The sequence below is a fragment of the Corvus cornix genome, chromosome 3 (genome assembly GCF_000738735.6).
Source record: "Corvus cornix cornix isolate S_Up_H32 chromosome 3, ASM73873v5, whole genome shotgun sequence".
Lineage (NCBI taxonomy): Eukaryota > Metazoa > Chordata > Aves > Passeriformes > Corvidae > Corvus > Corvus cornix.
In genome coordinates this window covers 100,492,547-100,636,059 of record NC_047056.1, presented here as the reverse complement: position 1 = coordinate 100,636,059, position 143,513 = coordinate 100,492,547, and the positions used below count along the sequence as shown (strand labels likewise).

Below are 143,513 nucleotides of genomic sequence, written 5' to 3'. Positions count from 1 at the left end.
AATACAAAACTTGGACTTTGCAGGTAAGATATAATTATGAGGCTTTGTGCTTTTTTTTTTTTTTTTTTTTTTTTTTTTTGCATTAGGAAGCTGAAATTTGAGAGAAGACACTTGTATTTCTCCATTTGTCTTGGTTTATATCTTATCCCCACAAATAAAGGTTTCTTTCTATGGCAGCAACATTAACTGCCAGGGAAAAAAAAAAGCTGCAGAAAGAAAAGGCATTTATTTTCCTTTAAACCTTTTATACTCAACTGTCTCCCCCTTGGCACTCTACCAGGAAGTGGGACAGCTTGCGTTATTTAATAACCCCTGCGTAGTCTGTGCATTCCTTTGAAGTTGTGTATTTCTAATACTTTCTAAATAAAACACCAAACAAACTCATCACATAAAGTGCATCAAGTCACCACCTGAATTTTAATGCTCCATTTCTGAAGTCTCTTTTCTGCCCCACAGATTTTTAAATATATGTTCATTTTGTGTGTCTGGAAAAAGACATGACTCAATGACAGCTAAAACCACTTAAGTAGCCATTTGCCTCCAGATACAGCAAGCTTGTGCAAAGCTTACAAAGAATTGCTCTGTGCCTACAAACTATATAAAGACAGTGAATTAAGTGGAATTCCCTAACCTAAGAAAAGAAAATTATTTAGAAAGAAGGAAAGCTAATCACATTTAAATACTCAAAAATGAGAGAACTGCATGGGTCAGATGTCCCTGTCATCCAGCAACATGTCTTGAGAAAGGAGAAGGTGGACAGGATTTAGGTCTGTATACATTTGCTGTTCTCACAGAATCTGTCAGGCAGGTGTTTATGGACTTCCTGAGCCAGAGGCTACATGCAGACAACTACATTTAATAGTTTTTGATGGACCTGGCCTCTCCTAACAGGTACAATCCCTTTCTGAATCCATTTTCACCTGCTGTGACCATGATGTCCTGTAGCAATGAGTTCCACAACTCTGACTGTGCTGTAGGAAGACACCTCTGTGGAATGCATCTGACAAAGTCACAGGACCTCTATTTTTGTAGCATACCTCTCATCTGCCTTCCCTCACAGCTTTCTGTTCCCTCCTTCTGCTTTACCTTCTGAGATTAAGGGAATATTTGACTTCACTGGGTAGCACTGGGTGCAGCCAGTATTGGAGCTGTGGAGACTGATTTCTACAGCACCTAAATGATTATGTATTTTGTTCTCATGGTTTTTATCTTAGTAATTCCTAATGTTCCCTTTACCTTTAAACTTGAACATCAGCTCTTCCCTGAGTGCTGGTAGCTAAGTCATGTGTTTGTGTTTAGCTAGGGCCATTTCCTGCCTTTTGCATTACTTGCAGTCACCGATAGAATTTCACCTGTCATCTTCTTACCAGGTCAGCCAGTATCATGAAATTCTCACTGCAAGATGAACTCTAGACACTGATTCAAAAATTTAAATTGAAAACAAACCAACTTATTGGCTGAAGGGTGGAAATGAGAGAAAATAGTAGGACGAAAGCTCTCTGGTTGGTAGCACAATTAGCAAATCCCTTTATCTTACCAGAGATGAAATTTCCAAACCTGCAAAGGATTAATGCTCAAATACTTCCCAGGGTCAGTGACCTTAAGAGGGACTTAAGTAGTGCTTAAATTTTATATTAATCTCCAGACAGAGAGCATTCAGTAAGTTCATATTTGCTCAGGAAGCTAGAGACTTCTGAAGGAAATTTCTCCTATATCCAATACAGAGGGCACCGGCTCCACAGCGGCTCTGGCTGACATCACAAACAGTTGTTTGTGGTTGCTGTAAGTGACTTCCATACCTGCGACCTGGAAATGGCTCATGGAGGGACATCCTGCCAAGGATAGACTGCAGGAGCCCTAGGAACTGAGCAAAACCTTGTGCTTTCAAAGAAGTGAAATAAATACAAAAGAGGTTGCATTTTTGAGCCACCCCAGGAAGAATAACAGCCAGATGAATCTTGGTTTGCGTGTTAGTTAATTATTAAAAATTGACACCAGAAGATATAATGCTGTACATAGCAGAAGCAGAAAGGAAAAATAGAAAGTGTTTCTGTGAGAAACCATAAATCTTAGAAACTATAAGCTCTGGCAGTTGTAATGGCACTAAATTTTTAAGATGGCTTTAGAAAGCAGGGGCTCTACATGTGGAAGTCAGGTTCTATTTAATTATTAAAGCCTCTGTGGAGTAATAAGTAAACAGATCAATCAACCAGATATTTAACAGTACGAAGGCACTGGGACAAAAAACATACTCAGTAAAATATATTTAACCCTCTGTATGCATGTGCACACTTTATATGTATGCCCACATGCTGCAGCAAGCCCCTAAGAGTGCAGCTTCACAGCCTATAAAAAAAGCATTTAATTTTCCAGCTTGTGCTGGCAGTTGACTTTCCTGCCATTAGTGTTCAGTGCTTGGGCGCTTCTGGGCAAGGAAGTTAATAGTGAACAGGCTCATACCCAGGCATGTAAATAAACTTTATACTTTTCATGTGTGTTTCTTACAGAAAAAATGTACTTAGTTTGACCCACAGGAATTTAAATTTAACTACATTTTTATCTTGATGATCACAGGTAATTTTTTTTCTTTGACCCACAGGAATTTAAATTTAACTACATTTTTATCTTGATGATCACAGGTAATTTTTTTTCTATCTAGTATGCAAAAGTATTAGGAATATTAATAAGACCTCAGAATAATGTTTAATTGATCTATGTTACAGCTTTAGAAGGCAATTTTGTGCACTATATACACAAAATTAAATATAAAGAGACTAAAACTATGATTTAATATAGAGGATTCCATTTGAAGAAGTGTTCATCTGAACTACATGAGTTGGTGTTTTATTTTCTGAGGTTGACAATGAAGAAGCAGGTTTCATTTTGGTCAGAGGTGAAGTGCTGTAATATATATCTTTCTCCTTTTTCACAATACTACTTGATTACTACTTGAGCATTCTAAACTTTTTTCTCATTATGTTTAATTATATAACTGCAATTCCAAATAACATTATACAAATATTTATATGGAAAAGCAAAATGTCTGCTTTTGTTCAGAATTCAATTTGGCTTCTTTCCAGCAAATTGAAAATTTTCAGTTTTCAGTAACTCTTCCCTTTTTTTAGCTATTACTCATTTCAGCCTTTTTAATAAAAAAACTTCAGTTTCAGTACATTTTAGCTAATTTAATTAAATCTTTTAATGTACATCTCATTTGACTAGATCTAAATAAATTGCTGAACTAACAAAAAGACCAGATATCTAAGGAAATAGTTTCCATGAATTTAATTAGACATACAGGCTTCCTCTGGACATCCTCCTCTCCACAAAGTACATTCTGGAGTGACTTCACTTCCATGTTTTAAATGACCAGATTATACAGGATATTCAAAGCACACAATAATAGATTCACAGTCTTAATGACTGGAAAGTAATTGGATAGTCATTATTCCAGATGCTTGTACAGAAATATATATTAAAAGAAATACAGATAAGTAATATTTAGCAGTATTTCCGCTTATTTGTACCCAGAACTTGTGGAATCAGCTCAACAGCAATAAACCCTTGCTAATTGCCTATGTCTTCCCCATGCTGCTGTAACAGAGGATCACTGCAGTCTCCAAATGAATGGGTTAGAAAATGGACTGTACACCCAGGATATTATTTAATTATCCTGCAGTATGAAAGTTAGTTTTAATACTTTTAAGAGTGTGGACTGTGTAAATGTGAAGGTATTTAGATGTTCATTGGGACTTCCAAAAGCATCTAAGCATATGAAATTGTCAGTTCAGTCCTGCTACTAAACAGCTTCTACACAAATTGCACAGCACCCATCTGCCTTTTTTGGCACTGAAATGCTTGTTGAAGTCTTGCCCCTTGCTAAGGAAAATTTTGGCCCAGAACTGATTTTTCAGCCATTCAATTTAAGGTAATCATTGTGCCAGTACTGTAGCTGATCCACCTTCCAAGTACTGCTTGAGGTGAGAACCCATTCTTGTGATGAGCTTCCAGCCTGAACACTGAAGTGATGGTGGAGCATTAACATAACTTCAAATGCCAGGCAGAAATAACCCAAGCCCACTGGTGTTAGGCTGACCCTAGACTTTCTAACTACTGATAAAACAGACTCTTCCCCTCTAAAAGACACTGGGAGATATTTACTAAAGATGTTTTGGGTTTTCTTCCACTGCATAGGAGTTTTGCCACAGTGAGGGCACTGACAGCTCTCTCAGCAGTAAGGTCTGAGCAAAGCTTGAGACTCTGACTCATATCTGCAGGTGGATTTAGCCAGGATGGCTGAAAGAGCCCCTGCCCTGCTGCTCCTGGGGGCTGCTGCCCACAGAGCAGAGCAGCAAGGTAGCATATGTGCTCCCCCTCATGCAGACCAGCACGGAGCATCACCCTGTGTATCAGCACAGCATGAAGTGCACACAGTTGGCACTGGTATATCAGGCTGTGACTCATGGCCTTTGGAGGTGGACAAGCACCAGCTTCTCCTGCTCCAGGGACACCAAGCGCTGCAAGAGGAGTGGTGCAAACAGGAGGAATGGCTGCAGCTACACCCACAGCTCTGCCTGTGAACACAGGCAGCAAATGCAGCTGGAGTACAGGCAGGCAGGGATACAACAGTGACCAGACTTCAGACATATGGCTAAGAGGAGGTTTTTTAAAGCAGAATTCCTCAGAAAAAGCAAAAAGCCCAGAATGGGAATGAGTCTTCTAAGAGGTATGGACCAGTTCTTTCTCCTGCTGTCCACTGTGATGAAGAGCTGGTGAGGAACAGCTACCTTCTGCAACCCTGAACTGCAGATGAGGGACTCTGTGGCTGCATTAATAAATTAAATAATGCTGGAGAGCAACCCCTGGCAGCTTAAACAACTGGAATGGCGTTGCAATGTTCCCAGTGTCAAACTGGATCAGGAGACTTGTTAACAATTTAACTGCACAGATGACTGGGAGTGCTTGTATCTGTGCCATGGCATTTATTTATTTCTTTACTAGAAGTAACACAGCCCTCACATAATCCTCTACTGATATTCCTCAATGGACACTAGTTCATGGGAGTTTTGCAGCTCCAAAATCCATGTAGTTCTTGGTTTGGGAACTGTCTCTGGTGTTTGCTCAAGTCATACTGTCCTGGTTTCCCACGAATTTCTGCAGACGTTCAAACCCAAGGTGCTGGCACACTTGCTCAGTCTCTTGAAAAAGAACCCCACAACAAATTACAATCCCCTCTGCATAGCAGGGCCTGTCACTACCTTGCTAATCAAAGCAAGTACTGTCAAAGGATCTGCAGAAAGGAAACTCGCATGTATACGTCAAGCTTGCTCCAATTTAGAAAATTGCTCATTGCCTAATTCATTGAACAGTAGGAAGTAGAAATGAAACGTTAAATTTAGCAGAGATGCTACTGCTAATTATTAACCACAGTCTCTCATTAAGCACTTGCCTATCATTCTAATATACAGTATGAACAAAAGAGGATAAAATATAATCTACTAATCAAATTGAAACCTAATGATATCCAATTGAACAAGCATGTGGTCATTTTCTCAAAAGATCAACTGGTGGCTTTATCTTGCTTTTCATAATTAACTGGGGCCTCATTCCTTGGAAATAGCATGGATTATTTCCATATCACATTCATTACTGTCACAAATAAGGACAGAAGTGTACTTCGCACCTGAACAAGAAGCACAGCCACAGGATGTAGCTTCGATTACAGTCTGTACTGCTTTGTTTGATAAGGGACAATTATCTTTACAGGACAAAATCTCTCCATGTGACTCAGGTTTGACTCTTCTCATGGTCAAAGGAGTTGCTTTGTGGAGACATTACATGATTTACTGATCTGTTTGCTGGGTTCCAAAGCAAAGCTGTGCAACTCTCATCTGCCATACTCATCAACTCTGAAAGGCAGATCAATATCCAATTGCTCTGTCCTGGTAACAAGTCAGCCATTTAGAAATCACCTATTCATGGTTGTGTTGAGGCCAGTGTTTCTACCCATGAATGATGAAATTGCTAAGGTAAATGCTGCCTGTGTGGAACACAGGATAATAGCTGAAGGCAATGGTTGCATTTGTCACTCTTCCCAAGAAAATGCAGATTATAATGGCCCATTTTTTTCTGTGTGACTTGAATCAAGCTGAATCCAATGGATAAGATTTTTTCTGTGGCTTTCTCAGTTTTTCTATCTAGCTTTGAAAATCTGAAGTGGGTAGTGGGGAAAAGATAAACATTGTGATCTCTCTGTGATGCCGCTGTTGCCTTGGCCTAACTCAAAGGATTCCTAGGAAAGCATATTCAAATTTGAGCTTGAATCTAAAAATACACAAACAGCAACTGCTTTCCTCTCAAATCCATCTCTGTCTCCTACCATTTAGGAAATCAATTACAGATGATCCCAATTGTGACAAACCATGCAAGAGTGAAAGCAGTAGGATTTAAATGATGTAATTGTAGGTGTTGGAAAGTTAGTTGCCTATGCATCAACTGCTCAGCCATGGTCACTTCACAATCAAAAGGCAACTGCAAAGGGCAATTAATTTGACCCATCTCAGCCTGGGAGAAACTGCCTTCTGGAAAAGCCTGGTTTTATCCACTGACTACAAGAGTGTCTCTGGTAATTACCTTTGACTTAGCCACCTTTTAGATAGATAGTTAAGTAGAGATGTATGCCACCATACATGCTACCTTACATCTATCATTCATGACGTAAAGATAATACTACATATTGATACAGTTTTCAACATGTAAGAATTCTGGGTTTTCAGTCCGCACAACTATTTTCTAGGCTACCTCCTTGATTAGTACTTCTGCCCTTTGACAGGAACAAATGCCCCTTGATTCTCCTTTACTTTTCAGCTCCACTGAAATGCACCGACATTTAATCTGGGTTTCACAATATTTGGGGGGTTTAACAGGTAGCTTTAAAAAGCTCCTATCCTGCATTGCTTTGTTTTGCAGTAGTACGCACACAGCAATTCAACACTCCCTACAGTTAAGGGTTATCATTTTTCTTTGCTCCAGAAGCTCATTTGGAGATCCAAAATGGCTAAAAGAGCACTTGAAGATGGTCTTTTCTGAAAGAGATTGTTAATTAACCTTCTGCTTTCCTGTGTTTGCCAAAATCTGCATTGCTCATTTTGCTAATTCCTCGTCTCTTAGCCTGCCATTTAAGTTTGTGCCCTCAGCCTTCAGAACCAAACCTTCCTATTTCTTGATCTTGCAAATAGGTCAGGGAGCTGGTTCTTTAGTTCCTTCTATCACCCTCTCAGACTTGGCTGCAAGGAAGATTTTGAAAGCTTCTGTGAACTGTCAGCATTTTCCCTGGTTATTGTCCCTCTATATTATTAGAAAATTTTGAAGTTTATTACTATTACAACACCTTAATTTCTGTTAGGTTTTGTGACTGTCTAATCAGCATTAGCAATTTAGTGTAAACCTGTTGAAAAGGTAACATTCATCTTGTCAAGACAGTTAAAGAACTAAAAAGAAAAGAATTTGTCTTCAGTTACCAATTACGGAAGGATTTGCTGTGAATGCTGCATTCCCAAATTAAGCTATTCTTACTCATTTCCTCTAAGGAAGGCTGTCCTAGTCTGTTTCAATGTTTTAATATTTTCCTGCAACACACTGCAAAATAATTCAACACAGTGCCCACCAGAATCTTTCCTGCAGGTTTTGTTTCCCATCTCCCTTTGCCAAGCACTCAAATTGCACCCCTTGTTGCCTGCTGCCTTCATGTGGCATAGTTCAAGCTGTAACCACTCTCATCGCTGCTGATCTCATCACAGACTGATTATGTTAGTTTGCAATTGATTTTACCATGCTGCCCAATGCCTTGAAAAGTAACTTATTGTCTCCAAAGTCCAAGACAGTGGGATATTTGATTGTGTTTTTCACAAAATACTATCACAGTTTTTCAGCTATAATTAGTTTGGAATAACACTGTCCAGTTCCAGTCTGACCACTTTTGTGAGTAGCGGTGTTCATGTATTAGGTCTGGAAAAAACATTAAAAAAAGATGTCAGTGATAAGAAAACTGGATAGTAGGATTATACAAGCAAACCTAGGTATTAAAAAATAGGACAGTTACCTTTTGAAGTGAGCAAGAATGTCTTCATGGCTGTCAGTGCCTCTCTGCAGTAGGGACAAGATTTCAGCTCCACTCACACCATGGTCCTGTCTTTCTCCTTGGCCTCAGAGGCCCTGCTTACAGCTGAACACTACAGCCACAGGGTAAGTGCATATACAGGGAGGAATTCGGACTAATGCAGGTGGTCCTCCATCTGAATCAGTCGCCTGTGTTGCCATCATCAATGGCATGTTTTAGGCTGTGATTCATCTGATTTATTTAGATGTCTGCATTAAGATGACATGAATCACATCTTAAAACTACCTGTCTCTCACCACAGAGCTAAGAGTGACAGTGATTTAAATGTATATAGATACGAACATCTAGAAGTAACATCCATACTAATGTTGTAAACAGTATCAGGCCAGGTGTTAGAAGCAGGCCAGATAAAGGCTCTCTCCACCTTCAAGAAAGGATGGTGATATGTGACCTGCCCATGGGAAAAAGCCCTAGCCTGGGATCCCCCCTCAATTATTCTTATGAGTTCTTTGGGGGAGTGCTAGTTGAATAAGACCAAAACTATGTCAATGGACTTTTCTAGTGGACAATCAAGTTCCCAGTTCTCGGTCCATGGCTTGGCACTCTTGATTTAAATGTTGCCAGAGTGTCCTAGCTACTTTTTAACAGAATTGTGATACCAAGTTTCTCTCTCAACTTCAGGTGCTAAAACAGACTTAGGATCAGGAAATTCTGGTAAATGTATTATTTCTCTCTTTTCTCAGGACATCTAGGAATTTTCAGGATCAACACCTTCTCACAGACAGTATTGCGTTGTTGAACTGCTTTACTGTTACACAAATCACAGTCTAGCATCACATGCCATCACCTGGTAACTTCAAGGACTGCACACATCTCCATCTGTTATTAAATGTTTACTTATGCCTGGAGGGAATGAGGTGCCCAAAGACAAACACACACACAGAGGCAAAAGGCATTACTCTGTGATGCTGTTTCCATACAAGACCAAATAATTTACTGAGCCCCCATCCACAGCAGTTCTACTACCTGTTCTCCAGGATGGGAACCAGAGCTTCCCTGCCCAGACTAAGCTGCTGTCTGCTTACCCTGCCCACTTATGAATGAACTTCCCAGCCCACTGTACAAGGAGGAACAGCTTCAATAGAAGGGATTCAACATCCTCTCTTTTTCATCTAAAACAATGTAGCTCAATGCTTAGTTTCTGTACACGTGACATTGGTCTGAAACTGCTCAGTCAAAGAAGGTAACAGAAAAAATAAGATCCCCATATCCTGGTTTATTGCTTTAGTTAAACTGAGCTCTATAGGGCGTCTATGAAATCTGCAGAATTACTGGGTCTTATCAGAACATGGGTATGAGATAAACAACTCTGCACAGCCCTATAGAAAACAAGGTTATTCAGGCATGCACAGAAGGAGTCCCAGCTCTTGCTGGAGCTGTTATAGAAAACTGAACTGCCTGTGAAGCTCAAGCATCTCTGGTAGCAACCACATGGGAGTTTTGAAGATTTAAGTCTTTGATACCTAAGATATAGATTAACTTGGTTTTATGCTCAAAGGTTTCAGTCATTTGTCCAACAGATGTCATTTCCTCATGGTGGTGTCAACGGCTGACAGGTATACCCTGAACCTTGATGATGTATTTGTAACTATGAGTTCTCTGCCTTCCAGCAAGTTACTTGGCTATGCTTTGAGGGTGGAGATGATCTTGGGCCACTGGTTAGAAAAACTCTAAAATAGTCTTTATAATGATTTTTCAATTTGTATAATTTGATGTTTTCAAGAAAGACAATTTGAACATACCAAATATATTGATGCAACCTGGTAGCAATGTCATAGCAGATGTTTCACTGAAATTTGTAATTAATACAGAGCTAAAACACCTTTAGTTCGTACTTTGTAAGAGCTTGGGGTGTGGGTTCGGACGGTCGGGACGGACGGTGATGAGAGATCTCTATAGTCAGATCTTGGAACATTCGGTTTATTGCAAAGGGCGTGGGTATAGGGGCACTGCTCAGAGCTGCAGCTGGCAGCTCTGAGCAGGCCCAAGAGAGCAAGAGAGTAAGCAGGTAAGAGAAAGAGAGAGCGAGAGCAAAGAGAGTGAAGAAGAAGTGATGAGAATAGAATGGAATAGAATCGTCCTGGTTACAATACAATAAATCATCTTCTGTACTGAATATTCTAATTGTCACTAACCAATCTAATACAAGATACAAATCCTATAGCATTTACATACAGCCTATAAGAGTTCTTATATTACCATAGAGTGTTACACCTTAACTTCTAAAAACTACTCTTTGGACCCCTTCTGCTGAGCTAGTAGGGTCTGCTCTGACCCTTGGACCTGCCTGCAAGCAGAGGGTATTGTTCCATCAAGAGGGGATTACCTTCAGTTGGCCATACCATTGTTTTCCAGTTGTTCAGTAACTAAGACTTGGTATTTCAAAAGTGGCTTTCATTTCGATGTTGCCTGTAGTTTTCATATTCCCAAAATCTTTTGTCAGGCAATCATATTTATAAGGCTTTCCTGTTTCATCTTCCCCAACAGTACTTTATGATTAAATTTTCTCTCCATAACCCCTGCAGTAACTCTTCAGGGGACAGTAAAATCATCTGTATCATATTTTTAGAAAAATATTTCCCCAACTATTGCTAGGGAACAATTTAAATTTTTCTATCCTGGATTTTAGTCTCAACTTTAAGGATTTCTTATCATCATCTGCAGCACAAGCTGCATGCATTTTTATACCACTTCTTCAAATATAAATCATCTTAAAACTCATCCACAAGAATGTGACCTCTGTATGTTTACCTGGCACAAACTCTAGACAAATTTTTCACTCTTGGGAAGAGCTCAGGTTGGGGAATCATTCCCTTTCTGACAGAACAGAGCATCAAGTTCATAGCCTTTGATATTTTGAGACCTCTCTATTCACAAGAAGTTCTCCTGTGCTGCCCTCCTGCTGGGCGTCAGGGAATTTAGCAGTGAAGAGTCAGGATTTAGCCTCTGCCCCACTAGAAACCATTCATTCTCCCATTTTTGTGGCTGATTTCAGGTGCAGCCTCAGCCTGTAGCAGCTTACAAGACTTGCACTGACCTGTCTTATGAGGAACAGAAAGTAAGACCAGGGCAGGAGTATGGAGAGAGTGGTTGCAGCCAAGCTGCCATGCAGACTTCCACACCCATCTCCCTTTGCCCTCCTGCCTCAGCTGGAGAGCTCTCTTCCTTGGTTCCTCACAGCATGAACAGAAGGAAGAGGTTTTCAATAACATCTCTTTATTACCTTGTCTTCAGAGTCTGCATTAATGAGATATGCAGATCAGCAAACCAAAGTTAATTATTTTCTGACACAAATTAGGGGAGATGAATCACTGATTACTAAAGCAACTTTGAGCTCTCTCTTTGCATGGCTTATGTAAAACAAAGGGGAAAGCGACAGCCACACAAAGCTCTGGTGGTGCCTGTGACACCCTTGAGAAAGTAAGTAGGGATAGATGTTTCCACAAGTATGTTTCACAGCCATCAAAATCATAGAATCATTTGGGTTGGAAAGAACCTTAAAGATCTACTTTCAATGCCCCTGCCATGGGGCATTTCACTAGACCAGGTTGCTCAAAGCCCCATCCAGGGGGCTTTGAGCACTTCCAGGGATGGGGCATTCACAGAGCCTCTGGGCAATCTGGTCTATTGTGGTGGTCAGCAGCTGGCCTGAAGGCCTCACATTAATAATTAATCCCATTTTATAACTCCCTGTTTTATAACTGAAATAATGAAGACATAACTGAAATTACATAAGCACCCTGACCGGTGGGTTATGTAATCCGACCAGTATGGACGGTTGGCGAGCAGGCCCAGGCTGTTGGGGACGCAAGCAGCTCTTGGCTGGTTGGCCGGGTGGCAACTGGCTCAGCCCATAGGGATCAACCGCGCAGACCTTCAGATCTATATAAGGGGAAGAAGACTCAATAAAAGGGGGCTGTTGTCCATGAACCCAGTGTGTCTTGTCGCTTGTCTTTCTCCGAAACTGTGACACTGTTCCAGTGTCGTAAAAAAAAGGTGAATTTCCCATATGTGCACAAAGTACCTGGAGGAGCTGCTATCAGCCATAATGGGCAGGAATCCACATGCTCACATTTTATCTGCCTGAAGGCTCAATATGGCATCCAACCAACCAGGTTCTTGGTATAGTTCCTGACAAATGACATAAGTGAGATTAGCACTTACCTCTTTTCCTTAACTACAAAGGCAGCCTAAGATCCCATCATGGTTTAAATAACTGTTTGACATAGAAGTCAAGCTGACAGCTCCCATTCTAGATGCTTCTTTTGCACATTTGTCCCCTGGGGTTTTGTAATCACTCTAAAAAATGGCTTTAAAAATACAGATTAAGTGTTCCTAAAAAAAGGTATTGTGTTTTGTGGAAGGAAAAAGTCACATGGAAATTTTGCTTTTCATCTTGTCTCCTGGCTCTAGAAGTCATGGATGAACTATATCCCCTGTGAAAAAATGCTGTGCTTAAACCTGTAAGACTCTATTTGTATTAATAAATTAAGCTAGAGGCATAGACCTGGCCACTGAATTTGCTAGAGTGGCTACATCATTAGAATAATGTATGGCACAATTCTGTCCAAGCCCAACTAGCACTTTCCTACACAAGCTCCAGGTACAGTTTTGGAGTTAATGTATGTTGCGGTGGGTTAGTTCTTGCATTGGTTTAGCAAGCCACAACCTTCCCAGAAAGCGCTGCAGGGCTGCTTAGGATAGAACGGCTGTTCCACTCTCCCGTACTCCTTCTGGACGGCCCCGTGCTCCTGCTCTGGCTAGCTGTCAGTTCCGCAACACGGTGACAGGAAAGGAGGCAAGAAGGGTCCCTCCATATGGACCTCAGAGGAACCTCTATTACATGGTGACAAGCCAGTTCCCAGAGGCAGAGAGACAACATGGTCAGGTAGCTTGGGGTCTTATCTGGGGACAAGGGGGGTGGAGAGAGCACGTGGACGAATGATCTCAGGGCGCAGGGGCAATACATGGGCGGAGTTGGGGTACTGGAACCAGTGGGGAGAACCTGAAGGTGTGGCCAGGACTAGGGGCAGGGGAAGGGGGGACCATGTGGAAGGGGCAGACATTTAATAAGAAAAGCAGTGGGGAAATACAGCACCACAAATGTAAACCAGGGATTTTTGGAGTTAATGCAAGCCAGGGATCAATCAATATACACACAATGTTTTTCAGAAGCTAAAGAGCTCCATAGTGTGATGATGACCAGATGAGGCCAATTGGCTTCAAGGCCGAAAAGGTTTTGCTGAGTTTACCACTAGCAGTGTAACTGCAATATATCAACAGCCCAAAGCAATGCGACCAAAAGATTCATATTTTCCCCTTAACCATTCTGCTGTAATTGCACTGAACTTAATCCATTTGGTGGTAAAAGGAGGAAAACTGACATTACACATTTAAGGCTAAAAATATTACATAAAACTAACCATAAATGAATCCTCTTTGTGAAATCTAGACTCTGGATTTTGTGTTCGCTGTTGGTGTCACTGTTATCACATGCAGCACTGTAAGGAGAATCCTTGGGGGTTTTGAGGGATTTAACTGAAATAATCTGTGCAGGTTACTGTGATAGCAAAGAGTTGGGGTGTAATGCCAGAGCTGCACAGGCTCAGAGGTTTGATCACAGGTTCTAACAAATAGTGATACTTGCCCAAATTATACCTTGCCTCCTGATAATGTGTATTTGCACACTGACCTTTCAGTACTCACAGTGCCATGTGTGGCCAGCTGGTATGATCATACTGTTTACTTCTCATGGGACACCTCCAAAGGCTAAGGACATAAATTTGAAATGAAGATGGTATAAGACAGGCCTTTAAATCCATCCAGTCTACTGTATTGCTGCCCTCAGTGTGATTTCAGAAGCTTTAGCAATGCAAGAGCTGTGAAAAACAGGCTTTTGCTCAGTGTACTGGAGCCTTGACATCTGAGCCACCCCAATCCATGCACAGTAGATTTTGTGACACCTAAAATCAGTCAGTCTTTTCTCCTCTGCCCTGCTGAAGGACAGTATGTTGGTGTCTGCTCACCTGAGAGCCCACCATAGTAACTGCAAAGTTCTACGAAACCCAAAGGTGAATATGTGCCAATAAACACAAAATCAGCACTTTGTGAGCAACTGTGGCACACAGGTCTCAAGTTGTGAAATGTTCTGTAAATTTCCTTCAAGACTGTGCTTCCATCAGTATTGGAAAAAGTCAGCAAAGTCTTTACATCTCCCCCAAGTAACTCTCATAAGTGACAAAGAATGTTGTGGTCCTAAAACTTCACATTTCACAATAGGAATATAGACAAATTTTGACCATTCCAAATACATGAACCTTTGACTACTCAGAGTCCTCTTCCTGAATTTCTTAGCATACATACAGGACTCTGCTCATTAAACAAATGTCCTTTAACATTCAAGAAGCCACTTGTTCTAACTTTAGCAATGTAGCAAGGACATGTTCTTGCATTCCCCTTCATTACCACATTGTCAGCCTCCTATATTAACACTCAAGATCCTATTTCCATGTCATAGACAGAGCTGACAGGAGAATTTATGGGGTTTCATTTGAAATATTGCCCTGTTCCCTGCAATTAAGTTTATTTCTCCAAGTTGGATGAGAAGAAAAATGTCTTACTCCACTATATCCGTTTCTGTTGTACCTGGTGACTCTGTACTAGCATTTGCCTCATTAAATTGAATGTCCCTATATGACACTGATGGTGTTAAGATTTGGAACAGAAACTTTAGGATCAGTCCCGGCAGAGGAAGAAGATAAATGTCTGGATGTGGATGCACCATAACGCATGGAAGAAGTGGGGTGTAAGAATGGCATGTGTTGGCACCTAGATTAGCTCATCATCAAGTTCATAGCATATCTACCAACAGTTTCTGTATGTCTCACACCCAGGCTGGGTTAAAAAAGGAGTGCCTAAAATAAAGAACATCCTACATCAAGACTAAAACAAAGATCCAAGACATTACAAGATGATGGTAAGAAGATGAGGAACAGGAAATTCCATTTAAACATAAAAAACTTTTTAGCTGAAGGGGTTGTCAAGAATGTAGTTGTGGAGTCTTCACTCTTGGAAATACTCAAAACCACATCTGGCATGATCTTATAGCACACTGTTTTGATTAACCCTGCTTTGAGCAGGGGTATTGGACCCCTCCAGCCTCCACCATTCTGTGATTTTAACAGGGCTGGATCCTTAAAACCCCTTCATAAGCAGACAACCATGAGCAAGTTCTCTGAGTGAGATGCAATGGGATACTGAGACAAGAGATCAAGGTCACCATCAGCTTCTGTGGATGCAAAAATGCTTGTCCAAAACTATCAAATGGTCATCAAAGTATGGAGAAACCAGGAAATTCAATGAGTACTCGGTAATCAGAGTTCTTTGTACATTTTTCCTTCACAATGCATATGGACCAGGCTACCTTTCCCACCTGATCAATCATCTCAGATACCTGAATGGTGGGCATGTGACTTGGACACGTGTCTTAGTGCTTGAGATCATGCAGGTATGAGGATGGGAGAAAAAGAAATAACCTTTCCCTTCATATTACATCTGCCTTTGAGCTTTATAATATTGTTTCTACAATGGTGCAGCATTATTTCCTACAATGATATGATGCAATATGTGGCAGTGTGAGCTTTTTCTTCTACAGAAGCACTGTAAAATTCAGTGCACAAAATTTAACGTAACATTTCCTCCAATGGGATAAATTAATACTGACCCAACTCTTGACCTTTGTTCATTTTTAAACTGCAGTTTTCTGCTTGTCTAAGAGATGTGGGCTAGTTGAGATAGGGGAAGCCCAAGCACCTTTGTTTTAACCCAGGACAGCCCTGACTATCAGAAAGAGCCCTTCTTGCCCTAGAGTTGAGAGCTACATTAACTTAGGAGTACTCAGTAAAAAAATATGACACATTATATCTAATTTTGCACATATGATTTTCAATTTTAATGTTAGCAAACAATGCAAATTGTCATGTTAATGCAGTAGCTCCAACTAATTTTATTTCTGTTAGCTTCCATGAAAATCATAAGGACTGTAAGACTCACTCCTGTTCAACTCTTTTTATTCTTCTCCTCTCTTGATCTCCAATCTCCAGCACACAACACTTTTATGAACAGACTGTTTTGACAGTACCAACAGTACAATGATGAAATATGCTGCATGTCAAAGGCAAGCAGCACCATCTGCCAGCTCTTTCAGAGCACTGCAAGGAGCAGCAGGCTTACACTAAACTTGGGCAATCCTGCAGCAGAAGTGGGTGAGAAAAGGAAAGATGATATTCCTCACACACTCCCCAATTATCTATAAAGTTCTAGAGTAAAGATGTCTGTTATGTGCCAGTGAGTCAGTTCATGATTCAAACTCATCAAGATTTTTTGAAATACACCAAACTAAAACATGTTGATTTGTTGCAATAAAAAAGCATTCAAAGTAATATGTTAGTTTAATTTAAAGGCCTTGGGAAAAAAGTTTTCTAAGGTCCAAGATGGATACCTGGCAAGAGAGACCGGACCACAGGCGTTCATATATAACCAATATTCTCTTGTCTCAGATGATCCTCTAACTTCTCCCTCAGAGAACCTCTAAAATAGAGCTTAGGGGGTATCTCAGTCCATCCATTTCTATTCTTTCACTCCCTCCATTTGTTCAGACATATCTCCTTTCAGATGTGTGAGTATCTGAATGACTAAGTCTCCCTGCACAGGGACAATTGGCTAGAGACTTTCAAAATGTTCTTTTTTAAGAAACTTTGGGAAACAATGCTTTTTCTGGTAGTTTACAAGAAGGTTAGTTTTGAAAACAGCCTCTTCCTCTAAGGAGGAGTTGATCCAAGCCATTGTCCCTAATAAAAGAAAAAAGATAAAAAAAGTAAAACCAAGATAGTTCTCCAGACCTCTAGCTTCCAAAGAACAAACACATGCCACAGCCCTGATCTCCTAGAAATACTGTTTCCTCAGACTGCTCCTCTGTACAGTAGTGGGAATTAGCTTTCTGATGGATGACATGTTTTAACTAGTGACAATAGCAGAGTGAGTGAGGGGAAAGGAAGATAAGTTAGTCTGCAGATTTGCAAATTCTGGCACAGAAAACATGTGGCACAGCAAGAACTAAAATCCAACAGGATTCAATCACTAACACAAGGCAAACACATGCCTTTTCAGATGCTTAATACAGACTTCACATACTTCTAAAAGCCATCAGTTGAGTCCAGACAGAGTACCAGCTGGTGTCTGGAGATAAGGTGTTTTGACTTCTAGCTTGTCACTCATTTGTCACTCAAATGAAAAACTGCAGAACTCACAAGATGACTAAACCAATATTTGAAAAATAAAGGGCATCACTCCAGAGAAAGCTGGTATTCCACATGTTAAACCAACAAGTGTAGGCAGAGGATCAGCACTGAGTTAGTACCCCAGCTGGTTCTACTCATATAGTACAAGCTTTTGAAATACTAAATAAAACAGAGTAACAAAAAATCTGGGATGACCAGCTTCTGTCCCATCACACAACCTGCCTGGCCGGGCTGGCAAGTGGCAAGACAAAAGGGACCCCTGTGGCTTTCATGGTGGTTCTGTGTTCTGTTGCAACCTTGTTCATGCTCAACCTCTCTTTCCATGGGAATTCTGCAACTTCCAATGTTATTAACATGCCATTTACTATATTTAAATGTTTTTGTACTGGAAAGACTCAAGTGAAACTGGATGTTGTTACATTTTAGCATCTTTTCTGATAAATTCTGTATCCATCACATCCTGTCTTTGTCTCATGCACAGAGCTGCCATACAGACATGTGCCTCCATCTGTACACTTACAAAGATGAGCATGTGGCAAACAAGGCTAAACGCAAAATGGAATGCATAGGGGAAAGTCTCATTACATGAGAAAAGCAATTTTTTTCTGTTCTCCAATGTACAACGTGTACCTATTCTCATCCTCTTGATGCTCATTAGCTTGATAATGAGTAACCCACACTATTTGCTTCTGGGGTTGTTTTATTTATTTTGCAAGTTCACCAAGTTTTGCAAATTCTCTGGAACTCAACACGTGCACACTCACACAAATCTATTACAATTCTTCTTGTCAGAGATCCACCAGCTAAACTGAAATAGAGATGCTGATTTCATCCCCATATCTAAGTGATCTCTGGCTAGTGGCTCAGCCTAGTTTTGGGTGCTGAGATACCAAGACATCCCAGAGATGCAGCTGGGGTGGAGCTGGAAAGGGGCTGCCAAAGAAAGCTTGGAGCTGTAGAAAGGTCTATCCTGTGGAGACTGTATAGCTGGAGGAAAGGCTTGGGCACCTTGTCTAAGGTCCAGCCAAGGATTACAGTTCAGTACAGAGACAAAAGATGAAACTACAGCTGTTAAAAGGCTGGAAGGTGTCTTTCCAAGTAAATTAAAGGTTGATGCCAGAAGCCACTTTGGAAGAGTGCCATCAGCCCTGTTCCTGGAGCTCTGGGCTTTCTCTCAACCCAACACTGAAGTAAAGCAGTGCCATTACCAGAGCTCATATCCAAAGAATTCTGATTGGGAAGGATCTCTGGCCTACAGCTTAGCTTATTTCTTGGGTCAGGACTAGATCTGAGAGCCACAGACAACAGCAGGAGCAGGGCTGGAAGATGACAGAAAGGACTGCAAAAAGTACCCTCTTTGGACATGGTGTAACTGGGAGAAGGTTTTGGCAATCCTGTCCAAGGGACACTCTAGGATTAGGCCTATGGACAGGTTAAGAGAAAAAGCCAGCACAAAACTTCAGCTGTAGGGAGACAGGAAAGTATATTCCAAAGCAAACTAAGGGCTAATGCCCTAAATTTTCTCTAAGGAATATTTAGCCCAGAGGAAGCTCTTAGCTTAGAGGTGGTGTGGTTTATTCTCACCAGAACTTTCTAAACCTCACTAAATTTTTTTTATTTAATAGTGATTAAAGAGGCTGCATAAAACAGCACTTGTAACATCACTAGAAGATAATGTCATAAAGGAAGCAACATGAAGCAATATTGATTAGGTGACAATTTGTTACAACACAGTAGAAGGTGTCATCTATAGGGGTTTTTGTTTGTTTTAATCATGTTTAGGTGCATTACAAAGCTCTTGTGTGTTTGTGTCCCTATTTGCTAGTCCTGAATTCAGGTTTTACTGACTGCCCCCAAGCTCACAGTGACAGGCAAGTGGCAACTCAGGCAGAGCAAGAGGAGCTTATAGAAAAATATTGCAAACTTCTTATAGAGTAATGGCCGCTGCTGCTTTCTGTTGTATAAGAACTAGTCCTGCTAGCATTACCTCAGTGACGAATAACCTTTCCTGCTGTCCTCTCAGTCACTGCTGTCATAAGTCTCTGTTGGACTACATGCACGCAAAGCCACTCACACACATTTCCAAATGTTCTGCTGAGATCCCCATGAGCTAAAGGCATCAGAGCTGCCACTGAAAGGAACATACTGTGCTCAGGTCTGCAAAGGGCACGTAGTCTTGCACAGAGAAATGGCACAGTGGCATCTAGTGGTTATCACCAGCTGATACCTGGCAGCAATAATTCTTGATTCATTAGGGCAATGCCTCCACCAGTGCTGAGACAGGGGAGTATAAAAACTGTAGGGCTATAAAAGCTAAACTGTAAACTATAAAATACAAAACCTAAAGGGCAGGGGAAATCGGAGGTCTGTCTTTCTGTGTCCCTCTCCCCTGCAGAGAAACCCCCTGGCATGAGGGGTAACCCCTAGACTTGGCCATTCTCAACAGCTCTTCCAACAAACAGCTTTCATGAACTCATCCTTAATTTCTTCCCACTTCTCTTTCACCTGCTTCCACATACTCCACAAAGAAACTTCTTTGATCACATGGATATTTGTACTATACAGGTATTTGTCATCTATTGTCATTGTTTATTCATTACCTAGGAAATAGGTCATTCCATTTCTTTCTAAAACTCTGCCACCTTGATGCCCTTCTCTAAAATAATTTGTTTACTGCTGGGATTTTTTTAGCAAAGCAGTTCCAATTTTTTGTTGGGGTGCAAATAAAGGCAAGCTTATATATTATTCAGCTAATGAGGGAACTTATGTTGTCCATTAGCAACTGTTGGGGTTCTAGGAGCTCTCCTGGGTTTTTTTTCTTTTAAAGGAATTTTCCCCATACATGTTGCTAGGGGGACAAATTGCTGGGTATATAAGAAAAACAAAGACCTAGCCACTGAAGGCGGGGTGCATCTGGCTACTCTTTTGTTTCACCTGGGTGTGAGGTCAGTCGGTCCCCGGCGTTTTGGATGGAGAGGGAGGCTGTTTCTTCAGCTGCTTTTCCTTCTGCCAGAGAAACCCCGGGATCCCAAGCCCGCCTTCCCTACCCCGCTGGGAGCTGGGCCGTGGCCGCCCTGCCCCCGCCATTGCTTTGAGCCTTTGCTACGTTTTAGCCCTACTCGCCCTGCCTGCCCAGACCTCCAGGGGATTCCCCGTTTGGATACATCTCCTCTGCCATCTGGGATTTGTGCTTGTCCCTGCCGTTCCAGCCTGCTGTTCCTGAGGGTCTGGCCGGACCCAGGGGTTTGTGAAGCTCCTTTGTCCCATCCCTTCCCGGGATCCCAGGGCACCGGTGCCGCGTGCTCCCCAAGCTCGCTCCGGAGCGCCCCCTGCAGCCGCGGGGGAACCATCGCACCTGCCCTGCTCACCGGGAGCCGCCAGCGCCCCTGCCGGCTGCGAGCGGAACTGCACCCGAGGGGAAAGGGCCCGACAGCCCGAGAAGGCTGGGACTGGGTTTGTGATTGTTTGCTGTTATTGCCATAGTTATTGCTGTTTGTTTGACTGGTTATATATATAATAGTAAAGAACTGTTATTCCTATTTTCCCACATCTTTGTCTAAAAGCCCCTTGATTTCAAAATTATAATAACTCGGAGGGAAGGGGGGGTTGCATCTGCCATTCCAAGGGAGGCTCCTGCCTTCCTTAGCAGACACCTGTCTTTCAAACCAAGACAGCAACTCAGGCTAAGAAACTACAGAAAAGCAAACAAGGCTGGTGGTAACTGCCTAACTGCCCTACACAAGCTTTTTTCCAACCTCATCCCCAAAATAATCAATTCCTTAATGAAAGCTAAATAAGCATTTGAAGAAATAAAACAGCAATATGAAATCAGGCCAAAGAATCACCTATAGTGTACCTTGGAAGAAAAATCTGCTTGCCATTGTGTGCAAATACTCCAGTGCAGCGCACTGCCATCCTAGATTGACCAAGGTGAAAGGAGAGGAGCAGGACAGAGCAGAACCCTGTCCCATCAGCCAGCATCCCCCGGGATGCAGGTACCACTAGAGCTGACTGGATGTGCAGGCTCCTCGTTCCAACCAGACTTGCTTCCACCAACCTGACACAAACAAACTAGCAGAGATCTACATCTATAACACCTAATAAATATACCCCTTCACTGCCACTCTTGGTATTTTTCCCATCTTTTTCCAGTTTCCTTTGGTGTACACACACTGCTGTATTTTTCAACTCCCTCAATATCTGCTCTCTTAGTCTTGTTCCACCACTTCTCAAATATCCTTTAAAATCAACACTTCTGAAAGCTTCACTAAAACATAGGAAAACCCAGGCTGGCCTTATAAGATGTGCTAATCAGAGCTGAAGGCAAACTCTCCTGCTCAGGAGTAGAAGAGAACCAGTACAGTCCAGAGCAGCTAAAGGAGGAAGGTTTCTATATTCAATGACTTAGTAAAGCAAGACACCAAGAGGGGAAGCTGAGCTGGACTCATGAGATGTCTGAAAACACTGATTTTTGCAGAAATACATATTTGTAACAAGATCATACAGCTTCAGCCTTTCAGGAACAACTAGAAATCATTTGACTGGTTTTAAACTTATTTACAGTCCCTCTAATGCAATCTGACAGGAATATTAGGTCTGTGGTGCTGGCTCTTAGATTTTCAAGGGGCTGATGCTTTGACTTTCTCGAGCAGAGATGTTAAGTGGCCATACAGATGCTGCAAATACATGCAGGGCTTGTCTAGCAGAGTTACAGTGATTTGATGTGTAGCACTACACAGAGCTATCAAGCTTGTGCGGTAAAAGCTGACCTCAGCACAAGGCCTTGCACAGAAATAGTTTGTCATGAAAAAAAAAGCATTGACTATGCTAGCAATGCTGTGTTCACTGTACAGGGCAGATGGCAGAGAAGGGCCTTCAGAGAGTTAGTAAGGACCACTGAAGGTGATCTTAGAGCCAAAGCTAAGACTGGGTGCTCAGGGTTTTAATATCTCTAGGGATGAAGATTCCAAAATCTTTGCGTGCCAATGCTCAGTCACTCTCAAAATGAAAAATGTTTTTTGCATCATGTAACCAGAATTCTCCTGGCTGGAATTTTCCATGGTTTGGAACATTTCCCCTGGTCCTTTCTCAAGACATAGTGGGAACTTAAGCTGAGGAGGCTCTGAGGAGGCTCTCCTCACCAAGGAGAACAATCTGTGCTCACGGGCATTCATTCAAGCCATGACTTCCAAGGATTTCTATACAACAGGTCAGCCTATATGTCATACATTCAAGTCAAACCTATTTTTCTTAATGAAAGACAGCTACGCATACTTTATTACAACAGATTTTTCTCCTGGGCACAATACACAATACAACAAGGCAGCCATTAAACTGAAAAATGTCAAGACACTTACTGGACTTCCATAACATTAGGTATCCACTATACTTGTATTTTCTTGACAATCCCAAGGTGACTTCCAAAGTGACAGACAGTGTGGCCTGCCATACAACTACACATGACCTAGTCAGCCCTGACTCATGAAGAGACTGTACTTCTGTTTAGCACAGAAGTGAGGCTCAACTAGAGATACTCCTAAAGGATCCTCTGGACTGCAAAACAGTCCTCTGCACCAAGCATGATGTTACTTCCTGAAAATCTTATTGGTTTAGTTGAAATGGTTTTGTGTAATTTTTTCTTTTAATGCAGAATATTCTGGTAGATCTGTCAGAAGAAGCTAAGGATTTTATTTAGCTGCTGAAAATGCTATTTCTGCGTTGCCAAGCCTTGTTAGATACTTCAAGCTAGAAGGTTTGAGACTTGCTGTCCTTGCAAATTGCTTGATCAAGTTGAAGAAAAGAGGGAAATGGACCCAGAAGCAACTCTTTTTTTCAGCAAAACAAGAATCTCTTTTTCCATTCTGTTCCTATTCCCTCTTTGGAACTGCAAGCACAGGAAGCACTGTCATTATGTACTCTTTGGGACAAATTTTGGGAACTCTCTCTCTCGCGTAATTAACTGAATTTGAAAGGTTTTCATGCTTCTAAACTGGATGCTCATGCTTGCAACCCTCTCTGATATACTGCTATCTGAGACATCTCCTCCTGCATCATCCATTCCCTTGCTGCTCACAGGTTCCAATCAGCACAGAGGCATCCTCAATAAACCAGATCCTTATTGACTGTTTTCCTTTTGCCACTGAAATCTCAGGGTTCAGTCTATGGTAACTTAAGTTACTAGAAGTCAGAACTATTGGGGTCCTGCCAGACTCTTGCCTCTGAACCTGCCCCTTCCCTTGTGCAGATGTTTCAGGGAATTGAGATAGATGAAAATTAACTGCTGAATACAAAGCCATGAGCTGTCAGCTGGGTGTCCCAACATTCCTGCTGTCACTGCTTCCAGCAGCACCAGAACGAAATGGGGTCAGACTAGTAACACCTCCATCAGCAATGACCACTCCTCCCAAACTTCTTCATGGGCAACAGTAAAACTGGTTTGGCAGCTATTAACATTAGAAGTACTAAAAAAGCTAGTACCTGCTGCTATTTTGAAGGAGTGGGTGCATCCTCAGATCCCAGGACAACAGAGGCTTCACAGATCAAGGGAGGGACCTCTAACAGGTATCCTGCATCAAACAATATTCTAGAAAATGCCACTAGAAATCCTTCTGATGCATCTTGCAATCTTGCTGTCTCACGTGGCCCAGATGAATGGCAGGTGACTTTCTGCATCAGGGTGTGTCATTGTTACCCATCTTGTTTGCTATCAGGATATAACCTAACAAAGCAGGCATCTGGAAAATGTGATACCTTCTGTTGTCATGCATAAAGAATAAACCTCATACTGCTACAATCCGAACTGTGACTGCGTGATCAGGTCAGACTGGGTGCCTCTAAAACTACTGGGTTTTCAATGCCATTTTGAGAGTCCAGAAGTGATGACAAAATGGCTGTGAAAGAGGCTAATCCCAAATAAATTATGATACAAAGAAGTCGAATGATAGGTCCCCCTGGGAACTTGAATGACCATGATAATAAAGAATTGGGAGAGAAAGGCCTGGATTTGAATAGTTGATTGCTCCATTTAAACAACAGAAGAGGACAGATAGCTGATTCCAGCCTTTTGGTAACTACTAGTGACTAAAATTAAATGCATGTTAATAACACAAATGAAAAATGTTCCTTCAGGCAAAGCTTGTTTTACTGTGAACTGCACTACAGAAACACTCAGCCCCATCTCAGTTTGGAAGTCAGAAAGCAACCAGAACTTGCCAAGTCAGAATGCCTCTGTGTTACACTTCTTATACTCATCTGCAAAAGCAGGAACCAGGCAAGATCCCTGGAATACAAGATTATTTCTCACATTTATAACATTGTTTATCTCAGTGTCCTGTGCAAGTGTTCTTTAAACTCAGCATTTCCTTTCTCGGGTAATCGATTCCAGGTTTGGTGTCAGCTGGCTCCCCTGCACAGGGGGTGCATGAGGTGGCACAGGCTCATACATGGAATGATGTCTGCTCATCAGCCTGCTGACCTTGGAAATCTGCAAAGTCCCTTTTAATCCTGTCCCTGCAAATATCTATGGGTCTTTAAATGTAGACTCAATAACTTGTCTCATTAATGTTTGCAGACAAAATATCTTTCTGCTATTCCCCTTTGTATGTAGCCATGAGTCACATGAGACTTTTTGCCACTAATACATCAATGTAGATGTGGCAATGGAGAAACAGCATCTAAATCTCTTGCGTGACTGTCTTCACTGAGATAGTAAAGCCCCATGCGAGCTCATTACCACCCTTAATGCATTCTGTCGGAAGGCAGCTCATTTATCACATAACCTGTATTGTTTCCCTGTTTTCATCGTTATTTATCACTCGACTAATATTTGTCATGGTGCAGGTTTTATCGGCACTATCTTATGTGTATTTCCAGAACACACATAAAAATGTTGAACTGTTCCTGTAGAACCGTTTCCTGCAGAAACTCACAAGGAATCTGACGAGTCCGTAAAACTCTTGTCTTAAAAGGCTCTTATTCGGCAGTAAGTACTTTAACACATGCTTCTCGGTGCTATAGAAATGTTAAACACAACCATTCAACTTACTGCAGCAGACAACCGTGAAAAAGAAATCACACTTATCCCTACGAAGATCCTTCTATTAGCCATTCTCTGCCCTCGCCCCCAATTCTCAATTTTCTCTGCTAATATACACGCCATTAAATGATTCTTTAATGATTTCTGGGTTTGAGAATTTTACCTGGAGCTAACGTCATGCTAAGTGCTCAATAGTGCCCCTGACATCTCATGTTCAGTTTTTTCGCCATACCAGTGGAATGTAAGAGACACTTTGGAGAAATACTCACTGGTCTGCAAAGCAGCTCCTGTTTGCTTTAGGAATCAGTAAAATAATAGACATGTTTTATCTTAAGATCTAGGAAGTGCCGCAGACCTGAACCTGTCTGCTCAGCAGCCTGCCCTTTTACGGATGGAAATGCCAAGACATCAGTATTTTGTAGCCATTATGATTAAAATGTTTATTCCGTGCATCTCTGTGTCCTCATTTCTGAAACAACTTGAGGGTGAAAACGGCTGTCTTTTCTTACTGTGCCAACAATTTCATTCTCTCGAAAAGCAGGACTGAACCGTTCTGAAAAGTGCTCTTTTGTGAGCATGGAGCAGTGGGGCTGTGGATGGGGGTAAAATTTAGCCAACTTCAGATACGTCAAGTTCAGCTACTAGTACTACACTACAAAATTGACAGCTTACTTAATAGAGTAATAATAGCTCTGCAAAAGCCTTTGTCTGGATCTGTGCCCTACATATAGCCCCAAGCCCTAGGGCCCACCTGCAATGTGCAATCTTTGGGGGAGGGGGGCGGAATACCAGCTTTTCAAATCAGTTGTTTCCAGTATTTTTGAACTGGGATGCTGAATTTTCGCATAAAAGAGCCACCTACGTGCTGTGCTGCTGGACCTAAACTTTCTAAGCGTCTGTCGAATGCAAGCAGGTTATTCGAGGCTTAACAGCCCTTTTATCAGCATGCACCAGTCCCCTCCCCCTGCCTGTATTTGCCCGGACTGCAGCAGACTCAGCCGGCCTAATTTCTACGGAAGAGCTTGCGACTAGAAAATATATTTTTTTTTCAAATCTAGATGCCTGCCTTGGTTGTCATAGAGGCAGTAGCAAAGCAGCTCGGCCACCAAACAGGATAAATCCCTGGCCTGCCTTCCTTCCCCCTGAAGGCCTGCGCGGGTTCTGGCTCAGGCCCGGGCACCCGCCAGCGCTGAGGCAGGAGCGGCTGGGGGCGCTCTGGACAGGGCAGGATCCTCGGAAACTGCTAGAAGCAGACTGAGGGTGCTTTCCCCGGGGCACCAGCGCTCGCCAGGGCCACCTACCCCACGCTCCTGGCCCCGACAGCTCCGAGACTGCAGCCCCTCCCATCGGTCACCGCCTCCCGCCTCCGCCCCTCAGCGCCTCCCCAGCCCCCCGCGCGCCGCAGCGGCTGGCGCGGCCGCCCTCCATTGGCTGCAGCCCTGCCCAGGCGCCGGCGCGGCCAATGGGAGGCGGCCACGGCGGGGCGCGTGGCGCGGGCGGGGCGGGGCGCGGCGCGCAGGCCGTGGCGGCGGCGGCGGCGGCAGCGGCAGCGGCCGAGGGAGCGGGGCAGCCATGGGGGTGTACGGCGCGGGCCGGCTGTGGTGGGGTAGGAGCCGTAAGGGCCCGGGGGAAGGTCTGAGGAGGCGGTGGGACACGGCGGGACGCGGCTTCGCTTTCCCCGGTTTTGCGGGCCCCGTCGTGGCGGGAGGGATCGGGGCCCGGGGCCGTGCGGCCGCTCTGCTGGGCGGCGGGCGGAGCGGAGAGCCTTCTGAAAGGTGGGAATCGCCCTCTTCTCCCAGGCAGCTTGTCTGGACTAGAGGATATAGACTTAAGCTGCAGCAGGGGAGGTTTAGATTGGACATTAGGAGGAATTTCTTCACAAAAAGGGTGATCAGATATTACAACAGGCTGCCCGGGGCGGTGGTGGAGTCACCGTCCCTGAAAGTGTTTAAGGGAGGACTGGAGGTAGCACTCAGTGCCGTGGTCTGGTTGACAAGGGGGTGATCGGTCATGGGCTGGACTTGATCTCAGAGGTCTTTCCCAACCCCATGGATTCTGTGGGGACAGTGCTCGGAGTCGCGGCTCGGCTGTGGCCGGTCTGTGCCGCGGGGGCGGGCATTGCTCGGTGGGTTAGAGAAGCACAAGTAGAGAGATTCTAAAGTCCTAAAGATCCCAGCAGCAAAAAAAAGAAAAGAAAACCGTGGTTATCTCTCACCCTACTAAAAGACCCTCTTTGATTTGAGTAAGCGGCGGTGTTGTGCGTGCCTGGCTGCCCTGCCTTGCGATCTGGTGCTTTGAGGGCAGCAAGAGAGCAGTGACCGAGGTCAAACGGAGGAGTCCGAGGGGAGCTGGTGTTCCTCTGCCCCTGCTGCTGCCTCTTGTGTGCCGGAGGAATTGGTAAACGATTCCCACTCGGGCCCCTCGATGGAAACGCTGAAGGTGTCGGGAGTTCTGCCCCAGGCCGTGGCTCGCCGGGCGCACGTGTGCGGGGATGCGTGAGCTCCGGCACATCGAGCGCTGCTGCAGGACGGGGTATTTGTAGGAGGAAGTTCGCAGAATCATTATCATCATCCCGTGACAAAAGCTTTTTTAAATAGATCTCCAGACTTGCAACTTTACGGTTCAATTAGGACTAGTAATACCAGCGTGGAGCTGCCTTAGCTGGTTTATCCATGCTTCTGTCTATGTGATTTGCTTACATTAGAAAACAGCTTTTGAAATCAGATTATCTATTTGTTTTTTCCTTAATAATAAGGTCAGATTTGCATTTATCTGTCGTAGATGCTTGCAGGAAAATGATCTTTTCCTTTGCTGAAGTTGAATTAAACCTTGAATGTTTCACTGTAGAAAGTTATGCCACCAGTTCATGACTCATAGTTTTAAAAAAATGCAGTGACAGGTGACTAGGTGAATTTCACCATGTACTTTCTTTTGTGAGTTCTCTTTAGCAGGTGTATTTGTATATGTTAGAACTTCTCTCTTTGAAGGGACAGAAATGGCTGAGTGAATTTCATCTTCTGAATGTATTCTGCCAGAGATCACCTAAAAGGTGAAGCCAGAATATGCTGATTTCAATTTAATGGTCTTATTCTGTCTAGAGGAGATTTTTTCTCTTGAGAGTGACTGTAACATTCAAGGAACTTTTTCCATCCTTACTTTCTTACTCTACCCCAGCAGCAGCTGCTTCTGTAGGTCACCGTAACATGCTGTGACAGCCATGGATCTCCTCGAAGTCAGTTGATCAATGCTGATGAAGTGCAGCTTGTGTATGGGCGTCCTGAAGAGACAGAGCCAATCTAACTCGTGCATCTGATGGTGGAAACCGATTTTGATCACCCCAAAAGAAAAGGGTTGAGTCCTCGTTCTAGAAGAAACCATTAGGATGGGGTAGTGGTGCAGTGGATAGGGCACTGGGTTGTAGTGTGGCATTTCAGTCCTGATCTCTGCTTGAGTAACGTGGAAGATTTTACTTCTGTCATCTTCACTCACCTACAGAATAGGGGTAATGAAACCAGCTTTAATTGTGTGGGACTGATAAAGTGTAGGTGATGCTGTGCAATCTGTATACCATGTGCTGTAGCATTTCTGCATCGTTGACCTGTTTTTCTCTCATGTTGAGTCTTGAGAGAGACTGTGCAGCTTCCCATTCAAGTTAACCACTTGCAGTAAAGCTATTTTTTGTCTGGTTCTAACCTGGGTGTCTGAGCTCTTGCTCCCTCCAGTCTTTAGTGGATTAAGAAAAGTCTTTTGTTGGGTGCTTTTTGTTACACAGATGCTTGTCATCTCTCATCAAGTCATCTCTCAAATCTCCCTGACTAGGTAGAAGGAAGGATTATGAGATTTTATGTACAAAGTCTGAAGCAATAATAACTTCCAGAAATTATCAGAAGTACAAAGCTATAAGAGAAAGCAATTTCCTTCTATCTTTTAATGTTATTTTTTTAGCATTCTCAGAGTGCTTGAGTTATTAACCAGAGAGATTTAGCTGTTATTCTCCATTGATTTATCTCTTTATGCTAAAGAGATAAATCAATGGTAGACTAAGATCCTCATGAGCAAGAACGATGCACTACCAGTGCATCAAGTGCTTGTCCTAAAATCAGTGTAACTGTGCCAAACCTAGTTGGGACAGTCCTGCATGATGTGATCCTATAAAAGATGTGTTTGAGTGCCTGCTGTGCAAGAGGTTTGAACAATTGGCTTAGGAGTTTCTATGAGAACTGGAAGAAAACATAGCTGATTGTGGGGATCCCTGGAGAAGTTCTGGTGGTCTGGTACCAGCAAAAGTTAGGGTAGGAGCTTTGACACAAGTCTCTCTATAGAGCCGTAACAGGAGTGGCATAACTCAAGCTAGCTTTAGGCACAGACCCTATTTTATGTGATCCTATGGAATCATGTTTTAAGTGAGGAGGGAGAGCATCTATCTTGCCTTAACTTCCTTTTTTATCTGGTCTAACTGGAATCCCTTCCCACCACTGCTGATTTGCAAAGAGTGGGGAGATGATTTAGCCGTGGCAACAGGAGAGGCATGGATGTTCAACAGGAGTGCTGATGTCTTTGCTTTTCATTGTAGGCACAGTGAGCTGCACTTTGTTCCTGGCAGTTAATGGTTTATATTCAGCCAGTGATGATGTGATAGAGCTCACACCAACTAATTTCAACAAGGAGGTCATCCAAAGCGAGAGCCTGTGGCTCGTGGAGTTCTATGCCCCATGGTAAGAACTGCAGCTGTGTACTTGCTTGCTCTAATCACAGAGGAGCAGCACAGGAATCTGCTGCTGATCAGCTCAAGGTTTCATTCAGCTGTTGACAGCACAGTTGTCATTTTGATGGTCACATGACTGGCAAAATAGCTGTACCTGTGATTCCTGTTTTAAATATTTTCATGGGGGAAAAAGGCAGGAATTGGCATTTCAATTTGGCAAATAGGGTCTGCTAGCAAAATCTTATATGCCATTTTTCTACTTCAATTTTTCTGGTTAAATTAGTATTAAAATGACTGATTAAAGTGCAGTAGGTAAATGAGAAGGTCTCTCACTTCTGTGTTCCTGAACGTAATTCTGATGTGAGAGCACAGATCTGATATCACACTTACAATTTCCAATTTCCATTGAAAAATACTGGCTTTGTGCATCTTAATTTAGCATCTCTCTTTGTCTCCTGTTCTGCTCAGGTCCAGAGTACGGAGTCTATTCCATTTAAATTCTGGTGATATATATATATTCCGTCATTGTACAAATCCTCTGTGATACTGCCATCCAAAGCTCCACATTCTGAAGAAAGTGGCCTTTTGTTGCAACAGCTGGACTGTGTCTGGGCTGAGGGGTTTAGGGGAAGCCTTGCTGTGCCTCTTCTAGTGTTGCTGCGGTCTATATAATGTGGAGGTTTTTCTTCAGAAGCCTGAGCGATGATGTGATCTTGTGGTGTAGTCTCTTCTCTTCATGAGTAAATCCTCAGTCTCCTACAGTTTGCTGTGAATGACTGTGAAATAGTTGTCAGATCTGAATGACATTTACCATTTTTTGGGTTTTTTTTTCTAAAAGGTGTGGTCATTGTCAAAGGCTAACCCCTGAGTGGAAGAAAGCAGCAACAGCTTTAAAAGTAAGTTTAGGCTTTCAAATGTGCTTGTGGAAGTGGATTGAAGAGAGTTTGGCTGTTTGACATCTGGATTGGGAACATGGAGGGGTTTGGTCCTTAAAACCATTATCACTTTAATCATACTTGTCTAGCCAGAGAAGTGTTATTCAGGCACTTGAAAACTTGAAATCCAGGATTTTTGTTTGGTTTGGTTTGTTGTATTCTTTTTAAAAGAAGCCATTGAATTGTAGAGGAAGAAAGTCAGTTCTGTCCCTGTGAATTCCCATTTACTGTTCTCTAGGACTGAAAACAGCTTTGTAAACCATTGGTGTTGACTGTTTTTTTAATTATAGAAAAATTAGTCATGTCATGATTAGCTGAACTCTTGCCTATGTAAAATATATATATATATTCTCCTTCTAAGAAAACCAAACAAAAAAACCCAACTAAATAATGGCCCAAACAATTTAAAATTTATTTTGTCACACTGAAGGAAGAAGTGGACATTTATAGTGTTCTGTATGCTCGTGGGGGGAAATACCTCTCTTCTGTTGACTGTTCTGTTGCTGTCCTAGTAACTGTCGCTCTCTCTTCCCCTGTTTCCCTTGTGCCCCCAGCAGAGAGTATAAAAGGTATTAAATCACTGTAGAAGTCTTAGGTGTCACTTTTTGTTTTGTTTCTGCAGGGTGTAGTGAAAGTGGGTGCAGTAGATGCAGATAAACATCAGTCCTTGGGTGGACAGTATGGAGTCAGAGGGTTTCCTACTATCAAGATATTTGGAGCCAACAAAAACAAAGCAGAGGATTATCAGGGTAAATGTGATGATCTTTTAAATGTTGCATGCCTAAAAACTTCCCTGAATGCAGTAATTATGGTAGCTGTGTTGTGTGGTGTTTCCTTCCTGTCTAGTTCTTGTAGTAACTGAGAGACAGATGTGTGGGAGTGGTTTGACCAAATTGTGTATGTCTTAGCATTGTCTAACAGTCCCACCTGCAGTTCATAGTTGGTGCTTGATAGGCAATTTGAAGGAATTATTCCTTTCTTCCTGTTTATTTGGAGCTTGCTGTAGAGTCACCCCTCCTCAGAAAAGCCAGGTAATGAAAAGGTGTAGTGAAGTCAGTCCTGCTGCTTGTGTTTAAGTCAGATGTCCCACCACTAGTATTGTATCGCTCATAGCCCAGTCCTGCTTTTCCTGATAGGTCATTAGGGTGAGGGAGGATTAAGTTTGTAATTAAGTTAGGAGCACACCTTAAACTGGCCTTTTGATGGTTTGATCACCTATTTTTCTGCACTGCAGGTGGCAGGACAAGTGATGCTATTGTCGATGCTGCTCTGAATGCTCTTCGGTCCCTGGTGAAAGAACGTCTTAGTGGCAGAAGTGGAGGATACAGTTCTGGAAAACAGGTATTTGAGGGAAAATGTGTTTGTTTTTCAACTGGAGACTGTCTTGTACAGGAGATCAAAGCTTCCAACTCAGTCACAGAATTGGAAGGGATGTCTGGAGTTTTATCTAGTCCAGGCACCCTGCCCAGTGCAGGGCCAGCTGGAGCAGATTGCTCAGGCCTGTGTTCCTTAAAGTTGTGTGTCTCCAAGAACTGAGACTCCAAATGGACTGCATTTTCCAGGGAAATTGTTCCAATGTTTGACCATGCTCACAGTAGAAATCCTTTCTTATGTTTTAGGTTATGGAATCATAGAATGGTATTTCTTTAATTTCAACTTCATCCCTTTTGTCTCTTGTTGCAGAGAAGAGCCTGCCTTTGTTTTCTTTGCTCTCCTTCACCCTCTCGTCAGATGTCAGATGCTTAAAGCCCTTAATCAGCTCTGGCTGGACTTCCTCCAGTGTGTCCATGCCTGTTCTGTGGCGGACCCCAGAAGTAGACCCAGCACTCCAGGTGTTCCACATTGTGCTGAGCAGAGGAAAAGATTCCCTCCTCAGACCTGCTGGCAACTCTCCCTAGTGCAGCTCAGGAGGCTGTTGGACACCTTTGCCACAGGGTTACAGTGCTGGCTCATGTTCAGCTTGTCCACCAGGACACTCATGTTCCTCTTTGAAAAGTTGCTTTCCAGTTAATCAGTTCTGAGTGTGTGCTGGTGTATGGGGCTGTTACTCCCCAGGTGCATCTCCTTTTGAACTTTGGGGTTCCTGTTAGCGCTATTCTCCAGGTGGTTGAGGTACCATTTGCCTAGTCCTAGTCTAAGTTAGACTGATTAAGGTTTTTTAATTTGGTAGTGTTTTTCTGAAGTTGGCTTGCTGGATTTCTCCCTGAAGGTAAATTGAAAAGCTTCTGGGTCCTACTACTGTTTCTAAATCATGGTGCAGGGTACAGTCTGACATCCTCAGGGTGGCCAGATAGAAGACCTGGGTGGACTTTACCCTGTAGTGTGTATCATGCTCCCCCATGTTTGTTTTGCCTGGAAACCAGAACTTGGTTAGAACCAAGTCTATCTAGAGATAGAGGTAGGGGTTGGAGAGCACTTTGTTCATGGACAGATCAGAGCATGAAGAACTGAGAAAGTGTTCCCACATCTTCTTGGTGGTCATTTTGACCTGATTTCTCCTTTTTCAAGAGAAGGTTCATTTGCTGTGTTTTGAAAGTGCTGTGGGGAGTAGGCTGTGTGTACTGTCAGTTTTAAAAAGGGAAAGTTGTATGACCTAACACTGCCTGTTTTGTATCTTGCTCAAATAAAGATAATTTGGTGCAATGTGACACACAGGAGTTGGCCTGTGTGGGAGACCAGTTTTGGTTACTTCTTACACGAGGGTCTGTTTGTTTCTTACAGAGCCGGCAGAGCGGAGGTGGAGATAAGAAGGATGTGATTGAGCTGACTGATGACAGCTTTGATAAGAATGTCATAAATAGTGATGATGTATGGATGGTGGAGTTTTATGCCCCATGGTGTGGGCACTGCAAAAAGTAAATGAGGTTTTTCTTCAACAATTCAGTTCCTGTTAGTGCCTGTTTTGTGTAATACCCTTAATCCCCTAAAAGAGACCTTGCATATCTGGTATACCAGAAATGAGGTTTTTTGTGAGGTGATCTAACAAAAATGTGTGGGCTTCTGCTCAGGGCCCCTTGGTGCTGCTCTGGCTGCAATCCTTAGCAGTAAAATTCCCAGTTATCAGTAGAAATAAGATCCAGAAGCTATATTAAACTTTTCATTCCTTCAGATGCAGGACATCAGTCTTGTTTGGATAACCCTCTTAGCTGTCATTCTCAGCAAGAGAATTTTTTCTTGAGTAAAACATGCTACATAATGTTGAAGTGTGGTGTACTTTTCCTAGCTCTGAGAGAGCTTAGGACACTTGTACTCTCTGTTTTTCAGCCTGGAGCCAGAATGGGCAGCTGCTGCCACTGAGGTGAAGGATCAAACAAAAGGAAAAGTAAAGCTGGCTGCAGTAGATGCAACAGTCAATCAGATGCTGGCAAGCCGATATGGGGTGAGTGTGCTTTGCAGTGGTTACAATTGCCTTTCCATCTCTACCAAGTCAGATTTCTCTTCAATCCTTACTGAACTGTTCCTTAATCTGGTACTACTTAAATGTTTTGTGCTAAAAATAAGTGACACATTCAGTTTTTTTCCCACAAATAATTCATGAATGTCAGTAACAATATAAATCAATGAAGAGAGAGGAAAAGAATTAACTTGGATATTGCTGAGGAGAAAGGCTGTTTATTTCCATAAGACCTTGTGTACCTGTATCATCTGGAGTAAGAGGTCTCTCTCTTCAGACTGTAGGCTGGTTGGGCATCTCTGGAACCCTTGCAGCCAGTTATCAGGGATCACTCAGACAATATCAGCTGGCCAGATGAGGTGTGTTGCTTGCCAAAAGAGAGCAGATACTCTCGGATTTGTAGTACAGTCCACGGAGCTTACAGTGTGTTGTGTAGTTTCCCTCTAAGTGCACATGACTGACAGTGAAGGGAAACATTGAGCAAGATTTACTGGAAGTGTAGCAGAAGGAGCATACAGTCCACTTGTTGCCATATAGGCACAGTATTGTTCCCCCACAGACAAATCAGGAAATTAATGTCTAATAGATACGAAGTGTAAAGATAGTCCTCATGGTACTTACACCTGCATTGCTTGGTGCATCTAAATTGAGATGAAACCTTTGCTGGTTCATCAGGCCAAAACCCCAAAGCAGGGTTATAGCGTACATTACCCTTGTTTTGAATGGTTGCAAAGGTAGGAAGCTACAAAATTCAAGTTCAGTCAGAACATATGAGACTTGATACACAAAGATGTTGAATCTCTTCCCTTGCTCTTAATCTAGAACACATCAGACAAGCAGATAATTTCCACCATAAATATTCAGGTTTATTTGAGCTGATGGGTTAAACTTGTCTTGCAGATTCGTGGATTTCCCACCATTAAAATCTTCCAGAAAGGAGAAGACCCTGTTGATTATGATGGTGGGAGAACTAGATCTGACATCATTGCTCGTGCTCTGGATCTGTTTTCTGATAATGCACCACCACCTGAGCTCCTGGAGGTACCTCTACATCATTTTCTCAAACTGCTTTTCTATCATACTCTTGGCAGCAGTTTTTACAGGTCTATATGAACTCTAAATAAAACTGTCTAAGTGTGGTGTTTGTGCACCGTTTTGCCCCAGAAAGTGAAGGATGATAAGTCTTAAATAACAAAAAGCTGAATGTTCATTTCTACTGTAAATTTGTTGTTGTCTAGAGGACTATCAGAATTGATACAGTGAAGGCATTGACAGGATGGTGCCAGGGGGTCTGAATCTGCTCTTGAGGAGTGAAAAAGTTGGGTTCTGTGCCCCACCTCTTTTCTTCCAATAAGAGGGCATGGCCTTGTAATTTGTAAAGTGTTTGTTAGGAGACGCATGATGAGTAGTTTTGCTGGTTGTTCAAAAAACTCCACCCTCTGTAAGGCGACTTCTTTTTTCAGCTTGCTGTTGGTAGATTTGAAATGGTGATCACTTGTCTCTAAAGTGAGGTGCACACAAGACAGTCCATTGGGATGTAGGAAGGAAAAAAACAAAAGGCATTTGCACTATTAATAAACCTAAAGATATTTTTAAATGGTGCTTATTTCATCTTCTTATCCTTCTAAATTTTTTATTTTGTATGCTTTCTAATATTAATACAGCAATGCATGTTGATGTATGTGCATATGCATATAGTTGATTTATATATATCAGGGGCTCCATGCTTAGAAATTTATTTACCGGTGGGATGCACAATCAAAGGTTGGAGACCACTGGTGTAGGTCACTCGATCAATTCCCTTTTGAGACAGATCCCACAAAACCAGTGTTGCTGTTACTGTTGCTTGAACATTCTTATCCACAGCAAAGGCTGCCTCTGCTGGCTCTCCTTGTGCTCACAGGCATTTACATAGGCCTGGGGTTGCTCTTTCTAGCCCCGGGCAAGGATAGTGATTTTGAGCAAGAAGTGACATCTGACTGTGCTTTCTGTAAGCCTTATTTGGTACTGCTTAGTTTCCTGTTGCTGCAAAGCTCAACAGAAGACTTTGTGAACTCTTTGTAAATTACTCTTGTGCTGGGGACCACTGAAGTAGGAGAGACTTGTAAGCTCTTGTGTCAAGTTGTTTCAGTACTTACTACCTTGTAGGATAGAGTTATTAGGCTGTTGGAGGGAAGTGCAGTCACAACCGAAGGACCAAGTCTTACTGTAATTGACTTTCTGATGCTTTTGTCTAGATAATTAGTGAGGATGTTCTGAAGAGTACCTGTGATGCTCATCAGCTCTGCATCATTTCTGTCCTGCCTCATATTCTTGACACAGGTACACATACAAGCAAGCAGACTTTTGTATGAATTTGTCACCTAAAGCGTGTAGTTGTGTTTTTTAACTTGTCCAATTCTGTCTAACAAACAGGAGCTTCAGGGAGAAATTCTTACCTGGATGTCATGTTAAAAATGGCTGAAAAATACAAAAAGAAAATGTGGGGGTAAGTGTCATTGTTCACTGGGTGTCTTGGAAAAGAAGTGAGCATTTCTGGGGGTAACGGGATAAAATTTGTATGATACCCGATTAGCTACAGAAAGGAGTTGTTCCTTGTTCAGGGTAGCATATCTTGATATTTCACTAATTACTGGAGAAGGGGATGTTGTGACCTTAACCAATTTTTTTAAATTTTCATCCACCTCTCAAATTCTGCATTTACAAGTGATATCTAAGCATTAATGAGATTAAGCATCTTTTACTCTTGTCCTGAATACTAAAGTATTTTAGGGAGGTTTCTTTTACTGTCCGCTGCTGGTCAGTTAGTCTGCCAGTGTGACTGTTGAATTCTCAAAAAAACAAGTAAATTGCAGTTTATTAACCAGTTTCATGCTGTCAAAGAAAAGGCCAGCAGGCTATGCCTTTCCTCCTTCTCTCAGGTGCAGGTTAGGATCTCCAGGACTTACCAGGAAGTGAGAGCTGTTCTGTCACACTGAATGCTGTGAAAGGGAGAAAAATGGGATGAAAGCCTGGGGGAAAATGCTGAGATTGTCTCATTTCAGAGGTTCCTCAGAGGACTTGCTAAGCATTAGAGGAACTGAGACCTGAGTGAGGAACAAATACTGAGTGTCCTTAGCTAGAAATCCTCTATAGTGATATTTGGGCAGGACTTTGTAATCTTTCCATCTGTGACTTGAGTACTTAAAAACTTTCCTTAGGACCAGCTAAAGTGTAGCAGTTTGTGCAGGATGGTAACACAGTTCTTCCCCTGCACTGTGTTTGGTGGCTGGTCTTACTCAACTTACAGTGGCTGTGTGGGTGGGACTGGCCTAGAGGTGCTTCTGAGAGGGGGCTTTCTTCTGTTGCAAGGTTCACGATCAGGACCCTCCTTTTCCCTGCTGACTTTGAAAGTGTCAAGGGCAATACAGAGCCCTGCTTGAACTCTGCAGGATTGCAGGATATGTGTGATTTGAAAATAATTGTAGTGCCTATCCTGATTATTAATTTTCTATTTCATCTTTTCCTCAAGGTGGCTGTGGACAGAAGCAGGTGCTCAGTCAGATCTTGAGAGCTCTCTGGGGATTGGAGGCTTTGGGTATCCAGCAATGGCAGCTGTTAATGCTCGGAAGATGAAATTTGCCCTTCTGAAAGGATCATTCAGTGAGCAAGGGATTAATGAGTTTCTCAGGTATGAAATCTTCAAGTGACTTAAATCTGCCTGTAACTGGGGCTATGACTCTTTAAACCACAAGCAGACTCTCCTGGATCAGACAAGACTTGCACAGTTAAGAGAACTAAGATAATGAGAATTCACAGTGGAGGAAAGGGATGGCTTCAGTGGGGATTGCAATAAAGCAGTCATTACCTTTTTGTGGTGTGCAGAATTAAGTTGGCCATTTAGACTTAAGATAGGTAGTTTTAGTAAAACTGTTGAAAATAGAAGTGGGCTTTGATGTTGAAAAATTCTGTTTCTCTGGTAACTTAAGAAATAACTTAGTAATGAATTTCGTTTAATTCAAGTGGTGCATTCTGACTAGTCCTTAGTAATGGGAATGTTCCCATTGTGGGAATCTAAATGGGTGCTGTTGAAGTTCCTGAGCTTCTGTATATTGCTGTTCATCTTTCTAATTCAGTCTAGTCCTGTCTTCCCCCTGCCACCTTTCCATTCTCCTAGCACTTGATAAATTGATTGGGGGAGCTGAAACAATCCATCCAAAAAGTCAGTAGCTCACTGCTCAGCACAAGTTCCCTGAAACTGCCTCTTGTGTAGCTGGGCAAGAGCCAGTGCGGGGGAAGAATGGAATAGGGAGAGGAAGTGGAGAGGATGACAGAAGGTCAGCACTGAAACAGAGCAGCTAAACTTAAACTGTTACTTTAGTGCGGTCAAAGTGAATTGGGAACTCTGCTTCCAGGTAAAGCACCAGCTGCCATAAGTTATGCAAGAGCCCTTGAGACCTTACATTTAGCAGTGTTACTTCCATGTCTGTCCTTGGAGAATGGCAGAGAACAGCCAGAACTGCAAAAGCAACTGCAACAGCCTCTCCCCACCTTGCCATAAGAAGCACATTAACTGAATGCAGTTCCTGCTGGATTAATAGAATCAGTGCTAATACTCTTACTTGTGAAAGTGATCAGACTTTCTTCTAAATGCTGAAAAAAGAAACGTTCTTAGAGCATCAAGTAAAATTCAGGATTCAGATGGAAGAAGAGAAATACCAGACAGTTTGTACTAATGCACACGAGAGAAGTGTCTGCTTTTGTCAGACATGACAAATTTTCTTAGTCTGTAAAATCCACCTTAGTGAAGCCTCTCCTGGGTGAGGTTGGATGGTGCTTCCAGGACACAACAGCCAGTTTAACAGCATATATTGCATTAGGTAATTGGTTTGGTATTGTCTTATCACGCAGCCTACTTGCTAGAATAATCTCTTACTTGACACTTCAGCTCAGCTGTGCTGCCTAGAGAAAGCAGTATAATCACAGCTGGTGTGGCTGGCCATTCCATTCACTCAGCTGCTGTAGGCAGCTTGTGCAGCCTAATAGGCTGTCTCAGCAGTGTAAACCACAAGTAAGGAAACTGGCACTTTGAAGAGCAAAAAAATTGTGAACTCCACTTAGGGAGGAATGCTAATACAGTCTTATTTGCTTCTGAAAGATGCAAAGGGAGTAGCTCCTCAGGATTTTAATGCTGGGCTTTTTGAGCAAGCCTAACTAGCAAGCGCAGGATGGAGTGTCTCAAACAGAAGCTGGTTACCTCACACCCTTTGTGTTGCAGGAACTTTGGAACCCATGGAGGCTAATTCTCCACTAATGGAGATCACTGGTGATTCCCACTAACATTTGCAGGTGACTTCCAGAACTAGAATTACAGGCTCCCGTTGGAGATACCTTAAGTGATAAACTGTTAAAGAGGCTGCACTTATCTGTGATTTTTACACTGCTGAAATATGAAATAGTGTAAATCACAGATGTCTTTGCATCCAATTGTAAATTTTCAATGCTGCTTTAAGGGCTCTGTCATTTTCTGCTTCTTGAAGTTTTTGCATTCAGACAGTTTAGATTTACTTAGAGATGAAATCTTAAAGTTGTCTTCCTTTTATCTGAAGCAGGTTTTGTTCCAGGTGGATAGAGGTTGGAGGAATTTCTTAAATTTAACTTTTACTTGTTTTGTCTCAGGGAACTCTCCGTTGGTCGTGGCTCTACAGCACCAGTGGGTGGTGGAGCTTTCCCCAAAATTCATTCAGTTGAACCTTGGGATGGCAAAGATGGTGAGGTAAGAGGTGCTCCATTTCTGAAAGTGCTGAGGAATTGCTGGGTTCAGAAGTGACAAGATAGAGTAACTAACACCTGTTAGTGTGAAAGTTCTTGTTTGTACAAGATTGTGGCAAGTTGTGTTGATGGTTTCCCATTATCTAAATCCTGCCAGCAGACCAAATGGCACATTGACCATCTGACATTGTGGATCAGATGTTCCTGCCTGACTGTTAGGATGTGATCTGAAAGCTGGATCCCTTGAGGCAGAAATGTATTACCAGTGCTGACTAAGGGAGGTAGTAGTGCATGTATTCAAGACCCGAGTGTTGTGGAGACTTGGGTTCTGCAATATGCTGACCTTGCCATCAAGGTCTTAATGCCAGAAAGCTTGTCAGGTAAAGCCTGTGTAATAAATAACATGGTGACTTAAGTCTACCTTCTTAAGGTTCAACATTGCTGTAAAAACCAAAGTTACTGCAGTCCTTTGATCTACTTCAGACTGATAAAAACATGCAACATGGTAGTAATTTGGTACATAGTTTATTTGTATAGCCTTCACCTGGAGTATTTTGATGAGTAAAAAACAATCTCCTAGTCTAAACTCTGATCACTTGTCCTGTGCTTAGTGCACTTGGAGCTTTATGAATGAAAGAGACAACAGGAGAGAGCTTTACTCTCAGGATGAAGTAAGAATCTTTCCAATTCAGGGATCTCCTGGCACTAAGTGCTTCTAAACATGTACTCAAAACCTTCTCTTTTTCACAGCTTCCAGTTGAAGATGACATTGATCTCAGTGATGTGGATCTGGATGACTGGGATAAAGATGAGCTGTGAGATCTTCAGGAAACTTCTTTTCTTGGGAAAGTCTGCGCAGCAGTTTGCAGCCTGGATCACAATCAGACAGATTTTTCAGTGGCCTTTTCATGGAGAAGTAGCACATGACACACTGTGCTATTGGATGCACTGCAGCAGTGGACTGTACGCATCTCAAGAAAACATTGCAGAAATTCTATGAATTTTCATAACCAGTAAACTTGATTGTATTCTGTGTAACAAATATTTTGGGGACAACATGGATATTTCTTCAGAACATCTTGGTTTTTATTTTGTTGATAATGTGCTGTTTGAGTGTTACTGGAGGCTGTTAGTGTAACCAATTTTAACTGTAATTTTTTTCATGGAGGTGGAACCTGCTCAGCTTCTGTTTCAATTAAAGAATAAAATATTTTTTGACACACAGTGTTAGTCTTGTATAGAGTAAGAAAGGTACACATAATACAAGCAGTCCCATTTTGGATGGCTCTTGAAAGTGAACTGTAGAATAGAGAGGCTTGTGCAGAGGGGAGTCCTAAACCACCTCCTTGCTGTGAGATCTTGACAGTTTGGCCTAAAGCCTGGTAAGATGGACAATCTTAGTTTAAATGCTCTTCAGTCTTCCTTTTCCTATTCCTTCTCAGGGGCTTTCTCTTTCTTTGTGCCAGACTTCATAACATCATTTATACATTGGAAGTGGGGTTGCTGCTGCAATGAGAGATGCTGGGAGCTGTTGGTCTTTCCCCTGGATTAGTGATGAAGCTAATCCATGTTTTAGGGCGTAAGGATTTCCAGGTGCTAACAGAAAACCACCCTGGTGCTGTCTCCAGCAAATTGTGTAATATTTCTTCACTTCCCATCTGGCATTGTTTTGATCTGAATTGCTATTTCCTTGGAAGGGGAATCAGGACTGGGAATAGGGATGTTTACTGCTGCTTTTTTAATAAAAGTACAATTATTTTATTGCTCTCCATGTCTTGTATATTGGTGTCTAGTGAAGTGACCCTGATGTGATCAGCTTGTTTATAAATAAGGAATGAAAGAGCTGAAAGATTCCCCTTCTTTCAAGGAAATAACATAATGAGGATATTTGTCATCTTGTGTCTGTAAGAGATTGCCCATAGCTCACCCCCATGAAAGGCAGTGTCGAAACCACAGGCAGCCAGCAGTAACTGCTGATTCCATGCAGGAGATGTGCTCCAGCTCTTAAGTCATCCCAGCAGATGAGCTCTAGTGGAACTGTTCTAACTGAAATACCTTTGCAAAAACTAAACTCGTGAGTACTTGGGACTGTAAGTCATATTATGATAAGTTCCACAGCACTTTTGAGGATCTTTCCTCTTAAGCTTTTGGTTTTTTTGTTAAAGGAACTTTGGGCTTTGCTCTGATGCTTTCTACTTTTTCTGTTTCGATTTTTTTAAGTTTGCTTTGTTAGAAAAAGAGGACTGTATACACCTAGTAGATCCATTAGCTGCCACACTTTAAATTGTTTTATTTCAAGTCCAATAGATATTCCATCTTTGTACTTTACCAAAAAAAAATAAATACTACCATAGTACTTCTGCCTCTGAAATATATTTTTGTAAAGCTATGAATAAGAGATGCTTATATTGTAGTCACTGTAAAAATTACTAGAAGTGATAGGAAGATTATCCTGCTACAGCATCTGCATTATAATTTGACTTTCAGCAGCTAAAGATTGTTTTACAGTAACATGAGAGGCTTGAAAAGTAATAGATGAAGCTTGAGCAATTCTTCTTTAACTGCAGTCAAGAAGACTGAGGTCAATCTTGAAATAGACGTAAGGATAGTATTCTTGATTACTCAGTTGTAGCCCAGGGATGTCCATGCCAGGCTGCAAGAGGAAGTAATGGCTTTAGTACCAGTAACCCAAGCTGCAGGGGATTGCTTTTGTGCTCCTCTCCCACAGGTGCAATGGAACTTTTTATTTGCCATGCTTAAGGTGGGGAATTCACCACTGAGAATCTGCTCTGCTTCTTGTTTCAGGTTGCCTAATGTAGTTAGCATTGAGAATGCATGCTTGTGCTATGTCATGAACTTGTAGCATTTTTGTGTGCTTCAGCTTTAGAGCAGCTCATCTCTGTCCCCCCTTCATGCAGTGGGACTCGTGCTTGCCGGTTTTAGGCTGTTTTGAAGGCCTGCTAGCTCATTGCTTTAGCCTAAATTGTTCTGAATTGTAATTCAAGATACGGGGAGGAGAACGCAAGTACTGCTGCTTGCTGAAGGCCATTATTTATGAATGACAGCCTTTTACAGGGGACAGAGGTGTCACAGTCCTAGGATTTAGTTCCAAATTAATTTTTCTTGCTTGTGTTGATCTGAATGTTTATAGTAGATTTTAAGCTTTTTATGTAGAGGAACAGCCATAATTGAGCTGACCTGTTTTGTTCTGGTAGCTGTAAACGTCAGATGCTTCAACAGAAAATGTAAGCAATCTCTATGCATCTGCCTCATAATCTGAGCCTACTCTAATCCAGTTTGTAACGAGGTGGGATTAGAGCTGCATCCAGGGCTCTTAGCATTGCAAGATGTGAGGAGATGCATGCTCTAACCCCACGACAGTGGAAGTGTTCATTTAGCTAAGTTGAGAGAAGCTACAGCCTGTGTACTTGCAGTCCAAATACATACATCCATTATACTTGCTGCTGCAACTTCATCCAGGTGTTTGAAGACCACGTTCAGGACGTCTCTCAGGCGCTTTACAGACTTCCTATTTGGCTGCAGCAGCATTGCTTGGAAATTCACAGGGAGGCCATACCTCGGAATACAACATATACGATCATCTGCTGGGAAGGGGCACAGCTGTCTGCTCCTGCCCTTCTCCCTCCTCAGCCTCCAGGCATGCCAGCTGGTGGTCTGTTGCAGAAACAATGCTGCATCCTTATTGGAAAGCATTTTCTTTTTGAAGCCAAAAGTCAACTAAACAGTCTCTTTCTGTTTTCCCCTTCCCTGTATGTGCCCCCAAAGAATAGTTTTTCATCAGATTCATATGTCACCTTTTTGGTGGACATCTGTATTGTCTCCTGTGAGCTCCTGGAGTGAAGTGTGTAAGACAAAACAAGGTGTGTAAGGGTTCCTCCCACAAAGGAACTGGACCAGGAAGAGAGCTGTACGTCTGACTTCCCCAGGAATCTCTGCCTGCACTCTGTGTTTACCCACTTACCTCAGGACAGATTCAACAAAAACTCTCAAGGCTTTCACGTGAATCCAAGCCACAAATGCTTCACTGAAGTTCACCTTCAGCCAGCGCAGTAAGGGGCCCTGTGAGAGCAGAACAGTGCTGTGATCCCCTCACTGAGTGAAGCAGCTCCACAGCCAACGCTGCCACTGAGGCCATTGTGGGCTGCTGGGATAGTTCCCAGGCAGCCTGATAGTGGCTCCCAGTCTATCAGAAACTCAAGTAACCTTGGGCAAAACATGTTATTTATCCCGTGCCTCAGTTTTATGGGCTAAATGGAGCTCGCTGGAGATTGTTGGAACCACAAAGCTTTTTCTGAGTGAGATGCTTAGGCAAATGCTGGTAGCAAAGGCCACCACTATGCGGGCCATCAGCTCATGAGGTGCTCACTTACGTATTGTTGTTTTTTGTCAGAAGCTAATTTCATCAGCTCTTCCTTTTCACATTTCAGTTCCTTCTCATCATAATAAAATTCTCGAACCATGAACCTGCAATGGAATGGCATTTGGTCTCACAAGCTGTAGTCCAGGCAATATGCACATTCATTTCTTTTTCTCCTGGAGAAGCAAGTGTGGGAAGCTGCTATCCATTTAACAAGTTAAAAGCATGTGGAGGGTGGGAGTTGAAGTCACCCTCAGAAAGCCAGCTTCCTGCTGTCAGCAGTATGAGAGCAGAAAGTACAATTCCAGGATCTGTAACTTGGAGCTTGTAGAACAGGACTACTGATTCTGCTACCAAAGCTCCTTCCCACCCTGCCTTCTCAGTGGCTTTAGGACCAACAGCAGCCCAAGCAGTCAAGAAGTCCTAAAAGCAGTGATGGATTCAGCATGCTGCACACACAGCAAGCCACACCTTACCCTCATCTCGCTAGCCTGCCATGCCCAGCAGTCAAGTGCTTCTTACCTGTTCTCCCTGGCTTTAGCCTTGAAGTCATCCATCACTTTTCTAAATAGGGTCACAGTGAAGAGTCCTCCCTCTGCATCCTCAGCAATCATTCTGTGGGAGGGAAATCCACTGCTATGATTTGACATGGCAAATCCCTCATGCCTTTTTTACCTACCTCGCCTTCCCCTTCTGCAATTCTTTTTATTTTCATTTATGATACTGAACAATACCCTGCTTTTTGGAAACTGCTGTGACTGAAACAGGGAACAATGACTTTACTTGCACTGCCTACTCTATCTCCAATGCAAAACTCAGTTAGTTTAGTTCCTGAACCCACTGTAGTATACACACATTCTGCCTGCCTGATTTTTCTGTGTTTCCTGGTAATATTCCCCCACCTTTACATGCACTTGTGGTTTTGAGACAGGCAGTAGCAAATAGTTTGTTTCTTTCTCTGTGCTTTCCACTTTCTCCATTTCAGGTAATACTCAGTTCTTGTGCCCCGGACCCAATCTCATGGTCTGTGTGAGCTGAGCAGTGGAATACTTAAGTCCTAGGAAAGATTTTTCACCCCAGGTGAAAGGAGGAGTTAATATGGCATTTACTAGTGCAAATGACAGTATGCTGAATTATTCTATCCTACAACAGGAAGCAATTAATGCAAATTTAGTGGTTGATCTTTTTATAAAATACTTTCCACAAAACTCTATGTGATTGCACATGTCTGAACTATACCTCAATTAATGTAATAAATTGCCTGTTTTACACAAAATGAAGCAACGGCCTGGTTGAAAGCAGAAAGAAACAGATTACTGGAAAAGGGAACAAGCTAATTGTAAAGAAACTGACTTTTGTTCTTTCATCCCTACTTCCCTTCAACAAACTAATTTCTATTTGAATTGCAAATATGTTAATGCAGAGCCTATGCATTAGACTAGGGATTTCCTCCAGGATCCACCAATTTAAGGGGCTGAAACATGACAGGAATCTCTGAAACAAACAGGGAGCTGAATTTTGAATTTCACTTACTTGGTGGAGCGAGGCACTACCATATCCGAGAGTGATTCATAGGTCTTCTGCCACTGTATGTAGCTTGACCTTTGAGCAACACAAAACAAAGCACAGTAAATAAATACTATATATTGGACAGCAAATGTTGACATATGTAGCTAATTAAGCTAATAACTTAGGGTAGAAGGGTTGAGCTCTTTGTGCTGGGTTATGTCATTAAGATACATTAAGCCTCTCCTATCCTTTCCTCTCCTAGTCACCAGCTGAGATGTTTCCCTCAGTGCTACACTCTCAGTCTTCAGTTTGGATCTTGGCTTGAGGAAGGGTCAACATCAGGAAGCTGATGGGGGGAAGAACGTGGCACACACTTCCAGCCTGCCACACAGTGTCCCATGCTCCAGGACTCCTGCACAAGCTGCCCTGATCCACAGGTAAGTGTGCTACATCTGCTGCGTGCAATCCCAGAGCTGATCTGGTGCTAGACTGCACTCATGGCAAGTGCCAGCACTGAGAGAAAGGGAACAGGGGGATGGTCAGAGTTTGCAAAGAGAGACATCTGTTTTTAGGGTGAATAAACTCAGACAATAAACCCAACAAACTTACCTCAGATAGCTTTTTGCAACCTGGTTTTCACAGACAGAAGAGTGAGGGTGCTGTATGTGTATATTGGGACAGGGCGATATGGAGAGGAAAAGTTTTGTGTAGGGCTCTGAGGAGAACATAGTGTAACTTCATCATTGGTGGCAGGCATCCTATGTGCAGGCACTTACAAGGGCACAGCCAGCAGAGACCGTGAGTGGGACAGCTCTAATTCCTTCTAGAAACTGGCTATGCTGCAGTAAGAATCTGTTTTTCTTTTAGCTCATACTATTCCTATCAGGAGACTGATTGAGAACCCACTTGTAACAATGAAAAACCTACATCCCAATTGTCCTGCTCCAGTTTTGGCACAGTCTTTTGTCTCCTTCTTTTGTGCCAGCACCACTCTTGGCAGAAATTGTTCTTTCTTCTTTGCTAAGGGTTTCACCTGTGTCCCAGTAAGGGCACTCATGAGCTGCCCCAACCTGACCTGCTATTGCCCAGTTCCGTGCTTCGGCCTGGGACTCAATGCCACATGGGGTGTGTGCACACACTGTTGCCTTACTTTGGCACCACAACGAGCAGCGTGATAAGATACTCGGAATTCAGAACAAAGTCTTCTTTGTGCACTATGTCTGCCAGGGTCCGGGTCAGCAGATTTCCCCTATGGTGAAGAAGAGAAAGTAAAAATAACAGCAGCAGGAACTCAGCAGCAGAACCTTGGAGGCAATGTGCTGTGGGTGGAGGTGCTAATAGTAAGTATATACTGGGGTAGAAGAAGGCCCAGAAGGAGGTGGCTAAAGGACACAGCTACACTTCTGAAATGGCTGTTTTGTCATTTTTACTGCAACTAAAAGAATCAAAAAGTAATTAACACTAAGGAAATTTTATTGGTGACTAGCACATGGCTAGTTTATGCCCTTCATGTGAAATTACACCATTCTGCTGTTATTGTTTTTACAGTAAGGGTGTAAATGCTTGGGATGTACACATCTGCTCCCAGTCATTGCCACATCTTGTGGGAAGCACCTGCTCTCTCAGGAAGCCTGTTGAGCTGCTTGTGTGACCATGCTGCAGGCAGTGACCCATGTCAGTAGGGACCTAAGCCACCACAGGAACCCTGGCATTCCTGGACTGCCGTGGACAAGCACACTGACTGAGACACCTCCTGCTGAACGGCAGCGAGAGCAGCAGTCTCGTGCACAGGTGGAACCTGCAGGAGGTCTCCACAGACTAAGCCCATCTGATCACATTAATTCCTAGGACATCTAGATGTCCAGAACTGGCTGTGTGCGGCTGGAAGGCACTAGGTGGGTAAGAGAAGAGCAGCTGCCCTCCCTGTCACTGGGTAGGAGTGAAGAAGGACCTAAACTAGTAGTTTTTGGTTTGAGGTTCACTGGGCCAGTCTAAATATTAATTAACTGGCTGGTAACTTTTTAGATCTTTTTTCAACCCTGGCAGCTATCTGGCACTGGTGGACACCAGAGTTGTCAGCATTTAAAGGTGGATGGAATGGTGAGAGGAAGATTGTCCCCTGGCCATGAGGTCGTCATTCTTCTCCCTCCTCACATTGCTGGAGCCCTGGCCAGCAGGCTGCCTCTGCCCTGTACCCTGTGGCCAATCCTGAGTAGGAAACATATGAGCATGTGTTGGGTGAGGGCTTGCACAGCACCATCTAAGTTGCTTTAAATTTACTACTTACTGGATTTTACCATTCTCCCCAGTGATATCCTAGAAAAAAACCCAGGTATCAGCACTGACATAGGCAAAGGCCATAAGCAGATGAAGACAGGAGAGAGAACATATGAGAAGCCTGAACAGTGTATTACCTGAACCAACAGAAGGAAAGAAAGAAAACAAAAATATAAGTGGGATGCTGGTGAGGTACAGGATCAAACAAGACAGAGCTGTTTCCTTCCTGGGGAGCTCTGCAAATGCCACTCAGAACATAAGTCACAGCTCCATGTGGCAAAGGAATCCACCAGTTGACACAGCTCATCTAATTTCTGACTCCCTGAAATCCCATCAGAGCAAAACTGGGCATTCGGTTTTGACTTTTTCCAAGACTGCCTGCTCACACTGTCAACAAAATCCTATTAGGAACTTCACTCTCCCTGAGCCAGTTTTGAGACATGCTGATGACACCAGCTACCCCACCACCTGTTTTCACTGGGTCTCTACATGCTCAGCATGTCCCAAAGATGGAAAACTTGTTCCCACCAGAACACATGTGGTCCACTGCACAGCAATGGGTGTGAGCACACCCTGCCATGCAGCAGCATCCCCAGTGCAAAATACTTACATGGTTTTCTTCTCCAGGCTTTGCAAATTTCCTTTAATGTTGTTGTACGCAGCTGATCGGGCCTTTAGGTCTGTTTCTATTTGAGTCACTTGCTAAACCAAAGTGAAAAAACAGAGTCAGTGCAGTATTCGAGGCCTTGTTCTCACCTGTCCCACTACTGCTGCACCTTAACACAGAGACACAGCTGCCAGTCCCCCTAAAACCACCAGCCTGGGGCCAAGAGGGAGCTGGTGTCAGAGCTCTCCTGGGGCAAAGGCCTCTGCAGAAAGTTGGGTTCAGTCAGCTGTTGCTGTTGGTGTGCTAGAGCTCTACCTAAGGGGCAAGTTCATGGTTTCATTTGTTACCTACATTGAACAACAACACATCATGCCTTTCTGAATGAACTGACAGGGTAAATAATTTATCCAGCCTGCAGGCATTTGATTTAATGTCAGACCAACAATTTCACAAAAAACACCTCCGAAGTGGAGAATAATATGGCATTATATGAAAAAAAAAAAAGAAAATTACAATGAAGGGGATTACAGTGCAGAAAACTATCAGTGTACTCTAGTGAATCTGATAAAGTGCTATATACTTACAGACTGGATAGGTTTCAATATATGCATCATTATTATTGCAGTAGAAATTAAAATAATATCAACTGCTTCAGTAAAAGTATGTGCTTCTGAGCTTGCTCCTGCCCAAACCAAAGGCAAAGCTCTCACTGACTGCCATGAGGAGGGATCACAGCCAGCCAAAAGACATGCTACCTCATGATGACATCTTAAAATCTGGAGTACAATTTACCTTTGCTAATGCTTCTGATATATTCTTCAGCGGCTGCTTTATGGGATATTTGGCCATGTCCCACTCAAACCGTGTCAAGTAGCTAATTAGGTCAACTGAAAATGCAAAGAGATGCATGAAAGCAGATAGTGTACCAGATGGTAGGTCAAGGTTTGGGGAGTAGTCCCCAGCTATAGCTTAGGCATAGTTTTGAATAACTTTAGAAAGTTAACCAGAAGCCCAACTCTGAATTCTTATAGAGATTTGATCTAGATCAAATCTGCACAGATCCTATGCCCAATCTAATCAACTTTCTAAACATCCCCAAACTTAAAAGTTAAACCAGAAATCTTTTCTGCATTACACCTAAGAGTACAGAAAATGTGTAAAACTATCTGTATCAGCAGGACACAGCAGTATACAGCTATTCTTCTTCAAAGCAGAAACAGTTTTGTGTAATCTCAATCTTCATTTCTGCAATATGACTGAATTTAATACCAGCAACAGCTATCAGGAAAATACTTTTTGCTCAGGATCAGCAGTAATACTCAGGGTTGTTGAGAGCTTGAGCAAAGGTATTAAGAGCATAGCAGATGTCACTTCTCCGTGATTCAGTCAAGTGCTCACTAGAAATCAAACAAATTCAGGTGTGATGAGGAATTCCTCATTGACCTTGCACACAGAGGTTCCTGTTTCACACAAAGCTAGAGACTATTTATATAAATGGATACATCCAGTCACAGCATCCAAGAACAGAAATTCACAGCAAGGACCTGTGCATGCAACCCCCAAAACAAGGCACACTCGGACCATGGGGAGCCATGGCTTCTTTCCAGAATCAAGGGGAAATTAACACATACAACACCCAGCTCCTAGAACAAGATTTTCCTGTTCCACTGTTTGAAGATCAAAGGTTCTTGATGTTAGAAAACATTAAGGCTTAGTACATTATGGTACCAAATAAGGAATACTCCTCCAGTAGCTCATGGAATCAAACAGCTCTTTGTCTGAGTCCTGAGAGCCTTTGGATGCTGAACACACCACCACACAGTGTTCTTGCAGATGTTTATAGGATGGGACAAAGTCATGCATCCTGCCACAACAAGGAGAGGGGCTGGGACCGCCCCCTGGAAGGTTAGGGAGACAAGGGGAAGGCAGCAGACAGGGTCTCAAGGTCTAGAAAAAGAGGCCAGAGGCACTGTCACCTAAAGGGTGGGCTTCCTTCCAGACCAGGAGGGTAAACATGGAGAATATCTAGGAAGTTGCTCTGAGGTGATGGGGAGCAAAACAAGCTCAAGGTGCCAAGTAAAAGGACATGCATGCTGGGGCCCTACAGTGCTCTTTGCTGGCTTGTCCAGGGAGTGAATTCAGTCCCACAGCAAAGCTTGAGCACAATTTCTTGTGGGCTGGACTTTGAGGACTAGGGGAAACTTTTTGAACCAAGATGCAGGAGAAGGAATGTGAAAAACTGTGTAATTGCCACACTACCAGGCTGAGGGTACTCCGCGGTCTCATGTGATACTGAATACCCTTGGCAGGAGAGCACTATCCTTTCCATGGGCTTCTCTCACCCCACAACAGAGTCAGTTTACCCTATTAGATTTCCAAAGCATGGAAAGTCTTATGTTAGGAGAAATAGGCTTCTTAGCAAGAGATAAACTGCCTGGAAGGCAGAGAGCACTTGCCATGGCAGTATTCTCCCCCTCTTTCAAAACCACAGCTGTGTCAACATCCCCCACATCCAATGAACAGGAGTCACGAGGCAAAGATCCAACCCTTCCTGCTAATATCTGATCAGGAATGAGCAATTTCTCCTGCACAGGGAGGGCGTAGAAAAGGGGGAAAACTGCAGAAGGCTGGGAGAGCTATGACACAGCTGCTGCATGCACAGTTCTCCATTGGTGCTTGCTTGTGATCTCTGTGGGGAAGGCAGAGAGGTCAAAAATACTTCAGCAACAAAGTTCACACAGCGTTTTCAGCACAGGGTACACAACACAAGGATTTCACCCTGCTGCCTCTCTTCTAAGCTCATGTGCTTAGGCTTTGCAGACACAGGCTCTTTAAAGACAGGCACTGACCTATTTATAGCTGATAAGACATAAAAGCTCCCTGAAGAACTTCACATGCTCTTTCTATCCTCACATTCCTAGAATCTCAGCAGCGTCCAAATGTTGGGCAGTTGAGCACAGCATGAGTTCTCAGCCCAGTTTTTCAAGCTCACTCTGGAGTGAGCTTGCCAGTGCTGGCTGGCACTGGTGCTGGTTAGCTAAGCAGCCTGATCTTGGGGATGGCACAAACTACTGTGAATACACTATCAGAGCTGTGTTTAAAATGCCAAGCAGTCCCAGCACCCTGATGCTCCTGGAATGGCATCCCTCATTTATGCAACCTGTCAAGTCACTTCCAGAAGGCTTCACACAGCTGCCCACTTGGGAGAGGTGATTCCTACCAGGTCACAGCTGCCCAGGGAACCCACAGCCTGAATGTCTCATAATCTAACTTACACACCCAGCTCTAAAAGGCAATGTTAAACACTTCCCCTCCAAAACACTTAATTCTTCAAAATTGTTATGCTTCCCATTTTGCTTTGTTTTGGGATCACTATAAAGAATGGAGTTATTTCACCACTTACTAAATTTTTAAATTCATTTGGGCTTAACATTTTCATAAATGGAAGAGAATTTGGTATGATTCTATGAAGAAAAGCTTTACTTACATTTCAAGAAAGCTTGTTTATGCTGTTACGATATATTAAAAGTTTCTATATTACACAAGCACACATTTCCCTCTATGAGAGAGAAATTTCCATGTGGCTGCTTTCAACTGTTGTCCACCGGAAAGCTCTATGTGTGTGTGTGTGTGTGTGGACGCATTCATGTAACTGAAAGTGCTGTATTTTTTACTACTTTGCATTTTTCTTCATAAAAATCTAGCAAAAAAACTTTTTAGACACCCAGCCACCACCAAGCTGCTATTAGAATTATATACAAGTGAGCTAATGTCAGTGTTACTTAAAACTGAGTTTGTCTTTGGATGGTCCAGTAGTATGAAACAGGACCACACAGCAAGAAATAGTATCTTATAATTTTGTTTCTGATTTCACAGCCTCGAGGAAGACTTCAACTTTAGAGTCCTTTTGCCAATCAGAAAGGGAAGGAGGAAGAATTGGTACAGTAAAGTTGCTGATGCTTATGAAGACTGACACTGGAATGTATTAGGGGAATCCTCATATACGAAAGCTGACTTCATTTTTTAAGATGATGTCAATAATCTTAGAAAGGTTAATGTCCTAATTCAATACAATTTGTTTGGATGACCAAACCCAGACAGAGGAAATTCATAACACATGCAAATAATTTCCACATCCTTCTAATACGACACATGCAGAGCTGATAGGAAAAAAAATTATGTAAAAAGGGGAAACAAAGGAAATTAATGAAACCTGTTGTTCCTCAAGTCATAGGGATATCGTGATCAAGCTACGAGGTTGTTACTTGAGAAATCCATCGTAACCTGATCACTGTATCTCTACAACGAGACCAAGACTTGTGTCTAGCACTAATATGCACAAATGCATGCATGTAACAACACCACAACCATCAGTCCTCAACATACTTTTGAGACATTTCATTTTATCCTTTAGCCCTGAAACACAGTAAGTGTGATTATTGTATTTCTCGAACAGTTGCACCCATCAAACATCAGTCTTATATCATTCAAGGACATTTCTAAAAGAACTTCCTCCCCATTCTTCACGAATACAGGTCTGAAGTACAACATTGCAGACAAAGGGAGATGGAGTGTGCACTCCTAGTTTATTCAAAAGCATCATTCTGCAAGTCTGTAATCAGCATGCATAACACATCAATTTTGTTGTATTTTTCCAGAACAGCTGGAAAATGCAAATCACTAACAGATCACTGACAGATGTCACACAGCCATATAGAATGAGATTTAGGTGCCCATAAGAAATCAAGCCCAGACAGGGCACAGAAGTGTGCTAGGTCATGTTAGGAGTGAAGAAGGATGTCTCCTACTTTCATCTTCACTCCGAAATTAACTTCTGCTAACTGAGAAAAATGGGAGCAGGCTAGATATGTTCTTATAAAATGTTGCTGATGGTTGTCCTTTCTAAAGCATGAGGGTTTTAATTACACATATTCATATTCTGAAGCAAGCAAAAGCAGCATCAATGTATTTAAGCCCCCACACTCATAGCACCTACCTCCATTGGCCAGAAGATTTTCCTGGACTTTATCTTTTGAGTCCTCCATAACTTCTCCTATGTACTGGGCGATTTTCTTTATTACACTTAAGTGTAACAAGAGAAACTTTATTAGTGAAGAAACAAAATTATTATAAAGCAGTTTTCACAATGATCTGATAAACACAGAAATGCCCAAACAAAACACTTCTGAAGCAAGGCAGGTTAATTTGCAATTCAAATGATGATAAACAATCTATGACACAATGCAGAATTAAGTGTCTTACCTCTAAATACACTGATCTCTTCAAAAACATCGGCAATGTCATTTTGCCAGTGCTCTGGACTTACAGAAGATCAAGATTCAGTCTTCTGTACACTCATTATACACACAGCAGAAACCAGAAGGCAAGAAAGGCAAGAAACTAGTTTAAAACCCCCAAGGTGACAAAAGAACAGGAGGCTACATACAGACATTGACTGCAAATCTCTTCCACAGGATTCTAAAGAAACCCCTAGGGATTGCTGAGAAAAGGTTCTCAGAAAATACTCGGGAAAATAGCAGTTTTGTCTTGCTTGATGGGGAATTTCTTTCTTACTCCTTTTCTTTGGGGGACTCTTTCTCTCTTCTCTTTTAGCATGGTGGACAAGACACTCCTTTAAGGTGTAGGAGAACTAGATTCAAACCCTTCTGCCCAATTCAGACTAGTGATTTGTACAGAGACCCTCCTGGAGAACACTGTCTCCACAGAGTCACTTTTCTTTGCTTATTTTAAGAAATGGATTCATCAAGTCCCTCTAGCAGTAGATCCCCCTGTCTCTAGTCAAAGTACCTGTCTCATACAGGCTGAGAGACTTTCTGGTTGTTCAAGTGTCCGTCTGCACTCAAAAATACTCACAGAATTTGGCCTGCAGTTCCCTCACTGTCCTAGGTTGACTACACCTTGGAAAAAACCCAGCAGCTACAAGGTTACTGACTGATTATTAAATTGGCAGAGACATGAAGTGGACATAATCCTTGGCATTGTGAAAGGGAGTATAATGGCAGGCTTCTTATCTCTTTCCTTACTGAGGGGAGACTACTACAGCTGCAGATGAGCTGGAGACTGAAAGGGCATCTACAGTGTTTGGACAATGTGTTGTGTGACATCCTAGGGTTTTCAAGAGCAGGAAAGGGACTTTGGGCCAGGATACCAGGAAAGCATCAGAGAAGAGGATTTTCTTTCATGCGCTGCAAAGCATCTATCTCTGTTCCTGTGAAGAAACAGTCTTAGGAAAGGTTTTCCAGTTCTATGACAGGCAAGAAAAATCTGAGATTGCTGATGCTTCCAAGAATGCAGTAGTTAAAATTTAAGCTGTTTAGGGTCAATTTAGTCTGAAGAACAGAAGGTATTACTGAGACCTTTCAGTATATAAAGGGTACTTATAAGAAAGTGGAGAGAGGCTTTTTACCAGTGCCTATAGTGACAGGACAAGAGGCAACAGTTTTAAACTAAGAGTAGATTTAGATAGGACATAAAGAAAGAAATTCTTTACTGTGAGTGTGATGAGGCACTAGCACAGGTTGTCCAGGGAAGCTGAGGATGCCCAATCTCTGGAAGCATTCAAGGCCAGGTTGGATGAAGTTTGGATAGGGCTTTGAGGAACCTGGTCTAGTGAAAGGCGTCCTGTCCATGGCAGGGGGTTGGAACTAGGGGATCTTCAAAGTACCCTTTCAACCCAAATCATTCTTCTCATGACCCTGGACAGGTGCAGTTCGGAGTGCCTGTAGGAGGCATCTATACCCCTATGCTCCAGTTCACATCACCTTCTCAGAGCTGCTGCAGTTTTTCACCACCTGGCTGCAGCCCCATAGGGAGCTGGCACCAGCTGAGGGTTGCTAAAGTACAGCACGTTGCCCACACTCAGGCTGTGGGGGGGTTGAGGGATCCAGACAGAGGTTCCCTTGTGGGGTACAATGCTTCTCTCACGGATCTGGAGGCCGAGGTAAGTCCATGGGCTGGAGTGCTGCACTTTGTCCTCACAGATCTCAAACCCTGCTTCTTCTATGGCTTCAATTGTCTTTTTAAGAGTTCTGTCCAAGTAAGTTTTTTCTGATGCACAGATTAGTATGTCATCCATATAGTGGTAAATGATTGCTTCCGGGAACAGGGGACAGAATGTGGGCGACATACCACTGACAGATGGTCGGGCTGTTCTTCATGCCTTGTGGGAGGACGAGCCAATGGTACCTTCTGAGTGGGGCTTCATCGTTAAGAGAGGGGATGAAGAAGGCGAACCATGGTGCGTCCTGGGGATGGAGCAGGATGTTAAAGAAACAGTCTTTAATGTCTATGATGGCCAGCAGCCAGTCTCGGGGCAGCATCGATGGTGATGGCAGGCTGGGTTGGAGGGGGCCCATGTCTTCAATGACTTCATTGATCTTTCGTGGGTCCTGGAGTAGTCTCCATTTGTCCTTGCCGGGTTTTTTCAGTACAAAGACAGGGGAATTCCAAGGGCTTGTGGTTTCAGTGATATGACCTTTGTCAAGTTGCTCTTCCACCAGGGCTTCCAGCACGCTGAGTTTTTCTTCTTCAAGGGGCCACTGCCTCACCCATTTTCGATTGTCAGTCTTCCAGGTGAGCAGGGGAGTAGATGGCAGTGCGCGTTTCTCAGTGGCCCCAGTCAGAAATCCTGGCTGGGAATGGTAAGGGTGGCACCCCACTCGGGCGCCAGTTATTACAGCTGGTGTGGAGTCAGTGGCTCTGACCCAGGAAGAGGTGACCGGCCCAGGGAGATGGTCCCGAAAGGAATCACCTTCCTGAGGCCCGGTGTCTTCCCTCAGCTGCTGGCAGAGGAGCCCTTGCAGAGACTGTCAGCTCTTTAGTGATTATCAGCTCGTGATTCCAGCTCAGCTCTGCAGGGCAGCCTCCAGGCCAAGCCAGACCAGAGAGAGACGAGAGGCTCGTGTGGCTGGTTCCACACGAAGGCAGCTTTATTGTTGGTTCCCTCCGGCAAAGGGGAAAGCCAGGGATGAGAGCTCTCTCTCACAGGGGCAGAGGCCTTTGCTTTTATAGGGATACAGGGGATGGGTGAAGGCCAATGGGTTACAAAGGATCTGCATAGGGTCTCCTAAAGGATTGTGGGTCTGTCTTTTCTCGCCATGACCAAAGAAGTGGTTGCCTTTCCAGGGAGTCCTGCTGGGCGATTGCAAAATCTCTTATCTCAGCAGAGATCTCTCCAGGGCAGGGGCTGGGCATACCCCACATTCCCTGACCTCTGCAACCTTGCCAAGCACTTCTGCATATTTCAGCTTGTAGATAGAGCTGTTTTTTGTCTCCTTCATGATGCTCAGAGAGCCCAAAGGATCTTGGAACAAGACAGCAGCTGGTAAAACCAGCATAGGATGAGGCTAAAGACATTAGGGAGAAAGCAGTTTACAGGGATGTTTTTAAACCAGGAGCTTCTCCAAGGGGCCTGAGCTGCTTTCATTACTCTTGAGTGCAGCTGGTGGCTGACCTGACAGGTGGGAGACAGCTCTGGCCTCTCTCCATAGATACAGAGGGTGGGACAGTTGTGAGCTCTCATGCACCTGACAGTCCTACCTGCCCAGGCAAGGCTTGGCTCCTTTCCAGCCCACACATCCTGTGGTCTCTGCAGCAGGATAAAGCCACAATGTGTGTAATACACTGTGCCAGAGAAATGTTCTCCAGTCCTGCCTTAGCCTCTGTGCCTTGCATCACATTCTGTGAAATGCAAGTGGGATTCACTCACCCAATACATTTCCCATGCAAAGACAGAACACATCCCCTGCACACCATGATGCCTGGGGCAAATGACAGGAATCAGACCCCTGGAGGAGCCCCACTGACTACACTGACATCCAACAATGGGCAGTTTTCACAGCCAACCATCAGATCTCTAATCAAGATGAGATTAATCTCATCTTGAGCAAATACCATGTTAACATGATGCATTATAAAAGGAGTTTCAGCAAAACTGCTTCAAGAAGTAGTAATAAAAATCTGTAAAGAGAGTAACTCCATTTAACCTACTATTATGTCTTGAGACTCTCATGTTTTGCTTCTGCAACTGCTGCAATGTCATTACCTTCAAAAAAAAAAGAAAAAAAGTCTAACACTCTTTAAGTGATACTGAGAATGAAAGGGTGCTACCTGCCAGACCTCCAAAACACTGCAGGGAGCAGAAGTCCTGCAATCTGAGGCCACTCCCAAGTATGCCACTGACCAAGGACCAGAGAGAACCCCCGGGTAAGAGTGATCCAGGAGACTGTCAGCTTTTGAGAGAGCTTCATGCTACCACAGGATGACATGGAAAAACACTCCTCCCCCCTGTGTAAATAAATAATAAAAGTATGTGGAAACAATAGCTCCTGCAAACTCTTGCCCCTTCTCTGCTGTCCTGGCAGGTGGCAGCGCTGACAGGTTTGCACTGCCTGGCTTTAATGGCAGCTGTGTTTATCCAGCAACAGTTCAGCAGGCAGCTCTTTCAGAGGACCAGGAACATAAATGCTCAGGTCATCTGAACAGGCTTGTAACCCTCTGGATGCCATTTACTTCAACCAAGTGTGAGTGCTTGGCATTTTAACTCTTGAATTACAATTTAGACATAAAACCTGAGGCATTTATTTAATGCAAAATGCTTTTGTATGTCCTTGTGGGACTCACTCTGCTAATACATTTGATTATTCTGTTGTTTTGATTAATCCTTGCTGATTATTCTCTGTTACTACTCTAATGTTACTACTCTAATGCATTTTTCTTATTTTTCAAAACATCTTTCTTATTTTTAAATCTTGTTGATCCTTCCTGGTTACCTATCTTTACAGGCAAATGAGACAAACAGGAGGAGTCCTTGCCTCAGCCGATTACAGTGGAAGGGCCTCACTGACCCCTTTGCCCAGTGCCTAGAGTCATTACTGGCATTAAAGGGACAATTAGTGGAGTAAAGTGATGTTCAGCTTGAACAAGAAGCTGTACCATGCTGGCAAGTAAAGACAAAGATAAGAGAAGGAGTCGGTAAGCCTAAGGAGCTCCTACTGACATTTCACATATAACTGCCCTCCATGATCTTACACGGATTCTGCAGTCAGCTTTTCAGAAGTCCTAATTCTTCACAAAGCTGAGAATTAGTTATGCCTTTCTGAAAAACCACTTCTGATGATTCCTGGCAGCCCTCAAACCCAGACCACACAGTTGCTTCCTATCTGCTACCCTGACTAGAGACACAGAATCACAGAATATTCTGAGCTGGAAGGGACCCACAAGGATCATTGAACTCTTTCAATTAGAACAGATAGCAGGTATTGGCACCGTCTCTCCCCAAATTTGCCCCCATTCCCACTTCCTCAAGAATCTCTGCAACTGAACAAGAAACTGGAATGTGTTACAAAGAATATGGGGCAGTATTTTTGGCAGTCACAGTGGAGATGGTTTTGTCGATAAATTAAGTTGCTCTGTCTTGCTTAAAGTCCTGAAAAAGCAGTATGGTTCAGTTTTAGGTAGTCCTGTGAGGAGCAGGGTGTTGGACTCGTTGATCGTTATGGGTCCATTTCAACTCAAGATATGAATCATATTCTATGATTCTAAAAGATCAATCTTGTGTGCCACCCAGAGTTACCAGATGCAATCATCCTAATACAGCCCTTAGGTAGCACCAGTAAAACTAGAAAAAAAAATCCTATGCAGAAATGTATTCTACCAGACCAACTTTTACTTAAACTGCCTAGCACAGATTCAAACAGTTTATATCAGGGTTTCTGTACGTCTTTGCAACTGCCACACCAAGATCTATGAAAGGATTGAGCATACTTAGACAAGAAAAAGCTTATCAGTCCAGACTGGAAGAAAAAAAGCAAAAAGACCCAGAGCTAACACCTGCCTCTGTGACCAAAACTACATGTGAGGTACACTGCCAAAGCAAAAAACAGGACAAAGCAGAAAAACCCAGCAGCTTATACTTTCATTGCCTCAAAGTCTACCTTGTGCCATGAAGTATCTTAAAACCTGGCATTTTCTCAGCTTGCTGTACTACATTATTCTTTTGTACACCCAGGTCAGTTTGTCCCAAAAGGCAAACTTGGCAATTGTCAGCAAGGAGATCATGTGAGTCTTTCCTTAAGTAGTTTTGATGCAATGTGAGTAAATATTCTGGTTTTTAAGGAGTTTAAAAGCCTGAGAGGGAGGGGCTGGACTTCATTCAAAAGAATATAATCGTTAAAACTCCTCTATCTGGTTGAAAAGGCATAGAAGGCTCAATAGAAATATTCTGTCAGAACAAGATCAGGGAGGGCTTCATATTCTCTAAATGTTTTATCAAGTTTCTGGATGGGGTGGGAGGATGTTCTTTAAAACAAAAACAAAAGCACAAAATAAAACAAAATAGCACCACAACCCACCATTTTAAGCAGTTTCCTTATGAGAAACAGCTTCCCTAGCACTGCCACTCAAATGGATTGCTGTGCTGACAAAACTACCGTGGACATAATTCAGCTAAAGTTTAAGGAGTGATCCTTTCTTTGTGGTAACTCCATGACAATCAACACAAGGGTTAAACGAAGTCTATCCACTTTAGTCCAGTTGTAGACCAGGTTGAACTAAGTCAGACCAAGGTGAACACAAGGACATACCATCCCATAAAAACAATGTCTCTCATTTGTAGGTGGTAAATAAGATCTATTTTACCTTTCAGCAAAGCTATCAAGTTTTCCCAACTCATCTGACAGACCAACAAGAGCATCCAGTGTCCCCACCTGTGCAAAAGATGAGAATTAGGTGAAAGATGCACAACTCTGTCTAAGGCTTCTGTTGGCAGAGCCTTAAGGAGACTGACTTTTCCTTAGCACATGTGAATTTAACAGTTTGGCAGAATTTTATTTACTTGGTGGAAAACAGTAGCAATTCCTTTACCCAAGAACTAGGGCATAAAAAGCCTTTTCTAATAAAGGAAAAAAGTATGTGTAGTCTCAAGATTACACGTCAGTGCCTTTCTTCCTGTTTTCACTTCATCCTCTATCATCCAGCTGCATAGAATAGTCTTTAACCTGACAAAATAGTGATAAGAAATGCACACAAATAATGCACTCATACAAGCAAGTCAGATGTACTGAGAGAACCAAGGGAAGCAGAACTTATTCAAAAGGGGGTGTCTGTCTGAGCTCTTTGCTATTACCAAAGCAAGTCTCTCGCAAAGCAGTTTCTGACCAACATCTGCTCTTTGAATGACTGTCACAGTCATAACCCCATATTTATGGTATTGCAGCATATTGCCAAACCTTTTCTTGTAATGTTGCCAGCTCAACATTATGAAGGGTCAATGTAAGGGAGAAGAAACAAATTTTATGTAGAACAAATAGAATGTGAATGGGCATCTACAGATAACCCAAATGCTTTACTTTAACATAAGCAGATTCACACCAGCAGTGGGTTAAGGTCCACAGATGGTAAAAATAAGATCCATGGGTGGTGAAAATCATATCAATCTCAGGTGTGCATACAAAAAAGCAACACTCTTTTCTCTGTCAGTAGTCTTGCTGCCATGGCTGTGGAGAGTCAGCTACTCCCTTTGCATTAGTAATCCATTATGTACCATACTGTATGACTCTCATGATTAGGAGCAAGTTGTACATGGAATGCAATAGATCAGTTATTTAACATCTCACTCATGTTCACTCCTTATACATGTACTCTTCCAATGTGAAGCTCAGCTTCAAGCACAATGACTTACTTCTCTGTGTGCAGTTGACTGAACAAAATTCAGCCCCCAAACACAATCTCCTTCTACTCTCTACATATTACCCCAAAAGATAAATCTGGTATTTATCCCAAAAGTCCTTAGCCCTGGCTAGTGCTGCTGTATTGCCCATATACAAATCCCTTCCTCACTTACCTTTAAGTCTGGAATATGGAATTTGCTGTTGCTGGACAGGTTGGATTTAGATGTCACAGTGTTCATTCTTTCCCATGCCTGCAGATTTGTTTTGTCTCCTGGGGCAGAAATCAGCCAGAACTCTGACATGATCTAATATTTTCCCTTCACTCCTGGTCAGTGTAGAAACTCAAGGCAGGTAAGCGGATAAAAGAGCACCACACAAAATGTGTTCTTCCCTAAGAACAGAAAGAGTTAGAATAGATCAGAGATTTTTCTTCTTCAGAAACACCAGGAGAGTGAGTCAGTCCTGTGTCTCAGGCTGAAATGGAACATGACCTTCTCCAGAATGTCATGGAAAGAGTGTGGTTGCTCCTTCCTTCTCAGGGTTGTTCCACCCAGTTTCTGCATGAAGGAATGAAGCTTCCTCCTCCCCTTTTCCCTCCCAGCCTGTTCCATTTGCCTTGCGCTGGAAGTTCAGTGCCTGTTGGGGAGCTTGGGGGCTTTACCAAACCACCCAAATGTAATAAAGCATTTCTGCTTGATAAATATTCTCTCTCAAATTGTTGGACATTTGCAAGGAAAAGTGAAAGCAAGACCTCTGCTGAACATAAAGTCTGCAAAAGATGCCACTGGCAAGCCAGAGTATTGCTCTCCCCTGTGTTTTTTCTTCCCAGGCTCGAGAAGAAGGAGCTGGAGGAAGGCGAGTCCTGGCGTACGGAGACGGTATCAGCAGAACCACGCAGATGGAACAGTGGCGAGAATAGAGGGGGGACAACTACCGTGGTGTGAAGCAAAGAGGGAAGGGCAGGAGAGTGAGCAGCTGGCACCACACCGCAATCCCCCGTCCCTTCCCGAGGACTCCCGCGGAGCATCCCCGCCACACGCCCTCGCTCTCAGGTGCGCGGGACAGGGCAGGTGCGGCACTCGCCCTCGGCACCCGCGCCGGGCCCCGCCGTGCCCGAGCGCTGCCAGCACGGCTGTGGGGGCTGCCGGGGCCCCGCGGGGCACTGCCCGCTGCTTGACCTGCCCGCTGCCTCACCCCCCTGCCGAACCTGCGGGCGCCGCTCCCCGTGCCCGCGCCGCTCCCAGCCCGGTGGCTCCCGGTGGCTCCCGGCGGCTCCCGGCGCGGACGTGCCCGGAGCGGCGGCCGGGCAGGGTCGGGGCGGAGCAGAGCGCAGCGGGGCGCGGGGCGGCCGCCGCATCCACGGGCGGGGGCGAGGCCGCCAGGGCTCCCTCCCGGAGCACGGGGGGCTGCTGCGCCTGGTGCCGTAAAAGCTCTGTCACAGCTCTGACTACGGCAGCTTTGCATCTTTTTGCTGTCTTTTAAACTAGCGCAAATAATGCAGAGGCCATTTGTTTTTATTAAACGCTGACTACCTTTAGCAAGTCTGAAGGTTTTGGAATAATTCAAGAAACTTCTAGGAAACTCTTGTTTCTGGAACTTCTTTGGGTGCTTTATTTAACAAATACGCGGTGCAGGAATCTGCAAGACATTGATGCTTACATTCCTGGAGATGCTTCTTGCTTCGTGTGTAGCTGTGGCTTTTAGTCCTTAAGTAAATCTTGAGCTTGTCCTACATTCCGTTAAGCTTGGTTAAGACATTGGGAGTATTTCATGGGTTGTGTGGAATTATGTTCTCCAGGCGTTTCTAATCCAGGCATGTTCTGAAGGAAGCAAGTCTAAAAACTCCGTACCTGCCTTTGAGAGGCACCTGGGCAAGAGGGAGTCGAGCACCTCACTGGGGGTTATCCAGTTCTCATCTTCCAGTTGAGTGGTCTAATTCCTGTGTTGTCATACAGCACTTAGGCAATCTCTGCTATTACTGGGGCTTATTTTTTTCAAAAGATGGTGTATTTTTAACTCATGTTTCTCTGTAACAAAGATAAATTCAGCCCCCACAAGAAATTAAGCAGAAGGATGCTCTTGGTTTTCCACACGACCTGTTGTAAATCAAGAGGGTTTGAGATGCTGGGGCCAGGCAGGTGCAGTCACGCACAGAAGCAGAGCTCTTGACACTTCCAAGAACCTTAAATGAAGGCCCCTAAAAGATTTAAGTATCTTCAGCACTAGGAAGAAGCAGCTGATGCAAGGCACCCTGAATGATGCCATGTAAAACATGCTTTAGGTAGCTAACGTGTAGGTCAAGGTCTTAGGCTCTAAATTTATAGATTCTTTAGATTAGCCAAGGATTCATCTTCCTTTGCTTCTCTTTAACATTTTTAGTGATATATAAAAAAGCAATACATGTGTGGAGGAGGAGAGTCTTTACTGAAAGCACACCAGAAAAAGACACAGAAAAGATCTGTAGCTGAAATAACCATTTTGAGGGGGCTTTTTCCTTGCTTTTTTGGGTTTTTTTTCCCTTTCTGGGCTAATTAGACATTCAGTTCCCATAAATGCTATGATTCTAATTCTTTTCAATCATAGTGTCCCCTAGGGCACAATAAAGGGTTTTCTGGAAGTTATAGAAAAAAATGAACATATTGATGTGTGAGATGGCATTCACAGTGGAAGTGATTATTGTCTACTCCTTCTTTTTTGTTTGTTTCTTTAGACTATACACTTTAATAATGAAAACATACTTAACTGAAGTTCAAGTATCTACATCATGTATATTTACCCACAGCTTACAGGTCTGAAAGGCACAGTAGACCTGATCGCCTAGGTAAGGCAGTTCCTTCCCATATCAAACCAAGTACAGTTTTCACTGGATCCCTGCTGCAGTCTCAAGCTGTGGAAATGCTTTACATGATTAATTTTAGCAATGTTACATTCTCATAATCTCTTTAAATTTAGAATTGTGTAAGTTGAAACTAGTGTTAACAGATGAGAAAAGTTCCTTGCTGCAGTGGTGCTAGATTTCAGGGATTTTTTTTCTGCACAGATGGATGTTATAACAAATAAGGTAAAATTCAAGTTGTAGGGTTGTTGGATTTCTGGATTCTACAATATACACGACTTCATTCCTACATTTTTATAACAGGAATACCATTTTTCTTTTTTTCATGTGGCTTTTTTACTGTTATTGATGTGAAAAATATCATGCTACTTAATTTATTGTTTTAAAAGAAAATTACCAAGAAAACCTGATGTTAGTGTCTAAGCAATGTCCTGTTTAATGTTTTCCATTATCATACTTTGTGGGTTTACTGCGACTTTTTAATCTTTTTTCTTTTTACCCCATTACGTATTTTTAGGCTGGATGAGGCAGTGGTGAAGGTGGAGGGGAAGGAGCAGGCAGCTGTGGGACAAGGAGCGTGCTGCAGTCTGGTTGGTAACACAGTTCTGCCAGCTCATTTCCCTGGCTGGCCCTGCATGTGGTGCCATGTGATCTCAGAGCTGTCTAATTCCCTCATGATCACCACGTGTCTTTATGCTCCCTTTGATCCATCAGAGCAATGAACTTTTCTGTGGCTTTGCCTCTCTCAGTATTTATGAGTACTTCTTCAGATGCCACACTGAGGGAGCAAAACGCTGCCTCCAAACAATCACTAAGAGTACTGAAATATCCTACTTGAAGTATCTCCCAAGACATCTTTCTCAAACAGATAACCAAAATCAATTACCTAGATAACTACAACATTGACACTAGCAGCAAAGCAGCTCTCGCCAGTGTTTTACACCTCTAGGAATTCTTTGTAGGTTCAGACCTCTGATGCTGCTGAATGCCTTTTGAGGTGCCCTGGAATATCCTGTTGGGCCTTCAAGCTGCTGTTCTAGGATAACACAGGCCTTCTGCACACCCCAAGTAACATCAACAACCCCCTGTGAATGTTTGGGATTCCTTATGATATCCTGAAGAGAGGACAAGTGAACTCAGAAATTTAGCTGTAAATATCTATGAACAGCTCATGGTGCTCTAATTATACTGTGGAACCTGATGAAACTCACTCCACGGAAGACACCCAGTGGCTGCTGCACCACACTCCTCATGCTCCATTAACTGCATTTACCAGGGATGAGATTGAGCTGCCTGAGCTTCTAGTGCCACCAGAGATGTCCCTGCACATCCTGCCTGGCCTCTAGATTACACTGCAGAAGGGTATGCATTTTCCACAGGTCTTGTGTCAGCCCCATCTAGGTGCCCTGGATACCATATAGCATCTCAAATGCCACTAGACAACCTACATTTAAGCAAGTAAAGCTTTAACTCTCTGAAATGGGAGCTTAAACACCTAGCTTAAACCTACAGGTACCTATATTTAGGTGTGCTCATCTCCCAGGAATCTCATTTCTAATGCCCTCTAACACAACCTAGAACAGAGCTCTTTCTAGTCATGTTGGTATCATCATTGTTGCGATACATCATCCAGGGAACACCATGCATAACTTATTTGAAACAGCTTCAGATTGCATTTTGTGCCAGTTACACATTGTTAAAAATTTAGTTGCTGTTTTCATTGTTTCTTCAAGATGCATATAGACTGGATAGACATTATTTCAGTCCTTGTTTTTTGTCCTGTAAATTGGAAAAGGAATGGTTGGAATTTTGGATGTTGGTTTGTTTTCTTCTTTTTTCAACAGCAATGCTACAAAGCAATAGAAACGTGTCTTTTTATGGCAGCTGGCAAGGTTCTCATCAGCAAACCCTGGACTTGCTGTTTTCCATGGCTAATGGACACGGTTTGCCACAGGGTGAGAAAATTAACGTCCTCCACCAAGGCTGCCAGAACAACTCCTGCCTTCCTGCGTTCACACGAAGACCATCCAGAATGACACCACAGTTTGCCTGACGGACACTCCTGACGGACAGACAGCGCTCGTTGTGTGCGGACACAGGACGGGCCCGGTGGAGAGGAGCACAGCTGCCCCGGCTCCTGCCCTCTCCCCACGTCCCCTCTCCTGCAGCGCCGCGCTCCGGGGCTTGGGGACCGTGGGCAGCGCACACGGAGGAGGCAGCAGCGGAGCTGCTTCGCTGTGAGCTACGGACCTTGCTGTCACTGGTTTGCTGCGCTTCCCCCGCTCTCCCCCGTGTGAGGCAGGAGCAGAGCCGCGGCCCCGGGCCGCCCGCCCCCCCGGGCCACGGACGCCGCCGGGCGCGGCCGAGCTGACGGAAGCGCCTCGCCTTCCGCTTCCCCTCTGCCCGGGAAGAGGCGGGCGCAGCCGCGGCCATGCAGGTCTCCAGCCTCAACGAGGTGAAGATCTACAGCCTGAGCGCCGGCAGGAGCCTCCCGGAGGTGAGGGCGGCGCGGGGAATGTGCCCGGCCCGGCTCGGCCCGGCCCGGGTCCCGCGGCGGAGATGGACCCGCGCGGTGCCGACGCTGGAGCCGAGCCCCGGCCCGGCCTGGCTGAGCTGCCCCGGTCCATGTGCGCTTGTGTTGGGTACCGCGAAACAGCTCTAGGTGTTCCTTAAACTAGATATGCAGTTTGAATGCGTGAACCTCTGACTGTAGGCGTGCTAGTCCACGAACCCGTAAGCAACACGGTCTTGTAAGTTTTCTTGGTGTGGAATGGTTAAACTTACCAATGGAATGGAAATTGTAACATAATCAAGGGAAAAAAAAAAGAGTTAGCGGCGTAAATGTCTTATACTTGAAATGCTTGGATAAACTTTAGGTGATTCTCGGGTTCCTGTACGAATAATGAGCTCAAGACTGATGTATACCTTTGCTTGCAGTGGCTCTCTGACAGGAAGAAAAGAGCTTTACAGAAGAAAGATGTGGGTGAGTTTTCCCCTCACAGGGTGCTCAGCAATACTCAGCTGCTCCACATACACAGCATGCAGGTCCAGAGGAGACTCCTCACTGACTGATACTAGTTATCCCTAGGTCATACTTTTAAAACTACAGAATTAAACTACAGATAGTTATTTCAACTTCCTGTATAGCTTCACGTGAACAGAATATTACCAGTGGTGTTTTAAATTTCAGACGTTAAATATTTGGGTTGTGTATTGTAGCAGAAACATGATGAATGAATTCCATGTTGTCCCTTACGTTAGTCAGACTATAAACTACTCTGTGATGCTGTGCTAATCTTAGAGAGCAGGACCACATCATTTCAGCCTAAACTTGTTGCACAGAGTAAAAATGGCTATTTGGAAACACAGGAAGTGTTATACAAGAAACTTAACCAAGAGAAAATGCATAGAGGTAATGGAGGATGGAATACCTTATACGAGGTATTGTATATTACCTTAATTGTATAAGTGTGCCATGAGTATTTCCTACTACATTATATAATAGTTTGTTACATAGTTACCTTGGACTACTAATTTATCTTGCACAGAGGTAGCCTGCTTCTCAGGGTTAGCAGGCTGTGTTAATTTGCTTATAATGTGTTAGTTATACTTAAAATATCTTTAAAAGATATTGCCTATACCAAATTAACTCAATATGCTTCTTTAGGAAACCATTACAGCTTTTTGGACTGATAGAATTGTGCTAACTCTACAATTTTTGTTTTTTCTTTACAGATATCCGTAGAAGAATTGAACTTATTCAAGACTTTGAAATGCCCACAGTTAGCACAAAGATTAAGGTATCAAGAGATGGACAGTATATTATGGCAGTTGGTGAGTTAACAAAGCCTCTCTAACAGAGGCCAAAAGTCCTAGAAAATCTTGAGTGCAGAGTGACCTAGTATTCAGGTAGAATTGGTAAGAGTTCATTTTTAACCATAGCACTGAACATAATCCTCGAAGCTTACTTTTAAGATGTGATGGAATGGCTTTCTTGGTAGTGGTGCTGTGGAATATTTCTGTTTAGAATATAGACATTCTTAGAATCATAGAATGCTTTGGGTTGTAAGGCACCTTTGAAGATCATCTAGTCCAATGCCCCTGCCATCAGGGTTTATAATACAAATAAAAAACTAATAAAACAAATCCGTCTATAATACAGTTAATTACTAAGTTCTGAATTACTTTTATTGCATGTATGTAAATTTACTTTAAAGAACTTCTGAACATCATTGTTTTGAGTATTGTTTTATAGGATGGAGGCTAATGCTGCATTTTGTAACTGTCAAAATGGGATCCAAACGTGAATACTTTAGTAGGTGTTAGTAGCATGAGCAGCCTTGGTCTTTCAGATTTACTGGCTAAAATTTTACTGGTTTACTGGAAGGTGTTATTAAATTCTGTATGATGTATGTGGTAATTAGGAGAACCTGTGTACAAGCAGGGTGCTTACAGAAACCAGGCTGTAAGGTTGTCTTACTAAGAGGTGTGTTTTTCCAGTCATGGGTCAGAAGACTTATAGTAGAAACATAGTAAAGCCTGTATATGTAAAACATTATACTTTAAAAAAATGCTTTTGTGTTATCTTTTTGTTTAACTTTTTTATGTAAGTAAACATCGAATTATTCTTTCAGGAACCTACAAGCCCAGGGTCCGCTGTTTTGATACCTATCAGTTATCCCAGAAATTTGAAAGATGCTTAGATTCCGAAGGTTAGTATAAGCTATGCCTGTTTGTACAAGATGTCTTTCATATATAGTTCAGATTGGACTCAAGCAAAAATTCTGCTGCCTGTGCTGAGGGGACAAAATGTGTTTCAGGGGAACACAAGAATCTGGAGTAAAACCATCTAGTCTTCATCTCTGTATTTTCCCCTTTTATTCCACTTTTAAAGTTCTTTTCTTGCTTGGAATGGTGTGAGGGATGTAACATTTACGTTGAGTCAGAAAGGGTGGTGGTCAGAGGATGAATGTGGCTGAAATCTGTGTTCTGTTTGGTGAATGTGACAAAGGTACAATGGCTGGGTGGTGGCAAGATCTCCCTTCTTACCTGTTCTGTGAAACAGTAAAGTAGGAGAATGCACTGTGGTTGCTCTGTTTTCTCTCTGGAGCCCAAGCCCAGTAGTTGAGTTAGAGGGTAAAGAGAATTTCCTGAGGGGGTGTTGGTTTGTTTGTTTGCTGGTTTGGTTTTCTGTTTGTTTTCTGGGAACAAGGTACTTAGGGGTAGATGGTAGCACGGCCCAGGCCCTAATTACACCTTGTTAGCTACTGATTTGGTGGGAAAACAACTGTGGTGAGAACAAGGAACCATCTAGGCAATGGGAAAGGGAGAATTGGCTGGCAGTGCAGGGGAGGAGCTGCCACAGCTCTGAGCTTTTAGGGTGCTTAAATTTGAGGAATTATGGAGTTATTTTGTTTGTTTAGGGTTCTTTTGAGGTAGGTGGGAAGGTTGTTATTTTGGTTTTTTTTTATTTGAAGACTGGGATATTAGAAGACTGATGACTGAAAGCTGGGATACAGGGGTGACCAAAGCAATGAGAAGATGAGCACATTCATTACAGAAGAATTGAAATGGTCTAACTGTGATGTATGTGAAAGTGATGTGAAAAATAAAAACTGTAATAAGAGCATGGGGGTGTTTCTTTGCTCTCTGCCTCAGGACAGCAAGGAGTCATGTAGGGTGAAGGAGCACTGTTAGGCAGGGTTTCAGAGAGGCTGGGGAGAGGAAGGTATGGCAAGACAGAAACCCTTTTTGAAAGAGTAGAAGTCATTGTAATCATAAATGCTTGCTGGTAATTAGAGCTTAAAGTAAATTTTTTTGAACTGGCAACTTAGTACACTGCAGAATTTGAAGTATAGCATAGAGTCACTTCAGGTAACTTTAAATGAGTTATTTAAATAGAGCCAATGTAGCTGAAGCAGCTACTCCCTAATGTTCCCAACTCACCTCATTTAAAACTAGGCAAAGTTCAATATGTTAGTGTTGAGTGTGAGTAGTAGCTTTCACATTTTTGATTTTTTTGAGCCTTAGAACTTCTTTTGTGGAAGTGCTGACCCCTTGGAAGGACTGCATGTGCAAGTTTATGCATATATGCCCAAACTCATGTAATTTTTTATCATCTTTGATGGATTAGCAAAGCTCTATGGACCACACACACACTGAAAACCATTTGATTAGACCTTCCCAAACCAATAAAATACATGGCTGAGTGTTGTGTTGAGGAACGTGTCAAGTATACAAGAACAATAAAAAGATTACAGGATGCTTCTTATGTTTCTAAAGCTTTAGAATACTTAACTATTTTGCAAATGAAGTTATATAATTAGAGATCCTGCTAAAGATTAATGCCTGCATTATGCATTGGCACCTGTGGGGAGCACTTACATGACTAAAGATTAGCATGAGTGTAAATGTTTTCAGGATTATGCCAATGTTTGCAAATAAGTTTGCTTGCTTAGTTGACTCAAAATTCTCTTGCTCTCTCCTCTAGTGGTTACGTTTGAGATTTTATCAGATGATTACTCAAAGGTATGTTTAATGTTTTCAGTGTATAAATGAAAAAATTGTTCAGTATGTATATTAAAATGCATTTTCATATATAGTAAGGGCAGTCAATCAACACAAGTTTTGGAACAAAAATGTTTTTTTAAAATCAGTAAACAGGATAAACATTTTTTGTACCTTTTGTTTGTTTTCTTTGTGTCTTTGTATTATAATTTGCTTTACCACTTTTAAAGTCTTTTGTCTGTTGGAGAGAAAAACTTCAAATAGTGATCTATCTGGCAAGCAAAATAATGTGAAAAATGGAATTAACTATTCTTTCTGGGCTAACATTTAGTCACAATCCCTTGTGACAAGTGATGCACACATAGACTGTTTTTGGAAGGTGGGATGTTTTTGGAAGGTGGGATAACTATGGGTTAAGTTAACAACCTGATTTGTCTGTGTTGTTGTAGACATGATGATTATAAGCATATGAGTGAGGCAAAAATTGTGGAGAGAAGTAACGTCTTTTTTTTTAGTCTTATTTTTAATTTTATTTATTTTTAAATTAAGTGCTGTACCTGAAGGAATCACCTTCAGAGTGTTTATTTTACACTTTCTTTTCTGTGAAGAGACCTTACCATTTCAGGTAAAGGTTTGTTTTAATAAATACTGCTATTTGATCAGAGATGTGATCATCTAGCCTTGTAGCTTTTTTCCATTTTTCCTGTGAGATTTCCAAGGAAGTGCATGAATTCAAGTAGCAGAAGATAATGACCAATACTTTATAGTAGCTTCCCACTTGTCTGTCTGTGGGAAAATGTTTCTGGCTGTATATACCAAATAGTTATTTGGGAGTCTGAGGAACATGCTGTGTCCCAGATATGTTTCTGACTGATTATGAACAGAAAGGCATGTGTGTTTTCAGCTGAAATGGGTACTGTATTTCAGACTGAAGCCCTGCTTTTTCAGCTTCATACAATCTTTATGTTTTCAGTTTTATTTTACTAAAACTTAATAAATCATTAGGAAACTAAACTTCAGTGTTGTTAGAAAGACATGTTAGAAAGAGGGAATGACACTTGAGAAATTACACTTGAAATTCTTAGAATCGTAGAAGTATTGATTGGAATGGGACCTTAAGATATCATTTTAATGCTTTAACGGTTCTGTCAAAATCTGCAGTGTGGTGGTTCCACAAATGTACTGAATAAATTACTGCAGTGCTGTGCTACCTTGTCATAAAGAATTTTTAGTTCCTGTCAGACCTGCCCAGGAAAATCTTAAATTTTTACTGTTCCTTCTGCAAAGAGGGATTTTTTTGTACTCCCCGTATTCTGTTCCTTGTCAGTCTTGGTAGCCCTCTTGATGCTCTCAGCATCCTTTCATTGCCAGGGAAAATAGTGTCTCTCCAGGTCTGTTCCTGCCGTCCCTGTAAGGTTGCTTTGAGGCTTACCTGCATTTTCACAGTGAGAGCACCTGTTTTCTTTCATACAGTTTGGTACCGATAAGGCCAGTTACATTTCTGTGCTTTTCTAAGTGTTGGACTTAAAAGTCTTAGCCTTGGACTAAGTTTTACACTTGGGAGAGAGTGATCTCTTTTTTCCCCAAAGCCTTTTGCCAGAAGACCTATATTTCCACATAGTATTTTTGCCACACACTGGTGCCAATGCTTTTGCTACCCTCAGGTTGTAGTTTTCTGCTGGTGACCAAAATTTATTTAGTAAGAAAAAAGACAAACACAATTTACAGTGAGCTATAGCCACTATTAATGAAAGAGAACAAGAATATATATTCAAGTCCAATATTGTAGAAATTTGTATTTAAATAGAAAATTATTAGTGGTAGGACAATTATTAGGAGAATATTTGGATGCTTTTGGCAGCTGTAAAAAACTTCCTAAAGTCTTTTTGGAGGCAGAGTGAGTGAGAAGAAAATTCACTTTTCTAATTGAAAGTAAACTGCATCTTCTGTCTTCCTTGTAACAAGTTTTGATGACTTACTGGTAGTGAACTAAGAATATGTGATACTGATATGTTTAAATTAAATATGGTTTAATTTTGTGTTCTTATAGTTTATGTGTCTTCTGTACTGCATGAAAATGCAGACATTTCTTCTTCTGTAATGACAATAGAGAAAAGATTTTGTTTGGGCATTGTTTCAAACAGTTAACTAAAGAACTTTGCTTGTTTAAAGCCTCCAGGTAAAAGCAAAAAGGCATTAGGCACACAAAGAATAAAGTGGGATGTGTATGAACAACATCACTGTGTAACATTAGCTGTGCAACTGTATCTGTAACACTGTATGAAGTTGTAGTTAGAATTCTGAGATGATACTCTGCTTAGTCTTGGACCAAGAGCAGTAAGTCCATGATTAAAAGTTGGAACACTGGGTTTTCTGATACCAGAAAAAGCACACAAGGACTTAAGGATAAATGAGCATGAAGTGCCAGCCCAGGTCAGTATTTTCTCCATGTCTCTTAAGGGAAGAATATACAGATTTATAAATAAAGGTGACAGATTTAAAGTAACTTTTGTACCTCACCTTCCCTGAGTTTCTCATCCTTATTTGCATTGCTAGAAGTGTAATTCAGCAGTAGAAAATTGTAGACCTTCATTTTTAGAAAATGCATATACTACACAGGCTAAACTAAACTAGCACTTTTCTAATCTAAGCTAAATAGGGATGAGGCTCAGAGTTTGGCTGTGATTATCATTCATGGCATGAGTTTGGGCCAGGCCAGCTCTTCCTCCATTGCACAGTTCCTGGCCATGGTTTGAGGCACAGCATGAGTGCAACAGGTGATGTGGGTGAAAATGTGTCTGGAGCAGGAAGAATCCCTTCCTGTGGTGTGTGCCATGTTAATCTGCCATCAGAAGTGTAACAGCAGGTCCTGGCCTATTTTATTTACTGAGATAGATTGAGTTCTCTAGTAATGCCTCCGTGTATGTTTTTCCAGGACTGAGATGTTTGTCTAAGTTTCAGAAAGAAACAATGTTCTTATTTAGTTGGCAAAGAACAAAAATGCAGAAAGATCATTGGTGTCATTTATTGGAACACTGCCGTGCATCAGGATGTGTAGTTCATGTGCTTAGTACATATGGACATACTGGTGTCTGCATGGCTTTGTACTTTTGTACCTGTAGTGTCTTGAAGTAAGTAGAGATGTTAGTTTTAGTGCAGCAGAACACAAGATAACTGTGCTGCTTCTGATTGCAGACTCTTCGCTGTGGCTAGTGAGAATGATGAAGCAATAGTTGATCCTGTCATTTTAGTAGAAATTGTTTGAATAAGTTGTGATAAGCCTCTGTGAGTCTGAAAAAAAATAATTAAGTTTGCATTGTAAGACAAGTTGGGGAGATCCTTGTCTGTTTCTGTATGTTTCAGTGCTTTCTATTTTATTTTCAGATTGTCTTCTTGCAGTGTGGCAGATTTGTGGAGTTTCATTCACAACATGGCCATTACTACAGGACAAGAATACCAAAATTTGGTAGAGATTTCTCTTACCACTATCCATCATGTGACCTGTATTTCGTAGGAGCAAGGTATTAAGTGGAATATTTTGTTTCATTTTTGTTAACCATGTTTTCCAAGAATAAAATAAACATTCAAATACTAGAAAAGTTAAAAAGTGGAAGAAGTGGCAATTTCTTCCAAATTAATAATGGAGACTGGGAAGAGTGGAAAATATGGGAAGATTAAAATTAATTCAGTTTCCCATGCTGTTTTTAAACCTTTTTTTTTTTTTTCTATTCTTAAACCATGTACATCATGTATTTGCAAATGTGTATTAAAAACTGCAGGTCAGTGTACTGCTTTAAAAAGTGTTTAGCATTTAAGTAAGGAAAATTAAATAACTTTTCCTGTCCTGCTTGGTGTTTCATTGCTGTAAAGCGTATGTTAAATCACATAATTGGGTCTCTGAAAAGACACAGTAAAAATAAAATTAGATGCTAGGGTTTCAAGCAAAATAAGTAGAAATTCAAGATGAACTTAAATCACAGGAAATTAAAAGATCTTGAGAAAAGAGTTAATGTATCTTTTCCCTGTAAAAATAGTAATTGGCAGGATATTGAAGTATAATAAATAAGTGGTGAACATGCACATTTTTCTCTGTATTTTGAACACTGAAGTATAGGTTTGTCTTGTAGATCATGAATTCTGAAAATTGTATATTTGGCAAAATTAGGCTGTGAATAAGAATCTTTACAATGCCTCTGAACTTACAGCAGTGTTTTTCAGTATTTGTAAGACAAGTAATTTTGGGTTTTTCTTTTGTAGTTCTGAAGTGTACAGGCTAAATCTGGAACAAGGAAGATTTCTGAACTCCCTGCAAACTGAAGCTTCGTAAGTTATGTGTGATGCATGACCTCTGTCTTCTTTCCACCAGGTGGAAGCAGACTCCAAGCATGCTCAGCACCAGTACTGTCTCTGAATGCTGCCCAAATGCTTTGCAGAGTTGAAAAGGAACATATGCTGAGTCTGAGTCTCATTTCATTTTATGTTCTGTAAATTTTTTTTGTTCTAGTTTTTATGTTTAATTGAATTTTCTTTTGTGGATGTTTTAAAATTGCTTAATGTGGACTAAATAGGTATTATATAACTTGATCATAAAAGCATTTCATTAAAACTTTGCCATTATTACTCAATTTAGCCATCATATAGAGATCTACCCACAGGGTATGTACTTTCCCAGACATGTCTTTGTCCTTCTGCTCTTGAAGTAGCCCAAAGAGAATTCTTATATCTCCAGCATGTGTCTGATTCTTTTGAAAAGCCTACCAAAGTAGGAACTGAGCTTTTTTCATGTGGGGAGAGGCAGATTAGAAGAACAGACTTCACTAGAGTGGCTTGTTGGTGGGCAACAGCTGGTGTGCACTGGGCAGGATAGCTTAATGGATGAAGGAGTATTTGGGAAGGCAAAATAAAAAAACAAGCAAAAGGAGGAAAAAAAGGGGAAATCCTAGAATGGGAGAGGTAAGGGTGTAGTGTAGAATGTGGATTAGAGAGATGAGACTTAAGTTCTGAGAAGGTTTTGACGCAAGGGAGTTGGAGGAGTTACAGAATTAGAGGTAGAGGCCTTTGAATGGAAGTAGTTGGAAAGTGCTGGGATAAGTGGTGTAGACAGAAATATTTGTACTTTGGAAGAATTGTTGTTGAAATACAGGGCTCTTGGGTGCCCTGTTGAGAAACAGGATACTTGGGTGGGAGAAGGGAGACCATTGGTCACACAAGAACATGTTGGAGATGTAAGCTTTAGAACATAAGTCATCAGAAAGATCTTTTGACATAATTAGAATCAGAAAATCATTTAGGTTGGAAAAGACCTCTAAGATCATCAAGCCCAACTATTAACCCAGGACTGCCAAGTCCACCACTAGACCCATGTCCCCAAATGCCACATCTACATGTCTTTTAAATACCTCCAGGGATGGTGATTGAACCACTTCCCTGAGCAGCCTATTCCAATCCTTGGCAACCCCTCCAGTGAAGAAATTTTTCCTGGTATCCAGTCTGAACCTCCCCTAGCACACCTTGAGGCCATTTCTTCATGTCCTGTTGAGTTGTTTAAGAATACAGTGGAGCAGAGTGATATGGCAGGTAGGTGGTGGCTATGGGCAGAAGAACACAGGATTGTCCAGGCTGGAGAGAACCTCAGAGCCCAGGCTCCTGCTCAGGGCATGGTCATATGAATTCAGATGAATTTTCTCAGGGGGGTCTTGAAAACTCCAAAGATGGAAATTTCCCTGCCTCTATCACTAACACATTCCAGTGCTTAATTATCCTTATAGCATAAAAATATTATCCTTACATAACACTGTCCCTGCTCGGCTCCGTGGGGTCCCGCATGCACCCTCAGAAGCACGGGTGGGTTCAGTGTTACAGTCGGTAGCAAAGAGTCGAGAAGGGCATTTGTGTGCGTTCCAGCAGGAGCATTTATTGCTGCTACACTGCTGAAGGTTGCAGAGGCAAATGTGAACATGATCCCGAAACTCACAGTTTTCTGTGGGAGTGGGGGGAAAAGGTGGGACTAGGGAACAGGGACCAATGGGGAACTCTGGGGGAGTGATGAGGGGTAGAGGCTGACAGCCAACCAGGGAATTCAAACTGGGATAGATTAACATAACAGAACAGGCATCCTGGGAGAAGTCTTTTTGGTCACCTTAGCATAAAGTGGTTCTTGTGGTTCTAGGAACGTGTCTTACTGAAGACTCTCTGTCCCTTGTAGTTTATGTGCACCAGTGACCACACTTACATCCAGTTGGAACCTTACCTGTTTCAAGTAATCAACACTGTCTCTGGCTCCAAACTGTTAGTAAGCTCCCTTAAGTATGGGAAGCTGTTGTTATATGGCCACCTGTCCCTCCCTCCAACTTTTGCTTTTCCAGGCTGAGCAATAGTGTACATGATTACAGAAATCTTATTAGTTGTTCATGTGTTAAATTGTTCTGAGGTCACTAAACTTGCTCCTTTTTCTGTTGTAGAGAGAGTAATGTCTGTGACATAAATCCTGTACACTTCTTGTTTGCTATGGGAACGGCTGAGGTAAATGTTTTCCTTCCTTTTATAAAAGTGGCAGTAGTGTTTGCTTCATTTTTATATTAATTTGCAGGAGGATAAGAAGAAATCATGAACATAATTAATTAAATTGGTCTCATTTGTTATGTTAGATATAGATACGTTACAGATGACTTTTTAGAGCGTAGTGCAGATAAAATACCTGAATTACTTGGTTGCTGAGTACTTGAGATTTTGCAGATGGGAGCGAAAATAATGTTCTCTTGTTCTGCAGTGTAGCCATCTGTAGAAATTACCTGGCATGTGTACCCTATTAATCTTAAGAAAATTAGTGGTTTTGATTCAGATTCCATGAAAGAAACTAGAAATGAAATGTGTGCAGCCTGTATGTCATTATTAAAACAACTCATGTCAACCTAGGAAATTTTGGTAATTATTAATTAGATTAGATAATTCATAATTTTATTTAAACATTTTCAGAATACCAGGCATCTGCTACATAAGCTTGAACCATATTTTCTAAATTGTTTAGGGTAAAGTGGAATGCTGGGACCCTAGAACTAGAAATCGAGTTGGGCTGTTGGACTGTGCACTAAGCAGTGTGACAGCAGACACAGAGTGAGTAAAGGCTGTGAGTAAAGTGTGTCGTTCTGAATTTTTCAGAAGTTTTGCTTTTAGAAATAAATCCCATTTTGCTTTAAAATGACCTGCCTGTTCTCTTCTCTTGTCATTGCTAGTGTGAATAAAGGATTTTCTTAATCATAAAGGAGTTCTCTTAGACATTGATCTGAATAGCAGTGGCTATTTTTCTATACAAATAAAAGTTCTGAATGTAAACAGCACAGCTTTTTGAAGTAGTATTTCTGAGTGATGCCTGTAAATTATTTTACAATAATAATGTAGCTATTTTTAACATTAAAAAAATTATTTGCAGACTTTATTGAAAGAATGCCTAACTATAAGCATTGTGCTTGGCAGGATAGAAGGTTTACCATCCATTTCAGCACTGAAATTTGATGGAGCTTTGAATATGGCTGTTGGAACATCTACTGGGCAGGTATATTTGACTTCATCTATCATAGTTCTTAGGAGATCCTGCTCTTGCAATTCCCAATCCCAGCCTATCATACATTGAGTGCACTATATCTCTATTACTGCAAGTAGTTATAAGACCATAAACTACATGTATAGAGTGGTAATAGTCAAACTGCAATTTAATTTTGTCAAATGCTTGTGCTCTTCAGAATTCTGTAGGTACCACTTAAAATCATCATGACTTCATAACTATATAACTTCAGATTTGCAGTTTTCTTAAGACTTGAGTCAAGTGTGTGGGGGAAGTTGCTAGTTTTTGGGACTATCAGTACCATTTCAATGCAACATATGTGCTCTCCCTTATCTTGGTGGTTAAAAAACCCAGAAATTATTGTCTTTTAACTGTTATTTTTACTGTCTTACCATAATATGAAAAATCATTTTAATTCATTTATTGTTGCCATCATATTTGTAAAGGGAAGTGTGGGGACTGTTTCCTGCCTTCATCAGTATTTTCATGGGTTTAGAAAACTGTAGCTTCTTCAAGAGCAGATATGTGTGTGAGAATTGTACTTGCTGTGCTAGTGTACAAGTCAGACAAATTTTATTGTAGACTGTGTTTCTGATTAAATAAACCGAGAATATTATTTTTCCCAAAAATTCTGGGTATTTGCACTTTACATATGAAAGATTTAAGGTCTTTCTCAAGTTCCATAGGAAATTTTGGAGATAAAAATACAGGTTTCTGGAAGATAGGGCCTGTACGCTCTACTTTCCTTAACACAAAACTTACACTCTGGGGTGTTTCATTGAGGGAATGTTGCATTCACTGAATCTGGAAGGGAGTCTGAAAATTTAAATTGTGTAAGAACAACACAAGAATCTGAAAGTGAAATGTTACTAATTATGAAATACTAAGAGTATTGAAATAAAAAGGTTCATTTTTTTCAATAGTAATTTAAAAGTCTTTAGAAAGATGGTTAGATCTTAAATTTTTTAATTTTTCTAGATGGAAGCATGCTGATGTTAAAATACATGGCTAGAATAAACTGGGCTCACCTAATAGGTTGTTTTCAGAATTTAAAATTATTTATTTTATGTAAATCCTACCTATGTATTTAAGTAAAATCTCAAGTTTAGCTAAATACTTAGTGAAGATCTGATGGGCATGACTTCTTCATGATCTTACAATGTTATAAATTGAATCTGCCTCTTATTCTTCAAGGTTCTATTATATGATCTCCGGTCTAGTAATCCATTAATAGTCAAAGATCACCACTATGGCCTGCCTATTAAATCAATTCAGTTTCAGCATCAGTTGGATTTAATTATCTCTGCGGATTCTCGAATAATAAAAATGTGGAACAAAGATACAGTAAGTAGTTTTATGTTGCTGCATTTGGATTTTTAAATTTTTACTTTATTTGGGTTGGGGGTTTTTCTAGGTTTTTTTTTTGTTTGTTTTGTTGTTTTGGGTATTTTTTTGTGCAGCTTGATTAATTAAGCTGAAATTCAGTGTAGGAAGCTGAGGTTTTAATGTCTCTTAATTTACATAGCATTTTGTCCTGTCTGACTAAATCAGAATCTGGGAAGTTATTCAGTAGGCTGTCAGGTATAAAGATACAGTCTTAGGGGTTTTCTAGCTGTTTGAACATGTCTGGCCAAGAGGCTTCTTTCAGGAGGAGGATTTAAACATAAAAAGTAGTATCTTAGCCGTTGCCTTGGTTTGTGCATTTCTCACAGTGTTCTTGAATACATCCAGTTACCTTTTTCACCAGAGAAAACATGTTCATTCCAATTCCCTGCTCAAAGTAGGGTTAATTTCAAAGGTAGGTCAGTTAGTTAAGGACCTACTAAAATCAGGTGCTGCTTATTTTCGCAGGAACGTATTTGGATACTGAAGCAGATACTGTGCGTAGAGGCAGTAACAATGTGTCTTACACTGTATTAGTGGATTATGTTGCAATGGCCAATGTCTTTATGCATACCTTTTGCACTTCTAAGTGAAATTGAAATCTCTAATTTTCATAGGACTTCTTTTCATTATATCATGCTGTCCTCTTTCTTATCTTTCTATCAGTGAAGCTTGCTATGAATCTACGGGGTAACAAAATATGTTACCCCGTAGATTCATAGTAATACTATTGTAACTTGTTTTGGTTTGAGGGACTGTCTAGTCAATTGTGTTCCTTCTAAAAAACATGCTCCATCTATGCTTTTCTAACTTTATAGTGAAACATAAAGAGGTTGTAGCAGAGGCTTTTTTTCTAGTTATTTCAGGCAGTCAGTTCAGTATTGTCGTGCTGCTTCATGAGCTTTCAACAGCCTTTTATTTTTACTGTGATCACAAGTAGTTTTTTGTATGCTCCTCTGCAGTTAATTTTTATTGTTTGAAAGAGCAAATAAATTATTGGTTATTATTTAAAACATCTGCAGTGGCCTCTCGCCATTTTTCCTAGGTGTGTATATTTCCCTCCTTGAGAATGAAGCACTGTAAGGTTTGTCAGGTGGCCTCTGGTGGGAAAAGGGAGGGTTTCTCACTGCTGGAAGGCAAAGATAGCTTTGGACTCTTTCCTAGAGTATGTTCCAGCTGGCTCCTCCTCTCCCAGATGCTGGTTCCTGACTATCTCTGGCTGGGAACCAAGTGCAGAGGCAGACTGCGGGTGGAGAGCATATGGCTTTGATACCAGAATAGCCCCATGCTGAGACGTGCCTTGGGGTGGGGAGCACCGGGCTTTTGTCTGCTGAGGCCGGGGTGGAGGAGGCCTCTTCTTAATCATCAGGGAGAGACCAGAGGTGGGTGGGGTAACTGGGAGGGAAAGGAAGGGCCCAGAAAGGTAGGTGGGATTGCTGCAGGGAAAGAAAAAAAGGGGAACAGGATCAAAATTTTCCTTGTTCCTGTCCCTCATTTAGAACTGTGTAGGCATGTAGTCTCATGCTTTAGATTATGCGGTCCAGTTGTTAGAGACTCTACTGGCTGTCTTGTGTGTTGGCTCATAAGAGCACCTGTATTTTGTCTGGGTTTTTCAGACTCTGTTCCAGTTCTTATTATTTTGAGAATGTTGTTTCCTGCTTTTACCTCTTTCTTAAGTAACCTTTATAACTTCAGTTCTGATCTAAGCTAGATACCACTGCATTCTCTTACTACTTTTATTCTATATCAAGACCTAAATAAAATGCTGAGCTATATTTAATTTCATTTCGACATTAGCAGGGTGGAAGAACCAAGATCCAGATTCAAATTTCATTCCTAATCCATTTTTTTCAGCTAATCATACTTTGCAAAGTAAAAATGATTTAAAACTACCACATTCAGAGTTGAATAAAGTGAGGGTTACACTGGCGATGTGCCAGGAACTTACAGACCTCAGGCCCCCTTTTGCATAAAATAAAGTAAATTTGACATATATTTTCAACATAGAAGTGTAAACTGAGAAATTAGAGGTGCCACTGTACATTGCTGTGTCTTCAATAGCCAGTAGGCTTCACTTCCTTGTAAGAGATTGAATCAGAGATAAAATACAATATGGAGTTCCTTGTGTTATGTTCAGAGATTTGATATTTTATTGTTCTGCAAAAGCTATTCCATCTTTATGCCATCATGTTTCTTAGCTTCTATAGTAGCTATTTATTAATGTTTAGATTTACTGAATTTAATTATATTTTTTGGAGTTCTATATGATTTATTTTCTTCCTACAATTTCAGGGAAAGATATTTACTTCAATGGAGCCAGAACATGATATAAATGATGTCTGCCTGTATCCAAATTCAGGTATGTTAAATATAGTCATATCTTGCTAAATTCAAAAGGAAAAGCTTGCTAACGCAAGCTGTGGTCTTTTTTTCTGGTTAGGTGATACAATTTAGGTCTACTTTCCTCCTTATGGCAGAGCTTGGAATAAAGGGTTATTTGTCAATTAGTGTCCTTGTTTCCTCTGCACCTGTATTACATTGGAGCCTCTTTGCAGTTAGAAGCTGCTGTGCTGTTAATTGAGTGATTGATTTCTTTTACTCTTTCAAATATCTGAAGTGACTCATTTCATAAGAATAGGAATTTTGACCTATTGTCTTGACTAAGCCCAAGATGAGTTAGAGCTTGCTTTCTAGAGGTAGGAAAAATCTCTTTACAGCAGGTTTATAGATTTTTTTTTCAAATATTTACAAAGATTTGATCTTTCCTGGACTTAAATACAGCACTTAAATTGTGCTGGTCCTTAGATTTAATACTTTGGTTTTAAGTGTAGATTCCTATGTGCACAAATTTGCATGTTTTTTGTGACTGTTTTCAGATTTGTTGCATCTCATAATATTATGTTTAGAGATCAAAACTGAGGGTCACTTCTAACCAGGACTTAATTTATGAGTAAAAATATTTTGCAAAGTGATGGTTGTATGTGCATACGTGCTTTGGTTGTATTTCAGAGTGCAACTGGACTTAATTTTCTTGCTTAATGTGAGTTGCTGTAGTTCTTCAGTACAGTGTGACACCTACTTCCTTTTTAGAAAGCAGTACTGAAAAAGATGAAGTAAGTTAGGGTCACTAGGATGGCACAGAGCAAAAGTCTTGAAGCAGACAATGCCTGTGTTGCAAACACTGCTATTATCCTAATTTTAGAGCGAGGTAGCAGTAAAGACAGAGCAGCTTGGATTTTGATTCACACTAGCAGCTCAAATTTAAGATTGTAGATAAGTGAGTTTGAGATTTCTAGCAAGTTAAAACTTATCTTTGTCTTTTCTGCCAACTTCAGTTAAGAATGTGTTGGAGGTTTTTGGTTTTTTTTTTGGTTTTTTTTTTTTTTTTGGTAAGATGAGCAATTAAATACTCTTCCCTGATAAGATGGTGGGCATTTTTGACCTTATGGAGCAGGGTACATGCCATGTGCTCTGGTTGTATGTAGGAGTTCATATGGGTGTATATGAGAATTACTGCATGGTGACAGGGTGAACTGTGCACCATGGAGGTGGATAAGCCCTCGTCCATGGTGGCTACAGAGAGAGGTTCTTGGAGTGAATCATCTTTAGCATTTCACCTGCGTTTCACCTGTGATCTTGTTGGTTTCATCTAAAAGAGAACCCTGCAGCAAATTAACGTCCACACAGCACCAATGAAGAGCTCACCACAGGGAGTGGAACAGAAAAAAGTTCTTTGACAATGTAGAATCGTAGTGTAATTTAGGTTGGAAGGTACCTCTGGGAGTTGTGTATTTCCTGCTCAAAGCAGGGGGAACTTGAAGTTAGATCCATCTTTGAAGTCAGATCACGTTGCTCAGGTCAAGTCAAGTTTGAATATGTCAAGGGTGGGCATTACTCAACTGTGGACACTCTGTAGCCTTTGTGGTATGTGGACATGCCTCATGTGCTTTTGCAGAAATGATTTTCATGAGACTCTGCAGGATGAATCTTGTAGCACAAAGAACTGAATGCACACATCTCTCTAATCTTGCTATTGACACAGCTTTTCATGTGTCTGTGATTGAGATCTAGATTATGCAGTCCAGTTCTGTGTCCCACATCTCCTGCTTAAGTCAGTTCTGCTTTTCTTATTGTCTGTAGGGGGACAGCTTGATGGTTTTGGTAAGAACTGTTGTGGGAAGAAAACTGGTTGTATTTTATGGTCACATGGAGACAGTGGGGCAAAAGCTAGAACATGTTGCAGTGGAAATTGAGAGATTTAAGGTAAGAGGTGGTGCATCACAGATTTGTCATAAATATTGTTGAACCAGAATTTAAGATGCCTAGAACCACCTCATGCTCATTCAGAATTTAAAGAATAATCGTGACTGAAGATCTGAAAATAAGTAAATATTTTCAGTAAGATGGCCTTGCCGTGGAAAGTTGGAAATATAGTATCAGTATGGGTTTGGCTCGGTGCTCTTACTGGTGCCCCAGCATTCTCAGAGCACCACTAGATGCATGGCACAGGAAACACAGGAGATTTAGTTGTATTATATAAATGAAACTTGACGGCATCTTCAGTGTATAGAAATTTGTGTCTCGTTTGTTTCAATTATTGTAAAAAAAATTAAAAGTTAAAAATTTGCATTTTCTAAAACTGCTTCTCCCACATACTATCACTTCATGTTCCCATCTTCATTCTTTTACATTTATGATACTGTACTGCAGAGCATTTTCCAAAGAGGGCCTTATTAAAACTTCTGAAAAAAGGCTCTCATTTATTTCCCTTCTACAGTAATCAAACTAGGCTGTTATGTAGTTTGTTAGGGTGTGGTCTCTCTTCCCATAAAAATTGGTTGAAACTAACAAGCTGAAGCAATAAAAGTGCATGGAATAGACTTCTCCTTTCAGAGTTGTTAACTTTCATTCTTCTATTTCCCTTGTAGTATACACCCATGTACTGTTCTGAAGTCCGTTTTTGTCCTCCTTTAATTATTGGTGGAAGACTCTCAAAGAGGAGGTTTTCCTTTACTGTCATCTTCGAAGCACCTGCAGAATTAATTTCTGTCTTTATTTCCAGTGATTCATATTCAGCCAATGGAAAAATGCTTTGTCTCTGGAGCGTGCTGCTAGGCGAGCATGTAACCTATATACTATGCTGGAGTACTCTGTGTGTGTCTGTGTGTGTGTTCATGTATATACTATAAATCCTTGCTTTTTCCTTAAATTGCCTGTAAACCTTTCCAGGCACAGTTTTTAGCCAGTTTGCTGACTAAGCTTTCACAAATACCTTGCTTTGCTGGGAAAGCAAGCCCCCTTTTTTCTGACATTTTAAGTCCAGCTGCATTGTGTATTTATAATAAAAGGATTAGGTAGGAAGGATTACTCCACCCATTTTAATTGCATTCCTCTAGTTGGGTGTAAATTATATTTCTGCCCTCTGGGTGTGTAGTAATTGACCCAATTATTCATAGTCTCAGTGGCATATGTTACAGTTCTTTCAGATCAGAATGTTATCTAATTTGATGGCACTTTTCTTCTTCATAATCAGTCTCTTGTATTACATGTTGATCAGCTACATTGGAAAGACAAAATTGAGGTAAACATAAAAGTACATAGCAAATGTTCTTATTACTCTTTTATGTAGAAGGAAATTGAAAGTGTTCTTCATTTTGAACTTGTTTGAAATCTTGTGGCAGTAGGAGATTTTCCACAGATTTTAGTATTGCTACAGTATTTTTTTTATATTCAGAGTATTTAAACCCCAAGACATTGGTTTTGTGGTGTTTCTTCAGTATATTAATAGATATTTCAAATTTTACATTTTCCCTGGTTGGCTAATAGCACTAGTATTACTCCTTTTGAAGCCACACTATCCTATATCTCATTTTGGGTTGAGTAGCTGCTGTTGTGTTGATTTCCCAAGATGAAATATGAATGAAGGTGTAAACCATGTTGTGATTAATGGCTTTGTTTAGGTGTGTGTTTAAAAATAAAACAAAAAACCATAAATATTAATACCAATGTATTAATAATGCTATTTTATATCCAAGGTAAGTTTTAACTGCAGTATTAACTGGATTTGTTCTAAACAGTATTAAGGGATGAACTTTTTACATTTGTTATGAAAATTAGCAGCCCGCACTTATCAGGGCTTGATGTTGCTTAAAGTGGTGCTGAACCATTAAGATAGAGGACAAAAGGGAATAAATATGTAGGAAATTAGGCTTTGTTAATTATGCTGGTATCAGACCTTTCTTTCCATGGTATTTGATACAACAATTTATTACAGGTCTTGGTTAGTGTATATATGTACTTTATGAGGTTTTTTTTTAAAAAAATAGTATTACCCTCTTGTGATCAATATTTTTAAATGTGGAAATCTCTTTTTAGGAATGCTAATGACTGCCAATGAAGCCCCTAAAATGAATATCTATTATATACCAGTAAGTAATACCAGTTGTTGCTGATATTGCTCTTTAAAGACACAATTGTTTGGTGCCATTCAGGTATTTCAGTTGAAATTCATGTCTACATTGTCTGAGTTGTCACAGTAAAGTAAATTTAGGTTAACTATAATTTATTAATGTAACATGTTAAATTACTTTAAAAACAGCCTTTTTTAAAATTTGCCTTTTGCTGCCAGTTTAAAAACTGATTAGTGGCGGTAGAAAATTCAGGTGGAGCTTTACTGGAAAAAGTAGGTTTTTTGATAGCTGATCAAAAAGTATTCCTAAATAGGGACTATAAGTTTCAAGATAATAACTTTGCTTTGTTGTGAAATATTTCATTCGTGTCTTTAATATGTGGTATACAGTGACATAGTCATAGCAGTAAATACTCTTCTCTGTTCTGACAAAGAAATGATATTGTGTGGCTTCAAATATGGCTCTTGACTGTAGCTTATGCTCAATGCCCTTCTGCAATTGCAGCTTTTCACTGGGTAAGCTTTCCAGTTGAAAGGCTCAACTGTAGGTTTAACTATATGTTTTATCTCTTCAGATTTGTTTTAGGGAGACTTAGCAGCAAGCCTTCTGGTGTCAGGGAGTGGTACAGAAAATTACACCTGCATTTCACTCTTGGTTTAGTTTCTACAGTGCGTTCTCTAGAGGTTTTTTTGTCCTGATAGAAGATAAATAGTAGGGATACCTATGTAAATGTTGCATGCAGAATAGCTGACCAGACTCTAAAAATTTGTGCACTTCTTAATTAATTTTATTCACATCTTGGACAAACTATAATATATATTTAACTATTTTTTTAAATCAGCCAAAAAGTCTTCATGTAGCTAATTGATTTTAAAGTAACTTAAATTTAATTTTTTTCAGTTCATTTCTGGTCATCCCCTGCTGCCATGTCCACTCTGTATGATCTTGATTTCAGGATGGAGATTTATAAGTTTATTTCTCTTTGTGGATTAGACAATACATACATGTTGTATTTGTGTGTCTAAACACAACAGTATACCCCTCTAAACAATTCTGTAGTCTGATGTATTTACTTACATTATTAGATTTTTGCATTTAAAGAGATGTGGAATTTTATACATGAATTGTATAAAAACTTTATACATTTGTATAAAGGATGTTCTTCGGATGTGAATTGCCTGTTTCCGTAACTCAGCTCTAACCAACTCGCGTTTTATTAATGGGCGCTTTCCATGCTTTGGGCAACAAGGGGCACAACAAATACTTTTCTATTTATGGCAAAATGCTAGCTGTAGTTAGAAGGTGAACACTTTTTTTCCATTTGCCTTGTCCCTTATAAGGTTGAGAGAGTAGCTCTCCAAGCACTTCTTTTTATCTATTGCCTTTTTTAATTAATGGATTAGGGAAGACAAACTCACATATTTTCAAAATCTGATGAGTTTTTAAAACTGGAGTGTACTAGTTAGTTAATTTAAGTTATCCAGATGGAAAAAGCATTCCTTCTGTCACTAAAGGTAAGGTTCAGCTTTCTGTCTGAAAATTGTGCACTGAGATTATTTTTTGTGCAGGTGTGCATGATACATGAACTTGACAGCTGTAGTACATTAGAGGTGCACATTCAACTTAGCCAGAAAGTTATTTCATTGTCTTGATTGTCACCAGAGATGGTTTGTTAGAACTTGTTCAAGCTAGTATTACTTTGAGTATTCTTGCACATATTGTAAATCAAAATGAAAAATACTTTTTGCTCTCTCAAAAATCTCACTCTCATTGAATGCCCTGTGAGTACTGAATTCGTGTTTCTGAAGTCAGACAAGTAACTTTTAGTTAGGAAATACAAGCACTCTGTATTAGATCTCAGATCATACCTAGAGAGAATATTGCAAACTTAAGTTCTGACTAATACTACCTAGAATTTTTGCAGCAGTCAGGCTATTCCAATGAAGATTAACATAAATCTTGCCCTAAACCATCTTCCTTTGTCACTATCCCCTGATTTGTGGTACCTGAATCTGCCTAAACTTGTTTGGATGATACCTTTTTATGGGTTTTACATTCATGGTGACATGAGTATACAAATGGACCCAAATGATGAATGTTAAAGCATAAATCCAAATATCAGTTCTATTTTTGAAATATTGTTGTATACAAGAAAATTGAAAATTTATTTCAAAGGCTACTGCCCAGATTAAATTTGCTTTTCAAATAAGCTAAACTTCTCCAGTTTGTGTCAATGGCTTTGAGTTTGAAAGCTGTTTAACATACCTTAAATACTGTCAGTACTTTTTTAGTTGACAATCTGTAGTTCATTTCAAAACATGTAATACTTTAGACAATAGGAAATTTAAATGTAGCAAGAAGAAGTTACTTTGAAATAGAGACAGAATTCTCCCACTCTGGTCTGACTTTTTTACCCTGTCTGCCTTTTTACAAGACTGAAGGGGCTGGCACAGACAGTGTTGTATAATTGAAGGGTGTTTTACTGCATTTCCTAAAAATCAAGTATGTAGCTCACTAAATCTGTTTTTGTTGGCTGTTTTGTTTATTTTTTAATCTGCCTTTTAAATGAAGAAAATATAAAATGGAGGACTTGTGTCAGCCTTAAAGTGCTCCAGGGCATTTTTTATTAAGAAAAATGTAATGTTATTAACACATTCATGTTACAGTTTTATTCCTTGATCTTCCAGGCTAGTTATTTGAGCTCAGAGTTGCACACCTGTCCTTTGGTTTCTCTGTCAGTACATGATTAATACATGGGTTTTTTTCATCCTTGGAAGACTTACTAATTTCCTCGCACAGGCAAAGAAGTTTAGTTACATGGGCCTTTGGAGCGAAACTTTGAAGAACTGTATTACCTGATCTCTTTTCATGGTTTCATTTTCTGTCTTTTTCTGAGAACTAGGATTCACAGTTTTTATAATGAATAACATAATTTTCTCTTTGTTTGTTTACTTTAAGGTAGACTTGAATACTACTAGAAATGTGTCCTTTGAGATGTTGACAGGAACTGAGTTACAAGCCTTGCTGAATTCTGTAACAGAATAAATTCCTGGGGGAAATGCTACTAACTGTAAAGGACAGTTATGTAAATAAAATCCATTCAATTGCCCATGCCCCTCATTGGCCCATAGTGCTAGTAATTATTCTCTTGTTTCAAATGCTCATTGGAACAGCTATATGAAATTGCCATGGCTATGATCAAGGAGGATACTTAAAATCCCAAATGTATGGTGCTATGCTCTTTGTAAGGAAAAAAAAATTCACAGCAGTGGGAGTCTCGCAGAGCAGGAGCGTGTATGTTCATGGATGGGTGCAGACAGACCCAGCATCCTCTGTCCATGATTGGAGTTGGCCAGACAGTGCAGGACTGTGCCCAACCCAGCATACCCAGCATCTCAGCAGGTTTTATTAGTGTGGGCACAGTGCTGTGCTAACACAGCTACATGACTGCTGAACTGGAGCTGGCTTGTGTCCGGCCAGCTTGGAATGTGCTCCGACTGAGCTCATGTCTGACTGAATTATCTGTGTATGTGTGCCCGTTCTCTCCATTGTTAATGCCAAAGCTAAATTTCCATTTCAAACCCAAAAAATTACTGTCTCTTGAACTTCAGGATTATAAAAGATTTGACAGTGTGTATCATAATATTGCCTGTAAATGAAATGGCACGCATCAGCTTTTCCTGCAGAAATTTCATCAGGATAGGTATGACAGTTGAGGCTAGGAATGTCTGAGAACACTGCATTTCTTATAAAAAAGTAAAAAATCACTGCAGTTTTTTCTTTTGTGTGCAAAGCTTTAAGTAGAGGAAATACAAGGTGATTTTTTGCTTTTCTAGAAAGGACAGACAGGTTTGCTTTTAAATGGCAGGGTACCTCATATAAGTACACAGTGCAGAGTGAGCAAAAACCAAATTGACCGTTGAAATGAAATGTTTGTGTTACATAGGTAACATCTTGAGTGGCTTAGCTTGGAGACTTTGTTTTTGTTTTATTTTGTTGGGCTTTAATGAGGGCAAGTGCCTCTGACTGGAAGTGGGCTGTTTGCCACTCGTTTAATAGCTAACTTGCAGTTTATGCAAACATTTGGAAGCTGCTTCTTGCCAGCTGGCTTCCTGGTACATCACTTTGATGTGTGCCTCGGGAAGGTTGAAATGAAAGTTGTGTGTGCCTTGGGATAGTTTTTAGACTACTGACTCAGAAACGTAAGTTGAGTCGATAGTGCAACCAGGTCCTGGCCAAAGAAGTGAAGAGAGGCAGAAGTTCCACTGACACATGGTGGTCCACTGGCCTGGGATCTAAGATGAGTCAGATTCTCTTTAATTGAGGCCGTCATGTTCCCTGACATACAACGTTGTCTTTGCAGGTTGTACAGAAAACCCCCTACATGTCAGCTCCTGTGTGTTCTGGGCGGAGAACAAGGGGCATAGATGTTACTCTCGGTGTTTACTTCTGGTTACACGAACCCATCTGATCTTAGCACAGATGTTGCAAATCAGTCCTGTCTCATTTATTGGACTTGAAACTTTGGGCTACACATACATACTGAAACTGAAACTTGGTCTATTCATTAGACTGTTAAAAGAAGAGAGCAATTAAGACCGTAATTAATTGAGTGTAATATTCGGTGTTCTGGATTTTTTTTTATTTTCCTGCAGTCTTGGCAGAACACTCCCTGTTGAGGCTAGAAGCAATGTACTTTTGGTGTAGTGAAGATATTAAGCTCTTTGAGAAAATATAAATCCTGGAGCACCTCTGGCTTCTTTTCAGGTAGTTTTGGAAAATAATTTGATATCCTAGCACTCTCCTAGTTCAGGGCTGTTGGAATTATAAACTGGAAATATTTCAAGAGCAAGTATTTCTTGCCTACTCAATGATTCCGTTTCTCCAGGAGTATAAGGGTTCTGGTTTCTAATACAATACCTACTTTGGACATGTGGCTCTCCTTATTGCTAGAAATATTGTGAATTTTGTCCTCTTAAAATTGGGTGGCTTTTCAGCTAAACCAACCATTGCTGATACTTCTTGCCTTTCACACATTCTTTAACTAATTTTGTTTTCAATTTTTTTTAGTCACTCCTCTAGCCTGGTTTAATTACTGTTTATCAGCATCTTTTTGTTTTGAATATTCCTCAAAAATGCTTCTCCTTAAAAAAAAGTTCTTTGGATTTAGATAAAAAAAGTTTTAGAAAACCTTAGAAAAACTAGTTTTTCCTTAGTCATTAACCCTGAAATAACATAATCACTGATTAATGCAACAAATCCTATTAGCTTACATGTTTTCATTTAATGCTCTGGGTATTTGGTGAAACATCTGTAGAGGGACCTTGTACTGAAGGAAAAACAAGTGAAAGCAGTTTTTTAATACCTTAGTTCATCCCCTTTATTTCTTTCTGGGTATTTGTTTGGAGTAGTTCTAGAATGTAAATTAGGGATGAACATGGTTTGATCTTACGCATCCAGATGAGCTGTTTCTAAATGGCTGAATTGACCAGAGTTGTGTTCAGTTCACTCACTGACAGAAAAAGCATTTATCTGAAATAGGTAGGTATTTTCTGTCAGTCTGGTGACAGAGTGCTCTCAGCAGTTCTATACAAGATGTTATGACCATCAGATACCTGTCTTTATAGTCTGTGATTTTTCACTTTAAAAGGTGTGGGAGGTTTCTCCTGTATTATACTCTCCACACTTACCTCTATGGTTATAGTTATATGGTTACTTACCTATATGGTTATATATATGGTTCATAGTTTTATGGCTCTAAGACTTACATTCTCATCCATTTGGGATCTACTGATTGGTTTTTTTCTCTCTTGGGTCTTTATATGGTGGGAACACAAACCTACCTGTCCACACCTTGTACTTCATGCCTTTAGGGACAGTGTTTTGTATAGTCAGCTGTCATTCAAATAGTTTGTGGGTGCTGTTAGAGTTACAGTGAGATCTTATGTACAGATTTTTGGCTTCTTTGTGGTAAAAGCTATGAATCAAATGATGCAATTCTTTTTATATTTGTGTCTGGCATTTTGACACTAAGAGAACAGATTAGCAGTAGAGAGTAAGATTTTGATTTCTTTTAGAATATTTTCCTGCCTTCTGATTAGCAGTATTAGGTCATTCTGCATAGTGCTGCCTAAAATGTTGTCTTAAAGATCATATGATGAGGCTGTGGGTTTTAGAAGACAGTTATTCATCTTGTTTAATATAGCCCTTCTCTAACATGTTTTTTGTGAAGTGGAAAGCAACCATGAAACTGGCTTGTGCTAAGAGATTTTTTCTATCCTGAAACAGTATATAATGTAGAAAAACATTTCATAGTCTGAGAAAAAAAAAATTGTAAAATAAAATGGTTGTTATAGAATGGAAAATGTTGGTCTTAATCTTAGTTTGTTCATTTTGAGAACTGTGAAATGACTGGAAAGAAGGGTTGTTATGAAGTAGTGTATTACAGTTGAGCTTTGAGGCTGCCAAGTGTCAAAAGAAGAAACTTTCCATTAATAAAAAGATACTGGAGTGCATCTTTGGCCTTTAAACTGAGTTTTGATATATCAATCTTGTAAAATTGTATTTTCCATCCATAACAGTCTAATCCTTTACACAAAAAAAAGTGCCTGGTGAATGATGCGTTACCTATCTCACAGTATTTATAAGCATAGGAAAAAAGTTGTTTATCTTAACAAGCAGAAATGTGAGCTTCCTACTTTTAACCTAAACACTTTCAAAGTGAAAAATAACACACTGGGCTTATTCCCAACAAAGGATATCCTCCATTTCCCATGTGCTGGCTGAGAGACACGCTACCACTTGTCACATGTATGTAGAAGGAAAACACCAATGTGTGATAATCAGGAAAAAATTTCGGATATTCCTGTAAAACTTGTTTTAGATGTTTTTTGGTGCTGATGATGTAGTAGTTTGACATCATGTGTAGATTATGAAGGTATATGAACCCTGCTTAGAGCTGTTGTGGCTGTTGGTGTACGAGGCAGCACTTCTTCAGTATTTTTGAGCAGACAGCAGCATGCTGACTGTAAAGTTATACTTCCTTATAGTTTACATCAAACCCTTCATAGAGCACAGGAGAAAATTCTTAAAAGCAAAAGTTGTATGCAATTATACCAGGTGATTGCTCTGACCATTGATACAAGAATCACATATTTTTAGTGTTGTGACTGTTTCTCAAGCGGTTGGTAGCAATGGACCTTCTGTTCTTGCGTTCTTGTTTTAAGAAACAGGTTTTGAGGAGGGGGTGTGCTCCCCTTTTTTAAGTCCTGAGTATCTGAAAGATATTTTTTATTTCTTAACTTGCACTTGTTCTTTCCTTTGGGCCATCGATTCTTCACTTGATTTCTGAAAATTTAGAGATGCAGTTGCCTAGCTTCAGTCAGTGAAGAGAGAAGCAGTCACAGATACTGAAAATATGTAATTGCTGAAAGGGAGTTTTGTACTGTGCTATGTGTCTATCAGCATGTAAAAAGAATTAGAGTGTTTTAGGTTTTGGATCAGAAAACAAAGCATGTGAGATTTTTGTCCATGTAGTAATTTCAACTAAGTCTTTATTTCATTGCACTTGAAAGTACAGGGTAATTGTATTGTCATCTTCTGCACTGCACTCAGTATTGAACCATGTGTTGTGAGTTATGACTATTTTATGCAGAAATAGTAAAAGTTATGAAGACCTAGGATTTCTATTACAGAAAACCTTAGAAGTAAATAAAACTATCACATATGTGGAAGCTTTTGAATATTTATTTGAAAGGTACTTTCTACTTAAGATTATTTCCTGAGTTATACAAAATTTCTTTAGCATTATCCTCTGCAAAGAAGTTGGTTTATTCTGAGCTTATCTTCAGTATCTCTCTGGAGGAGCTGCACATTCCCAACAGGTAGTTGCTTTTCCTTCCCTTTGTGTTGTCTGGCAATACTTGAATAAACTCACGGAGAAGTCTTCCTCCCAGTTTTGCAAAAAGCAATTAAGCTGCAGTGGTAGGGAGTTATTAGAAACTCACACATTCCTAGATTTCCAGTAGTTTGTCAGTCATGTAAGGTAGACAAAGAGCTGGATTTGCCAGTACCTTTACATCTCTAGCATTCCTTGAATTTCCCTAAAATACAGATGATCCTCCAGTATGTTTTGTTTTAATGACTGTAAAGATACTTATGCTGTAACATTCCTTGGCATCTGGTGTGTACTGTAAGAACTCTGTTGTTCCCAGCCACTTAAAAGCACGAGAGGCAAGATCCTGCACAGTGTGGCAGTTGAGGAATTTTCCTGTCCCGTCAAGAGAAACTGAGAAGGGGACTGCTGGGACTTTGTGTTTCTATTTCATTCATTGGGTGTTTCTTGTTAATTTAGATTGCCATCAGAGGCTATTGCATACATACTAAAGTCAATGCATGTGTTACTGTCATCTGTGTTAGTAGTGGGAGTTTTGACCATTGATGACCTATGCCCTTAGTATTGCAAGAAGTATCATTATGTGTTTAGAAACAGATTTCTGAACATGTTGGAACAGGTAAAAGCTGTGTAGAAGTTCTTTCCTTGTTTAAAATGAAGGCCAAGACAGTTACGAAGTTTCCCACCTACCATTCCCTTGTCTGCCTCTCCTGCAGTCACAATTGTAAATGCAAGGAAAGAACTTCGCGAGTAATTTATTCTTTCTAATGTATCCTGATAGGGTGGAGTTTTTGTTAGACCATGTAAACTATGAAGGTGGTGTCATTTGTGAGGGAGATTGTGCTGGTTCAGTGATTCTTAGTCACTGAATAGTAAATTGACTTCATGAAGGTTCTAATGAGTACCAGAAGCTATGAAAAGGAATTGCTAAGAGCACTTAGTCAGATGTGATGGGGAATGGAAGGTGTGGATGGCCAAAGTATAATGTGGTTCCTGACTTACTGTCAGCAAGGCATTAGCTCAGCTGGGCATACCTGATCTGCGTCTTTTTTTTTTTTTTTTCATGGATAAAGAAAGACCATCCGCAGATGGCCATAGGTAAATAAAACCTGTGAAGTGAGTCCCTGCTGAACTTACTGCACAGTATTAAGGCAATTTACCTACTTCCCTCTGTTTTTACAGCAGATATGCTATAGATGCTGCTGTATTAGAATAAGGACAGACTTTTGGTAACTTTTGGTTTATTTTCAGCTAATAGTTTTGGGAAGGTGCTTGAAGCAGGTCATGGTTGTAACACACTCTTTGAGAAGCCGCTCTCCTTTTTCCTTTTGAGCTTCATTTGATTAGTTGACTTCATGTGAAAGTAATATGTTCTTGTACTTCAAGTTTCAGTGTATCTTTCTGACTTCAACATTGTCTCAACATTTAAAAAATGTAGGGAGTCTGATAAATAAAAGATCCATAGCAGTACTGATGAAGTGTTTGTTTTATGTGTGTCAGAACATGATAGGGATGTTGGTGCAAACATCAGACTCTACTCTTAATGCCGTGGCTGGTAAGTCACAGATGACTTGAGAAGTGTCCCGTTCTTGTTCTGTTGTGTGAAGAAAAGAGCTATTCTGGGAATTTCATTTACAATTTTAAGGAGTAACTTTATTTGCTTGAGGGCGTCTTTTCCCAACATTATGAGCAACTGGACCATTGTCTCCTTCAAAAGATGGAGGCTTCACTAAGGACACTCACAAGTGAGAGCACACCCATGACTGGTTAACTGACTGTAATACTTGTCAGACCAGAGAATATGAGATTTAAAAAAAAAACCAAACCATCATTACATAGCCGAACTGCTTAGAATTATAAAAATAAGTACTCACTATCTGATAACTACCAGGGCGGAAAGATTTAGTTTCTCATTCCTAGAAGATGTGTGCAAGTTCCTGCAGCAGTTTTTGTTTAACACTGGGAAGATCTTGAAAGCAATTTTCCTTTAACATGTTCTCTAAGGAGTAAAACCTCCAAATAGTTGATTTGGCAGCTTCCATAGCATAGTGAAAGGTAGGAAAACCAACTATTCAACCTCTCTGATTAATGAATCTGCCAAAAATGTCTGGATGTGCTGGAGTTAGGATGAGAGAAAGAGCCAATTCATTGTTTAATTCAGTGAAATTTATGAGTGTGTGGGCTTAAAACCAACTGCAGTGCTGTTGTCAGTAGTATGCCAGAAAGGTGCTATTCAGTCTCTCATCGTCATGTCTGTAGTCCACTGAGCTACTTGATATCTTTAAAAGCACCAAATCTACACCATATGATGTAGAGTGAATGAAAGCATGAAATTTTGAAAACTATATGGGAGATTTGTTTGGAGTTTATTCCCCAAACCAATTTAATTTAGAGAATCAAAGAATTGTATTCAGTCCAATCAATAGAATTGCTCAAGAGATTAACAGGGCATATTTGGAGTTGATCAGAGAGCATTCATAGGAAGAAAGAAGATTACAGAAGAATGGCAGAATTCAAAATGACAAATTGTTTGGAGCACATTGGTTGCTAAGGGAAACGCTGTGTATGGAAACGTAGTTGATAGAAACATAACAAGATCACGTGATCCCAAGGCTCCTTCCTAACACGAGCTGATCTCTTGGGCTGGCTATGACTGAAGGCCAAAAGCATAGTAACAAGAACAGAGAGCTGCAGATTTTCATATCTACAAGCTAGAAATAATCCATCTGGGTGTTTAGAGTTAGCAATTACAATTGATTTAATGTTAAGTGTTAACAAGGTGCAGCAAGGTGTTCTTCTCTTGACTTTTCAGTGCATCTAGATGGAAACTTTTCAAAGTTATTCCATACTGAGATCTGTCTAATTCTTAAAATTAGAGAACAAAACATTGAAAACAATACACTTAAAATGAATAGTAATTAATATTTCATGTAATTGCATTAATTAAACTTGGCTATACAATTAGGGAGCTAATTATGTTTAAAATGCAATTGCACATTTCAATCACTGCCCACACCCTGGGGATCACCATTTTTTTTACCACCCTCATTAGACCTTCTGTAATCTCTTCCTCCTGTTAAATGGTGTGATAGAAGCTGAGAATATGCATGCATAGATGTGCATCTGCTTTCTCCAGCAAATATATCCTGTTAAAGGTTTAAGGTGCTTTATCTTGTGCCGTTTCATTAAAAACAAACAAAATTAAGATTTTATTGTTATTATTTGTCTTCTCCAAAGAATTATTTTTGTCTCCTATAGGTAAATATGTATGTGAAGTCATCAAATCAGATACATAACATATATTTCATTTCAAGAAATAATAGTCTAGAAAATAATGTCTGTTGAAGTGCTTTAAGTTTCATTTTTGGTTTTGTTTTTTAATGGGAATGGTGGAATGGAGGAGCCTTCTTGGATTGTGAAGTCAAGTCCCATCTTATCACAAACAATCAGATTGTATAATCTTTTCCTTAAATATTTCAGATTTCATCTGAAAATTAGTTGTTAGTTGTTCCCCACTATCTCCACTTAAAAGGCTGTTAAGAGTCACACTCCTCTGGTGCTTAGGTCAGCTCTAGTTTACAGTGTCTCTGTGATGTATTTATTCTTGTGCAAGCATTACTGTTTCAGAAATCCTCCTTGCTGCCTTTCAGAGTCCTTGCTACAGTTCACATTCACATATACTGGAGTTGTACAAAATGTCTCCACCAACTCATTAATAATTTTACACAATGCACTGTACATAGAGGTCTGATGAAGATCTGAAAAATATGCTATTTTCGTTGTAATCACCATTATTCAAATAATATGGCAGTGAATGATTAAGTTAGTAGAGTTTTGCTACTTAGTAATGGTCTTAGTCAAAATGCATAGAAGGTACCACAACACACAACTGGAAGATTTTTGACAGAAGGTTTTACTTTGAAAATACAAAAGAACTGTGATAGGATATATTTTCTTGCTCTTTTGTTACTAACTGTATCACTATGGTGTGGCATGATATGGCCTTACACAGTTAATTTTTGTGAAACTGAAGTTTCTTTGAATCTGTGTATTGCTGTCTCATGCAGTCACAGCAGATAACACCTCTGCTTTCCAAAGCCTCTGGAACTGTGTGCTTGAATGATGTCCACATACATTAAGTTAGTCTTCTAGAGGGAATCAGACAGTCTAAACCTTCCAAACTCTAGTGAATGATTTTCAAACCAGATTAATGCCGTCTGTGAACATTTTGCATATTTTTGATTGCAAAATACATCAGTGAAGATTGAGGGGTTTTTTGCTGGTTGATTCTTACTACATTTTGAGATCTTGTTTACTGCTAAAAGAATTTATCACTGCTTTGTATGACATCTTCCAGGAAGTTATTGTTTAACATACAGAAAAACAGATTTTGGAACCTGTTTTTACTCCCTGAGAAGGAAGGAGCAACTGTTCAGTCACTTCTGTAGAATTGGTCTCAGAAACCTTCTAACAGATACTTAACAATACTTGTCTGGATGTGCATTCAAAGTAGTTTAATTTAAATCTCTTGACATCTGACTGTGGAAGCTTCTGTACATCCTGGGCTTCTTTTAAGTTGTTGAACATGTTTAATACTAGTTAGGATTCGGGCAGTTTTTCTGTGGCTCTAAGGGCTCTGCAGAGCTGGCTGTCAAACTGTTGAGTGGCGTTTAAAAGTGTACAAGTGCTGTCTGGTGTTCCAAATTGAAGATAAGGAACATCTGTTGTGGGCTGGGAATAATAACTATGCTGTCCTAGGGTTTATTAATTTTAGGAGAATTACAGACCAATGACAGGATGATATTTTCTACAGAAATGCTCAGGAATTAGGCATGGCCATAAGAACATTGCTGTACCATGTAAGACTTCTGATGCTACAAGACTATGAAGTCAAACATCTTGTAGGATAGAATACAAAGAACTGTGATGTTTGAAGTTATTTTAAAATAATATTTAAAAAACATTTTTCTGTGAACATTTTTCTCTTCTGTTTCTAGAACAGTTTGATCTTAGACTTGTTTCTCTGCTCAGTTGCATGCTAGACCATTCATCATACATTGTGTTTTCTGTGTGTAAAGTTAAGAAATATTCTAATGTGTATAAGAAAAATTTGATATTAGGTGGCACAGTACTAATAATTATTAAGTCCACATTTTTTACCTCCTGTGGCTCAGAACAAGGTAAAAGGCAATGGTGAGGTGTCTGCATTACTGGTGTATCGTAGTGGTAAGTTTTGCTGTGGGGAGGAGGGGACTGGTGTGACCCATCTGTCACTCTGCCTTGCAGTGTGGTGGTGGGACACTGTGGGACATCTGTGCTTTGGTCACCTCATGGGTGCTGTTTCCAGTTGGTGAAGGAGGAAGGCACTGGGAGGGGAGCAGAGCACAGAGCACCCCCCACTTGCTGCTGGCTGGGCCCTGCTGGTGGGTGAGGCTCCTCTGTTCATGGGCAAAAACATTTTCAAAGCAATCTTACTAACTTCAGCAGAAATTGGCAGAAATTGTCTCAAGAAGTGGTTATCCTACAGAAAGCAGAATAATAATGAAAAAAGCAAAAGATACTTATTTGATCACTGTTGGTGCTCATGTCTAGTTTTCCTGTCCTAAAAAGAATTTGGATAAAAGCTGAGCCTAGATGTGCACTCATTTAATAATGATTTTTCCATTGGCTGAGTGCAACTTTTCTAAAACTTGCGGAGAAATCTATTTGGTATGTCATAAATATTGTAAAAATTGTATCTGTCACTTAAGTTACATGCAGTTACCTACCTCATAACATTTTCTTATTCTTGCTGTGAATTTCAGTGCATTTTTCTCCGTTAGGTGTGGTAGATTTGTACCTTTCCAATCCAAATTGGCAAGTATATTGATTGACCTACACAAACTCCAGTGCTTTGTTTTGTTATGGTGGCTTTAACAGGGACTGCAGGCCAGGCTGAGGTGGTGCCAATGCTGGATGACAGCAGCTCCAAGGGGTCCCACTTGTGTTGGAATGTGGCCACTGTATGGAAACACACGAGCTGGGGGAAGACAGGCCAGTTTCACTTCTCCCACCTTGTCCCTGGAGGCCCAGTGCAGACCAACCCTCTCAATTGTTGCTTTTGTACCTGGGCACAGGAATGGTGGAACCTTGGAGCCTGCCATTCTGGAGTGCTTTCAGCATCATCCTGGGATGGCTGTTGCTTGACCGTGGAGCATTAAATTCTGCAGTTAAAATGCAATAGCAGTTAAATTCTGTGAAGGATTTCTATTGCGAAAGAAGGGCATTTCTTGTTTATGTTTTTATCATTGTGGCTGATATTGTTTGCCTTTTCTATTTTTAAATTTCTTCCTAAGCTTTAAAAAATGTTTCATATTAATGCACAAAGCAGAGCTCCTAAGATGCCCTAGAATAGGTGGGCAAGTGGTTTTAGTGGGGTGGAAGAGGGGGAAATAAGGTAATAAAATGTACACAGACATTTCTGTAGGGTTTTCCTTTCTGTCAGTTTACATGTGAAATTTGAATAATGGCTGGACTTTCTATTTTTTCCGGGTATTCTGCCACTTCTTTTTTCCATCAATTATCTCATTTCCCCCACTTCGTTTTCTGTGATCTGATCATCCAACCCACTCCAGAGATTATAATGAATAATCATGTTATGTGTTTCATGGCACAGATTACACCCATGAAAGGTTTTACTCTCAGTATCAGATTTTGAATATAGGAATACTTGGAACTGTGAGTGGCGCTACAGCTGAAGAGTAGATAAACAGTTTTCCCTTATTTGTGAGACTTTTGCTTTAGTTACTCATTCAAAGGTTTATCCCAATCAAGATCCCATTGGGGGGTTGCCCTAAGTGGTTGTAGGGGCTTGGTTTCTTTGTGTTTTGTAGGGCTTGAGCAGATGAAAAACTTTATTGAAGTGATAGAGGTCTTCACTGATGTGCAGCAAGATAAAATGAAGGGGAACTTTTTATTTAATGGGAATGGATGTGAGTCAAGGATTCTCTAATTTCTAATAATCTTAGGAGAGAACGTTGTCCTTAAATTTTATTACAAGAGAAGTTTTGTTTAGTTAGTAAGTAGCTTGCTGGTTTTTTTAATAAGAAGGACAAACTGCTTCATCTGAAACAAAATTATAGTAAACTTAAGGTTCTTCCACACCAGTCATGCTTTGATCGTCTGGTAATGAGGCACGGATAACTGATTCCTCAAGTGGCATGCAGACATTCAATAGATCTAGCCTGCTTCCTTTTTAATATAAAAGCTTGGCATTTTAATAAGTGGGTTTGGGGGAAGTAAATTAAAAAATTAAAATCTGGATGGAGACAAAAGCTTCTGGAATGTTGGCAAGAAATCAATCTGAATGTTATATATATCATTTATTCCTGGAGCAGACATGGGGAAAACATAGGTAAAGTGTTTCTTGTTAGTGACATCTTGGGTATTTCCTTGGAAGCTTTTGGTAATTGGAATGAAATATACAGCATGGTAAAAAAAGTGCACTTTCTCCTTTGGCATGGAATGGTTCTCAGCTAGGGCTGAAATCTTAGGAAGATAATTCATATTTAATACAGAGAGAATAGTGGGCTAGAATAAAATATTCTCTGGAGTGTTACAGGCAAAAATATGTTAGATAGAATATTATGGTCTAGAACACAATTTTACAGTTTCTTTGTGTGTAGTTGTCTTCAGAAGAAGACTTTTGAATTAGAAGAAACACTTAAATGAATGACATTATCTCATACTGTTATCATACGGTCATGTTAAAACAAACTATGTATATTTTAAATAAATAAATCACTTGTAGTTGTTTCCATAATTGAATAGGATCTTAAAATGTTGTTGTATCACAAGCATTCCTATGGTTGACTGCAGTGTTGTTAACATGAATTTTTAGCAAACAAATCAGAAACCCCGTTAAAAGTCCCACTGTAGGATTTAACTGGTCACTTAGCATTCTAAAATGTTGGCTGATTTGCTCTAGAGAGAGAAATGCAGTGTTAGATTTTTCCATGCAGCTAACTCACCTACTAAAATAAGACTGCTGGAACAGCTGAGTGTGACTGCATGAGTCAAGATGGAGAGGAATTTCAATCAGAACAGCAGGAGGGAAAAGTGAAGGGAGCTGATTTTTAACTTGGGAAGTTGGAGGAAGCTTATATGGAAAAATACATCGATAGTGTTACCTAATATTGTGCAAATAAATCCTTTGCCTCTTCATGGAAATATGCAAGTATTGTTAATATTTCCCATTATCTGCTCATACAGTTTGGGTTTATCCTTGAATAAAATACGTGAAATATATCCGTGGTGTTTTAATTAAAATAAATAGGGCAGAGTAGGATTTAACATGATTGCGTAGTGAACCTAATGAGTCCAAGATCCAGCAGCACTTTTACAAATTAGTTGCTATCTAGTGCCATTAGTTTGTAATTTCTTCTATAATGTTTGGCTCTAAGCTTTTAATAAATTAATCAGACAGGGACCACTTGAAACAGTTAAACTTGAAACCTCCAGACTGGCTGGTCTCAAATGACCTAAATTAAAACAACGCTTACATAATCTATAGTACTCTTTATTGATAATGCAAGCAATAGGTTTAATTCTGTTCTCTAAGTGCTGCTCTTGAGGTCTGCAGTGGGATTAATTTGTTGTTCCATTACAGCACAGTAGCCAAGAGCCTAACTGTAGACTTTTTCTGTAAGAAAATGCAATGTTATAACTTTCCATAATATCCACAGGTTTTAGGACCTGCCCCAAAATGGTGTTCCTTCTTGGACAACTTGACTGAAGAACTGGAAGAGAATCCAGAGAGCACAGTTTATGACGATTACAAATTTGTTACCAGAAAAGACCTTGAAAATTTAGGTAAAACAGTTGTATGTGCTCTTTGGCTGACTTCTTTGTTCAGTTTTTGAACATTTACACATCTGATTTTTCTAATTTCAGTGTGATGTATGAGGACTGTTATGAAATTCACTGACAGTAGTTTCCTCTTGTCTTCTTGGTTATTAATATTCCAGACTGATGGCTCTTAAGTTCTTTGGTTCCCTACCAGTTCAACACTAGACACTTGTGTTTCTCAGATTTTTATCACAAGAAGGGGATTGATATTTGCTGATATAATGTGTCTGAGAATCTGTTGTGTGTGCTTTCATATGCTACATGGAAGGCAGAGGAAGAGAAATTGGTTTAGTTTTCAAAATATTTTTGAGGTGCTCTAATAGAATTTGGAACTCGCAGCCAAAGGCTACCCTACTTGAATGTAATAATTTTCAGAAAATACAAATCATTCTAGGGCTAATAGTTTCAAGGAATTGGAACACTGAAAATTATATAGCAGAGAAGGCAAGCAAGCTACTTCTGAGACTTGCTAGTCCTTTTTCTGTCCATTACATGGTTTGATTGCAATGTTTTGCTCCAGTTTACTTAATTTACTTCTGACTGTTTAGAGTTGGGTTTGACCCAAACTCTTTAGCTAAAAACATCTCTATATCACACTAAAAAGGGGATTATCACACACCTATGGACTTTGAAAAAATCCTCTGGAATTTTTTGTGAACTTCTATAGAGTATAGTGCATGCAGGCATTTTTTAAAAGTGCTCAGTAGCATGCATTATTATAAGAAAAGTGGATTTGGTTGCTCTGAAGAAGCTTAAAATTTTTTGCTGGCCAGAATGATTTTTTATTCCCAGTTTTACTTAGTCTTGATGTCATGATTGTGACTGTTAGATTGATGTTTTGCATTGGCAGTGCGTGTTTGTCTTAGGGAAGTGAACTGGCTAGCTTGGAATAGAAGTTCTTTATATATGAAAGCTCTTTGAAATTTGGAACTTTTTTCCCAGGCCTTGCTCATCTCATTGGATCATCATTGCTCAGAGCATATATGCATGGCTTCTTCATGGACATAAGACTTTATCATAAGGTAAATAAGGCTGCATCTTGTCAATTTTTATTCTTAGCAATAAAATATATGTGTTGGGGTTTTCTTTCTCTTTCTGTGTTTTTTTTTTTTTTTTTTTTTTATTTTGTTCTGGGTTTTTTTTTTCCATCCAGATAATGGACTGTGTCCTGTATTAATGGTATTTTGTTTTTACTCCCTCCTGCTTGTTGAAAGGCAAAAATGATGGCCAACCCCTTTGCTTATGAGGAATATAGAAGAGAGAAAATAAGACAGAAGATAGAAGAAACACGTGCACAGAGAGTTCAACTGAAGGTAAGTCCTATAAACAAATAATATACTTTGGGGAAAACTATTCATAAAGAGTAATATATTCCTAAGTGTATCTTAGAGATGTAGCGACTTAGGATTTGATTCTGTTTATCATTGGACACACAAAGTAATTTATAGAACTTCTTGAATGGAAACATAAGATTCCCTTGCATGTGATTTTGAAAGGCTGATACCAAACTAAAAGAGAGCTCTCATCTCATTTGCCACTTGAGCAGATAATCCACTGGTAAAACTTTACAATTTCTACTTCTGACATTAAATTACTTAAGCCATTGAAACATGATACTCTGGAAAGAGATACATGATAATTGTATTGTGTTTATAACTAGTAGCTTTCTAGATTGGATTTGTTCAACATAAAAGGAGAAAGAGTTGCTTTTAAAGTTCTAAAGCTGATGCATTAGAAGTTAAAAATAATACACAAGTTCTTAAATCTTCTCTAAGTGCAGTTGCTTTCCTAGTACCTAGAGATATTTGGAACCAGTCAAGGAGCTTTTCTGCAAGAGTAAGAATGTAAAGCATGTAGGTTGCATGTCTAAAAGTCTAATTTATTGATTAATTGCTTTCCTCTTTTTAGAAACTTCCAAAAGTTAATAAAGAGCTTGCACTCAAACTGATTGAAGAAGAAGGGGAAGAGCAACAGATTAGCAAAAAACGGAAACAAAAGGTGACCTCTTGCTTTGGTGACTTCTCTAACTGGGAGCACAGAACTAGCAATGCTTACAGGATTCATTTTTTTTGTTGTTGCCATTTAGCCAAACAGATTCAAAAGAACCATTGCTTCTGTTTCTTATAAATAACTTATTCTGGTAGGTGGCTTTAAAATGCATTTGACTATAGCTGCAGCACAAAAAAGACCATATAGTAACTTGAAGCTAAAAATGATGAAATACTGTGAAGGTGATATGGGTTTTACAGGACTCTAAAAGCTGGTTAATGCAGCCTCAATACCACAGCTGTTCAAACAAGACCTGTTGTTTGCATTTGGTTTTGGTTATCTTAGTGGTGACCATGAAAGAATAGAAGTTATCTGTAAAATTTAAGTTACAATTGCCTTTCTTTGTATGTACAGTTAAATATATTTTATAGAATAGTGAAAATGGTTTGCTTTTACACAACAGAAGTTCTTCTGGATGTTAAAAATAATCCATTTCTCTCCTAAGAGAAGTTTTAATTGAAGAAATGGGTAAATGTTTAATATCTAATAGGAGGGGAGGCTTTTTATAGGTAGCACTTCATAGGTGCTCATTCTCACAGGAGTATAGCATTCATGAAAAGCAGACATTAGCTGCATGTGTCAATATATGTCAATAATGAGATCTTGTGTGTTAAGGTTAGTAGGAAGGATGAACTACTAAAAAGATAGGTGGTGGGGGTGAAACTTAAATGCAGACTGAAGCAAATGGTACAATGAAAATGAGAGTTCAGTAGATGGGGACTGATTTGTCTTGGAGCCCATAGAGACTGTGTAATTAAGTAGACTAAACAGAGTATATATAAAAATGTATGTTCAGGTGATTTTTCTGAAACAGTATTACAGTCCTATGACAAGCAATTTATTTTTGGCTTTAGGATTTAATTTTTGGCTGTGATTGAAAGTTCATTTGCAGCATTTTTGTGTTTGAAATTTACTCTTGTTTTCTGTATCATTAGTTCCACCCTCCTTTTCTTAAGTAACAATGAAAACCTAATGCTGTGGTGGGATTGATACGCTGGTATAAATTGAGCAATGTTAAAAAATTAGCACTTTATAATAAAAAGCTATGTATGTAATGATTTTAAAATTACAATAACTGGTCTTCTCTTAAGCTGAATTAGTAGGTTGAACTGTTCTGAATTCACCAGTAGCATAATTTACACTGAGTTCATTTTACTTTGACATGAATAAAACTGCCTTTTCCATTCTGTATGTGAAAGTAGTGAAAAAAAAAAAGTGTTATAATATGTATAAAAACACTTCCTGTTAAGTATTTACAGTAAAATAATAGTAGCATTGCATAAAGGCATGTACCCTTATAATTTGTTTTACATGTTGTAGAATCATCCCCATCAGGCAGTATATTTGCCTTGGAGGTACTGCTGATTAGTCAGTAGATACCAACATGTCTCCAGACTAGCTGGCTGAATGCATGAGAAACATTTATTTGAAAATATTAGTAATTGTGTATTTAAAGTGTCTATACTGTGCATTTAAAAAAAAAAACAAACTCTTGCTTACAGGTGGCTTTGAACAATCTTTGTAAAAATACAGTAAACATAAATCTTGATTTTTATTTGACCTGGAAGGATAAAGCAACTGGCATTTCATATGCTGGTTATTAATTTTGTTTAATTAAAAAAAAGTGTTACTTATTTTGTTAATGTCTGTTTCAGAATTGCCTAACTTGCTCATGCTTTACTTCTGTTCCAGAATCTGCCAAGTCTTCTCAAAGATGATCGTTTTAAGGTCATGTTTGAGAATCCAGATTTCCAGGTAGATGAGCAGAGTGAAGAATTTAGGTTACTTAACCCACTTGTTTCTAAAATAAGTGAGAAAAGAAAGAGGAAGCTAAAGATCTTAGAAGAACTGGAAGCACAAGGACAGGTAAAATATTTTCCATTCAGAAGACTCCATAGGCTTTTTTTTCCCCTCTGTTTCAAGCATTCAGACTTTTCATCCCAGAGAGATGGAGGCAATGCAAGAATGTCTTATCAGCTACAATAATTAAGTGTAATTTATAATTTTAATCTAGTTTTTAGATGTGAATTATATTGTTTCTGCACAAATATAGATTTGAAAAACATAAAGGTAACAACTTTGAAATATATTTTCAGCTTCATTTGCTGTTACTGCTTTTGTTTAAAGATTGTAGTTCTCTTCAGCTGTATCTAAAACAGCTGTGTGTAAAAGCTGTCCCGTACTCTTAATTGCAGGAAGGGTTTGAAAAGAAAATTAGTTGATGATTTCTTACTTTATACTATTTTTGTCTGCAGGAAGAGGAGGAAGAACCAGAAGGAAAAGCAAGTGATGCCGAAAGTTCTGAGAGTTCAGATGATGAAAAAGGCTGGGTTGAAGAGGTCAGGAAACAGCGCAAGCTTTTACGCCAAGAGGAAAAACTAAAGCGGCAGGAAAGGCTCAAGGAAGATCAGCAAACATTACTGAAACCTCAGTTTTTCGAGATTAAAGAAGGAGAGGAATTCAGAAGCTTCAAAGACTCTGCCAAAAAACAAAAATTAATGAAGTAAGACTAATGTTCCTATTTTAATAGCTGGGGGTGGATGATTCTCAAGTGTTTCCCTACAGTGCAGTCCAGTGATGCTTTGGCTCGGAAGCTCTTGCTAGTAAAGCCACATCTGGTGATCCAAGGATATAACTTAAAGTGACATAGTCGTTGAAAGCTTTGTTTACAGATAAACAAATGCACTACATAAATGAGATTAGTAAGATATGGGGGATCCATTACTCAGTGTTGGCAAAGTGCTGTTGTCACAGATAACAGTCATGTCTTGTGAGACTGGTTATATTTCTCCACCAGTGTCAGTATGAGGTTAACAGACTGGAGGTTTTTCATCTGACCACCCAAAAGGATGTAGAATGCTACATGAATAGTTTTGGGAGTAGGATCAAGGTGGGTCAAGACAGTAAAAGAAAAATTGTTTTGTCTGGGTATTTTTATGACATCTAAAAATTTTCAAAACCTACACTGTCCTTGTAATGTCAGAATTTACTATTTCTGCTTTTTTTTTTTTTTTTTTTTTTTTGCAATACAGAGTACTACACTGGGAGGGTGTTTGTTAAGTGTAGTTGGTTTGGTTTGGTTTTTTCATTTCCTTAAACTGATGATCATCTGAAATAACAGGTACATGGATAAGCATGTCAAACTAAAGAAAGAGCACATTAAAGTAAAAGACTTGGCTTTGAGGTGCTCAGTGCCTGCAAATCTCATTGATTTAGTTTTTTTCAGAGGCGAGTTGAGCCCTTCAGAAGATGAGATTTAATAGCCTTTTATTGTTTGGAGCACAAACATTTATTAAACCTTTCAAGACAGTAGCTTCAAAGTTCTTGCAGCACAGTTGGTGCAGAGCAGAATTTTGACTAGTGTTGGAAACTGCTTGTTGGGCTAGATGGATCTCATAATAAACATTTTGGTTTTACTTAGAATGAAATTATACAGTCAAAGAAAAGAAAGTGAATAATATAATGGAGCTGTTTCTTTATGTCACTAATGACTACAGTCTAGTTGTTTTATAATTGAAATTTTCTGAAGGCACAAACATTTGATAAAAATTCAGCCTTTTAACTAGAATGATCATGTAAAAGGGATTTTTAAGTATTAGCAAGATAATGTTCCTATGGTAGTCAGATAGTCTATGATTTCCATGTTGTAAGACTTCTCTTAAGTAGAAATAGTGGTATTTTATAAATTGGGATTTATAGCAGTTCTGCAGAACTGATTCCCATGTTTTCCTTAGCTGTTTTTTATCAGCAGGTAATTTCACACAGGGATTTCTCTTTTTTTTTTTTTAATTGAATATACCCACTTATTCTGGACTGTTAACTTCCTTAGATATTTCCATTAACTTTCTTCTGATTGTTTTTCTTTTTTTCTTTGTTCCAGAAGATGAAGCAACTTTTTAATTTTGTCAATTTTTCTTCTTTGTCAGGAGAAAATCCACTCTGGACACTCTGACAAAGTATTGTAGATTAAAAATACTTTTTTTTACATTGTAATTTGGTTTATGGTCATATTAGCTGTAACTTGGAAGGAGCCTGACAGACTGGTCAAATGACACTGTATTCTCAGTGCGAGTGAAATACGTCATTAAAAGGCTCTATGGCTGCAGCCTACTCATATACTGCTCCTTTGCACAAATTCAGCTGCTAAAGCTCTAAAGCAAATTCTCAAGGACACTCAGTTTGAAGTGTAAAGATTTCATTTTATTCAAAACATTGAAGGCTTAAATGTGAACAAGAGTGTGGAAATTCAAGTAAATAAGCCAAGACAGTTGTAAGGAAGAGAAGAAACATTTAGAAAAAAAAATAATGCAGGGTAACACAGGATAAAGTAAATTTTTTCTTTTGGTTTTAAGGGAGCAAAATAATTTCTTCAGCCCAGGAAAAACAAAAGCAAATATCACAGATGTGTCCAGTAGATGAAGGAATGTCTGTGATGACATAAGCTGTGAAAAGACTTTTAAAAGACTGCTTTTAAAGAAAGGAGAGTCTGCTTTAAGATTCGCTGCTAATGGATACCCTCTGTGGTAGGTGCACAGATAGGATATAGTATAAAATGTAAAAAAAAAGGAGAAGAAATGTAAAAAAAAAGGAGGACAGAATAGAATGACCAAAAATATTAATGTGGTAGCATCACTTCCTTTGTTTTCTGAGTTGCTGTTTTTGAATTTACTTACATGGGGGTTTTTTTATCTTCGTCTAAGCAATTAGCTCTATACTCACTGATCCCCTTTGTGCTCATCCAAGCATTGTTCTCAGTATGGAGTTTGGTGTTCCTCAAATTCTTAGAAGAAATTTGAAAATCAACAGCTGATGTCTGTTTCATATAATGCATATCTGATATGATTTTGTAATCATAATTGTTGTGAGCTAAATTGTTGGGTTCATAAGCATTTTTACATATTAGAATTTTATGAAGAAAAACATGTTTTGTGCTGGCCTTATTCAGTGATAAGTAGTCAGCATAAAAGTAATTAAATCAAGTAGCATACTGAAAACTGGAAAGACTGTAGTGGCATGTACAATCTGGTGAGGCTGGCATGTTTGTCTTTGATTTGATATATCCAAGTTATGGAATGATGGTCTGTGACCAATATAATTAAGTACCTTAATACCTTCACTACGCATTTAATGGCTAGATGTTCTTTTTTTCTCTAATCATATAATGTTCTACCTGAGGAAACAGTTTATGACTTATATAAAACTGGGTGTTTCTTTTGACATGTTCCTGACTCAGCACGGCTCCAAGCCCAACTTCTAAAGCAGTAGTGCGTACTATAAATTCCTTCCTAGACCCACAGTCTACTCATTTCTCTGTGCAGGAAAGCTGCAAGATTTACTCATGGTTCTATAAAACACCTTGTCTCAAATCCATCTACATTTAATTTTCCCCTTTTGTACTCTTACACTTTCACAAAAAACCTCCAAATCCTTGCTTTGTTTCCCTACAACATAGGTTTCCTACCTAGTAACTTGAAAGAGAACCATAAAAGGAAAGGATTTTTATCTGTGTGCTAAGAGTTCTTTTTATTTACTTGATGTCCCTTTAAAGAGTATGTTACTGAAGTTAAAGCATGTCAGAATTAAAAACTATAGCAGTCATATTTTATGAAAAGTATGACAGTCAATGTATGTGTCTCCAGAGGTGGCCAAGAAAGCCAACAAAACATAGTTGATAGTCCAAGGTGTTGTTAAAGAGGTATTCTTGTTTCACAGCAGGAAAAGTCCTGAAAAACTCTTCTCCTTATAATGAGGGGAAAAAAAGGGTAATTTTTGTTTGATTTTTACATTAGAACAGGGGAATTTGCTTCTCATAACGCTGTAAATTTATCCCTTGAATTAATTTGTTGAGGAAGACATGAAAAAAACCCAGCCAAAACAAAAAACCCAGCTGTTGTTTGTGTATCAGTATGTACAATTCACTATCACTTGAGGTCTGCACGTTTTCAGATAAATAGAACCATACCTACATTTTTTCAGTAAGATTACAACCCCACAGCATGTTGCTAGTATCTACTCATTTTAATTTTTCTCCTGACTGAAGCAGTGTCTAGGCAGTCATGCTAAATAATTGCTGGGTAGTAGCCATATTTCTCCAGTTCACTTTCAAAGGGGAGAAAAATGAGACTTCACTTGAATGTAGAAATCCCACCACAATGGTGGTGACTGATCTCCTGCCACAGTTAGCTCTAAGGCTTAGCTTGTCTTTCCGATTCGCACAGATGGAACAAGTTTTCACATGTACTCAATAAAAATACACTACAGAAAAAAATACAATCAAAGTACCTAGTCATGAGAAATAAAGTAGTTCTTGACAGTAATTTTTCATTGTTAATCTGAAAAGTCTTTGTTACATAAAATGGCTCATTAACCAAAATTCAGTGGACTTCAGAGACTTCATGCATAGGCCGCCACAGCCATGAGTTCTTCATACACAGTAAATGCCATTGACTCTGGTGGCTGCCAATCATCTCTATTTTTATGATGATTTATTTCCACTTCAGAAGTAGTACAAAAAGCATCTCTTGGCCCTCTTCAGAGAGAGCTAATGAGGCACTAATAGCATCTCAATTTGCAGAAACTAATTTTGTTTACAGTTAGGAGAATGTTTTCTAAGCACATGCAGAGTGAGTTTGATTGTACAAGCCATGTCATATCCTCAGAGGGTGCTACTTACTCGTAGGACCTACATTATAGGAGAAGGATGAGCCATGTTTGGACTCACAGGTGCCTTTAGGGAGGCTGGCTGAAGCCAGCACTGTCCCTGCCTGCCTGCCTTCCCCCTGAGCTGGAGGCTTATGTGGGAACAAGGCATTTTTCCACTCCTCAGCTGTTCTGGTTTACAGCCCAACTTAACTGAAGTCAGCAACCATGATATTAAATACCAGCTCACAACCTGGAGCAGCTGGGGCGTGTCCTTATGTCTTGCTTTTGCAGGGCATTAACTTCCGGTGGAGGAGAGCTGAAAACAGTATGAGTTTTGGCCACACCACCTACCTCCTTCTCCACAGAAAAGCTGGAGTCTGGAGCCTGAGGGAGAGGCTCTACACCAGTTTGCTTACAGAAACTCAGTGATAAGCACTGTGCTTGAAGGCATATGCTTCTGTGGAGCTCCTCTCTGGGCCCAGGATCTGTCTTTATCACATTCACTTGTTTATATTGTTCTTTTATTCAGAAAACTACTTAGACTGTTGCATGCACAGTGTCCGAACAGGCATTTGTGTTTGGATTAAGTAGTGAAATGATTAATTTGGTGATTAATTCATTCTGGTGTATAGTCAAGCTTACTTCCTTCCTTCAAAAGTGTTTCCAATTCAGAAATTATAAGATTTCAAAAAAACTGAATATCTGGCCTTACTTTTTTTATTTGTGCAGTTTAATATCCCCAACTTTATTGGACGTTTCATAGAAAACTATAGCAATAGAAGGGTGTGGTTTCTTTCTCAACTAGAGTCATGTTACTTTTTAGCAGCAAAAACAATGAACTTTACATAAATTTTAAAAGTGTTTCTACTAAAAGCAATATCTGGAGGGAATTATTTGAATTTGTCTTTCTGTTTCCTGAATGTTTATTTTTTTAGTTATGACATTTCAGGGTTTCAGAGAAATTGAGGTTTGTTTTGACTGCATTATCAACTTTTATTACAGTAAAAAGATGGCAAAAATAGGGGCTAATGTTAGTTTTTCTCTGCAGGAAAACTCTTGAAGATCGTTTAAAGCTTGAAGAAAAGCTTGGCACACTCAATGTGTCTGATACCACAGTAGGCAGCAAACAGGCGACATTCAAATTAAAGAAGGTGAGCTATATATACATATATATAATTTTTAAGATAATGCACAGGTAACTTTAGTTTTTGCATGAAAGAACAGGAACTTTAAAACCATCAAGCAAATGTCCCTCTTCATTTCTTTATAAGCTGCCAACTCTTCAGGTCCTTGCCAAGAGAATGAAAGTCTCCAGTAGTACTCTGTGTGTTTATCCCATATAACTCAGGCAACACTCATAAAATCTTACATTCTGGTGGAAAATAATGGCTTGCATCTTTTAATAGTTTATTTGCAGAGGTACCACCAGAAGCTTGTGACCTTCCCTGACTTCAGTGCCAGCACTGATCAGATCTCAGTCTGCAGGTCCAAACACAAGTGAGGGTGCTGCAGGGGACAGGCTTTCTCTTGGTTTGGCATGGTGAGAGGTCTCAGCAGGATAGAAACAGAGCTCCAAACCACCTTTGTTGTTGACCTTATGTAACACAGGTCACAGGAATGAGCTGGTCCTATACAACCTATATATGGTTGTCATATTCCATATGGAGTTAACTGCTGTCTATTTACCCTTTCCAAGGGTTTTGATTTTCCATTCTAAAGAATTTTGTAGATTGCATACAGGTGATTGCTTTATAACGTGGGGACAGCTAAATAAATGCTTCTGTGCATCTGCTACTGCTGCAGAACATTTAGGGATTTTTTTAACCAGAAAATTGCTTTAGAACTGAGGAGAGGATTCAGTTTAAAAGCTGAAGACCCATATGAATTAATACTTGACCTGACAAAATTTACTTTGGTTAAAATTTGTTTTCCTCAGGTAAGCATCTTTGCTGTAACACATTTCTCCTTACCACTGGTCAAATACTGTTCTCACTGGTAAAACACTGTCACAAAAATGGCTAAGTAGTTACTTGATTGTCACATTGGATATGCCTGAAGGAAAAAAAAAAAGTCAGATTTATTGACTGTTTCTACCTTACTTTACTGATTATTATCTGTTTGCAGATGTCCTTTTTCATCTGGTTTTGATTCCTATATTGCTGGAATTTAATATGTGACTGTGGAGTAAGTCACAAATTCCTCTGCAGTGCCCTGTAGGGTAACCTTTCTGGTGATTTTATCAACTCTGTAACTGATACGTTGGTGTCTTACAGCTTAATAAATGGGCTTTGTAGGGCTTCAAAGCACAGATTTTTTTACAGTAGCTTTAACTGAAGAAGTGTAAAGCCACAAGGTTTTGTGCAGTTGGTGCACACTGAACTGTCACTTTTTACTGACAGTTTTGTAAAGACTTGGGAGCAAGGTAGACAGATCCTGCAGGAAGAAGACAGACACAGCAGTGGTTCAGAATGCCAATTTTACTTGATTGCATCAGATAAGATACACCTTTGAGGGGTTTTTAAAATTATGGTGCTTCTAACATATATGGATTTTCTTTTCCTGACTATTTACTGATAATTGCTTTATTAAAATATGTACACTGTAGTCATCTGAATTAAAAAGATTTTTTAAAATCTAATTTAAACAAAAATAATGCATCTACAGTGGAGATATTTTCTCCTATCAGCAGAACAACAAAGTAAGACTTACAAGTCTTCTCTCAAATAAGCAGACTCTTGTTTATATCTTCTGAAGTCCCAAGGAATGGAGAAGGGAGAGCTAGGAGAAAGTCATGCTATGCGGTTATGGCACTCCTTTTCAGAGGATGAAGAGTTGGAGCTGACGAGCCAAAAAAGGGGTTTTAGTGTTACTTGAAACATCAACTTAGGCTTTGTGATGCCCTTTCCTCAAAGGGCAGGTGTATTTAGGAGTAGGTGGAAAGATTTAGCAGGGGAGAGAATTGTCCTTCCTTAGGGTTGGTATCACTTCAACTCCTAAGTTAGAGGAATCGAGGCTGAACTTGGCTCCTGCAGGTGTGGTATGTTGGCTGCCTCCTGATGCCCAGCTACCACTGACAGATCCAGTGATGAAACTGTTTATCGTTGATATTTCACAGTTTAGTTTTCGGGGGATTTGCATATGGTTCCTACAGTGTGGCAACTTATTTTTCAATTTCAATATGCTTTATCATAGCAAATAGATCTAACAAAATAGCAGGATTTCTAAAATGTCAAAGTACTTATACTTTTAGGACAGTATGGAAGACATTTAAAAAACCCAAACCATAAAATTTCTAATGCAGATCAAGGTCATTCAGTTTCAGTACACTATGAGTAGCTGTCAACATGAACTTAAGTAGATTCATCAAGATTGTTTCAGAAGAGGTCTGGAAACAGAGAGAAACTACTTGTATTTTCAAATAGTGGGTTTCTTGTTGCTCTACTTGCAATGAAAACAGGAATTAATAAATTCCATCAAAGTCGGAAGACCAGTAGTTTTTTCGGCCTTGATACCAGTATGGGCTGATTGCTACATTTGGTAAACTGGTTTGTATCTCACCTCAGCCAAAATGCTGTCCATGAAAGCAGATCTCTAGTTCAGCTTAAATGGTAGGTGAATGGGAGACTGGGGAAGAGATGAGCTGACACGAATTCTGTTGGTTACAGAATGAGATGCAGTGGGGATGCAGCTGCATCTACAGCGGTAATTCTGTCACACTGTCAGTACAGTTATCCTGGGCTGCTTGAGATTGCTCGAATTGCTGGAGTACTTTTAGCATGGACAGTTGCCTGAGCTTGGCTAGTTCAAGTCTGCTAGTTCCAGTTTCTGCCTAGGTGAAAGAAAAACTTTAGTCTTCCAAAGAAAATAGTAGTTCATGGCTGTAAGAACCATTTCATCTACATGGTACATAAATTAAACCCTTCCAGCATGTTTTTGATTAAGAGAAGAAACATTAATAGAGCATGTGCCACAGGAGCAGAGATTTAGAATTACTTTCATGTAGAAAGTTTTTCTATAACTGCATACAGCATATCAAACACTTCCAAGAACTCCTAAGAACACATTTTAGGAAATGTGTATGCTTCAGCAAATTTAACTAATTGTTCTGTCTTTTTAAAATTAAATTGTGCAATATTAAGCCTGACAGATTTCAAGAAGCATTTGGACAGTAGTCTTGAGCACATAGTGTGATTCTGCCCAGGGAGACTCCTGTAGGGCCAGGGTTTAGACTCGATACTTGTGGGTCCCTTCCAACTCAGCTTATTCTATTCTGTGATTCTGTTGTTAAACTTGAAAACACTAGTTAACCAAAGTAGATACTAAGTAGCCACAAATTGGGATCTAAATTCTTAAGGGTATTTAAACATAAATTCTGGAGTGTATTCTTAAGCTTTGTTTTTTATCTGAAATACATTGTTCACTGTTTTTTGATATCTTTATGTTAAACATTTGCTCTGAAAAACTTGGAATGATAATGCCTAAGGATGTCCAGAATTAACAGGTAGAGTCTGACACAAGATAGCATGGGGCAACTAATGGTAACACTTCCAGATTTGCTTAATGGTATTCTGACTTGATATATTGATATTGGAGCAATGAGGTGATGTGTAAATTTACAAGAACCTGAGTCTATTTTTGTTTTAATATTCCAGTCAGAGCAGCAAAGGAAACAGCAGGAAGCTGAGAAACTGCATCGTCAAGAGAGGAAAAGTCTTCGGCGCTCTGCCAGTCAACTCAAGAGCAGACGTGGAAGAGGACGACTATTTCATTGATTTATGGTTGTTTTTTTTTTAAGAAACTTTTTACCTCATTTTTCATTTGAAAAAGGGGCTTTTTCAAATTGGGACACAGTACCAATGGATTTGTGTTTTGATTCATTGGTGAAAAAAAAACCAGAACTTCCTAAACGCTGTGTTAATTATTGAGAAGTTTATGAAAGTTAAAGTACTGACCAAAGGACACTATGGATATTGTCCAGTGTGAACTGTATTTGTTCATAAATCACCAGCAATCAGTTATTGTGTTACCCTGGATGTTTCTATATAAGAATTTATGTATACAATGAGGCTCCCTGTCTTTTGTTTAACTGAAGAGCTGTGAGTTTTTGTTTCTGAAATCTTTGTGACTGCTTAGGTAGAAGATCAAGGGTAAGTTATTTTGTCTAAAAGCTTATCTTTACAAGGACACAACAAATTTTTCATCTTGAAGGATGACACGCAATTGTATTTTTCAAAAACTGACTTTGGCTTTATATTCTTGGGTTGCCTTTAGTAGCAAATGGTACAAATGGTTGTCAGAAGGGCAACTGAGAATGCCTGATTTGGGTTCCTTTGAGTCATTGTATAAGGAAACCTCTCTTGCCACACCAGGTACAAAGAGGAAGCTCAGAAGCATCCCCTATTAATAAGTCCTATTAACTTAGATTTTGTAAATACTACCTTAACTCATGTAAAACCTGCTCCTGATGTTTCTGTTTTGGAAAGCCAGCCATGGTTCAGCATAGATCAAGTGGTATATGTTCACATAACAAGCATTTTAAGGCCATGCCAGTAGTCTCCTATGCTTCAGAAAAAGAGTTTTAAAAACCTAGAACCTAAATAGGTCAGTACTTCAGCAAATAAATTAACTTTTATCTTTGATCCTAAAAGAACCTTTTTATTGCTTTTTAAAAGCTTTTATAGACTGCCTTTTTGCTAGATCAAAAAAACCTCTGAACTTTGGATCCAACAAGAATCAGTGAATCCTTCTGTCACTGTAAATCTTTTTAAGAGACTCATAGGTTCTTAAGTGTTTTGCTTTATAAACCAGAGGGGTATTAATCTGGTCAAGTCTCTTGGACAGTATGTATAGAATCTTTGCAGTTACTTCAGTAAAAGCCTTCATTCCTCATAGCCTGATATTTTTTGTTGTTGTTGTTAAATAATAATTTAACATAGTTAAATTTTTTTTCTCCCTGACATAATTTTACCTGCTTTAATTCTTGTTTTAATTATATTGCCGCCTTCAGTTTAAAAAGGCATTTTTACCTGATATTTTTATCTTTAAAAACTTACACTGCAGTTATCACCTCTGCCCTTGCATTCAACTAAAGGATGAGTCTCTCAATACTTAGTTTTTTACCTCTAACTGTCAAATTACTGCATTGTCCATAAGGGTCTCATGCTTTTTATTTAGCGCAGAACTATTCAGTATTCCAATGTCAGTCTCACCCATGCTGTAAGTACCATTATTACTTCTCCTTAGGCACTGAGAAATGTGAATGCAGTTGTGGTTGCTTCAGGGTATGTCCCTCTTTTTGGAGTCTTGTCTTCTGACATGCAAGCCTCTGAAATCCAAATGCAGTGACAAGTTAAAATTTGTACTAGTGCAACATCTTCCCTCTGGAGCATTATGTTATCTCTTAGAAACTATCTCTGTGCGATTCTGGTGTGCTCAAGTCGTACACAGGGCTGTATGAAATTGGAAAGATTAACAGGGGAAACTGGCCTCCATTGTGGTTGAAACAGGGCACTGAGTGGACAGAAGTGGCGCTGTAAGAGCAGGAATTTGGCAGAGTTTGTTCCTTCTCATGGTGGGCCTAAATCGCCATTATGTTTGCTCTAGAGCTGCATTTACAGTATAAGGCATCTGTATTTCAGCATTGATTTTGTGGGCTGTCAAGAGCAGTAAAAAACTAAATATGGTTGATTTGCAGGGTGGTAATGAATTGAGTATGAAATGGTTAACCTTCAGCTTAAAATGAGAGTATTTCTTCTGGTTTTGAGATTCTTCTGACTGACTGGTTTAAGTCAGTGTTTTGCTTTTCTTGCACTTACATTCATAATGTAAGTATTGTGATAGTATTGATCACATGTTTAGGTTGAAGCCTCTATGATAAAATGAATATGGTTTGTACTGTTAGATAGAAGGCACATGCATGCTGCCCTTAGCATGCCATTTATTTCACCTCAAAGATAGTTGGGGTACATTTTAAACACCTCCTTCAACCTGCTGGCAATGCTCTTCCTAATGCCCCTCAGGACGCCATTGGCCACAAGGACACGTCATGGACAGCTTGTTTTTCACCAGCACTTCCAGGTCCTTCTCCACAGAGCTGCTTCCCAGAAGGTCACCCCAGCCTGTACCAGTGCCTGGGGTTATTCCTCCCCAGGTGCAGGACCCTGCATTTGCCTTTGTTAATTTCAAACTGTTCCTCTCTGCCCATCTCTCCAACCTGTTGAGGTCCCTCTGAAGGGCTGCAGAGCCCTCTGGGGTATCGGCCACTCCTCCCAGCCTTGTGTCATCAGGGAACTTCCTGAGGAGACCTCTGCTCCTTCATCCAGGTCACTGATGAGTGAGTTAAACAATACTGAACCTTGGGGGACACCACTAGTGACAAGCCTCCAACTAGACCCTGTGACACTGGTTATGACCCTCTGGGATCTGCCATTCAGCCAGATCTCAATCCACATCACTGTCCACATAGGGACCTGGCATGAAGCATGTTTAGATAGTTGAGATTGATTAAGTAGATTAACAGCAGGTTGAAGTTGTTCTTGAGCAGCTATCTGGGGAAGATTGAAAGTTTCAGTAGAAGCTGGAGTATCAATGCAACATCATTGCAAATGAATTAGCTTCATCATGCAACCAAAGCAGGCGTTTCTTAAGTCTCAGCCTGGTTCCATTAATGTTTTTCAGTCAGCAGCCACTTCATTTTCCATGCTGCAGGAATCAGTATTCGTCCAGAATTGCAATTCCTGGAAGCTGAGCTGCTGCTGGGATCCTTTGTGACATTTAAGGTTCATCCTCTTAAGGTAAGTGTGATCAGCTGCTGTAGCCTCATGGAAACCCTGATTGTTTCATACATTTGAGAACTTACGGTGAGCATCAGTTTAAAAACCCACTATAAATAAATGTACAGGTGGTGGTTAAATGTGAGTGAAATGCTGGTGAGATAAAGGAGTGGCCTGGGTCTGATGTGTCACCTGTACTTCAGTATTTTTTACTCCACAAGTAATATGATTTATATTGGTTAGACTGTTAATCATTCAACTAGCATTGAACCAAAACTAATTGTCTCATGTTCTTTCCAAAATTCTGTTACCAGGCCAAGAATCATTCTGTGTTCCTGTGGCTGGTATAATTGTCTGAAATTAGGAGCACCTACCAGTTTAAACAAAACAGTGAAAAAATTTACTGTACCCCACGCTGCTGGTTTTTAATATCTGAACAAAAGAAATGTGATTTCAAAATATTACCCTGCATATGTAGCAAGTGTGTGTAAAATATATATGCACATTTTTATACTCATGGGGTTTATGTATGGAGCTTAAAACAGGTTTGAGATGTCAAGCTTCAGGAAGAGTTGTGAGAGGGAATGGAACAGTTTTCAGATTACTCCATCTTGCTTTGCAGCAGCCTTTTATATTTGTGTTCTTCATGTTTCCAGATGTGGAAGTGGGGAATATAATTTAATTCCAGGAAGACAGGACCATGTTTCAGATGCAGGAGTACAGTGAAGCAGTACAGCTCCCTGCCTGGGGAGGTTGTGCAATGTCCATGAAAAGACTTGTTGGATTAAACATCTGCAGGTATAGATATCTATGTATCTTCAGGTGTAGTGGAGCCTTCCCTGAGGAAGAAGAATGGTTTAATGAACTTTAGAGGACCTCTCCAGCCTGATTACTCTATGGATGTTGTAGGGCATAAGGAGGAAGCATGTATCATTAATTGACTGGAGTAATTTTCCCCCTTTGTCTCATCCTTCCACTGAATCACTCACTAGTTTTATCTTTTTATCTCTTTCTTAAAGATAATATACTTCTTTTGGCATGTTTCCATAGCTAATATATTTTGTCTGATCTTGAGAAGTATGGGGATTTTAAACTGAATGAAAGCACATAAATCTATTAATAAATTTTACCTCTTGATCATTATCTCTGTATTTCAAAGCCCATTTTACTCAACAGCTGACTCTTTGTGTTGAACATGAAATAGTCCTGTCACCAAAATGAACAATTTATAGTAAAGCCTACAGAAAATAATCATATTTAGCACCACTTGTAGTTTACATAACTGGAAGAAAAGGAATTCCTGCATTTTAAAGGCTCTCTAGGTCATAGAATCATAGTTTCGTTTGGGGTGGAAGGGACCTTAAAGATCATCTAGTTCCAAGCCCCTGCCATGGGCAGGGAACTTTCCACTCGACCACGTTGCTCAGAGCCCCATCCAACCTGGCCTTGAGCACTGCCAGGGATGGGGAGTCCACATATGCTCTGGGCAACTTGTGCCAGTGCCTCACCACCCTTACAGCAAAGAATTTCTTCCTAATATCTGACCTAAACCCACCCCCTTTCAGCTTAAGGCCATTCTCCCTTGTGCTATCTCTACACTCACTATGTGCCCACATGGAAAGTCCCTCTGCAGCTCTCTTGAAGGCCCCCTTTAGCTACTGGGAGGTGCTTTAAAGTCACCCCAAACCTTTCTCTTCTCCAGGCTGAACAACCGCAATTCTCAGCTTACCTTCATGAGAGATGTTCCAGCCCTGTGATCAAATTAGTGTCTCTCCTTTGTTTTTAATTTTACCCAGATCTTAATCCACGTGGGGCCTAGTGGCAAATGTCTGTTGATAAAGTGACATGTTACTGTGTGTTTGTCCTGTAAGTGGCATTTCCATAGGAAATACTTGGGAGTATCCCGTGGTACAGACTGATTTGCACTCATGAGCAGAGGTAAAGTAAGTGAGTTTCTGTATAAGTGAATGAAAACTACAATGACCAAACCATCCATACTAGTGTAAATTCAGAAATGTGTCTGTCTGTTGCTGACTGTTCTTCAGGATCTCCATCTTCTGTTCTTTGCTTAGTGTTTTAGACTATGGAGCATATCCAAGAAATGAAGATCTACCCTGAGCATGTTCAGAAAGGAGTAATTTTTATCTTACTCATGAAAAGGATTGAGTGCTGCATTTCCTTTGATAGCTGTATTAGAGTTTAAGTACAATACTTTTGCAGCAAGATCAGGCAGGAGTTGAAAATGCTGTCATTCCCGGTGGGGTTATGCTGAGATTTGGGTCAGCTTACCTATGAAGGCAAGTCCTTGTTCCCATTTAATTCTTCATTGAGTGGGGGCAAAAGTAAAAATTCCATTTCCTCATTAAAGAGAAAACTAGGCAGTTGAAGTGGGAAATACCAGCCCAGCCCTAATCAGAATTTATACTCCCAATTCCTGGAACCACCCTTCCCTTCCCTTCCCTACAGCAGTTTCTGCCAAAGCTGCTCTGTCTCCCCTACTTATCTCATTTGAACATCTGGCTCTTTCTTCTGGGGTGCCTCTCTCTACACTCCACTTTCTTCTGTTAATATCAGGATCTCTAGTACAAATTTGTACAGATACAGCACAGATTTGAGAATGAGCACTGAAATGGTAATAATAGACTGGTTGTGTATGGGCACATCTTGAGCAGAAAGGATTTATATGAGCCTGGAGATACAGAAAGCTGTGGCGCCAGAGAGGATTCAGAGAGCTGGTTCACACTCCTGTGCATGTTGGTGGCAATAGGCAGGGAAACGTTGCTTTAAAGCCCCTAAAATCCACTTCTGCTCTGTGTGTATCTGTACTGCTGTGCTAGCTCTCCTTCAGTAAGGTCTGGGTGTTTTGGCTGGGATTGGTGTGTTTTATAATTTTTTCAAGAATTTTACCTACTACATTAGTATAATTGCAATGTACAGTTATATACATGCTCAGTTACATTATGTACACTTACACAAAAAGTTTAGCATTCAAAAGCATTAAAATTATACATTATCTCATTTCAATCATGAATATTATGTCCTTTTCATTTACCAGCATTTCTTCTGTAAATGCATTTTCTTCTGGTTTTTAACCTTTATAATACTGCCACAAGTGGAGTGCATACAGCAGGGGTCATAAAAGACCACGTGCTTACCTGTGAGGATTTAATCATCTTATGCAAATGACAGTGTTGTGAAAAGTAATTATGTTGTCTGTTGGGGTTCAGGTTATATTCCTGTAAACTGAATCAAAAGGGAAGTTTCATCATAGCTACTGTGTGTTTCTCCTTTCCCGGAGGTAAATTGTACGTTGCCGAATGGGACTAAGACACTGTTGCACTGAAAATGAGGCAATATTTTAAACAGATCTCCACAGCAAATAAATATCCTCTATCAAAGATATTTTAGACAGGTTTCAACAAATCACTTTTGCACAATGTCATGGTAACTGCATTGCTGCAATTTAAGTATCACTAGAAGAGTGTGGATGATCATTCTCCAGTTCTTAGGAGAGGGCCTGACGCCATTCAGTTTACAAGTACAGACACAACCAGGAGCATTGTGTGTAACATCTCACATGAGCCTGTAGCTGTGGGCTGGTGTCACTAATCTGCAACGTAGCCAGTAAGGGAAGACATTAGAATGATTGGTAACTTTAGAGTTATTCCAGTTATTCCAGGAGAATTCAAAAGTGACAATCCTTTATTTCCGTAATCAGTCTCCCAAACCATGAAATGTTCCAGGTAAAAACTGGAAGAAGATGGACATTTCTCCAGAGCAGAGGGAAGGCACAAGGCTATGTCAGGTATTCCAGAAATGCTTGTCATCCCTGGAGTGGTGGGAACAAAAGCTTGCTTCAGTGATGGCATTTGGGATAGATGTGAGGGCAGAGCTGCTGTATATGTGTGCTGGTTTACCAAAACTTGGTTTGTGGGGGCAGGAGAACTCGAATGTGTCCAAAGCAAAGAGGATTTACTCCCCAAGTGGAGAGAACACTGTGCCTCAGGGTGCTGCAGGGTGAAATGACCAAGGTCAAGGCAGGTGGCTCCTTCCCTCCAAAAGTTTTCTCTTTCCCTTCTTAAGTGATGCGTACACGATGTCTACTGCAACAATTTCTAGAAAGTAATGCCCAACAATGGACGGCTGCTTTGGCTTCTAGTGATGCCTTAATGCTTCCTCTTAATCACGGAAAAGTAATTAACCTGTAGTGTCAGTTAAGACATACTGTTTTCCCTTGCCTCTGAAGATCTGGGGAATCAGAGCTCTTTCCTTCAAAGAGGCCACCACTTCCTGTGAAATTGAAGGAATTCTCATAGAAGGAAATAACTTGGAAAAAGTCACTGTTTAATAAGGCACTCAGTAAAGCAGCTGGAAAGAAAGGGAGAGAGGAGGTGTGGGAAATCATTTCAGATCTGGTAAAATGTTTCTCTTAAAATTTTTGCAATTAAAAAGCTTATCAATGTAAATGTCAAATTTTCAAGAGCTGAAATTAATCTGTTCTCGTTTGGGGTTTTCTGTGAAAACTTCCGGTGTTTAATTTTATTGCCATTTTCTCCTAGAAGGTCCAATGCTGTCCTGACCTGCTGTGGTTTCTGGCACTTCAGGATCTTTTAAAAACTGGATTCCTCCAGCCAGCATGCCAAGGCTGGTACAGCTGGTCAGGTAGAAACAGTAATATAAACTTTCAAACATTTTTCTGATTCTGCTGCTCCCCCTCAACATCTGGAATTACTGGGAGTTAGATATTTGGGCACTGTCTAATCACAAGGGCTGAAGTGCTGGGCTGTCTGAACCAGTTTTGTCTTCCTTCTGCCTGGATAGACATGTTTTTGACACCTTGTTAAATTTTCTCCCTCCTGTCCAGCTGAAGAGGGCAGTGATAGAAGAGTCTTGGGGGCACCTGGTGTCCAGCCAGGGTCAACCTGCCACAGACAGACAACTTCTTCGTTTTTTCAGTCTGTCTTTAGCTGGTAAGTTAGCAAAACAATTTCTGCACTAAGTAGGAATAGTAGTAATGAAAATTATTAGCAATGCTGGGTTTTTTTTCTCTAGTGTCATTGGAATTTGGTGACAACTAACTGATAGGAGCTAAGTGCAAATAATTTCTTGATCACAGGAAGCCTTGGAGCTTCTGACTTTGGGACACCCCTACTTCTTCATGTATCACTTCATCTAGCTCACCATACTGAGTAATGCATTTTAGGGCATCTATATGACTAACTTCAAGATACAAACCAGGCTGAAGAACTAGATGGGCTAAGGATCTGTTATTGTGTAAGGTACTTGTACAGCCAACCAACTTCTACTGTATGAGCTTGTGTTATTCCCACTGGTCAAATTTTCTGCTCCTTGGCTAAGGCAAGAATTGGGACCAGCCTCCAGGCTTGCTCAGAGTTCAAGTGTGCTTGAATCTCTGAACACAGCTCAGAAATCCCCAGGACACGGCTATCCTAAGAGTTTGGCAGCAGCCATGTCTCCAGCCTTCCCTCTGAACAATCTTCCTGGTCTTTTCTGAAAGCCTTCTGTATGTCAGGGCATTTTAAAGCTGCTGTATCTAGAAATATCCTCCATATTTCAGCAAGGTACCACAGTCTCCCAGTGGAGCCTAGGCAGTGTTCCCTCACCACCAAGCTGAAAAGCAATAGAACCAAAAAACTTTCCATAGGAGATTTTACTTTTTTCCATAAATATGAAGGGTCTATGAAAGTAAAGTTGGCCACTGGATTCAGAGAAAGGAGTATTAAGCCCTAAGGCAGAAGGACATAAATACACAAGGTACAGTAACTATCCTGAGGCACTTCAGTCAGATTCTAAATCAGATGATGTAAATGCCTCAAAGCAAGAAATTTGAAAGCTATTCAGACAGTTTTCTTTTAACACTGTTTTGCATGTGGATTTGAAGCATTGAAAGAGGGAAATTCTGTTATGTCAATGGGATCTCATGTGTTTTAACTGGAGAAGCAATGGTAATGTGAGTGAGCTGTGGTGCCATGCTCCAAATCCCTCGACAACAGACCTGTAGCTCAGGTGAACTAAACTAGCATGTGATCATTGAGAGAGACTTTTCTTTCAATTGAAAGTTCTTACTTGGGTGCATAACTACCCAGAGGCAGAGAAAGCTAATCAGAATGTCTGGTATGTAATTTGTATTGGTTCTCATGGATGCTGCTTGCATTAATTACAGAGAACCCATTGCACAGGATAAACTATTACTGAATAATTTCTTGGAATTTTCAAGCATAAGACAGCTTTCATTCCACATGCAGGCTTTGAACTGTTACTGAATAATTTTCTCAATTCATTTTCTTTGGGCTTTTGTTCCAGCTTCAGATCTTTTCCATCTACACAGCTTCCAAAACAACAGGGTCAACCATGCTGCTTTGGTGCAAGACACACTCTTGCTGGCATTGGAGGAGTTTTACCTGTGTTGAGATGATGTTGGCTGTGTATTTACTGTGGCAAAGACAAGGTACTGCCTGGCTTACTGTTTGCCTGTCAGTTTGGGCGCCATTGAGGGAAAGGAGTCTGCCATGCTGGGGTAAGGGGACGTGGCTGTGTAGGTGTTAGAACTCCCTGGCTCTCAGAGCTGCTGCCCTGGCCCCTAGTGGTGGCTGGGCAGAGCAGACCAACCATAGTTTCTGTTCTGACTCAGAGGCCAAAGTCTAGCAGGGTGCTCCACTTCGGAAATGAGATCTGCTGTATGCTTTTCACAAACCCAGTTCCTGATTGCCAGATATTTCCCAAAGTGGAGTGAGGATGCAGGAAAACACTGAAAGCTGTGTAAGATTTCTGCTGTTCCATCATTTCACACACGTTTACAGTGTGTGTGCTGTGGTGGGTCCCAAAATCCGAAGAGATGAGAGGAGGACAATGTCTCAGAAGAAGAAGGTGGGACAGAGGCGGAAAGATGGGGACAAGCATTTTAGCGGGACCTGTGGAAATAGGGGTGATGGTTTTAAACAGAAAGAGGGTTGATTTAGATTATATATAAGGAAGTTATTTACAATGAGTGTGATAAAACGCTGGCACAGGTTGCCCAGAGAGGTGGTGGATGCCCCATCCCTGGAAACATTCAAGGTCAGTTTGGATGGGGCTCTGAACAATCTCATCTAGTTGAAGATGTCCCAGGCTTGTGGCAGGGGATTGGAGTAGGTGACCTTTAAAGGACCCTTTCAACCCAATCTATTCCATGATTCAGTGATTCTAGAATGTGAAAGTTTCCAAATCCACTGAGTGTTTCTGTCAGAGCACTGTCTTAAGTGCTGTGGGAAGGAGCTGGAATTTTGGTCTGCTCTGATGGACAAGACTGTTTACATCTTTGATTTCCTGACAGTATGGCACACCATACAACAGGAAGGTGGCTAAATGCAAATAAATTCTGCCTTAAACAGAAGGTAGGGGAAAAAAGGTGCATTCCCTGCTCTGAAATTGGAGATGTAATTAGAGACCGTATTTGTCAAAACATCCCTGTCCCCATTTTTTATTGCTAATGATTTAAACCAAAGACATCCTTTTCTGTGGAAGATACAATTAGTGAGGAATAAAAGAGGATCTTTAAAATATATTTATAGAGAATCAGAACAATACAGGGTTTTTTTTCTTCTATTTTACTTCCAAGCTAAAGACCAGCAGAGTCTACTTTTGTGTGGTTTGTGCCCTTGAAACTCTATGGATCCTGCTCACAAAGATGACTGGAGCCACAGTCAGGAACAACTGAGGTCTTAAATGCCATTTTTAGTTGGACTTTATATGTAGAAGGCTTTATAGCTTCCCCCAGAGAACAGCTTCAGCATCTGTAGGTGACTGTATAGGTTTCTTCCATGGCTGTAGGATTAGTTGAGGGCAATGAGATTGCAAACTGACAGAGCTCCTGGGGAGAGGCAAAAATGCTGTGAACATTTGCAACCTCAGAAAAGTTGATTTTTCATTCATGTGACTTTTCTTTGAGCAGTGCATAGTTTTGGTGTAGCCCATGGTGACTTGGAGATGTCATTTGTTCCTACAGCAGCAGCTTCTACCTATTACTCATCCAGCTCCCAGCACCATTTAGCTTGGGAGCAGCCTTAGCTGGAAATGGCTTCTGTGTACTCTTCCAGCTTCCCCTTGAAGCCTGCAGATTTTTGCTTCCACAACATCTACTGCTACTGCATGGTGTGACACTTCCTACTGTTAATGCTGTGCCTGGCTCTGTGGCTTCACCTGAGCTTCATTCCAGCTGTTGGCTTTGAGGAAACAGTGAGGCAGCTGTTCCCTTCTCATCCCCTTTGTGACAATACTCTTGATTTTGCAGACTTCTTTCATAACCCTTTTCAGTTGTCTCTTTTTCAGACTAAGTCCTGAACTATTCAGTAACTCCTTGTACAGAAGGTGTCCCATGTTTGTGATATCTGTAAATACGCCAACAATTCAAAGCACTTGGCTTTCTAAAAAGCTCCTAATAATATATCTTGCCTTTTGCTTGGAAAATAGGCTTGCTTTCTGTCAGTTCTCAGGGGGTAAGAGGAGAGGTCCTCCTGTAGGTTCATAAATTGTTATAGACAGGAAAGAAATGGTGGCAGTCAGTAGGCAGTTTCTCTGACAGGAAAAGGAGAGTGTGGGTGTTCCCAGGGACCCTGTGCAGTTCCATGTATTTGTAACTGATTTGGAAAGATAGTTCATCACCCAGGAAAGTAAGAAATAAAGAAGGCTGCACAGAGCTGTAGGAAAATTCAGTAAACCTGAGTAGAAAACAAAGTGGCATCTGTCAGCATGACATGATGTGACACAGCTGTAGCACATCAGCTGTGCAAAGTGATAGGGACAGGCAGGAAAATCCAGTCAGCTGCAGGGTCACAAGAGTGCACTCTCAGCTCATTACTGGTATTCAGAAAAGATATTGGAAAAAGTTGTCTGAAACCATTGATTCAGTGTTCAGCAATAGTCCAAAGTTATTGGCAATGAGAGGAGAAGAATATAAAAAAAAGTAATTAGTATCTGCACTATACATAAGGCTCAAGAGCTCCTGTACTGTGGATGTTAGGTTGAGTTCTGGTCAGCTCACTGTGAGAAAGGTTGTGGTATAACTATGCACTGAAGAGAAACAGCCTTTTTTATAAGAGACATGGGGAGCTTCCTTGCAAATAAAGATCTAATAGTGGGGAACACTTCAGCTTGGAAATAGAGACAACTGAGCAGTTATATCATAGAAGCCTATAAAATAGTTGGAATGGTGTGTAAAGGAAGTTTGAAAAACTACTATTAAGTATTCTTCATGATGTAAGACCCACATACTATCAAATAAAATTATCAGGTAGCAGGTTTAAGGCAAACATGTAGAGTTAGGTGTATGATAAACATGTACATTGTGAGACCAGTTATCTTAGGCTATTATGGAGGCCGAACGTAGGTATTAGTCCTAGAAGGGGTGAGATATCTACTGAGCTTTACTGTGCCTCAGAACCTGGATGCCATCTCCAGCTCAAGAAACATTCAGTGATTGCCTGAAGCTGGAAGCATTTGTTGAGAAGCTTGCTCTGTACTTGACCAGTTCCTTATACCTTTCCTTACATATCTGCAGGGAGCAGGGAACTTTGCTCTGCCTATAGTTGTCTGTGAGTGGGCTGAAGGCTGTGAGATTTCCATCACAGGAGCTTAAGAGCAGATTAGCTAAACACCTCACTGATGCAGGGTAGGTAGAGCTTATCCCCCTCCAGAAGTGAAGCTATGAACAGGGTCCCACAAATGTCACCTTGTCCCATTTCCTGCAATTCTACAGAAACAGTGAGTGAAAGTGTCCACCTCTCCACTTCCCACCTCTGGGTTGTCATCAGGACATGGCAGAGAGGGGTCCTGGGTGCTAAAGGGCAAGAAAGGCTGAAACCAGGACAGAGTCAACAGCAGGTGTGCAGTCCCCTCACCACTGGAATCACAGTGGAGGTGGAGGGTAAGTCACAGCTCTGAAGTGCACCGGCACAGACACACCAGGATGTGCCTCCAAGGTCAGGCTCAGCCAGAAGAGGGGTCTGTGGGTGCTGGAGCCAACATTGTGTCACTCTGGTGTGTTACTGGCCTGCCCACGACAGAGTGCAAGGGGCACAACGAGGTTGTTCCAAGCTCCAGGGGAAAGGAATTGCAACCACTGAGCCTGTAGGAATGAGCTGCTGTTGTAACATCACAGCAGAAGTGATGACAATCCAGATGAAACACCTAAGGAGCAGTTTCACAACACATTTGGCCCATGAGCTTTCCATGAGAAAAAGGGCAGAACACAAATGGGCTTACAGGACAGATACCAGTCTCATCCCTGCTCCTTTTGGTTAGATTGTGGTTCTGAACTGTAAGCCAACCTGCAGGGCCCTGTTGCGAGATGCAGGGTGTAGATGCTGATTCTTGTGCATTTCAAAATGCACATTCTTCAAGACAGTGCATTGGGGAAGTTACCACTGGCTTGAGGCTTCTTCTGCTCTCACTGCCCCAACAATACCAATCCTTGTAGATACCACTGAAAATGGACAGTGAAGGACTTGAAGAGCTGGGAACAAAACATGAAGAAAAAAAATCAATTATATACTTGCAGTTGCAGAGCTCACAAGGAATTAGAGCGTAGCAAAAACTAGCATTTGCAAATCACAGCATTCAAAGAAAGGTATAAGCAAGCAGTGCATTAGTGCATTATGCCCTCTTTAAAAGTACCTGAAGATTTATGTGAACTATAAGCTTTTTTTTCTCCCAGGGTCTTACTTTGAGGTCTTCTGTTATTAACAGACAAGTACTATTGCCGGGAAGGTAGATAAACCTCTAACTTTCAATCCCAGTCTTTGGCCTTCTGTCCAAGAGACTGGAGCTGCATCTAACTGCAAATACCCAAGCCTGGAAATCCCTCCTCAGAGGCAAAACAGCTTCCAGCCTCCAACTAAGTATTATGAAGAAACCTGAAGATGCTTTCCATGGCCATATCATGCATGTTACAAGGCTGAGCAGTCTGAAGTGTTTGATGGCTCCTGCCCAAGTCAACCTCATGTTGTCTACCACATATGAGTAACAGTTTGTGAACCTCAAGTAAAGCCACTTCAGTGTAGTTCCATTAAGGTATGTTATACAAATAAAAATTGTGAACAGCTCCCTGCAGTCCACAAATGCCTTCTGCTGCCACAAATCCTCTCCTCTTCCTAGGCAAGATCTTTCCCAGATCAACTAATGAAACCAGAGCAACTAATGAAAATATGTCCAGCTTCTTTTAAACTGTTGCTGATAACATCTGAAGTGATTAGAGAGTATGTTTCTTTCATTTGTCCGTTCATTTGTTCATTTGTTTTGTTTAATTTGTTATTTTTGTTATTTTTCATTCCTTAAATGGATGGGGCTTAAGCAACCTGGTCTAATGGAAGATGTCCATTGGAACTAGATGACCCAGAGGTTCTTTCCAACCCAAACTATTCTATAATTCTATGAAATTCAGGGATAGAGCAATAAATTAGACCATAAGGGTTGTGTCTGTGGAATAAAATTTGGTTGGAAGAATGCCAGTCTTACTGCTAGTAGTCTTGAAGTTGGTATTTCTATCATCCTGCTGGAAAATAGAGCCTGACAGGACATAATCCCTGTTGTTCCCAAAGTACTTCTGATTTTTTCTGTTTAAAAGTGTAGTTTTGACCTGTTTAAATTCTGACCTGAATTTTAAACTCTGACCTGATTTTTTAGGCAGGACTCTTGAAGGATTCAGGCACCACTCACAACAGGGGCAAGAAAACTTTTGTCTCTTGCACAAGCTGGCTAGAGAAGTCTTCACATCTGCACCTCTGAACAACGAGACATTTTGAGGATAGGGCTCACCTTGCTCAACAAGCAGGACAGGTGTCCTTTACAAAAAATTTCAGCTTGGACTGCAGAAGAAAATATGGTTAAAACATCCTATGGTTAAAACATCCCACTATGAAACATTACTCGTTTGTACCCATACATACAGCAGAGGAGACTTCCACAATCAATTCTCTGTCATGTCTCTTCTTTCTCTCTGCCCTAGCTATGACAAACCTTTTGGATAGGTTTGTCAGCTGCACCTGTGAACCAGCCTTTGGCTTTTGCTGCAGACAGAACAGGGAAAAACTGAATTTTCCATTTTCTTGAAATCAATTAAAATCAAGCATTTTCAGTTCCCAGCCCACCTACAATAATTTTTTATTCATTTTTCTGTTCAGCACTACAAGTTACTTCTCTCTTCCCTCCCCCAGTAAAATTTGCATGTTCCTAATCCTAGGATTTACTTAAGCAACTACAGAGGATCCTGAAATGGCTTCTTCTCCAACTGCTTTGTCTCCAGCTGGAGACAATTACTGATTTGTCCAATTCTCACCACATACATTATTAAGATCAAAGGCAGACCTCAAAACATTAGTAACTAATTTCAGTGTTATAGTTCTAATAAAATAAAAGCGGGCCGCTATTAGGCAACGTCTTTTGTATGTGGTAACTTCTTCATTGAATTCTGAGGTTTTCTTCCTTCTCAGATAGAATTAATCATAATTGCAAGGATCTATGGATTACTGCTGCTTTTAAATTCGAAGCAGGGTGGCAGATGGGAGTAATTTGGGCATGTCCCCAGCAGGAGCATGGAGAGAAGCAGAATAGTGTCAATAATTTGTTTTTTCTTATTCTAATAAAACTCTGCATCCAGTGACAGAAACTCTTATTGCAAGGGTCTCCTTTTATCACAAAGCTTGCTAGCAGATGTTGATCTATTCTATACCAGTGCAAGCAGGAAGAAAAGAAAGAGCCACAGTTCAGTCTTCTGGAGAGCAGATTTGGGCAAGTGTGGAAGGAGGTAGAAGCTGGATTTACTGTGATGCTCTGCTGTGGGGATGCAGAAGTCCAAAGCAGAGGCTGCTGAAAGGGTCTGGAGAGGAAAAGGTGAGCACTGATTGCCCCTGTGGTGCAGGTCATCTAAGCTTGAGACTTGCCACCAGTGAGCGCAAGCAGACAGGCAAATCAGTGATGATGACAGGATTATGACTGAAACCACCTTACCTGACTTGTGTCCCAGTGCTCAGATCAAGGCTGGAGTAGCACCACTCTTGCCAGCAAGATTCACAGCCTAAGAGGAGCTTGTCCTTGGGGCAGTTGGATAGGGCTACCCAGAAAAGAGGCGTTGAAGATAAAAGACACGGGCATTGGAGCAAGGTCTAGAAAAACTGTGAGAGCCTAAGATCTACTTTTCCATCTCTCCTAAGGTGTGAACTAGCCTCTGGATGCTGCGCTGGAGATGCTCACTGACATTTCCTGTGGCTGCTTCTCCTCGTTCATAGTGAATGTGGCTGCTGCTTCTTGGGCTGTCAGTGACCTCTGTTGTGGGTAACCCCTTCCCCGTGTGCCCCTCCAGGAGCTGGGGGCACTACCAACACCATGTGGCCGTACCTCCATCAGCAAGCGGTGTGCACTGCAGCTCTTGGCGTGGCCAGGGTGATTTTTGTCACTGAATCATTTTGCAGCACCATTCTCCCCATTGTCACCCCCCAGACTGTCAGGCAATGGATGAGGTGACACAATGGCAGAGTGTGTGGGTGCCTTTAGCTGGCTTCAGTGCCTGTGTGTGACAGGCTAATCCCCTGTGCATGGGCTGGGTAGCTGGGGTGCTCTTGTGAGCCCCATCTGTCGGGATGTGCTACAAGATAAAGGGGATGTCTTAAACCACTGTGGCAAAATTTGTTAGAGCTGTTCTGCCAGAGCCTGGAGTTAAAAGAGACCTTTTCCCATGTAGCAATGCCAGAAGAGATGATCACAGACAACTGGCTGTCACGGGTCTGCTCTGAAGTCCCAGTTTTTGCAACACCCCTATTTAAGCATTTCCATCCCCCAGCAACTCCAAGAATACCAATCAACTGGGAAAGTGTCCTGCTCACAGGGAAAGCTTTGCAGGAGGAATTTATGTCTTGGACCTGCAGCTGCTCTGTCAGGGCAGCATGGAACAGGGCAGCCACTGCCAGAATCTCTGCCCTGGCTGTCTGCATCACCTGGGGTGGCCCTTCTGCCCCTTCAGGGTCGGCCATGAAGCAAATTGTTCTCTTGAGATTTTTACTTGGAGGTTTGACATCACCTCTGTTTGACCTTTAATCTTCAAACAAGCTTTTTTTTTTTTTTAAGATTAGATAATATGGGCTAATAATTCTGCAAAAATGGTGGGTCTGGATTTCCTCTCTTTTTCACATGTGCAGCATTACAGATTGGCTATGACCTACCACAGCCGTGTTGTGTGTGTGGCATCTTGCGTCATTACCGCCCCAGAGGGCTTCTCAAAGGCTAATCTGAATGGCAGTCCACCTCGACCCACATGAGCCATTAGCTCACTTCTGACCCTTCGCTAGGCTCCCTGACTTTCTGCCTGGTGTATTTCAGAAGCAGAAGGGAAAGATGGGATTTCTGCTGAATATAGGCCAGCTCTTCAGCCAGTTGCTGGAGCTTTGCCAGTTCTTGTCAGATGGAGATTGGGCACTGGCTTTGTCAGATGAAATGTTACCCAGACAAGATTCAGTGGCATCTGGCTAGATATTCTTTGCTTTCTAAGAGATTTTCTGTTACTTATCCCAAATACTTTGGTTGTGGATCTGGTACTATCTGACTATAGCTTTTCCTCTAGCTACTTGCAGTGAGGCATTTATGTACACACAATCACAGCAAATAAATCTCTTAGAAAGAGATAATCTCTTTAATCAGCACATTGTAGTAATCCCTCATAAACAGACTGGCTTCAGCAAACCTTTTACTAGGTCAGTGTCCTCACTGATCTTTTCCCTCTTTGGTTTTGTTCTGTGTCAGCCATGTAGCAGAAGGTGTTTCAGAGAGATCAGGAAATTAAATGATTGTATGTTCAATCAGGAGCTGATGATATGCTGGTGATATGATGAAAATATTGTATGCATAAGCTATTTGGTGATAACAAATCTAAGAATAGCAATCAAAGATATGTAGGAAGAATGCAAACACATATTCACTGTGGTTTAATACATGGCAAATTCCAGTGGCTCCTGTCTTGGGGCATTCCCTGCTTAACCAGCATTTACAACATGCTTTTGTTTGTTCCTCATTCACGGTTGGTGCTGCTGACGCTGCAGAAGTTACAGTTGTGTTTCTGTCCACACACAATGCTCATATGTTACTGTAAGTGTACCTGTGGGAATGAATTATTGAAAGAGCAGGGAAGGTGAATTACACACCTGCCTCTCCTTCTCTGCATTTATTCAGTTGCTGTAGAATCAGTGAAAACATTTCTAAAGGAAAAGTGATTCATCCAAGGAGCTCTGACAAGAGGTCAGCTCTCACTCCAGAAATGGAGAGGAATATCTGAACAGAGAGAGGAAAGCCAGTGGTGGTGCCTGCGGGCAGCCCCTGCTCTGGCCCTTCTCACCATGCTGGCGTTAACACTTTTGCATGCATTTTTTGAAGGAGAGTGTTTCTAAGTACATGCTAGGGCTTTAGCATGCTGAGTACTGCACTGGAGGGACTCCAGGCAGAGCCAGGAGAGAAAGCGGTGTTTGTGAAATTGGTGGGGCTCTTCTAAATTGTCAAATTATATTCCCATTTCAGTCAAGGGACACAAACTCCAAATTTATGGCTGCCTGGAGAAACCAAGGAAGTTTGATGGAAAAGAGGAGTGCCTCAGGCATCCCGGGATTTGCCTCAGAAGAGAGGACAGTGTACCCATTAATGATTGCGTTCTTTCCCAATTTATAGGTCAGCTTTATCAGGCCTGCATGCACTTGAAAAATGAATGACAAGCTGCGTCCAGTCCCATGGGTCTTACTCATGGGACTAGTCCTTACTCATCGGATCGGCCCCCGCAAGGCCGATGAGACTGCTCCTATGATTGAGCCTTTTGGCAGAAAGGCCTCTTCATTCCAATGGGGATCTGCTTGTTTTGCATGCTGTAAAAATTCAGACACCACTGGAAGGCAGCAGGAATTTTACCTGTGTGAGCTCAAATGTGCAAAGGGTCACAAGCACACCTGGGAGAGTCCTGGAGGCCAGGGCAGTCCTGGCACCCCAGTGAAGGTCTTCAAAAAAACGCTCTGAATGTGCATCCAGGCACAGAATTTTTTAGTGTTTTTGCTTCTCATCCTGGAGTCTTCAGAGCATTCCTCTTCCTAGGGCTATGGCAGCAGATAGGGCCCTTATGTATTTTTAGTTGCTGTAGAATGTATGTCATTTAAGTCAATTGAGGAAGGTGGGAATGGAGGCAGAGAGTGCCCATTCATGTGATGTGCTGCAAAGGACATTTCTCTGTGTCTCTGTTTTACCCCCCACAAGCAAAAATTTTGCCACACTCAACTACAGAGCAGCTGGGATCCAGGAATGGGAGTAAGCCCCAATGTGGGCAGCTGAAGACTGTAAAGTCTGCATTAGACTGGTTCCAGGTGCAGACATCCACAACCCTGCAGATCACAAACATCCCAGGCATCTGTTTCAATGTGGCATCTCATCAGCAGTGTCCTTGGCTGCAGGTGCTGATGCTCACTGTGTTTTCACTGCAGAGATGGATGCGTGGGCACTGCCCAGTGCACAGTAACAGTGGTGCTTCCTGCCTTGCGGAGCAGACAGCAGTGGGACACAGCAGCACTGGAAACCTCTTCATTATCCCAGCTTCCCATTAAAGCAGAGTGTCTGGAAGGAAGGAAGGTCTTACACTTAGACCACTGGACTAGTAGGACTGAACCACAGTTGTAGCTTCTACCTGCACTTTCTTGTGTGATTTTGAAAGTCACTTAAAATCTGCTTCATTTTGTTTGATGTTAGGAACAGGAGCAATTCCCTATTTCAGAAGAGAAAATGTCTTTTATTGTGGCTTAGTTGTGAAGAAAATGTTTGTGAGAATTTAACAAGTAACAAATGTGAGAAGCTGATAGGCTGTGGCACTTGCGGATCCTGTTTGATGGTGGTAAAGGTGTCACAGCAGCAGAAGTCCTCCAAGTTTGATGTGGGTTCTTGTTTTTCTTGAGGTGTCTCTTACAGACACACAAAGTTCAGCTTTTTGTAGTTAGAGTGATTTTTGAAGTATTCAGCCTAAAAACAAGGAGAGACTTCACCCTAACTTTCAGTGATCTACATGTAGGCAAATTTGGCCATGAAGAAAAGTCCTTTCTCGTGGTGATCACAAGGCTGCCGTGGCAGTACAGTCCTGCAACACAGCCATCACCGACAGACAGGCACAGCACTTGGTAATCTGTTAAAAACCACCTATTTATGGTCAGATTGCTCCCAGGAACAGACATCCAGAAGCGCCAAGCCATCAACCTGGAGAGCAGTTGGCTGGTTTGTCTCCACTGTCTTTGCTCCACCACCAAGGACATGGAGAGAAGGTGAGGACACCTCAGAGAATTACCTGGTAGCCTCAGATGGCATTGGAATTTCACAGTTAGTGGTATTGATTGGGATTTTCTCATCCATGTTTTTCACTCGGTGGAAGGTGTTTTTAAGCAAGGATCTCTGTCCCATTCAGTAAAAGAGTGCTGACCAAATTGGGGTGGGGAAAGAGACATGGCTGGATCTTGGAACAAAAAGCCAGAAGGGAAGGTGCATAAGCAACTTTGGCTGAGTGATCACAGGATCCTTGAGACCAGCACTGGACTTCTACAAAGGCCATATTCTCAGCCAGTCAAAGCTGTTGGTGCTCTTTTCAAGACAGCTGTTCTGCAGAGTGTAAGCCATCAGCTTATAAACTTGAGTTTCTTCTGAAACTTCCTAGGAACTGATTAAATAAGCTAAGAGGGCTCCATAAATGTGAGCGTCTTAACGGAGGAGCTGGACTTGGCCTGCCCATTTGAATGAAGTGGTGGGTGTATTTCACTGACTCTTGACTGAGATTTTCAGGGTGCTTTAGCTGCCCAGTCATCAGCCCCATCCAGCATTACGGGTTACTCCCCTTAGCTGCTCCAGCAGGCAGTTTAATGTCCCAGCTAGCCAGCCCATGTGCAGCAGGCTCTGCTACTCTTTGAGGAACACGAGTGGGACAAATGTGCCAACACAGCTACTCTCTAGGAGAGAGACAGCCAGCTGGGAAAGGCCATCTCTTCTGAAAATGCTCCTCCTCTTTCTAAAGGGAACTGGTTTTGCAGTTAGTAGTTAAAATTAGGGAGTGACTCTAAACTTGGCTGGTGACAGTTCTGCTTTGGCTTGCTTAAACCCACATTTTCAAGGGCTCTTCTATGTGCACGTCAGAAGTTTGCTGATGAACCAGAGATGTTTTTTATAGGAGCTCTGAAGCATCTTCCACAGGCAGCTTCACGCTGATTTAACTACCACAGTTAAGCTTGAAAATATTGTCAAATTGATTGGGTTGTTGAAATCAATTTGAACATGGTTTTGCTTAAGTCATTTTCTAAACCAGTCTTCAAAGCATGGCACTACATTGGTGAAGAAATTTGAGAATTGACATGGTTTTTCTCCTTTCTTTGCACTGTGTTTGACCAACTTTTACTTGTACAATGGTTGTGGTTCATATCAGAGGATAAAATACTTACTGGACACTTTGAAAGAGAATTTGGTAAAATCTCAGATCTTGTCCTTTCTATTTAAGAATGTGCCAAATAAAACTGGGGAATATGAGCTTTAAGAAAGACAGGAAGCCAAACCAAAAAAGTATACATCTTGGTTCGTATGCTATAAAGCAGCAGAAAGACGTCAGAAATTAAAGATACTTTCGCAACATCATTAAATCTATTTATCTTTTCAAGGTCAAGTATTTCCTTTTTGTTATTGCACTTTGATTATGCTCTTTTACGATCTCTTTTCCACTGCCAGTCCACAAGACTAAACATGCTTTATATTTTTCACAGTACATTTCCTTACTTCCTGTTCTTGCCTCCTCACGCTCACCCCCAGAGATGGTCTGAAGGCAAGACAGAGCTCCTGCTATATTTAAAGACAGCTTCTGGTCTGGATGGGTAGTTTACTGTCTGGGTTGCTAATTTGGCTATGAATTGGATTCACAGGCCTCTAGGAAATAGAAATAGGCTGCTCTTCAGTAGCTTCCTAGTTGGTTTGATATTATTTATTCATGTTCATATCAATCCAATCCCATTTGCCACCCAACTGAGTTTAACCTGCTCTCAACCTGATCTCTACCAAGATGCTCCGAGCCTTTGGATATATCTACCCTGCTCCGAGCCTTTGGATATATCTACCCTGCCTGGATTTTCTCCTTGTAATGTTGTTTCCTGTGTTGTTGTTGCTGCAACAGTTCTTTTTACAAAAAGTTTACTCAGTGCTTTTAATTAACCAGGAAAGACAAATCAGTGCCCCAGCACTGAGGGCACAAGCAAACCCTCCCTTTGCTGTCAGCTACGCTATTTGAACATGTCACTGACTCCTCAGGGTGCAGGTGACTGGCAGCTTTCTGGAGCTGACCATTTCCAAAGCTCTGATGCCGGACAAGACCATACAAAAAACCTCTGATCATCTTCAGTGAGCCATAAGGATTTGAAGAGTCAGCACTGCTATGTTATAATCTGGGTGACTTTGGGAATAGCAGGCTGGGGAGCCCTGGTGTAGAGGGTCCCTTCTGCTGGGGGATCACAGGTGTGGCCACTGTAAGAGGGTGCTGTTGTGCGACACCGTGGCAATGAAAATGCCTTTTGCAGGCAGAGACAACCCTAAAAGTCTGATCTCAGCCTGTGTGCACTCAGAGGTGGACTAGACACCCTCTCCACTGATGAAGAAGGTTTGCTGCTGCAGCTCGTGTGGTGTCTGTGGAGTCTTCTTGACCTGCTGCTGTGCCTAGCATGGTTTGGACCTAAATAGGTTTGGACCTAAGACAGCTTGGACTTTCAGGCAGTGTTCATCCCACAGCTGGGGAATCAGCTTGGACTCAGTCTCACTAAGTGGTTTGGGTGTTGCCACCCTGCTGCAAAAAGCTAAACTACACAGATCTGTTCTGGCAGGTCATTGTCTTCAGGATCAGAGAATGGGTCTGGGCCCCTTTTATTTTCTGGTATTACTGTCCCCTTTGTGCCTCACTCTATGTCCAGAGTCTGCATGCAGTTTTCTAAATCCTAAAGATGGCACTGTAATACAAAGGCATAACCTGAGATAGGACTGATCATTCAATACCCAGGGAGACAACTCCTAGGATTTTCTGCACCCCCAAGGTCACCCTGTGCATTCCAGTGCTCTCAAGGGACACAGGAGATGGACTTGATTAGACAGGCAGGACTGGAGCAATGTGGTGTCCAAGTCATATTTCCTAGTAGCTTCACAGGAGTCCTTGCTCTCAGTGCACCAAGAAGTGGTAAGACCAAAGGAGGAAAACATGGAAAACAACGAATAGGAGCTGAAAGTTCGAAGTTCTTTTCTGGCAAGGCAGATTTGCTCTGTGGCTTTCACCAAGTTTCTGTAAGCTTTAGTGTCTTGACATTAAAATGGAGAAAATATGTTACTCCCGTGGTGTAGAGCCAAACAAGAAAACTCATTGAGGATCCATCAGCAGAGTTCATTGGATCATGAGATGGGAGCATTTGTGTGGCATTCGTTACTTGCATCACAGACCTCCCATTTTTATCCGATCAGGAGGTTTTCTTGCCAGGGTGTCTTGTTGGAACTGCCACTGGCATCTTAGTTCTGGGCATGGACTGTGCATTTTACCTGCTCTCTGAACATTGATCAAAGCCTCTGGGAGGAGAAGTCGGCAACATACTAAATACATGTCAGCTCAGCTGTTCTCACATGCAGAGCTTTGCTTAGCCTGCAAAAGCTCCTTGTCTCCAAGCCAAGTAACTTAAGGAGTCAAGGCCCTGTTTAACCTTTCAGGAAGAGCTGATGCTTTGACATCCACAAAGAGCTGCTTTGTTTGGGGAGCTAAAGGTTCTTTGTGAGATTAGGCTCAGGTATTACAGCCCAGCACATGGCTGCTGGCTGTAATGAGTAGGTAGGTGGTTGGGGCTGGGGTGTGGGAGTCCTGGGACTTGACTGACTCCTTTGCCTGAGGGAAACTGCACATCTCCCCAAGGACATTGCCCACCAGGAATGAAGTAGAATACTCTTGAGGGAGCTGAAGAAAGATGTTGCAAGCACTCTGTCCCTCATGTTGGATACTTTGCTTTTTATAAAGTAATGATTAATGCACAGGATAAAAATCTATCTTCTAGCCCTTGAACTGGTTCCTGTTTCTGTAAATAGGAGAGAACTGTGGGTTACCCACACCAGGGTACCTTAGTATTCATTTTATGATGGCAGATCCTCACCTTAAAGTCTTGTGCTGAGACAGCAAATTTGAACCAGGAATGTTCTGAACTCTGGGTTAAAAAGACAGCAGTTGTTTTCCTCAGTGTTTGAGCCTGGGCTGTCTGGTGAATGGGGTGAAAAATTCAGGGCAGAGCAACCCAAGTTTTTCCAGGAAATGTTCTACCTGAGATCCCAGTCCCCATCTCCCAGTCAGTCTACCTGTGTAAGGCAGTCAGGGGACAAGGCAATATGAATTTTACCCTACAACTGTCCAGCATTCAGTACAGCTGCTGCTTTATATGTCATGTTCCATTCTGTTGCAAAAATGTCTGTAACGAGCAAACCTGTAATGCTTTTCTTTATTATGTAAGCTACACACATACAGCAGTTCTTTTGGCTCTTTTTTTTTCTCTTAGTTGTCACCAGTGCTGTTTTCAATCCTTCTGCCTGTATTAGAAGTGAATCTGGACCAACAGACTAAAGAATTGTCATTCCTTATCTAGTAGCAATCATATCCAGCAATTCTGTGTTAAAGTAATAGAGTTAGCAAGAGGAAAAATTATTTTCACCATTTTTGTTTAACTTTATTTCCTTTGTCCCCTTTGGGATTGTTACCCTGGCAACTCAAGTCACCCTCTAATTGATCTCCATCATTCCACAAACTGGAAAACAGGTTTCTGTTTCTGGTTGCTGAAACAGGCAACACGTGAGGTGTTTCTCCAGTGTCGTGCCTGGTATTAGCAAGGTACTCCACAAGCTACTTTGGCATCTTCACCTCTATTAATCTGTCCAGTCTAATGAGGATCATGGGTTATTTTAGGTGGTGGGCTGTTAGCTACATTGTTAAAGACCAGTCTTTCATCTACATCCTTGTGTAAGCAATTCCTCATGTTTGCTGTCCATATGGATATTTCAAGAACAGAGGAATCTTGTAAGAGCATTTAATGTACATCAGAAACCCATTTGACTTGCTAAATTCTGCAATAATCACATTTTTTATTTAATTGAAAATGAACAACAGAATCATCCAGGTCCCATGTAGTGTAATGAATACATAGATTGTAGGTAATTAATAACACTCCTTTTTATTCCAGAGCATGGTCAGAAAGCCAAGTATATCATTAGCACCTACTGAGGGAGTAAGCTTCAGCTGGGTTCTGTCCAAAGAGAAACAGTAATTTTTTGGTGTGTTTGAGCTGTGGACAGGGACTAATATATATCCTCACACTCTTATAAAACACTATTTTTTGCTGCACATGGAGGGGTGATTCTTGCTGTCCAAGCCCTGGCATAAACCATAGAAATCTACAAATTGCTGGGCCAGCGCTTTGCAATTACACTTAACTCATCCCCTGTTGATGCCTTGGCAGTGAGCCTGGTGTAATGTGAGGCACTGTCTCATGACCCTGAACCCAGACACTGAGAATACTTAAAGGGCTCTGGACCACAGCTGTTTTTCAAGAACAGTCTTCCTTGAACATCAATTACCAGAAGGTAAATGATTTGATAAGCTGAGATGATTGCAGGATGGATGCTGCTGCATTCCTGCATTTCTTGAGGAAGCTCCCTGCTTCCTTCTGCCTCCTGTTCTGTCTGTGGCTGGTGCAATGTTACCAGCATGCAGGAAGCTCAGGACACACTGTGATGGAAAAGGTAGGCAGTCTCCAAGTCACCTGTACCTTGCTCATATGTTTTCCATCAGGTTTTTGAAGCTGGGCATGGAGCTGTTTGCAATTCTTTTTACTGGCTTTATAATGCAGTTCTTGTGCTCGAGGCACGAGCTCTGGCGAGCCCCTGGTCAGAGCGAGTCCAGCTGCGTTACTCCTGTGCGTCGCTGGAGCGACTTCGGCATCAGGAAGGGAGCTGCTGGCTGGGCTCGCTGGCTCCTCGGCAGAGGGAACACGGCAGGAGCCGATGGTACCGGCTCACGTGAGCTCGGACACAAAGGAAGAGAGAGGCTGTTCTGGTCTGGCTCCTAACAGGTTTATTGTGAGAAGTTTCGCAACCCGAACGAGCTCGGAAGGGATGGAATGTGATGGGATCCTTCCCCGAGGCTTGTCCTCAGTTTTATAGGGAATTTGAAAACGGCGGTGAAAGGGGAAAACAACCAATGAGGTACAAGCCAGGGGGAGGATACAATTTAACAAGAACCACTGGAGGAAACCGAGAGGCGGGAGCTATAACAGAGAACCAGTGAACAACCGAGTAACCGGGAATTTTCCAGAACCGGGGGAGGCGGCTTGGACCCGGGCACCGCCCAGGGGGTGCGGCTTAGGCTTCTGAGCCGCCCCTCGACCCACCCTCTGAGTCTGCCTCTTCGGGAAACTCCATCCAGGGGCGGGGCTGGGATTGACTGGCATCTCGCTGCCCCAGCCCCGCAGTGGGCTGGGTCACCCCAACAGCTTTAAGTCTGCTTCCTGTCTGCTCTGTTCTGAAAGGTCTTACGTGCTTACAGTAAGGTTAAAAAAATCCAGGTGCTTCTGCCCAATGAGTGGTACACAGCCAGCCTGGAGTGTATTTATGCACTGAGCCACAGGACAGAGGTTCTGGTGTCCCATTCTGGAAGTGGACACACAAACGTTGCTTCTTGGTGAACACCTGTATTTTCACCACATGGTGGATCTGCACCCAA

The 143,513-nt window shown here is 41.0% G+C and overlaps 4 protein-coding genes and 1 long non-coding RNA gene across 8 annotated transcripts; 4 read left to right on the top strand and 1 right to left on the bottom strand.

Moving 5' to 3' along the window:
* Positions 1-27,033: 27,033 nt before the first annotated feature.
* On the top strand, positions 27,034-42,654 carry PDIA6 (protein disulfide isomerase family A member 6). Its single transcript, XM_039569604.1, has 13 exons — positions 27,034-27,119; positions 30,087-30,228; positions 31,057-31,114; positions 31,776-31,902; positions 32,388-32,494; positions 33,875-34,008; positions 34,418-34,532; positions 35,448-35,588; positions 36,785-36,869; positions 36,963-37,035; positions 38,059-38,217; positions 40,206-40,302; positions 41,049-42,654. The coding sequence occupies exons 1-13, from the start codon at positions 27,086-27,088 to the stop codon at positions 41,115-41,117; spliced, it is 1,341 nt and encodes a 446-aa protein (XP_039425538.1). The 5' UTR covers positions 27,034-27,085; the 3' UTR covers positions 41,118-42,654.
* ATP6V1C2 (ATPase H+ transporting V1 subunit C2) lies at positions 42,488-62,228 on the bottom strand. Of its 4 annotated transcripts, XM_010393318.4 has the most exons (12): positions 61,932-62,077; positions 60,728-60,795; positions 54,066-54,151; positions 49,862-49,956; positions 49,073-49,164; positions 47,336-47,434; positions 46,210-46,278; positions 45,199-45,291; positions 44,690-44,783; positions 44,281-44,378; positions 43,746-43,875; positions 42,488-42,951 (listed from the first exon to the last, which is right to left on the bottom strand). In XM_010393318.4, exons 1-12 carry the CDS (start codon positions 62,058-62,060, stop codon positions 42,856-42,858), a joined length of 1,149 nt encoding a protein of 382 aa, XP_010391620.1. In that variant the 5' UTR covers positions 62,061-62,077; the 3' UTR covers positions 42,488-42,855. The 4 variants fall into 4 exon arrangements, with proteins under 4 accessions (XP_010391620.1, XP_019137717.1, XP_019137718.1 ...); XM_019282172.3 differs by lacking the exon at positions 47,336-47,434 and having other exon boundaries at positions 61,932-62,226; XM_019282173.3 differs by lacking the exon at positions 42,488-42,951 and having other exon boundaries at positions 43,783-43,990; positions 61,932-62,228.
* Positions 62,229-62,237: 9 nt separating this feature from the next.
* On the top strand, positions 62,238-66,666 carry LOC104685506. Its single transcript, XM_019282175.3, has 4 exons — positions 62,238-62,433; positions 62,588-62,810; positions 65,112-65,184; positions 66,439-66,666. Exons 1-4 carry the CDS (start codon positions 62,238-62,240, stop codon positions 66,628-66,630), a joined length of 684 nt encoding a protein of 227 aa, XP_019137720.1. The 3' UTR covers positions 66,631-66,666.
* A 317-nt stretch (positions 66,667-66,983) lies between these two features.
* On the top strand, positions 66,984-117,817 carry NOL10 (nucleolar protein 10). The gene is made up of 21 exons (XM_039569603.1): positions 66,984-67,091; positions 67,532-67,577; positions 68,330-68,428; positions 69,229-69,306; positions 71,085-71,122; positions 74,486-74,622; positions 75,359-75,424; positions 77,563-77,623; positions 78,129-78,214; positions 78,575-78,653; positions 79,857-80,006; positions 82,338-82,404; positions 86,421-86,473; positions 103,073-103,199; positions 104,178-104,257; positions 104,450-104,548; positions 105,144-105,233; positions 106,977-107,150; positions 107,540-107,787; positions 112,975-113,077; positions 116,579-117,817. Exons 1-21 carry the CDS (start codon positions 67,026-67,028, stop codon positions 116,696-116,698), a joined length of 2,067 nt encoding a protein of 688 aa, XP_039425537.1. The 5' UTR covers positions 66,984-67,025; the 3' UTR covers positions 116,699-117,817.
* Positions 117,818-117,899: 82 nt separating this feature from the next.
* On the top strand, positions 117,900-120,841 carry LOC109143728. Its single transcript, XR_002044064.3, has 2 exons — positions 117,900-119,719; positions 120,013-120,841. It is a non-coding gene; the product is annotated as an uncharacterized LOC109143728 (long non-coding RNA).
* The last annotated feature ends 22,672 nt before the right edge of the window (positions 120,842-143,513 follow it).

Excerpts from the sequence above, each read along its gene's own strand:
- PDIA6 (XM_039569604.1), top strand. The coding sequence starts at position 27,086 with ATGGGGGTGTACGGCGCGGGCCGGCTGTGGTGGG. Across the intron at positions 36,870-36,962 it reads GCCTCATATTCTTGACACAG|GAGCTTCAGGGAGAAATTCT; the intron begins GTACACATACAA and ends TCTAACAAACAG. Across the intron at positions 37,036-38,058 it reads TACAAAAAGAAAATGTGGGG|GTGGCTGTGGACAGAAGCAG; the intron begins GTAAGTGTCATT and ends CTTTTCCTCAAG.
- ATP6V1C2 (XM_010393318.4), bottom strand. The coding sequence starts at position 62,060 with ATGTCAGAGTTCTGGCTGATTTCTGCCCCAGGAGACAAAACAAATCTG. Across the intron at positions 43,876-44,280 it reads TTTGTTGAATCTGTCCTGAG|GTATGGCCTCCCTGTGAATT; the intron begins GTAAGTGGGTAA and ends TTGTATTCCGAG. Across the intron at positions 42,952-43,745 it reads CAGCAGCAAGTATAATGGAT|CCTGGCATGGACATCCCTGG; the intron begins GTATGTATTTGG and ends TTCCTCTTGCAG.
- LOC104685506 (XM_019282175.3), top strand. The coding sequence starts at position 62,238 with ATGGAACATGACCTTCTCCAGAATGTCATGGAAAGAGTGTGGTTGCTC. Across the intron at positions 62,434-62,587 it reads CTTTACCAAACCACCCAAAT|GCTCGAGAAGAAGGAGCTGG; the intron begins GTAATAAAGCAT and ends TTTTCTTCCCAG. Across the intron at positions 65,185-66,438 it reads AAGGAGCGTGCTGCAGTCTG|CAATGCTACAAAGCAATAGA; the intron begins GTTGGTAACACA and ends TTTTTTCAACAG.
- NOL10 (XM_039569603.1), top strand. The coding sequence starts at position 67,026 with ATGCAGGTCTCCAGCCTCAACGAGGTGAAGATCTACAGCCTGAGCGCC. Across the intron at positions 74,623-75,358 it reads CTGTATTTCGTAGGAGCAAG|TTCTGAAGTGTACAGGCTAA; the intron begins GTATTAAGTGGA and ends TTTCTTTTGTAG. Across the intron at positions 78,215-78,574 it reads AGTGTGACAGCAGACACAGA|GATAGAAGGTTTACCATCCA; the intron begins GTGAGTAAAGGC and ends TGTGCTTGGCAG.